The 127818-nt window shown below is 41.8% G+C and overlaps 13 protein-coding genes and 3 long non-coding RNA genes across 32 annotated transcripts in view; 10 read left to right on the top strand and 6 right to left on the bottom strand.

Annotated features, from left to right (window-relative positions):
* The first annotated feature begins 2174 nt into the window (after window positions 1-2174).
* LOC114155428 (uncharacterized) lies at window positions 2175-5065 on the top strand. 2 transcript variants are annotated; one of them, XR_003597743.1, is made up of 3 exons: window positions 2175-2381; window positions 3626-3815; window positions 4776-5065. It is a non-coding gene; the product is annotated as an uncharacterized LOC114155428 (long non-coding RNA). The 2 variants fall into 2 exon arrangements; XR_003597742.1 differs by having other exon boundaries at window positions 2175-3815.
* Window positions 5066-9827: 4762 nt separating this feature from the next.
* On the top strand, window positions 9828-20701 carry angpt1 (angiopoietin 1). The gene is made up of 9 exons (XM_028037142.1): window positions 9828-10951; window positions 13315-13470; window positions 14222-14343; window positions 15167-15351; window positions 16417-16544; window positions 16962-17063; window positions 17411-17577; window positions 19317-19447; window positions 20187-20701. The coding sequence occupies exons 1-9, from the start codon at window positions 10652-10654 to the stop codon at window positions 20345-20347; spliced, it is 1452 nt and encodes a 483-aa protein (XP_027892943.1). The 5' UTR covers window positions 9828-10651; the 3' UTR covers window positions 20348-20701.
* A 6223-nt stretch (window positions 20702-26924) lies between these two features.
* Window positions 26925-34052, top strand: LOC114156127 (myelin basic protein-like). 7 transcript variants are annotated; one of them, XM_028036378.1, is made up of 7 exons: window positions 26925-27302; window positions 27954-28049; window positions 28356-28382; window positions 29871-29891; window positions 31035-31118; window positions 31225-31245; window positions 32790-34052. In XM_028036378.1, the coding sequence occupies exons 1-6, from the start codon at window positions 26940-26942 to the stop codon at window positions 31225-31227; spliced, it is 594 nt and encodes a 197-aa protein (XP_027892179.1). In that variant the 5' UTR covers window positions 26925-26939; the 3' UTR covers window positions 31228-31245; window positions 32790-34052. The 7 variants fall into 7 exon arrangements, with proteins under 7 accessions (XP_027892179.1, XP_027892182.1, XP_027892177.1 ...); XM_028036381.1 differs by lacking the exon at window positions 29871-29891; XM_028036376.1 differs by lacking the exon at window positions 31225-31245.
* Window positions 34053-35488: 1436 nt separating this feature from the next.
* On the bottom strand, window positions 35489-42032 carry zbtb22a (zinc finger and BTB domain containing 22a). 3 transcript variants are annotated; one of them, XM_028037180.1, is made up of 4 exons: window positions 40844-42032; window positions 39071-39290; window positions 37125-37827; window positions 35489-36498 (listed from the first exon to the last, which is right to left on the bottom strand). In XM_028037180.1, exons 2-4 carry the CDS (start codon window positions 39275-39277, stop codon window positions 35618-35620), a joined length of 1791 nt encoding a protein of 596 aa, XP_027892981.1. In that variant the 5' UTR covers window positions 39278-39290; window positions 40844-42032; the 3' UTR covers window positions 35489-35617. The 3 variants fall into 3 exon arrangements, with proteins under 3 accessions (XP_027892981.1, XP_027892978.1, XP_027892979.1); XM_028037177.1 differs by having other exon boundaries at window positions 40883-42030; XM_028037178.1 differs by lacking the exon at window positions 40844-42032 and adding an exon at window positions 40582-40723.
* A 1240-nt stretch (window positions 42033-43272) lies between these two features.
* On the top strand, window positions 43273-51804 carry scn1bb (sodium channel, voltage-gated, type I, beta b). The gene is made up of 6 exons (XM_028035308.1): window positions 43273-44365; window positions 45252-45418; window positions 46381-46618; window positions 48824-48965; window positions 50920-50994; window positions 51381-51804. The coding sequence occupies exons 1-5, from the start codon at window positions 44311-44313 to the stop codon at window positions 50987-50989; spliced, it is 672 nt and encodes a 223-aa protein (XP_027891109.1). The 5' UTR covers window positions 43273-44310; the 3' UTR covers window positions 50990-50994; window positions 51381-51804.
* A 1055-nt stretch (window positions 51805-52859) lies between these two features.
* On the bottom strand, window positions 52860-57731 carry naxe (NAD(P)HX epimerase). Its single transcript, XM_028035306.1, has 7 exons — window positions 57615-57731; window positions 56322-56511; window positions 56141-56249; window positions 54533-54643; window positions 54348-54458; window positions 54129-54276; window positions 52860-53252 (listed from the first exon to the last, which is right to left on the bottom strand). The coding sequence occupies exons 2-7, from the start codon at window positions 56495-56497 to the stop codon at window positions 53053-53055; spliced, it is 855 nt and encodes a 284-aa protein (XP_027891107.1). The 5' UTR covers window positions 56498-56511; window positions 57615-57731; the 3' UTR covers window positions 52860-53052.
* Window positions 57732-58130: 399 nt separating this feature from the next.
* On the bottom strand, window positions 58131-69044 carry LOC114155433 (lamin-A-like). Of its 2 annotated transcripts, none has more exons than XM_028035302.1 (13): window positions 68258-69044; window positions 66713-67063; window positions 64969-65125; window positions 64755-64880; window positions 63935-64105; window positions 63227-63352; window positions 62342-62562; window positions 61284-61557; window positions 60264-60371; window positions 60064-60183; window positions 59930-59986; window positions 58654-58851; window positions 58131-58550 (listed from the first exon to the last, which is right to left on the bottom strand). In XM_028035302.1, the coding sequence occupies exons 2-13, from the start codon at window positions 67048-67050 to the stop codon at window positions 58515-58517; spliced, it is 1932 nt and encodes a 643-aa protein (XP_027891103.1). In that variant the 5' UTR covers window positions 67051-67063; window positions 68258-69044; the 3' UTR covers window positions 58131-58514. The 2 variants fall into 2 exon arrangements, with proteins under 2 accessions (XP_027891103.1, XP_027891105.1); XM_028035304.1 differs by having other exon boundaries at window positions 58654-58848.
* A 568-nt stretch (window positions 69045-69612) lies between these two features.
* Window positions 69613-79917, top strand: usf2 (upstream transcription factor 2, c-fos interacting). Its single transcript, XM_028035307.1, has 9 exons — window positions 69613-71776; window positions 72185-72228; window positions 73824-73939; window positions 74040-74159; window positions 75072-75313; window positions 75598-75656; window positions 77473-77564; window positions 77646-77774; window positions 78762-79917. Exons 1-9 carry the CDS (start codon window positions 71739-71741, stop codon window positions 78849-78851), a joined length of 930 nt encoding a protein of 309 aa, XP_027891108.1. The 5' UTR covers window positions 69613-71738; the 3' UTR covers window positions 78852-79917.
* LOC114155438 (uncharacterized) lies at window positions 75578-80594 on the bottom strand. Of its 2 annotated transcripts, XR_003597746.1 has the most exons (4): window positions 80281-80594; window positions 80060-80151; window positions 76331-76398; window positions 75578-75696 (listed from the first exon to the last, which is right to left on the bottom strand). It is a non-coding gene; the product is annotated as an uncharacterized LOC114155438 (long non-coding RNA). The 2 variants fall into 2 exon arrangements; XR_003597745.1 differs by having other exon boundaries at window positions 75663-76398.
* A 113-nt stretch (window positions 80595-80707) lies between these two features.
* Window positions 80708-86472, top strand: tekt2 (tektin 2 (testicular)). Its single transcript, XM_028035305.1, has 10 exons — window positions 80708-80748; window positions 81613-81794; window positions 82589-82714; window positions 82791-82996; window positions 83074-83217; window positions 84331-84445; window positions 85119-85226; window positions 85301-85444; window positions 85515-85594; window positions 85706-86472. Exons 2-10 carry the CDS (start codon window positions 81639-81641, stop codon window positions 85899-85901), a joined length of 1275 nt encoding a protein of 424 aa, XP_027891106.1. The 5' UTR covers window positions 80708-80748; window positions 81613-81638; the 3' UTR covers window positions 85902-86472.
* A 390-nt stretch (window positions 86473-86862) lies between these two features.
* On the top strand, window positions 86863-90881 carry LOC114155389 (free fatty acid receptor 3). The gene has a single exon (XM_028035254.1). The coding sequence runs from the start codon at window positions 89204-89206 to the stop codon at window positions 90248-90250; it is 1047 nt and encodes a 348-aa protein (XP_027891055.1). The 5' UTR covers window positions 86863-89203; the 3' UTR covers window positions 90251-90881.
* Window positions 90882-93640: 2759 nt separating this feature from the next.
* Window positions 93641-95154, top strand: LOC114155478 (free fatty acid receptor 3-like). The gene has a single exon (XM_028035391.1). The coding sequence runs from the start codon at window positions 93695-93697 to the stop codon at window positions 94643-94645; it is 951 nt and encodes a 316-aa protein (XP_027891192.1). The 5' UTR covers window positions 93641-93694; the 3' UTR covers window positions 94646-95154.
* A 4325-nt stretch (window positions 95155-99479) lies between these two features.
* ago3b (argonaute RISC catalytic component 3b) lies at window positions 99480-116610 on the bottom strand. Of its 4 annotated transcripts, none has more exons than XM_028036999.1 (20): window positions 116307-116610; window positions 115764-115909; window positions 112856-113018; window positions 112624-112744; window positions 109227-109435; window positions 109012-109148; window positions 108572-108706; window positions 108346-108433; window positions 108118-108265; window positions 106068-106187; window positions 105850-105993; window positions 104548-104681; window positions 103399-103583; window positions 103162-103321; window positions 102996-103086; window positions 102635-102829; window positions 102233-102367; window positions 101479-101580; window positions 101194-101393; window positions 99480-99830 (listed from the first exon to the last, which is right to left on the bottom strand). In XM_028036999.1, exons 2-20 carry the CDS (start codon window positions 115780-115782, stop codon window positions 99722-99724), a joined length of 2595 nt encoding a protein of 864 aa, XP_027892800.1. In that variant the 5' UTR covers window positions 115783-115909; window positions 116307-116610; the 3' UTR covers window positions 99480-99721. The 4 variants fall into 4 exon arrangements, with proteins under 4 accessions (XP_027892800.1, XP_027892802.1, XP_027892801.1 ...); XM_028037001.1 differs by having other exon boundaries at window positions 105871-105993; XM_028037000.1 differs by having other exon boundaries at window positions 116482-116610.
* Window positions 109822-112628, top strand: LOC114156517 (uncharacterized). Of its 2 annotated transcripts, none has more exons than XR_003597954.1 (4): window positions 109822-111689; window positions 111936-112004; window positions 112089-112206; window positions 112309-112628. It is a non-coding gene; the product is annotated as an uncharacterized LOC114156517 (long non-coding RNA). The 2 variants fall into 2 exon arrangements; XR_003597953.1 differs by having other exon boundaries at window positions 109822-111836.
* Window positions 116611-118745: 2135 nt separating the features above from the next.
* Window positions 118746-122008, top strand: olah (oleoyl-ACP hydrolase). The gene is made up of 6 exons (XM_028035102.1): window positions 118746-118968; window positions 119648-119786; window positions 119993-120092; window positions 120781-120950; window positions 121015-121097; window positions 121774-122008. Exons 1-6 carry the CDS (start codon window positions 118839-118841, stop codon window positions 121914-121916), a joined length of 765 nt encoding a protein of 254 aa, XP_027890903.1. The 5' UTR covers window positions 118746-118838; the 3' UTR covers window positions 121917-122008.
* Window positions 122009-123148: 1140 nt separating this feature from the next.
* Window positions 123149-127818, bottom strand: part of LOC114155349 (sodium/hydrogen exchanger 3-like) — a 13725-nt gene continuing 9055 nt past the window's right edge. For both annotated transcript variants that reach the window (XM_028035190.1, XM_028035191.1), the window contains exons 6-16: window positions 127740-127818; window positions 127457-127659; window positions 126883-126972; window positions 126200-126270; window positions 125999-126128; window positions 125747-125892; window positions 124908-125031; window positions 124648-124821; window positions 124502-124544; window positions 123853-123930; window positions 123149-123780 (exon numbers count right to left, since the gene is read on the bottom strand). The exon at window positions 127740-127818 is cut by the window's right edge and continues 142 nt beyond it. In XM_028035190.1, coding sequence (XP_027890991.1) covers window positions 123536-123780; window positions 123853-123930; window positions 124502-124544; window positions 124648-124821; window positions 124908-125031; window positions 125747-125892; window positions 125999-126128; window positions 126200-126270; window positions 126883-126972; window positions 127457-127659; window positions 127740-127818 — 1383 coding nt within the window. In that variant the 3' untranslated portion in view covers window positions 123149-123535. The remainder of the gene's footprint in view (window positions 123781-123852; window positions 123931-124501; window positions 124545-124647; window positions 124822-124907; window positions 125032-125746; window positions 125893-125998; window positions 126129-126199; window positions 126271-126882; window positions 126973-127456; window positions 127660-127739) is intronic.

The raw sequence follows: 127818 nt of genomic DNA, 5'->3' as shown, positions 1-127818 counted from the left end.
GTTCAGTCTTTACTCAGCGTCTGGCGGCGCCGCAGCCACAAACCAAACCAAACCGCTCCCAAACATACACTGTAAAAAATGAATGGCACACATTTGATATTTTTAGCCAGAGACAGGAGGAAAAAATGGGGGTTTATTTTTCGGAGTGTTATTCATTCGTTAATGTTACAGTTTGAAAACTAAATATTTAGTTGGTAAATTAAATGTTTAGTTAGCAATATAATGTTTAGCTTTAAACTAAACAAATATTTAAGTTGGAGCTAAATATGAAATAATAATTAGCTTGCTAACTATTCAGTTTAATAACTAAATGTTTAAGTCCAAGCTAAATACTTAGCAAACTAAATATTTATTTTCAAACTAATATATATAATTAGCTAGCTAAATATTTAGCTTCGAGTTAAATTATTTGCAAATTAATTAGTTTGCAAACTTTATTTACTAAATATATTAATTTTATTAATGTTTAGCTATAGGTTTAACATTAGTATAATAACGTTTAGATTCAATATATAAATATTAATTTAGATTCAAACTATTGAGCTTGCAGTTAAATATTTAGTTTTTAAACTATGTACTTAGCTTCAAAATAATTAGTTAGCAAGATATTTATAGTATAAATTATATTTATACTTTGCTGACTAAATGTTTTGTTGCTAACTAAATATTTACTTTGAAACTGTGACATTTATGAATGAATGAATAATATGGTGAAAATATGACTAAAAATCCAGGCTAAATAAGCCAAATTATTGTTAATTTTGCAAACAGACTCCGTCTCCAGCGTCTGGTGGGAGAGTTTAGATTTAATCTGACCAGAGGATCCATAATTCAAATGTTTATTAGTCTGAAAATATGAGTTTTAATGTTTAGATCTGAACCTGAAGCTCTGTGAAGGTGAAGCTGTAGGGAACAAACCATCAGGAATGAAACGTGACCCCGTGACCTTTAGGACTTCAGCCTCTCAGGGTTTTTCCTCTGGAGAGAAAACCACCGACTGTCAAACGCCATCCTCTGTAGATGCTGCCATCTAGTGGCCATCCTTGCTGCTGACGCCTCGTGTGGCTTCCTGTAACATTCAGACATTTTCACACGCTGTGTTTGCGTGTTGTTTGTTAAATTCAATTCAAATTCAACTGGAAAAAACTGAAGAAATAATATGTCAAAACTCAAAAAAATACTTTGTGTTTATTTGACAACAAACCGTATAGAAATGTTTCCTCTCCATTGTTAAAAATCTACTGCAAAGTTCAAATCTGTCATTTCAGAGCTAAAATTAGAAAATCTGGATAAATATAAAAAGTTCAAAAGAAAACAAAAATAATCTGACACGAGTATTTCTTTCTTCAAATTGTAGTTTTAATATTTTCTCAGATTAAATCTGAATTTAAAATGTACAAAATTAAAAACAGGTCGACTGAAACAAATTAAATTACTGATGATTAAAGTTTAGAGGAGATGCTTTGATGCATAAAAACAAACAGAAAATCTTGCTGTCACTTTATTTTTGTTGGACTCAGAACTGCTGAACCTTTTATTAGTAAAATAGAAAAAATAAAGTTTTTAGATGATGATTCTAAAAACCCGAATAATGAGAAACCGAGGGAATAAAAGGAAACATGAAACATTTCTTTCATTTCATGGAGAATTTGATCAGAATATGACTGAAACTTTGTTCCATCACTGCCCCCTGCTGGTAGCTTTGCTTATGGGTGTCCAAACTGTGGCTCCAGGAACAATTTTGTGCCCCCCTCCCCCCCCCCCCGGACTGCAGTTCAAGTAAATTTTGTGAAGAAATTTCTCATTTTCAGTGTCTGGAATAAACTAAAAGAATTTCCAGACTAAATGAACTGAGAAAAAATTATTCCAAAAGGTCAGGGAAAAAGTTCACAACAAAGTTATTTTGAGTTTAAAGTTGGAAAAACAAAATGGCCTCCGAGTCTTTCAACTTTGGGATTCTGATTCATGTTGGAAAAAGTTCAAACACCCTGCTTTAACCTTGAACGTCAAGCAGACCGGAGACCGCTCCAAAAGCAGGAAGTGGACTACAGCGCAGGGAATTCTGGGTAAATACAACCAAAGCTAACGTGCTAGCCTACCGCTAGCAGCAGAAATGGCTCCTGGTCTTTAGCCAAAGACTAAAGAGAAATCCTCCAACACTAAAATCTGCACCGTTTCTGCAACACACTTAGAAAGCAGGAAGGAGACGTTACAAAGCTTGACAGGGACGTTCCTCATTCTCCGACTGCTCTTCATATCTGCAGCTGCTAAGTGAAGCTAACGCAGCGCAGAGTTGAGATAAATCCCAGCTGACGCCTTTATCTGCTGCGCCGTCCCGCTCCGAGGGTTCAGTCCTGATTAGAAACCTCAGACACATCCAGGTGTGAGAAAAACCTCTAGAGTCTCATTCTGCTTCACATGCGGCTACTTATCACATGTGAACACATATTTCCCACATGTGCACCACTTATGATCTGATTTTCTACATGTGAACATCAATATGTGAAAAATCCCATTAACTTCACATGAAAATCATCTAAATGAACATGTGATGAAGACATTTTCACATGTGAATGATGTGATTCACATGGTTTCTCCTGTATCACAGGTGTGACACCTGCTGTCACTGCAGAGTTTATTAGAAAAGAGAAACAGAAAGATTCCCGTTTAATTTCTGATCCGTTGGATCTGAGCCGACGCTCTGCGTTTCCCGTACAGAAACAGAACGGAGCTGCGGCGGCGCGGAGCTGCAGCACAGACTGCATCTCTGCAGCCATGTTTCTGAGACTCTGAAAGGATGTGACCCGAATCGCTGTGGAAACTTTCAAACACGTAGTCGGGTCAGAGGGAGCAGCAGCTCTGCAGCCAACTGGAGAATCAGAAACTATTTCAGCCCTTCAGGCTGAACGATACATGATCGCTTCACTCTACAGCCGTAACTGATTTACTCCCTGCAGTCTTTTGTTGCCTCCTTTATGTTATACTCATTTTCTTTTTTTTTTACCCCTCCATGGGTAATGTCGTCGGATCCGGGAGTCGAACCCACGACAGCCGTCGAGGACTCAAGGCCTCCAAACATGGGTCGCGCCATCCCCTACGCCACCACGACATGCCCATCCGATTTTTAATATCTCATGTATTCATGCATGTTTGTTTTTTCTTTATGGTTTTATTGGCTACTGGATGCTCAAATTTCCACCAGTTAAATAAAATATCTATCTAGCTACCTTGCTGGCTAGATTGATAGATTCAACATAAAATACTGCAACCACAGTAGACAGAAACCAAAGGGAAAATTCCCCTGATTGCAAAAAGTATGAAAAGCTGCCAAACAGAAGTCCTCCAGGCCACCAGAGGGCGCCGACCGTCAGTAAGGATTGGATGTCATGATGTCAAAAGGAAAGCATGAGGGGGTTTTTTGCAGTAAAATAGAACAGCAGCATATTTACAAATGTAATATAAGCTTCCATTTTATAGAGCATTTTATTCTTGTTTCCATTTGAACCATTTTACCATTTTCTTCCGTCTTTTGTGGTTGCAGCTTTTTTGTTTTTTTGTTTTGGAGTTTCGTGTGTTTCAGTGTGTGTTTGTGTGTGTGTTTTGGTGTGTGTGTGTGTGTTTGCAGCCTTTAGGCCGTCCTGAAGCAGCTCCATTAGGAAACACCAAGCTGCTGTCGTGATGGAATGAGTTGAGTTCTAACTCACTGCTGCTTTGAGTCCAGGCAGAAATGTAAAGTGCAGATGATCAGCGGTCTGGTCCAGGGAAGCGTTTCCCAGCTGGAATAGAGTCAGCATGCTGCTGAACAGCTGTCTGCGGTAAAAATAGAAGCTGTGAGAGGACCTTCATGCCTCTCAGTCCCAACACCTAACGGCAGATATGAAGCCAATTAATGAAGGAGCTCAAGTCCAAACTTTAGTTCTCTGACACTCAGCGAGATCTGGGCTGGAAGGTGAAGAATGAATCACCAGCCACTGGGTCTGCTGCGTTACTGCTGCTGGCTTTAACGTCACCGTGTGCAAACAGTTCAGCCATAGAGTCACGAAATTCATGCATTATTTATACATTTCCTGCTAGGTTATGCTGCGTATTGTAGCATAACCGTAGCAAAGAAAGGTAATTTATTTTCACACAGTGAAGAACAAAAAGCTGCAGCAGCAGCAAAGTGGCAGGTTAATTTTACCAACTGAATATTTAGATCCAATTTAAATATTTAGGTCCAAATTAAATATTGAGTTACCAAGCTAAACCAAATATTTAGCTTTCTAGCTAAATAGAAATTGATAATATTTAGCCAGAAAGATAAATTTTGGCAAGCTAACTATTTAGCTCCAAAGTAAATATTTAGCTCTGAGTTAGCTAAATATTTTTTGTCCACAGGCTAACTATGTAGCTAGCTGAGAGCTAGCGTTTAGCTCTCAGCTAGCTACATCTGGATTGTCTTTAAAATGTCTCATCCTTTGTTTTAAGCTGAAATGTTGGACAAGAAAACAAGAATAGAAACGATAAAGAAGAGACTCGAAAGCAGGAGTTAGAAAAGAGGTTTTTATTTTGGTAGTTCACTTCCGGTTACTTTGAAATGAATTAGCATATTAGCTAAACAGTAAATAGAGGTAAATATTTGGCTTGCTAATTAAATTTTTAATTAGCAACTTTTTTTCTTTCAACAGGTTAAATATCGTAAATTATTGCTGTTCATTTTTGACTTTGTAACTTTACAAACGTTTTGCTGACACGATGCTCCCACAGCTCAGATGTTTTTGTTGTTTTTCCCTCAGATGTTTGGTGAAAGTTGCCAGAGATAAAAGTGTCTCCAGGTTTCGGATGGTTGGTGAAACTAACTGACTGCATAAAGAGAAACAATCAGGCTGCAGCTTCGTAAACTCCAGCAGTTTGGCTTCATTCTGCTGATGTTCGAACCAGATGATGGAGGAACATCAGCGTTTGTCTTCAGATCCATATCTTAGCAGCGTTATTATCAACAGTAGGTTGAGAGACTTTTGGGTTTGTTCTGGTTCATTTGATCTGCAGTAAACAGTCATCAACGTGATGAAACCTCCAACATGGCTGCCGGTTGTAAGCTGCTTTATTTTTACCGTACAAACAGAAATATGATCACACCGGTGGAAAAGCATTTTGTAAAAGGAAAAAGTTTTCATGTTACATTCCAGGAATAAACAGCGAAGGCCGCGATGAGTCGGTGACTGGGAGGTGATGACAGCAAACTGGCCAGGGTCACATAAATATACTGCAGCAGAGGAAAACGGCACCAACATACATTTACTGCAGCTGCTTTCTGAGCCACATTTTCTTTAAAAGATACTTTTTAAAGTTGAGTTCAGTTTATTTATGTAGCGTCATTTCACAGCAAACCTTTCACAACACGAACAAATCAGTTCAGTTCAGTTAACACCAGTTATCAGTTAATGAACTGAAGTTCAGCTCATTAATCAAAGTAGTTTTCATCGAGCTCAGCTTTGTTTCCATCAACATTTTCTATGTGCATTTTTACCACCGGAGCAAACGTCCAGAAAACTGCAAAACAGCTGAAACACTGAGCTGAACATCTAAAGTCCTGGTCAGAGCTGCTTTTGACCAGAATAAACAAAACATCGACCAGCATGTCTGATGTTGGTTCAGTAGTTGACTGCATGGAGTTTTCTTCATTACTTTGTAATTTAGTGTTTTTGTTTTAAGCTCTTTGAACTGGTGAGATTTGCTGGACGGATTGACTGAGTTTTAAGTGTCGCATTAGAAAATGTTCATGGAAACAGCTGAGTTTGAAAACTTCCTTAATTTTGCCAAAAACAAGTTTTTACTTTAGTTTCTGGTGGATTTTTGTTTATATTGATGCACAAAATGAGACGTGGAAACATGTTTACATTTTCTGACTCTGTGCCTTACCAGAGGAACCAAACTCTAGGAAAGAGAGAGGACGCTCTCGGCTCCATGCTAATTTACATCCTCTACTTCCTGTTTGTTGTAGCGAAAACATCTGATAAAATTATGCTGGTGAAGTCTGGTTGTGATTGGCGACAGTGGAGAGGAAAAACTCACATTTAACAGGAAGAAACCTCCAGCAGAACCAGAACCTGAGCGGCCATCTTTCACAACCAGCTGAGAGAACAGAGCAGAACTTTTTCTGTTAATGGAAAGTAAAAAGTTAACTGGAAAATGTTTGGCTATATCATCTCCAGGAAGGGATCACAGCCAATCAGAACATGAGACCAGGAGTGGGTCTATGAAGGCGAATAAAGAAGATTCCAGTTAAACCACTTTTTAAAAAAAATTTTTTACCCCTCCAGGGGTCTTTTTGTGGGCTCTAGTGCCCCTTATATGAAAGTAGGCTGACAGGAACGGGGAAGGAGAGGAGGGAAGACATGCGGCAGTCGAAGTCCGGGAGTCGAACCCGCGACGGCCGCGTCGAGGACTGAAGGCCTCCAAATACGGGTCGCGCTAACCACCACGGCACGCCCCCTGTTAAACCACATTTATGAGAAACAAATGAATCTTATTGAGCTTATTTAAAGACGCAGATGGTAAAGTGGAGGATTCAGACTCAACCAGCTGGAAGGGAAAAGGCCAAATGGGATTGATGTGTGGCAATAGATTTATTTTCTTTGAAACGATGACTTTCTGAGAGCAGCTTGTTTCTGAAGCATCTAGTGTTTAATCACATTAAAGTTGAAAAAAATGTTTTCCAACTTTCATCAACAAAACCATGAGAAGATTCCCATGAACAGGAGCCGCCTGCAGGCCTTCCACATGACGCCGTGCTGACTGTAACATGACCAACAATCGGTTCCTTTAAAGTGTCTGAGGCCCGAGGCGCATCATGGATCTGCAGTTTGGTTCTTCACAGTCTGGTCCACTTCAATCCTACTCCGGTCCGTTTGTCTACAAAATCTGGTTCCGTTGGTGAGGTGTGAATGCTAACTGACCTCTGACCTCCAAACCTCGATCTGGGTTTGGTTGAAGTGAACTCTGGTTCAGTTTGAATGCATATGTGAATGAAGACCGCTCCAAAAGCAGGAAGTGGACTACAGTGCTAACTACAGTACAGTTCCCTTTATGTGTTGATCTGTATTTTATGTGCTTATAGTATTTATTTATTTTATTTATTTATTTTTTATCTTTGATACTTTGTCTTTTAGCCTTCTGTATTTGCTGCAATATTAATTGCTGAAATTGGGATACGAATAAAATGAATCTGAATCTGAGTGCAGGGCATTCTGGGTAAATACAACCTAAGCTAGCGTGCTAGCCTAGTGCTAGCAGCAGAAATGGCTCCTGGTCTTCAGCCAAAGACTAAAGAGAAATCCTCCAACACTAAAATCTGACGCCGCCATCTTGTTTCCGTCTGGTGAAACAGGAAGTTGCTTTCAGTGTCTTTAGAGGCTTTTGTGTCGTTTCCTTCAGTGGTTCTTGGTGCAGCGCCCCCACAGGCCAGGAGGGGAACAGGTTGCTCAAAGGATTTGGTTGGTCCTGGTTGGTTGGCAGATGATGAAGTTTTGGACCCAACAGAACCGAGTCTACTGGACCATCGGGAGGGAAAACACTGTTTGGTGCTTTACATCCAGCAGTTCAGATTTGAGGCTGGAGTCAGCTTCTGCCTTCAGGGTTTGGTTCTCCCACTTGGAGGTGTTGTGCTCTTAGTTTGATTTGTGTCTAAAATAATTATTTATTCAGTTTCAGTAAAGGTTAAATGTGCTCCAAACACATGAATGATCCAAACTAAACAAAGCACAAAAAATAAACAAATGCAAAAGAAAAAATCTGCAAACTGCAAAACCAACAGCCAGAATATGATGCCGCAAACTCGCTCCTCAAAACGCCAGTCCTCCAGACCACCAGGGGGAGTCGGTCACCAAATCATCAGAGACCAAACCTTCAGTAAAAACGCGATCTCCTAGAGCAGTGGTCCCCGGACCGGCACCGGGCTGCGTAAGAAATAATGAACTACTTCCGGATCATTTATTTTGAAAATCCTAAACCGGATTTTACCGGTTACGTCTTGCGCGTCAAAATTGAGCCAACTTGCAGCAGAATGAGTAACAAAACAACATCGGCTTACTGCGCCCCCCCCCGGTCCGCGCGACTAAAAAGGTTGGGGACCATCGTCCTACAGGAAAGTTGGAGGAAGAAAGAAAAGGCATTTTGTCCTTCATTTCCTTTCCATCAAGCAGTTGTTGGTTTTTTTTACAATTGTACAGAACTGCAGCATGTTTACAAAGGTAACGTTACCGACTCCAGACTCCCCCTACTGGTCTGGAGGACTTACATTATGTGGAGCTTGCTGCTGTTTTTGCTGTTTGCAGCATTTTTGTTTTTCTGCTGCATGTTTGTTGTGTTTCACTGTTTGCTCCATGTTTGCGTCTGTCGGCCATCTTTCTTTCCACCTTTGGTTTTGTCACATAGCTAAACATTCAGACCTCAGAGATTCTGCTTCATTCAGTTTTTACTGGCGCATAAATATCATCAAACGTGAAGCTTTTAGATGATCTCAGAGAATGAGAAGCTGCTGGAACTGATGCTGTTAGTCACACAGATCTAATTTATTGACACTCTGTCACAGTTTAATGTTTCGTAGATTTCCTTAATGAAGAATCCCTGTGAATGTCTCACTTTTTATCTTTGACAAACAAATTCTCATGTGAAGAATGTTTTCCTCAGACAAGCAGAGAGCTAACATGCTTTATGTCTCAGCCAGTCTGAGTTATTCTGAGGCTTTGTTATCTGGTGTCTCTGTGCTACTCTGCTCCCACACACACGCACACACACACACGCACACACACACACGCCAACACACACACACACACACACACACTCCCGGCTGATATCACTGCATACCCACACAGGACAAACTGCAGAAGCGTGACCAGAAACCATGAGTACGTCTTACACAGTTGGCAGATATGAGACAAATAAAAAATGTTGAAAATCAGCCCAAAGTGGAACAACAGCTTGAAGGTTTCAGAACTTTATGAAGACATTCAGGCTGCATTCGGACCCGCTCTGCTCACTGCGCTTTAGTCCAGTCCGTCTGCAGAGAGAGTCCGGTTTGGTTGGGGAGGTGTGAATGTGAAATCGAACTCTGATGTGAACTCTGGTCCGCCTACAAACCTGAGACTGCTTTCACATCTGATGGTCCAGTAGACCCGGTTCTGTTTGAACCAGAACTCCATCATCTGCTCCACCTCCAGCTGCTGTGGTTCTGAGTCAAACCAACCTGTTCCCCTCCTGGCCTGTGGGGGCGCTGCACCAAGAACCACTGAAGGTTCACATGCATTCAGACCGAACCAGAGTTCAGTTCAACAGAACCCAGACTGAGATTTGGAGGACCAGAAGTCAGAGGTCAGAGGTCGGTTAGCGTTTACACCTCACCAACCGAACCGGACTTTGACTAGACAAACGGACTGGAGCCGGGTTAAAGTGGACTGAACAGGGTTGGTGGGTTGGGTTGAAGTGAACTCTGGTTCGGTTTGAATGTGAACGCCAAGCGGACCAGAGACCGCTCCAAAAGCAGGAAGTGGACTACAGGGCAGGGCATTCTGGGTAAATACAACCAAAGCTAACATGCTAGCCTAGCGCCAGCAGCAGAAATGGCTCCTGGTCTTTAGCCAGAAATCCTCCAACCACTAAAATTTGACGCCTCTATCTTGTTTCCATTTGGTGAAGAAGTTGGTCTGACGTTTCTTCTTCAGGGGTTTTCATGTTGTTTCCAGTTTTCAGTGGTTCTTGGTGCAGCGCCCCCACAGGCCAGGAGGGGAACCGGTTGGTTTGTTTGCAATCAAACTGAGTCCTCCAGACTATCAGCTGTGAAAACAGCTTTAATCTCAGCTGCTTTTCCTCGCTCTGTGCCTCCTCGGGTTCATTCTTGGATTGCAAGAAAACAGAATGGAGAACAGAACAGTCACTACAAACAAAACTTTGTCCAGGCATTTTTTAGCTTCTCATCACTGGAGGAACGAGTTCAGGAACTACAAAACTGGACAAATTCTGATGATGTTATGAAAAACCTTTCTGCATTTCAGAGATTCAGGAGAAAATTCAGATGAATGTTTGTGTCCACTTCCAGAAAAGAAGGCAGGACGGCGACCACATGAGGCTGGATGTAAACCGATCCCCATGGTCTGAGCTTGGGCCAGAATCTCTCTCACACACACACACACACCCACCCACACACACACACACACACACACACACACAGTGATGTGTGCATGGTCACATTCCACTGCCGGCGCTGCGAGAGGCTGGCTCAGTCTGTCCTGAAGCCTGGAGCTGCTCGCCACTTCAGAGCGGAGCAGGAAGCCGCAGCGGAGACCAGGGGAGGTCTGACGACAAATTCTAGCTTTCCCAGAAAACATTTCACAGTTTCACACCGATGGAGGATCAAGGCTGGCTTTGATTTCCTGCACAATCAACATGCAGAAGAAAGCTGCCTCTCTGCTTCAGATATGAGCAACTTTTCCTGGCAGAGGGACAATTTAGAGATTTGGAAACATTTGACGAGAATCCTGGAGGTCCAGCCAAAGGATGGCTCAGTCACGGCGAGCAGAATCCTCCAGCCTGTAGTCATTCTGCTTTAAGGAGAAGAGTCGGCCATATTGAGCAGGAAAACCCCAGAATCACCTCTTTACCTGCTAATTCTGACATGATGATTGGCCTCCATGTTGGACGCCGCTCGCTGTTTCTGCTCACCCTCCTCCTGGTGACTGTGCGCCGTGGCGAAGGCGATCAGCAGAGGTTTCATCAAATCCAGCATGGGCAGTGCACCTACACGTTCATCCTGCCTGAGGAGGGACAGGCCAGCTGCAGAGAGGCCAGAGGCAGCAGCAGGACCAGTCAGCACGACGCCAACGCCATCCAGAGAGACGCGCCCCCGGCCGAGCCCAGCCTGAAGATCCAGCAGCTGGAGAGCGTCATGCAGAACTACACCCTGTGGCTGCAGAAGGTAAACCAGGAAGGTGGGCAGAAGGCTAAAGGATGCTCCAGGAAGCTCCAGGATGTTCCAGGATGCTCCATGCGCTCGGCCGCTTGGCTCACAGATCAGGCGGTTTTTAGAAAAACCAGTTAGATTCAGAGGAAATCCTGATGTTACTGTAAAAACAGGTAAAGTTAGGATGCAAGCATAAAAGTTCAGGTTGTACGTTCTTCACATTTCCCATAAGTCATTATAATTTCAGGATGACAGACATTTTTCAACATGGCCGCCGGTTTTGCTGTTTGCGAGTTTCACACCAGGAAGAAAATATGATATGACACAAACTGAGAGTTGTTTTAATGGTTAGCATTAGCTTCTGCTCATTTTTATGTGTTTAGCAGTAGCGGCGCTAAGATTACGTTTTAGTGAATTAGCATGTAGCTAACTTTTTGCTGCTAATTTTAGAGCAAACATATTTTCTGATGTTCACCTGAAAAAGGAAACGTCAGGATTTCTGCGGTCAGATCATTTTTCTGTGATTTTAAACCAAACATGTTCAACTAGTTGGTAACTTGAGAGAAAAAAGTAACTCTGAATGGCAGCCATGTTGAAAAATAAACCATTATCAGTAAATGTGGTTTATGTGGGTTCAGTTCTTCATCATTTGACACCAAAACTATTTATATATGATAAATATAAAAATGTAGTGCAAGAATACGTTTTCCTTGACAGCCATCTTGATTTTTTCTATGGTTATTATTATTTTTTTTAAAGTAAGCCCTTGGGAACATTTATGCAAAGATACCTTCTTGTATGCAGATGTGAAAGATTTCGCTGATCTGGTGAAGTTTCTGAGAACTTCCTAGATCTTGGTGCCATAGAAGTGCAGAAATAATCTGAGCTCAGCGGACTCAGAGTGAGAAGTTGAGTTTTATCTCAGAGAATGTTTCAGTTCCTCTGGACAGGAACTTCCTGCGGTACGGACCGTCCTGAAGCGGCGGGTTGCTTCTCTGCTCAGCAGCAGGAAGTGAGCGTCCCATCAGACGCAGAAGAAGAAACTGCCGCCATTATTCAGTGAAGGCCGAGACGTTTGAGTCCAGCTGCATTCAGCTCAACTTTCCCCCAGAGCAGAATCTGAACAGACTGTGGCTGATGTTCAGCTGGATTTTATCCTCGGCTTCCTGTTTTAGCTCCTTCCTGCTGCGGATCAATAACCAGAATCTCAGCTGCTGCTCTGGTTAAAACCTGCAGATTTTCCCCGATGGATTATCAGATGTTGATGTCTGGTTATAATTTTACTAAAAATAAAATCAGAAATAATTTCTCTGATTAGTCAGTGGGAGAAAAAATAAAAATTTCTGATCTTCCATTTTCTGAGTCTGACCAAATTTTATTTTCCCCCCAACATTTAAAGGCATAAAAGTAAATAAAATATAATAAAATAAAAAATAATAATAATAATTTGGAGCAAAATAGAGTTTTGCTTCATTTTATTTTTTTCTTGTGTTGAATTTTTTTCAAAAATGGTAGAAAATGTGAGTGAAATTAACAGATGATTGGAGAAAAACTCCAAGGCAGAAGAAACACTTTTAAAACAGATGATTTTAAATCCCATAAAAAACAAATAAACTAATCTAGTCAGTAAAGCATAAAGTATGTCAGAGCGAGGCAACGTAACTCCAGGTGTCTGAACCTCCTGCAGTTTGTTTTTTATTCATTCAGTGAATTTATTTAAGGAGGAACCTGAATTTATTTAAGGAGGAACCTGGCTGGCTTCAGGTTCTGGACTGTCGCTGGAAGTCCGACTGTCAGCCAATGATCTGGCTCAGTGTGAGGAACGGAGGAACGATTCCCATCTGAACGATTCTTATCTGAACAATTCCCATCTGAACGATTCTTTTCTGAACGATTCCTATCTGAACGATTCCCATCTGAACGATTCCCATCTGAACGATTCTTATCTGAACGATTCTTATCTGAACAATTCCCATCTGAACGATTCTTATCTGAACGATTCTTTTCTGAACCCTCCCTGAGTTTCAGTCTCACATGAATGTAAAAGCTGCTCAAAAAGTTCATATTTCCCAAAGTTTTACAGTGTATTAAAATAATTTATTTTCTAATAACACAAGCAAATAAACAGCTAAACAGTAAAATGTATCATAAATTACTGGGAAATTCAAAATCCATCCATCCATCCAACCAACTAACTAGACAGCTAGATAACTATCTATCTATCTATCTATCTATCTATCTATCTATCTATCTATCTACTAGTTATCACAGATTGTTTCTGTTTTCTAGTAGGTCTCTGTGTTTTTCTGTATCCATTCAGTGGTTTTTGGTTCGCGTCCTCTAACTGCTTTCTTCTTGCATCGTTTTTCTGGTTGCAGATTGAGAGCTACGTCAGGGAGAGCATGAAGACGGAGATGGCTCACCTGCAGCAGAGCGCCATGCACAACCACACGGCGGCCATGTTGGAAATGGGAACCAGCCTCCTCTCTCAGGCCGCCGAGCAAACGCGCAAGCTGACCGACGTTGAGGCGCAGGTGGAAGAAGTTTCACGCACAGAGGCTGATATTTATTTATGTTTTTTTTCCCTGATGTGAATTTTTGCTTTTTGATAAAGCTAATGAAATTCCAGGCTTTAGTCGAACTTTTGTTTTACTCTGAAATTTGCTTAATTGAAGTCTAAAACAGGTACCTGCATGTTTCAGCAAACTAAGTTTAAGACTTTTAAGACGTTTTAATGCTAGCTTGAATTAAATTTAAGATATAAAATAAGGAGGGCTGGGAATCTTCCTGCGCCACTCTGACCATAGCTAGCTGGCTACCACAGGTATGCTAGCTGCTAGTTAGCCTCAACTGGAAAACTTTAGCCTGACAGAAAAGTCCAGCATAAAAAAACAACTAAATGAACAACAGTTAGCACGTGATTAACATATTTCAGGCTAATAAGGCTAATTTATGTTTTTATGAATTCAAGGTATTTCAAGGCCTTAATTTTAGACTTTTAAAGACTTTTTAAGAACCTGTAGACATGTTGAGAGTGTACACTCTGAATATATGGAAATGAAATTAGTCTGACAACCTGAACATTATGGAAATACATCAAAATTAAGGAAAACTTTCCTTAACAAAATTATGAACACAATCTTACTAAAATTGTCTAAAAAATGACTTTTTCCTGAAGTATCTTCATCATAGTCATGTCAACCACTTTTCATTTAAAGACCTTCAGAACTTTATAACTTTAATTTATGTCTTTGGGATAAAAACCGTTTTTTCTCTTTGTTGCAGGTTTTGAATCAAACGTCGAGGCTTGAAATTCAACTGCTGGAAAATTCCCTTTCCACTAACAAGCTGGAGAAACAATTAATGATCCAGACCAGTGAGATCAGCAAGCTGCACGACAAAAACAGGTAGATGTGGAAAACCTGACCGGCTGGAGAGCAAAGCAAAAAACAAGGAAAACACAGACAGATGGCAAAAACCTAAAAAGAAAATCAATTATTCATTTTCTATAAACAGAACAGCAGATCTCAAACTCCAGCATTTCTGCTGGAGAGCAACACGGGATGAGGTTCCTCAGTCCAGGGTTTCTGCAGCAAACGAAGGGAGAGGCGCCCCCTGGTGGTGCAGTGAATGAGAGTTAATTGATGTGGAAGCTCGGCTCAGTTTGCTCATTCTGACCCTGAAACATTTAATCTGGGAAATGCTGCAGTGAAGTTATGAGAAAAATCAGAACGTTCTGGGAAATCTGAGTTATTTAGAAAAAACGGATCGGTGAAAAATCAGGAGGGATTCTGAGAAACACGACTTTCAAAATGTCCCTAAAACGTCTTTAGTTTTAATTTGGTCGGTAGAAAACTGAATTATCCTTCGTTACACTCTGACTTATTATTAAACCCCTGATATTGTTAGATATTAGGGGTTTGTGGGATTTAGTTACACTTTAAATGTTTAACTTATTATTTTTATCAACTGTTCTTTCTGTTTTTATTTGAAGGCAACGTCTGTTTCTCTTTGAACCACTTTGTGATTTTATCTATAAATTGCGTTTTAGAAATAAAATTTATTTCCTTTTTCCCTGTTTCTGTTCACTAACTTGAGCTGTTTGGAAACCAGGGCTGGAACCATTTGGATCCATATTTATTTTCCAGAAACGATTCGTCCTGATTGGATATAAAAGCCCTAAAGGTTTTAGAGGAAGGAGTTCAGCTGACTGGATCTTCTTGTTCTCAGCCTCCTGGAGAGGAAGATGCTGGAGATGGAGCAGCAGCACGCCGAGGAGCTGGAGACGCTGAGGCAGGAGAAGGGGAGCCGGCAGAGCGGCGCCATCCGGCAGCTGGAGGCTCAGCTGAGCCGGGCCAGAGGGAACAGCAGCGCTCTGCAGCAGATGATGGGCAGCGTCTGCTCCAAACAAACAGGTACAACCTACCAGCCGATCTCAACTCAACTGTTCAGGTTTTACAGTGCACCAGCGATTCGATTCATTTATAAAACACTTTATTGATCCTGTTTATGTTGCCATGTTGGGAATCATAAGTTCTACCAATTCAGTTTTTCTAAGGATTGTTAGAATCTGGTCATTCATTTAGAAACCTGTAAGAAATGTTTCTAATTGGTTCAGATTACTTTGAACCTTTTGACCTTTGACCTTTTTTAATCGTTAATTTAAGTGATTAAAGTCACGCCGGGTGTTTTTGGACGTCCGTTTGTTTGGAAATGTCCAGTGTGCCGACAGGAGGGTTTGTAAAATTATTTTTTTGACCCATTTCTTGACTTTTGTTTTCATCAAAGCTGAAAAGATTTTTAGTTATTAGTTTGTCTATTTTTTTTTCCAGAAATAAAGTTCATATATTTTGAAGTCGGAAGTTTGTTTAAGAACCAAAACGCCTGAAGCTTTACTGGGAAGTTTGGGTTTTGGAGCGTTGGAGGGTTGGAGAGGAGAGCGGGGCGCCCCCTGGTGGAGGACGGAGGCATTACCAACAGAGAGGAGAGCGGGGCGCCCCCTGCTGGAGGACGGAGGCTCTACCAACAGATTCCAGGATGCTGAAAGATTTTAACACATGAAACCTTTTCAACATTCATCTTACTGTGTTCACATTGTTTTTAGGTTTATGTCAATTAAAATTAACTCAAATTTATTGTAAACCTTTTTTATTGTCAGTTGTAAATATTTTCTTTCTTTTTCTGTCAACTCTTCAACCTAAAAACTCCAGAAAACCTTTTAGTTTTAAACTAGGTTATAATAATAGTTTTCCAACCTTTCAAACTATCTAGCAGTAAGTGGAGGAGGGTTGAAGAGGAAATGCTCCCATTAAACGTGACTGACTGGTTGTCATCCATAAAGTTAAGTTAACTGGTAATCAGTGTTAATTAATGTGTCCCTAACAAATACATTATTTCTAATTATACTGATTTAATGAATTTCTTGATTTGGTGACGGTTTATTCACTGAAACTATGACATCATTTCTTGAACCTCTGCAGGCGGATCCAACCAATCAGGAGCTGCGGATGAAGAGAAGAAGTTTGGTGACTGTGCAGATTTATACAAAGCCGGCTTCCATAAAAACAGCGTTTACACCATCCAGATAAATCCACAGGAAACTAAGAAGGTATCTGTTGCCTCGCTGCTGATTTGATGTTACTAAACCTGAACCGAACTTTGGGTCCTGGCCCTGGCCCTGGCCCTGGTCCTGGTCCTGGCCCTGGCCCTGGTCCTGGTCCTGGTCCTGGTCCTGGTCCTGGTCCTGGTCCTGGCCCTGGCCCTGGTCCTGGTCCTGGTCCTGGTCCGGGCCAGCGGGAAACGGCCCTGTACTCCCGATGCTCGCTACCTTCTGCTCTTAGCTGCACAAACTCTACCAAAGTGAAAAGGCTTAAAACTTTCCTGAGCAAAAAGACACATTTTATGTCTGCAGAACAAAACTGCTTCACGTTTCAAAGGTTTGTTCGTCAGAAAAGCTGGAATGAAGAGCCTAGAAAGTTTATATCGATCTTCATCAACACATGAAGCTGCTTCTTTCTGCCTGCAGGTTTACTGCAACATGGAGGCCGCCGGTGGTGGATGGACGGTCGTCCAGCGCAGAGAAGACGGCAGCCAAGATTTCCAGAGAACATGGAAGGAGTACAAGCTGGTGAGACGACGGAGAAACGCTTCGTTTGTAATCAAGAGCAAATTCATCCGGCACCAAACTACAGCATGTTGACATAAAAACCTTCACAGAACAAACAGCTCAGATGTAATTCAGCAACGTTGGTTCAAATCAACCAAACTCAACCTGAGCATGAAAAAATGCAGCCGAAATGATTTGATTCTTACAGATAATCTGTGAGAACTGAAACGGTTTCAGTCCTCATTTAAAAGGACCAATAATTTCTGAACCTCTCAGGTTTTCAGGGAGTTTTTTCCAAAGCTGAGGAACAAACCACAGCGGCTGGAACATGAAGTCGACCAGCAGACTCTTTTCCTGTCTGTCTGCAGGGCTTTGGGAGTTTGCTGGCAGAGCACTGGTTGGGAAATGAGCATATTTATCAGCTGACCAGCCGACGGCAGAACGTGCTTCGGATTGAGCTGACGGACTGGGACGGACATCAGGCCTTCTCGCTCTATGATCGGTTCCAGATCGGCAACGAGAAACAAAACTACAGGTAATGTTACCCGTTACAGCGAGGACACGTCACATGTAAAAACCTTGGTCACTCTGCAGGCCTTGGACTACACCGTTTGTTGAGTCACGCATTCAAAAATTAATAAAAATGTTTTGGGTTATTTATCCTGTCATAAAAACAAATGGAGGTTCATTTTTTCATCATGTTATCCATTCATTTATAAAGGTTCAGTTTGAAATTAATATTTAGTCTATCAGCTAAATATTTTACTGTAAATATTTAGATACAAACTAAATATTTAGTTTGAAGCAATATGAAGTTATCAGGATAAATATTTAGCTAATATAAATTCAGTTGTGGAAGTGGACTATCAAAATAAAAGCTGAGAGCTTCTAACTGCTGAATGGTTCAGCGTTGATGTCGATCCGTTATAAACGTCTGAACTGCCTTTAAAACGGATCATACTGTAAGAAAAGAGAGAAAGAAGCGACATGAGTCTTCTGCCCTGACTGGACCGATGAAGTTCTGCTGCAGCCCTGCAGACCGACCCCCCCCCACACCCCCCAGCCCACCAGGTAACCTGAGCCTGAATTGACACCTGTTGGCAGGGAGAGGATTTTCCTCTCAGCTGTTCGCTGAGATGCTTTCAGTCAGAGGTCAGGGCCGCCGCCAGAGCCGGGCCCGTTTGGTTTACAGCCTTGGCGTTATCAGTCCTCCTCAGAGTTCTCTCTGACACCAGAACCGCTCCAACCGATCCGCTTCTGGAAACCTGGCGAGCTGCAGCCCCGATAAACCATCATGGACGACCAAACAGCCACGTGATTTATGATTCAAAACTCGTTACGTTGGGTTCAAACCTTCACCGTGCAACGATCCGATCTGCTTTGCAATAAACACTTTTAATATTTACATTTATAAGAAAAACTAAATTAGAAAGTTTTCTTTGTTGTAAACATGAAACCAGAAGTTTACATCCACATTTTGTTCTCACGGTCTGAAGTTAAATCAAACCAAACGTCTCGTTTTAGTTCCCTTATAATCACTGAATCCGTCTTCAGAACCAGAACTTTGGATTTGTTCAGGATTTGGTTTGGATGCAGTTTCTTCAGATGTTGCTGTTGGCAGGAAGGATCTCCTGCAGCAGTCAGTCTTACAGTGAATCAGAAAAAGCCTCTGACTGAAGACTGTTGCTCATGTTATGACACGCTAACATCTCAGTCTCAGGGCAGCAGAGACAATATTCCACTGGAACGTCCTGATGACATCACCAGCTGTTAGCTAGCTCTGCTAACCTGCCTCCTTTGCTTTTGCTGCTCCTCTAAATATGTTGTATGGTTAGAAAGTCGGGTAGAGAGACGGAGTGGGGGATAAGAACCTGCAGCCATGTTCTATGGAACGAGACGATGCCTGTAATATTCTGGCTGGATCCATTTTTGGGATGAAGTTCATCTGGATTGTCTGTCAAAGACTTTCTGTTTCCTGTTTCCTGTTCCGACGGTTTGAACTTCCTCTCTCTGCTCTCTGGTCCTGACCTGCTCCCACCAGCCTCAGGTTCACCTCTGGGATTTATAGGAAAGTGAAAAGCTCCTTTGAGCTGCACAGCATCGAGAACCAGAGAGAACTGCTGTAAAAACACATCAGGGACTAAATCTGTCACTTAAACACCAAAAACAAACCAACATGAGAGTAAAAACCAATGAAATGCTTTTTTCTTTGGCCGTTTGTGTTTCTCAGATTCTCCGTTTTGCTGCATGTTGCGACTTTTTGATGTTTTCCAGGCTGTTCCTGAAAAGCCACAGTGGGACGGCAGGGAAGCAGAGCAGCCTGGTGATCCATGGAGCCGATTTCAGCACCAAAGATCAGGACAACGACAACTGCTCCTGCAAGTGCGCTCTGATGCTGACGGGCGGTGAGTCCAAACACACGTCCATTTATGACCGACGCTACGCAGCAAAACATCTTAACGCGGATTTATGTCCTGGTGCAAATACTTTATACACTTTAAATAAAATGAAACTAATCTAAAGTCATGTTTCAGAAGACATAGGAGTCTGCCTCACGCAATAAATCTTGAATATTGATGAAAAGTACCGGCAGATTTTTTCCACTTATAACATCAGAAAAGTTATAAGTGAAAAATTCTGTACATAAATCCTAAATCCCTTGTTAGGTCATTTTTTCTTTCCTGCTTTGTGAGTCTTAATTTTCCAAATAAAGAGAAATGTTGAATTAATGCCTGGATGGACAGATCCCAAGGAAATCTATGGAACTGGGGCCAAAACGTTTGTTCAAAGATATATATATAGTTATACATATCTATAGAGATGTCTATATATATATAGATATATATACTGTATATATCAAACAGTATTTTGAAACAAAGCAAAAAACGTTTTTTCCAGTTTCAACATTTTTCAATTTAAATTTTTTTGGGTTTCAAATTTTCTTTTTCAGTTTTAAATCTTTTTTTTTTTTCAGTATAATTTTTTTCTTTATGGCACCAATGTAGCTCCATAGCTTCCACATTCAGTATGGAGCTGTGGTTCAAGAACAACCAGAAATCTAAATGCATGTGACGTAAACTGCACGTCGCTGTTTGAGGTTTTATTTACGTTAAATATTCCATGAAGTGAATTTTTCCGGCTCAGGTTGGTGGTTCGACGCCTGCGGCCCGTCCAACCTCAACGGCCTCTACTTCAGCCGCGGGCAGCACCTCGGGAAGCTCAACGGCATCAAGTGGCATTACTTCAAAGGACCCAGCTACTCCCTCCGCGGCACCACCATGATGATCCGCCCGCTGGACTTCTGAGCCTCAAACTGACGTCATGATTCGTGGTTTTCTATATTTTCCTTTAAAAACGGACAGAAATGTTCCGCAGTTTTCTGCCATTTTGGCCGAGTTGTTGTTGCTGAAAGGGAAAAAACTCGATTGTTTTCTGAAATGTTGTTCATTTCAACCATTTATAGTGATTTTCCAGCCGGTTGAATAAATGTCTGTTATTAATATTGTAAAAAGTATATTTACAGTAGCTGCTGTTATTGCTTTAGAAAATATTGTACATACTGTAAGAAGTGTATGCACTGTAATGAAAGAGTGTAACTATTTTAATAATTACTGTAAGTGAGTTTAGCATTAAGATTAAAATAAAGTCAGGTTACATGAGCAAATGTGTGAAATTATAAATTAATGACTCAACAAAAATAATAATCTCAGTAATTATTGTTTCAACAAAATGTTTCGCAATTCTGTGCATTTTGTTTACTTTACCAAAACTAAGGTGACTCAGAGGTCAAACAGCCGGGCGTTAAAGGACTCGGTGTTTAACTCTGACCAGGACTCGGTGTTTAACTCTGACCGGGACTCGGTGTTTAACTCTGACCAGGACTCGGTGTTTAACTCGGTGTTTAACTCTGACCGGGACTCGGTGTTTAACTCTGACCGGGACTCGGTGTTTAACTCTGACCAGGCTGCTGGAGTGAATTCAACGTTCATGTTGTATTTTCAGCACCTGGAGCCGCCAGCAGGGGGAGCTGTGGGCGTTTCCTCACAGTCTCAGAGTTCCCACAAACTGGGACTGAAAGCAATAATCTGGGTTATTTAGCCACACAGAAGAAGAAAAATTAGGATTTATTTTTCAAATGTATATTTTCACCATGTTATTAAAAAATATATAATTATGGCAGACAAACTAAATATTTGGCTTGGTAATTATTTTATTTCATTTCCAAGCAAAATATTTACCTAGTAGTTTGTGCAATAAATATTTAGCTTTCTATTCAATATTTAGCTAGCAAGTTAAGCATTTTGCTAAAAATTAAATATTTATTTTTGGCAAATAAACATTTAGATCTGAACTAAATATTAATATTACAAACTAAATATTTACCTTGGCAATTATTTAAACAGAAAGTTACCTTTGTGATTAAAACTAAACATTAAGTTTGCAAAGAACTTGTTTAGTATGCAAGCTAAATATTTAGTTTCAAGCTAACTATGTAGCTTTCTAACTCAATATTTATTTTGCTAGACATTTAATTTAATTAGCGAACTAATTGTTTTTCATCTCCAAATTAAAAATGTAGCTTGCTAACTAAATTTTCAGTTAGCTAGTTGTTAGCTTTTAAATAAACTAAATGATTAGCAAATAAAATGGTTAGTTTGTAAACTAAGTTCAGTTTGCTAATTAAATATTTAGTTTTCAAACTAAATATTTAGCTCCAAGCTAAACAGATGGAGGAAGGGCTGATCTTCCCTCCATTCAGGACTTGTACAGGTCAAGGGTCAAGAAAAGGGCAGTCAACATTTTTGCAGACCCTACATATCCTGGACACAAATGTTTAACCTTTTACCTTAAGGTGGCGCCAAATAGACAGTTTCTCCCCTCAGAAAACAGGATAAAAGATTTCAGCTTTTGTTCTGTAAAAACATCATCCATGAATCTATTTACCAGAAAAACGTGAATGTTTTTACCACATGGAAGTAAAACTGTGATGCTGTTATTCCTTATCGTGATGATAATAATGCCAGTTGTGAAAGTTATAGTTCAGTTTTTATCAGGGAGCCGTTTTCTGTTTTTCTTTGTTCTCATTAGATTTCCTCTGGTTCTGAAACAGAGACTGTGATTTTGTTGAGATGCAGAACAAACAGCAGCTTTATTCTGCCAGCGGCTCACTGAGTCGCTGCTTTCAACCTGACAGCATCCAACTCATTTACAACCAGTTGTCTTCCAGCCGAAAGCTGCAAAGATAAAAACCCTGAAGATTAAAAGCTGCGTCTGAAAGCGACTCGTCTCGACTTTCTCACCAAAATGTTTCCACGGTTTTTCTGTTCGTTAAAGATGAAATCAGGAAGTTGAGAAGAGGAAACGTAAAGATGCTTTTTTCTGCTACATCGCAGCTTTTTCCTCTTTTCATGACTTGAAATAAAATTTACCTTCAGGTTATTTTCATTTCTGGATCCAGCAGGAAAGAATAAAATTGAAAGAGGAAAAAATTATTTTATGTCAGAATCAGAAAAAAAACCTTTCATATGTGTAATTTATATTGTTTTACTATTTTAATCTGAAGCACTTTGTAACATTTGGTGAACGAATAAAATATTAAATTTATTTCCAGGGTCAAATATTTATAGTTTACAGTCAAAGAAAGAGGATTAAATTGATCAGCTGTTAAGTTTTCACATCAGTGTTTTTAATTCTGGCTCATGAAATATGACCAAGTCTAGTGTCAATATTTCACTATGCATGGAATAAGACAAAACTAACTTACAAGTAACTTTTCAGTGAGAAAAAGAAACTTGTTTTGAGTAAATTATTCCTTAATACTGATGAGAAAGTTTTGTTGACATGTTATTTTCCTTACAACAAGACATTTTCCCATGTTATAAGTGAAATAATCTCAGTGTAATTAGTATTTTTCCATTAAAATCAAGGAATTATTTACTCAAAACAAGCTTCTGTGTCTTACTGAAAAGTTAATTTTGTTTTATTTCAAGTGCAGTTTGATGTTTCCACTAGAAATCAGACAAAAATACGTTGTAAGGTTTTGTGTTTTTATGTTAGCTTAAATAAATCAGAACTAAACGTTAAGGTTGCTGCATGCAGAGGTTGCAGGAGTCATGCAAACTGTAGCAGCTGCAGAACAAGCCGGTCTGTCTGATCTGGACCTGAGGGAACAGAGGGAACAGAGGGAACCTTTCTGTCTCCTCCTCATCGGGCCTCTGAGTGGGCGTCCCGCTCCACGTCGGCATTCCTGCCTGGGTTCACGGCTCTCTCCCGTCTTTCAGTCCCACAGCTCTGTGACATGGCTGCCATTGTTTCCCGGCCGCTCCGCCGGACCGCAGGGTCCCTGCAGGGAGTCCGGCCCACTCCCCGCATGCTTCTGTCAGGCCCGTGGGTCGAGTCCTGCAGGACAAACGTGTCCACATTTCACTGACTGCACAGGAAACTGGGACGCCATTTTGGCTCCAAAGTTCTCCCACATGTTCAGGATTCCTGAGTGGAAGAGTTCAAGCGCAGGCTTCGTGTTTTTCCACTTTTTATTGGACTTTTGATTTCCTGTGAGTCACAAAACGACGAGCTGCTCAAATCCTCAACATCCCTGAACATGCAGCACATCACTGATTTTCAAGATGGCTGACGGTTTTGAGCTTTTTAAGACAAATATTCCATAAAATGGATTAAATTTTTGTCACATCATCTGTTTATTGTTGCGACTTTAAAGTAATAAAATCTAGAAAATTCAGAAACTGAGGACTTTTCCGTTAGAAAGCCTCACAGACGCCAACAGGAAAGACATGAGCCAGTCGTCTTCATGGTAGCTTCTGCTAATTTGTTCATGTGTTTAGCATTAGCTTCAATCAGTTTTTTGTCTTTAGTTTCCAGTAATTCTTTTGTGTTTAGCAATAACCTCCTCAATGTGCATGTTTAGAGGTTTAGCATTAACTTCTATATTTCTATATGTTCTGCAGTTTAACACTGGCTTCCTCTTATTCTTTTATGTGTTGAGCGACTTAGCATTAGCTTCTGCTGCTACATGTTTAATGGTTTAGAAAATCTACAGGATTTAAACATGTAGGTTATGATTTTACACCAATCACATTCATCTAATTGGTGAATTTAGTGCAAAAAATAATTTTCCACTAAATAATAAAAAATGATCAAAGATGGTCATTTTGCAAAATTAAAAGAAAAACAAACAAGAAATACCAGTAAATATGATATTTATGGCCCAGTTATGTATAACTTCACACCAAAAGTATTTATTCGTGATGATTACAATTTAGTGCAGAAATAAATGTTCCTGTATAAACAGCCGCCATATTTTTGGTATCTAACATTTTTTCCTGGGATCATCTGTGCCAGGTGAGGTTTTTATACCTGTATGTGAAATATTGGCTAAAAAGATAGAACTAAAGAAACAGGAAGTCCTAGATTACTAATTAAAAGCTTCTACATGTTCTGGTCACATATAAGGACGAAAAGTGGAAATTAAAAAGAAGCAATTCAGTCACATTGATTTGGGTGCTAATAAATATTATAAATAATTATTCCTCTACTCATTAAATGTGATCCAGTTAAAGGTTTCTGCTGCTGTGATGCTCATCGTTACCTCAGCTGTGGTTGAAGATGTTGAAAATTCAGTATTCAGCTGATAATCTGTGTGATTTATCACTATAATTACTAGTTACACCCAGACAGAGATGCTGAATCTGTTTGCTTCATTAATGTTTCTAACTCCCTAACCGGTGAGAAGGTTTTGCTCTTGGATTTTGAGTCGTTATTAAACATTTTAGGAAAAATTGATTCGTTTCTGAGAGGCTGGAGGAGCCGATGGCGACAGAATCTCTTCATTAGAAACAAACGACGCACCGATGATTCACCACCAGACGCTTCGCTCTGCAGCGACCAGGAAGCCCGGTCCTGTTAGCATCAGCGACCTGGAAGCCCGGTCCTGTTAGCATCAGCGACCAGGAAGCCCGGTCCTGTTAGCATCAGCGACCAGGAAGCCCGGTCCTGTTAGCATCAGCGACCTGGAAGCCCGGTCCTGTTAGCATCAGCGACCTGGAAGCCCGGTCCTGTTAGCATCAGCGACCTGGAAGCCCGGTCCTGTTAGCATCAGCGACCTGGAAGCCCGGTCCTGTTAGCATCAGCGACCAGGAAGCCCGGTCCTGTTAGCATCACCGACCAGGAAGCCCGGTCCTGTTAGCATCAGCGACCAGGAAGCCCGGTCATGTTAGCGTCAGCGACCAGGAAGCCCGGTCATGTTAGCGTCAGCGACCTGGAAGCCCGGTCCTGTTAGCGTCAGCGACCAGGAAGCCCGGTCCTGTTAGCGTCACCGACCTGGAAGCCCGGTCCTGTTAGCGTCACCGACCAGGAAGCCCGGTCCTGTTAGCATCACCGACCAGGAAGCCCGGTCATGTTAGCGTCAGCGACCAGGAAGCCCGGTCATGTTAGCGTCAGCGACCAGGAAGCCCGGTCCTGTTAGCATCAGCGACCAGGAAGCCCGGTCCTGTTAGCATCAGCAACCAGGAAGCCCGGTCCTGTTAGCGTCACCGACCAGGAAGCCCGGTCCTGTTAGCATCACCAACTCACTCATGTTGATGCTAAATCTTGTCTTAAATAGACAGTTGCAAATAAAATTAGGTTCTTTGCAATTTTTATGAAGTCAAATCATCCCTTAATTCTCCAGAAATTGTGCTAAAGCTGAGATAAAAACTAGAAATATGTTTCCTTGTCAGGGTAATTTAAGCTCTTCTTCTCTAAAAGTTTCTCTCTGGAGCAAAAATAAAAACGCAGCCAAAACAAAAAGCCATTTGTGTGAAAATATTAATATTCTGCGGCTGCCTGGGTGTTTCCAACTCAGCCTGAAGAACAACAGAAACTGCTTTGTTCTGCTGCAGCATCACTGGATCAAACAAACAGAACCAGGACTTTCTGTGCTGATGGACAGTTGACCAACTAACGCGTTTCTGGAGCTTCATGTTCTCTGAAGTCAAAGCTGCGTCGATTCGGTGGGGAAGAAACACCAGATTCCCCGCAACTCTTTTCTGTTTCATTTTAATTTGAAGGACAAAGATTCAAAGAACAAAAATGATTAAAATCCTTAAAACTTTTTGTTCCAATGCAAAAGGACTGAATATTTTCACCAACCTTCAAAATCCAATATGGCCGCTGTTTGAATTAAAAACAAAAAAACTTTTGTCAATATTCTGCTACATAATCTGTAAGGAAGAAAAAGTTTATTTGAAGATAAAAATTGTGGCTAACTGCTACATGTGGCTAAAAGCAGCATGTGGCTAACTGGTACTTGTGGCTAACTGGTACTTGTGGCTAACTGCTACATGTGGCTAAAAGCAGCATGTGGCTAACTGGTACTTGTGGCTAACTGCTACATGTGGCTAAAAGCAGCATGTGGCTAATTGAAGTATGTAGCTAACAATAACATGTATTTAACAGCAGCATGTGGCTACGCTAACTGCAGCTAATCGTATCTAAAGTTAATTAGCTCAACAGAAATTGAACCATTCATGTTTCCAGATGAGGAGATCAAAGCTGCAGCCTCCACCAAGCGTTGCATGATGGGTAAATTTAGTGTCATGGTGGGGTCCCATCTCACACTGGAACATTTCCTTCTCCACCTTTGATGAATTATAACTAAGGACTAAAGATTGGTTGGAAATTTATTGGGGTCACCAGGTGTTGCACTTTGGGCACATTTTGTTTCCAGGCCTTCATCTGGGTGGCTTTCCATCTAATTTAGCAGCAACGCATCGGCAGGACGGATGAGGGCGGCCCAACAATGGCCCCTCAGTGCTCGCCGCTCCTTTGCATCGAGTTCAGCCTCAGAGATAACCCTTGTTGTCCCCTGCGGCCGGGGTGAGGCAGATGGGGTGAGGAACAATGGCTGGACCCGTGTGGAGGGCGGCAGCGACTGACACAGAATGTCTGGACCGGAGCCAGAACCAGGACCAGGCCAGATGTCTCCGCCCTCACCGACCTCACCCGCCCCGCGGCGCTCCGGGGCCGAGCGACGGCCCGCCCCGACCGCGTCAGATGGACCGAACACACCCCGAGGGAGAGGCAGAGCTGGGTGTTGGCAGCGTGGGCAGCGGATCAGAACCAGAACCCTCCGCGGCAGATATAATGGCTACAGCGAGCACCTCGGGGCAGAGCAGCTTTGGGCTTGGAAAGAAGAAGAAGAGTCCCGGTCTGATGGATCAGCTAAGCAAATTGTTTGGAGGAGAGAAGAAGAAGAGGAGCAAGGTGAGCATCTTCTGTTTCAGTGCAGCTCTGGAGTTCTTCCATCCACTAAACTTTATGATAGAAATCTTTCCAGTCTTGGGATTTGTGGGAATTTTCTGAGAACTTCAGAAAATCAAAAAACTAGTTTGATAATTACTAAAATTAATTTTGTACTCCTCCTTTTTTCTGTTGACGTTGATGCAATTTTAATTTTAGGTTTTTTAATTTTCAGCATATTGTGGATCAGAGAACTTAGTTTAGTAACTATAAACATACTTCAAGATAAATTAGGTTTTTTGTGTTATATATTTATTTTAAGATTTTAAAAAGCATATCTGAATATTTATGCAGTTAATAAAAATGCAAGGCGAAATTTGTGTGCATGTAACTGATAAAAATATCATTTTTAAATGTTCAGGAGTGGTTGAAAAATCCAGTGTTGTGGATGGGATCGATTTAAACGCGGAGCTTTGATTAATTATTTTTCATTTTAAATATGATTTTCCAGTTTTTAAGCCAAATTTAAAGAGTTTATTTTTAAATTATTTATTGTTTTCTGTAAAAACGATTACATTTTCTCAGCCGGACTGAACTCCTCTTGCTAGTCGCTCCATTTTGAGCTCCAAACGTTGTTTGTGTTTATTGTCTGTTTTTTCCGTCTCACCTGCTCAGGGGTCGTTCAGGGGTCACCTGGCCGCCTCGCCCCAGCAGCCCTCAGCCCGCCGTCGGACCAATGAAAACGCCGTGGTGCATTTCTTCAGGAGCCTTGTGAGTCTCGTTGTAAATCACACTTTCCTCATTTAACTTCTCTGCCTTCACATCACCGTTTCCTCTAATCTGCATCCTAACAGTAACTCTAGGTCACATTTTTGGAAATTTCCTGCATTTTTCCTGCAGGAGAGCAGCAGTTCCTTCACATCCTGCACTGACTGTAAAGCTGCTTGATTCTTTCGCTGCTTACTACTAATGAAAAACTGCAGGAAACGTCCATCAGAGCTTGTTGTTGTGTTTTCTCTGCCCTGTTCACTCAGTCACGCTGTTGTTGTTGTTGTCGCTCTGGTGTTTCTCCTGCAGGTTTCCTCCCCTCCTCCTAAATCCACGGTGAGTCTCACTTTTTGTTTCCCCACATTCAGCTGCAGGGTGAAGTTAGGGGAAAGAAATACTTTAAAATGATATGAGTTTGAATCCATGAAAGATTTCTGATTATTGATAACGTTCAGCAGTTCTGGCTTTACTGCCATCTGGTGGCAGCTTTAAAGAATGCACCACAGAGTGAAAAATGCAGAGTTCTTCAGAGAAAGAACGTCACAAAGGAGGTTAAAATGTTCTCTAAACAATTATGAACCAGCTCATCCATAAAGCACAAATACCTTCAGTTTATAACCCAGAGGTTGTAAAATCAGCAGGAATCCAATTAAACTCCTTTTAATCCAAAGTTTACTGTCCTGATTTGTTGCAGAGCAGATTCAGTTTCTTAACCTCACATTCATGTTGCAGCGCTGAGGTTTTTTATTTTTAGTGGTGTGATCTCCTCTGGTGGAGGAACAGAAACTGGGTGGTCCCTGCAGGACCCTCCAAAGATGGAAGCAGAGATTTTCTGGGAAGTTTGAGGCTCTTCAAAGTGGTTTATGGAGCATTACTGAGTCCTGAATGAAGAACAGAGGCAGCAGCAGCAGCAGCATATCCATCAGGCAGCTGTTGGGTTTAGTTATCATCAGTCCCTCCAGGTTTTCGTGATTATGTGATCATGGAAATTCACGCAAAATCAACACATTCCTGCATTTTTCTACTAAAATAATCAAAAACATCAAGTTCAAGCAATACTCACTCCCACCTGCAGGTGGCAGTATTTCTTATTTCTACACTGCTGCCTGAGCCTAAGTTGAAGTCAAGTAATCGTCCAAAAATTCACATTTACTGTCATACATAAGCGCAAATGACCGGGCAAAACAGCATCATGGTTTTCCTCCTGATGGTCCGGTTGATCCGGTTCTACTGGAACCAGAACATCTGCTCCACCTGCAGCTGCTGTGGTTCTGAGTCAAACCAACCTGTTCCCCTCCTGGCCTGTGGGGGCGCTGCACCAAGAACCACTGAAGGAAACGACACAAAAACCTCTGAAGACACGGAGAGCAACTTCCTTCTTCACCAGATGGAAACAAGATGGAGGCGTCAGATTTTAGTGTTGGAGGATTTCTCTTTAGTCTTTGGCTGAAGACCAGGAGCTATTTCTGCTGCTAGCGCTAGGCTAGCATGCTTGTTAGCGTTGCATTTACCCAGAATGCCCTGCTGCTTCTGGAGCGGTCTCTGGTCCGCTTGGCGTTCACTTGAACCGAACCCAGACCGAGGTTTGGAGGACCAGAGGTCAGAGGTCGGTTAGCGTTCACACCTCACCAACCGGACCGGACTTTCTGGGAAAGCGGACTGGAGTGAATGCAGCCGTAGGATCCAAACATCAGGCATAAGATTTGCTCTGTTTATGGTTTATAGTTGTTGGTCAGAGTCCGTTTGATTTGTTGATATGTTGGCGGTTCTGCTCTGACCCGGTTCTGTTTCTGACCTCACTGTCTGTTTCTCTTTCATGTCCAGTGGAGAGAAGTCTTGGGTTTGGTATGTGACACAGTCGAACTGTGACCCTGATTAAACCCGTCTGTGGAGAACCTCCTAACCTCTGCGCCCGCGTCCCCGTTTCTGCTTTCAGTCCCACGTCGGCCATCTTTTTATACCCTGCGCCCGGTGGGACCTCATGACTCAGAAACGCCCCCTTCACTCACACACTGATCGTTTTAACAGACGGTTTGTTCAGTTTGAGAACAATCCTCTCTCCTCCTCGCTGCTTCTGGATGACTTTGAAACCTCTCAGCTATTTATGACCCGGTAAACACCTTCTCTTATAGGACCTCTCGGCCTGCTCCTCCTTCCTCCTCCTCCTCTTCATCTTCTTGTTCTGTGTAACACCTCCAACTCCTTTGTGCCAGAAATAACTCACCAACCCTCCCTTTGTGCCGTTTCATCTCTCAGAGCAATTTGACGGTTGTTTCTCAGCATCTGTGGACTTCGTCTCATCCCGTCTTCCCGTTTCTTTCCCTCCTGTTTGTGTTTTTCTTCTTAAAGGTTTTCAGTCATGTTATTCTGTTGCAGTAAAAGTTTAAACGTTGCTGCAGCAGAGGCACCAAACATCTGAGCCGTTTTTCTTTCAGTGTAGCAGCCATGAAGAAAACAGCTTTAGAAAATATTAAACATTTACATCCTGACAATTTCACTCTACTGTCCACAGGGAAACTTTGTTTGTACCAATCAGCAGTGGATGTTATTTTCTGCAGTGCATTAAATAGTCAGAAAGTTCAGCTCAGCGCCTGGCAAATCTACGGAAATGTTGAACTGTCAGATATTGGAAATAAATTCAGGAACAGAATCTCCTTTAATGAAAAGCATGTATTTGGTGTGGAGAACGAAGCAACTGAAAACCTGCTGATGATTCTGGTTTAGCTCAGCAGCAGCTGCATCGTCGTCATGGTGTAAAACTGCTGGGATGCTGTTTGTTCCCAGAGATGAAAATGTGACTCATTAGCTGCTGTTTCTTTACAAATGTGTGTAGATATTCCACTAATGTCCAGAAAATAGGATTCCTCCGTTATGGTGTTTCTATTGAAGAAGAAATTGTATTAAAAATGAATAAGTTTGTTCATGTGACGTCAGTAAAATAAATGAATAGATCAGGTTGTGCTTTCAGCTCACTGGGTCTTTTTCCAGGCCTCCGCGTCGCGAACCGAGAGCACGAAGTCGCCGGTCAGGAGACGCAGAGACCAAAGCACGCTGTCCAGGCTCTTCAACCTGGTGAGCTGCCTGCATGTTTGCCTCCTTTAAAGTTTCTGGTTTCCTCCCTGTGAGTCTCGGCTTCACAAACCGCGTTTTCCTGTCTGTGTTCACGCAAACGCATCAGTGACGCTCTCCGCCGAGATTAGTGAGTAGCTTCACCAGAATAAATCCATCTGCTTTTAAATCAGCCTCTTCATGATCACCTAACAGGCTTCAGAGCTGCAGCATCATCCTTTAAACGTCACACAGCCGTGGGAAAAGAAAGTACACCCCGTCTCATTCAGAAGGTTCTGAAGATCTTTCAGTCCTACTGGAAGTAAACAGAACACAAATGTTTGCAAAAAATTAAAAAAGTACACCCTTCCTCTTAGGATGGACTTAGTGGTCCCGATATGGCTTAAAACACAACGCCAGGGTGGAAAACCATCAGCAATGGCCTGGGAGAGTTCAAAGGTCAACTCCAAACCACCTGAAGTCCATCGTTTTCCAGAGGAAGACTATTCTAACAAGATTTTTACAAATTCTAAATTGTTGAAGAAAAAACATTTTAAAACTGAAAAAAATTTAAAGTATAAATTTAAAAAAATTAAATATATATATATATATATATATATATATCAAATATTCCAAGAGGTATCAACATCTCAGCATGAAGCTCAGAGAAATGACAAACAAATCCCAGATCACCTCTACAGGCCTCGGTTAGCTGCTAAAAGGTCATGACCCTGATCCATCATGGCTGCCTGGAAGGATCAAAGGCAAAACCTCTTCACTCTAGAAACAAGATGGCCACCAGATTGAGGTTAGCAGGGCTGCATCTGGAGGAAGGACGGGTCTTCCGGGACAAGATGAGACCAGAGAGACAATGGACCAAAATGGAGGAAACCCAAACCCAGCAGATCAACTGTGACGCACGGTGGTGGAGGAATGATGGCTTCAATGTTCCAGGATAGGAAGAACACAGGTGTCAAACTCCAGACCTGAAACTTTAGATGTTTCTCTTCGTCAACAGACCTGAATCAAAAAGTAGAACATCAGCGCTCTGAGGAACTTGCACCAAGAACCTCTGAAGGAAACGACAAAAACATCTGAAGACACTGAGAGCAACTTCTAAAATGGAGGAGTCAGATTTTAGCAGGTTTCTCTTTAGTCTTAGGCTAAAGGCCACGAGCCATTTCTCCCGCTAGCGCTAGGCTAGCATGTTTGTTAGCAATGCATTTACCCAGAATGCCCCTGCCTGTCGTCCAATTTTCTGCTTTAGACCACTTGGCGTTCACATATGGATTTGAACCCCATCAGAGCAAACCCAGACCAGAGTTTGTGTTTTTGGTTCAGTTACGCATTCACACCTCACCAAACAAACCGTGTTTTCTACACAAATAGCAAAGGGGGCGGGGCTTGTTCTGCAGCCACTGATTGGCCAAAATTGGGTCCAAACTGGGTCATCGGCAGGACAACAATTCCAAACACAGCGGTCGGTCAATGGCCTACTCAAAGACCAGACCTCAACCTGACTGAAATGCGACATTTGTTGATAAATATCGGTTATTTCGGAAAGATTGTGGACTTTCTCATCCCCATGACTGTAGATGCAAAAATCCATCATTCATCTGTTTTCAAACAGCTTCTGACATCCGGTGTTTCTGGACAGAAAGACTGTTTTTTAACCTTCCTGTCTTTGTCTCTCAGGGAGAAACCAAGTCCCGTCCACCCCCAAAACGCTGGAGCACCATCTTCTAAGCTCTGCGCCGACCTCCACCGCTTAGATCCGACGGGACCAGAACAACACCAGGAAGGAGAGGCGGATCCGCAGGAGTCAGACCCACAACCTCAACAAATGTTAACCGACTAACGCAACGCCTCTCCAGACTGAGACACGGATTTTTGTAAAATCTGGAGAAAAGTAAAGTTTGACTTTGTTGCTTCTAAATGTTTGAATGTTTCTGAACCGTCCTGTTTCCGTCTGCGGTTCCTTCTGTCTCGGCTTCCTGCCTGAGTGACGTGTCGTTGCTGTCGCTGATTTTTAGTTTTAATCAGAACTTTATCTCTCTTCAAACACCAGTTTAAATATCCAATAGATTTATTTGTTCTGGTAAGATTTGATGCAGCTTCATGTTTCAGGTACTGTAAGATGCAAAATGTTACACGGCCCTTTTCACTGCACTGTTACTAATTCCTAATCTCATGATGTATGTTCCTCCTAATGAAGGTTTTAAGAAGAAGATGTGTGTCGTCTGAGCTGATGGTTAAACTGTAAGTGAATCAGAGGTTTTAGTCGAGTGAGGAGATCAGAGCTGGAGGCAGCATGTTGGGTTCAAGTGTTATGCTAAATAATTTCTCATTTGTTTTCATAAGTTTGTTCTAACAGAAAAAACTGTAAATATCTGTTTATCCTCCCTGATGTTTATGTGAAACAGAAACTCGTTCAGTCTCGTCTTTAATAAACGGTCAGTAAATGTTTCTTCACACCAACCAGCCTGTTTGTTGCATAAATGATTTTTTCACACTGCTGGTCAATTATCCTTAAATTATGTGAAAAAAGTTAACTAGATTATGTCACAAAGACATATGGAGGAGAGGCAGAGTGCAAAACCTGCAGACAGAAACCAGGGAACCAAAGCACACCGTAAAAATCCAAACCAAATCAGATGAAAAACAGAAACTCGGTGTGTGTGTGTGTGTGTGTGTGTGTGTGTGTGTGTTTTCTGGATTATAGAGCATATTAGGACCTTTCATGGGATTACACCAACCTTCTGAAGACCGATGTCTACGGTGGTTAAAGTTAGGAATATTGACTTGATGAGGCTCGTCTGTCAGCAGGTTAAAGCCACATTTCTGTATTAAAATTATTTTTATTGGTCTGATGTGATGTTCTAATCTTACATGTCATGTTTTCATTCACTATAAGCAGAAAATCATCAATATTAACAAGAATAAAGGTGTAAAACATCAGCATGTGTGGAATTAATCTATCTCGTGTTTTACTTACTTAATAAATGAATGGAAGAAACACAAAGTCCTAATAATGATATAAATACAAACTAAATGCAGTTTCCAATTTAATTTATAAATTACAATCATAAAGACTATATTGGTTAGATAACTAGTTGATTTGGTGTCTAGTTAGCGTTTTGGCTAACGGACCATTTGCTTGAACACCTTGTAGTTTAGCTAGTTAGAGAGTATTTGGTCATTTGGCTTGTTGGATGGTTTTGTTGGTCAACTATCTAAATACACTAAAAGTAACTTTTGGACCAAACTTATTCGCACAAAGAAAATCTTCAACAGAAAATTGCCTTATTGACCTGTTTGCTAGTTAGATAGTTTGCTAGTTAACTAGCTAGCTGTCTGACTAGCTTGCTTTCCACCCATCTAGCTGTTTAGCTAGTTTAAAATATGCTTAGAAAACAGGTAAGAAGAGTAACTGAACTGCACCGCCCTGCTGGTTGCTGAAAGATAAACACAAATAAATTATTTATGGTTTTAGTTACATCACTTGATTAACGACCTCATTAATCTAATTAATTTACAGATTTGAGTACCAACAGCATTTTGATATGAAAATAAACATGAAGTATTGTTGAAAAGTCTCTTTATGAGCATTTCTCATTGATAAAGAAGCCCATTACTCCATAAAAACTCCCACACGTTGCTGTGAAACCCTGTGGAGGTCGACCATCTGCCTGGGACACGAACGCTCCCCAGAGCTCGGCTTCATCACAGCCATGAGTCACAACGTCTCAACTTTCTCTTTATTAGAAAATTCATCTCTGATTTGAGAGCACGACAAGCTCAAATCTACACCAATCAGTGGTGGTTGTATGTCTGTGTTAATAATTTTTTATTTTATTTTATTTGAAATGAAATTACTCTATAAAACTTCATAATCAAGCTGTGACACCAGAAATGCCGCTGCAGCTGGTCCTGCTACGGTTTGAGGTCTCTGTCTCTCTGTTTTTGATAAATGGCATCAAAAGTTTCTTCCACATTTTCCCCAGATTTCTGATTGTAATGCAGTCGACTGCCTCCCACGTCTCAGGAGAAAACCGCAGCAATCTGTGCACCCAGTAGAAACGCCTCACTGCTTGTGCAACTACAACTAGCCTTTAAGAAAGGGGCTAGTGAGGTTTTCCCAAAGATTTATAATGTTTTTGTAACAAATGTACAGTTAATATACCTAACATTGACTCATATTAAGTGTTTTATTACAGTTTCTTCCAGTTAAAAGGGAGTTTTTCCTCTTTATTTTCACACATTCTCAGAGGAGAGAATGGTTACAGTCAGCAGGTTTCCTTAGTTTATCTATATCTATATGTCTATATGTCTGTATCTCTAGTTCTAGTCGGTCTCTGCTGCTCTTGATAATTAAATACGAGGCAGACAAAAACTGACAGAAAAACATTTTAATAAATTTATTTCAGTTCAAATGAATAACTTATGTGCAAAAAGCAAATTAACTTAATTTCCAAAGAGGAAATTGGCAGCAGAGCTCAGGATTCCTGCAGCCTGGAGGACGTTTAGCTCTCGCTGAATCGCTCGGCTGCTTCCTCCTTGAAGACATGACCAACAGAGCCCAGATCCTGAGGCGGCGCTCCCAGGATCCCGGGAACGTCGCCCAGCAGTCCGCCCATCCCATCGTCCTCCACCTTCACCTGTCCCGCCGCCACGAACACTTCCCCGTCATCAAACCCCAACCCGTATCTGTCTTCCAGCTCTGCCGCCGTCGCCGTAGCGACGCCGCCGCCCACAGAGGCCAGCCTCTGGCACCGCGCCTGGTGGCGCAGGAAGCTGTCTCTCCACACCACCTTCTTCCCACACAGGCTGCACTCGTAGGGCCGCAGGCCGCCGTGGGTCTTCAGGTGCTTGGTCAGGTGGTGCTTCATCTTGAAGGACTTGGTGCAGACGGGGCAGCCGAACGGCCGCAGGTTGAGGTGCTGCATCTTCACGTGGCGGTCCCGCATGCTCTTCAGTGTGTACGCCTTCCCGCAGTGGCACAGATGGACCTTCCCCGCGTAGCCGCCGGCGCCGGATGCCGAGGACGAGGAGGACGGCGTCGGCGGGGAGGGAGGCTGGGGAGGAAACGCGGCGGAGGACGACGGCCAGTTCCCATCCGTCATGTTGAAGTCTGGGGACAGCAGAGGACGCTGGGAGACGTGTCCCGTCCCGTCCTCGATCTCGTCGAACGAGCCGAAGCACTCCAAGTCTATGTCTCCGTCATCTTCCTCCTCTTCGTCGGGCCAGGAGCCGCACGGCGGACCCAGAGCGCCCGGTCCACTAGCGGGGACGTCGGGGACCTGAGAGGACGGGTCATCTCTCTGGAGTCTGTCCTTCATCAGATCCAGAGTCTGCCTCCCAGCAGAACGCCCGCCATCCTCAGAGTCGCCTGGAACCCGAAGATCTGCAGGAAAAACAGGAAAATGCCTCAAAATGCGGCCGAGAAGACGCTCAGAGCTGAACTTTGACCTTTAAAGGTATTATGTGTTTTCCAGACACATGGTGCCATTGAAGTAACTATGTTACCTTCAGTTATCACAAAGCTGTACATATCAAATATAACTTAAAAGAAATTTGACTTCCTAATTTGACGCCTTCAAATTGGGTCTCTGCCTCTTTAAGAAGCTCCTGTTCTTTCTGAAGCTCCGCCTCCAGGAAGTCGTCCCAACATGGCTCCTTTATTATCCCGTTACTGTTTTCACCAGTGTCGCTCTGAGCAGCAGCTTCTATAATAGCTCAGCTAAACAAACACCTGCTGGAGGAGGAGATTAATTTAATCTTAGAAATTAACGAGTTTTTTCTTCTTAATTTTCAACTCTGAGGTCAGAAATGTTTCCGTTTTTTTCTAGAAAATTTGTGAGTTTTTGCCAATTTTTTCCTTTCAAACTCAGAAAGTTTCTTGTCTTTTCTAGAAAATTTCTGACATTAATCAACAATTTCTGAGCTTTTTGGCAGGAATGTATTCCTCTAGTTTTTTTTCTGTGATGCCGGTCCGGATTCGCCTTGGCTGTTTCTCCCTCTGGTTCCTACCCATCTGTGTGAAGCCGCCCTTCGTCTCCTCCTCTTCCTCCCCGACTCCTTCATCAGCCTCCGTTCCTCTCGTGGCGTTCCTCCTCCTCTCCTGGGTCTCCTCTCCGCGCTGCTGGAACCGGACCTTCTGCTTTGGCACCTCGGCGGCCGGAACCACGCCCAGGTACCGGCCGCTGTGGCCCGGTCCGCCGTGGCCCGACGGGCCCGGTTTGGCCGGGCTCGTGATCCATTCCTCCTGGCAGCCGGGCGGCTCTCTCTGCGGGTAACTTGGGAGTCCGTCCAGCTGGGAGTCGGCCGGGTTCTGCTCGGAGGAAGGCCGCGGCCGGGTCCACCTCGCCTCCTGCTGCGGCCGCCGCCATGTCGCCAGCGGCGGCAGCGCATCCGGCTTCCTGTCCCTGCGGCGGCCTTCTCGCTCGGCGTACAGGCACTCGGTGCTGCTGGGCGACTGCTGGCGGGACGCCGACCCGGCCGCCGACCCGGCCGCGGCGCAGGGCTCGGTCGACGGACGCGGCCGCTTCAGGATCTCGGTGCATTTGTCGACGATGTGCCACATCTGGAGGAAGCTGGCCACGGTGACGTAGTTGACGATGTCGTCGTGGATGATGCTCAGCTGGCCGGTGTAGGCAGAACTCAGGACACTCTGGAAGGCGACCGGGTCCAAAACGGAGGGAAGCGACACAGTCGTTACGTTCTTCAGTAACACCTGAGAGAAAAACACCTGGTTACAGAACAGATTATGACAGGCAGGGTTCCCCCACTCCATCGTAAGCCTGGCAGGCCTCCAGGCTTGACTTGTGCTCAGGCTAAACTTTGTTTACTTATTTTAGTTTTTGTTTTGTTTTTATGTTTGCCTTTTTAGACTTGAAGTTTCGGTTTTGTTAACCATGTCTTCCAATAAAACATAACTATGTGATATTTTTAAAATTCCTACTTTGACTCAAAAACCAGCAGGATCAGGAAGTTTCCCGGGGGAATCGCTGACAAGTAAACGATTAATGATTCATTTAAGGTTGACCAAGTAACAATTAATCAATAAGGACAACATTTTTCAGAATATAATAAATAACGTTATTTTGTGTCTGCTGTATTAAATACTAAATAAATAAAACAAAAAATGTGGTTTTCCAACATTATTACACTTTCATATATTTATAAAACAGCAGAACATGAACTTCTGGGGTTGCTGAATAAAAAGATAAAAGGAATAAAAAGTGAAACACCTCATTTCTCATCAATAGAGAAATATTCATACAGATAGTCTCAATTGCTCTTTTCTCTATGAAGTGCATTAATTCACCACAGACCTCAAAACCAACCAGCATGTCTTTTTCCTGTTATAATTATTTTATGTTTCTGTCATTACATCATTACGACAGCATATTAAGGCCATTAGAGGTAGAAATGGAGGAATAAATGTCCACTAAAACTTCACAAGTTTTGAAATTAAACTATTTTTAAAAATTACTAGAAAAAACAAGAACATTTCTGAGTTTGAAAAGTCAAAACTTTGTTAAAAAAAAAACCTAATTTTTTATTTTAATCTCAGACATTTTCTTGAAAAAGTAAACTTGGACATTTCTGAGTTAAAGAGTCAAAAAAATTTGACTTTTGAAAACAATTTTCAAGTTTTTTTTAGAAGATTTTTTATATTAATCTCAAAATTTCTGAGTTTTTGGCAGAAACCTTTTGCATCCCATATTGAACTTTTGGTTTCTCTTTCCTGTATGCCTCCGCCATTTTTGTTTTTGTATCAACTGGCTCCCTTAAGGATGACCAGCGGCTCCCTCTGGTGGGTGGAGGCCAAACTACAACAGTAAAGGACAGTTTGAGCAAAAGTTATTAATCAACTGGAACTCATTTTAATTTAATAAATCAATAATAGTTAACACCTGGGTGTCTTTTCACTTTCGGGTGAGAAAAGAGTCAGCGTACACCAAGGAACCCACCTGGTCGTGGAAGTAAGGCGAGGATGCAGCGAGGACGCATCGATGGGCCCTGAACACCTGACCTTGAACCTGGATGGAAAGGTCGCACAGCCGGCCTTCCTCACGCTGCCGGTTCAGGTTGTCCAGAACGGCGGCACGGACGCCGGGAAAACACACCTGGACGGTCAAAGAGGGCGGAGCCACGGAGTCGCAGCAAGTCGGGTCCATGACGACGCAGAAACTACAAACATGAAGCAAATATATCTGTCAGATGTTGATCTGAATTATCTCGCTTAACCTTCAATTATAGGTTCATGCAGAACCAAAGAATGTTTTCATCCTCATGTCTGATTTAGGTTTTTACTCTGGTTGCTTTTACTTTAATATATACATATTCATGGGAATAATTAATCAGGAGTTTTGAAAGTTTTGTGGTCCAGAGTGTCCAGGTGTTGATGCAATGCCAAGATGGAAAGACATCAGCAATCTATGAAAGGTCAAAGGGCATCTCCAGCCATCTGAAGTCCATTTTTCCCAAGACTTTCTGAAATTTTAAAATAAAAAATTGTTTTTTATAAAACAAATTTAATACATAAAAATAATAATAATAATAATAAACTAAACAAATGACGGGGGGCGTGCCGTGGTGGCGTAGCGGTTAGCGCGACCCGTATTTGGAGGCCTTGAGTCCTCGACGCGGCCGTCGCGGGTTCGACTCCCGGACCCGACGACTTTTGCCGCATGTCTTCCCTCCTCTCCTTCCCCGTTTCCTGTCAGCCTGCTGACGTATAAAAGACACTAGAGCCACAAAAAGACCCTGGAGGGGTAAAAAAAAAAAAAACTAAACAAATGATGTAAAAGAAAATAGATTTTAAAAAATAATTTTAAAACATCAAAACATTCAAAAGATTATTCCCAATATATTTTAAATGAAAGAAAAATATTCCAAAAATTTTAATTATTGTTTTTATCTGTAAAAATACATTTTAAAAAATGAAACAATAAAAATATAAGTTAAGTTAAATTGAGATACAATCAAAGTATTTAAAATAAATTAAAATATAATATTAAAAATGCAAAAATTGAGATAAAAACAAAAACAAAAGATTGTTCCAAAAACAATATATTTTTTAATTAAAATTATAATTTTTTTTCAATAAAAAAACATTTAAAAATTGAAACAATAAAAATGTAGCAGACAAATAATTACATAAAAAATGTATATCACATATTAAACAAAAGATAATCTCCAAGATAACAAAATATTTTTTTTAAATTAAGATAATTGAAAATATAAAAGTTTACGTTAATTAAAAAAAAGAACCAAAATTTGCTAGTGTTTGACAGCAGAAGCAGCAGCAAATCTACAACAAAACGGCTTACAAAGAAATAAAACAAGGTGCTGCTGTGGCCTAGTCAAAGTCTGGATCTCAATCTGAAATGAGAGCTGAGAAGGAATAAATGTCTGTGCACAGACCGGAAGTCCTCAGGTAACGAGGCCAGACAGAACCTGTTGCTGAAAGAGGTTTTACCTGCAGGTGGATCCGGAAGTGGATTGTTTTTAACAACGCAGAGTAAAATATGTAAATTAATCTTATTTCACAGTTACGTAGCATCCGCGCTGCTTCAGCACCGAACAGGACCGATAATATGATTTCCGACTGAAGGTTCGGGTTATAACTGATCATCTGTTTGGTCTCTGAGAGTCTGCCGAAGTTTAATGGTTTATTTTATTGTTATTTACAGCCTGGTTCCGCTTCAGCCACTCGTTCCCACTTCCTGATTTATGCTAACCTGTTAGCCGCTAGCTGCTAGCTCCGTTAGCCTCGTTACCTTTGATGGTTTCTCCGCTCTACGGTTGGTGACGGTGTTCTCGGTTATTCCCAAAACAACATCGCCGTTTCTCACATTACTCCTTATGTTCCAGGTGTCAACTACCACCGCCTGCTTGGGACAAAATACTTCAAGCTAGTCCTGCAGAAGCTGATGCTGCGTTCAGTGTTACTGGGAAATAGAGAATTACGATTCAAATGTCCTCCGTTCACTTGTTAGAACAAGAACAACTCGGATAGTTGACAGTTGGATTTGATAAATTAATGTTAAAATGTTGCTGCACGTTGATAATTAAAATAAATAGCACAGTTAATGATTACATCATGCAAACATATGTAAAAACGTAGTTTCTTCTTAATCAAACGTACAAAGCTAACAAGCTCTGGTATGTTTTAATTTAGTGACTCAAAATGTCTAAATATAATCCTAGACAAATCTACCCTAACTGTCATTCAACGCGACCGCAATGCTCCATTTTAAACGTTTACTTCAAGTCGATATTGGAAATTCCGAGTTTCCGGGAGCACGTGAACGCAACATAACGGTCCACTCTGAGCTAACGCAGCAACTTGATCCTGAAAGCGCAGTGAGAGAAACGGACCTGATTACAGCCCAAAACACGTCGGGGGGTAAAACTGCTTCACTGGGAGAGGCTGGGGCATCTACTGGATATTTTACCCATTTGCCTGACATTTCTGATTAAAATGTCATTTTTTATTCATGTAAAATGTTCTGAGATGCTGAATTTTGGGGTTTCATTATTTATGAGTCAGAAACATCAAAACTACAAGAAATAGAGGTTTGAAATATTTGTGTAATGAATATAATAGATTAGTTTTACTTTCTGAAATGAGGACAAAAATACAACTGCACTGATTTTCTGAGCAAAAACGTATAAAACTACGAGGGACCCATAAACTAAATATTTATTTTCCAAAGTAAATATTTGAGTTTCAAACTATTTAATTTCAAAACTAAATATTGAGCTCAGACCTAAATATTCATCTTGCTAATTATATTTTGTAAATATAGATATTGTACATAGTTAGCAACTATGAGATAAATATTTAGTTTGTTGTTAAACATTTAGCTAGCAAGCTAACTAGCTATTGCTTGCTATTTCGGTTGAAAAATAACAATTTAAGTCTGAACTAAATATTTAGTATGGAAAATAAATAAATAGTTTGAAAACTAAATGTTTAGTTTGGAAAATAGATATTTAAGCATTTCTTTTTCGAACTAAATGTTTATCTCTAAATAAAATATTTATTTTGCAAACTAAATGTTTAGCTTCCTTAGTAAATATTTAATTCAAATGTCAAATATTTAGGTTTTAAATTAAATATCTAGCTGGTGAATAAAATATTTAGTTTGAAACTCAAACATTTGTAAATGTAGGAATGACAGGTTGAACATGACAGGATGACAATTATTTTGTAATTTAACACACGTTTTATAATGAAACTAAATAAACCAAATTATTCATATTTTTTATGTAAATTTACGAACTTCTGAATCTGAACCTTTAACTTTGTTTTGCTCTGTATTTTGCGCAGTGATTGTTGCAGAGGAATTATTATGCTGGTTGTTAATAATCACGTTTTTGTCTCAGATGCTGCGGAAAATAACAGGAAACGCTGAAGCTCTGGATAATTCCTGCAAACTCTCAGAATCCCAGTATGAAGAAATCTCAGAGATCCAAACAAAGAACAGACTGTACTGTATGATAACACTATACACACAACCACACACACACACACACACACACACACACACACACACACACACACAGAGAGATTTTAGAATAGAATAAATTATAGAAGTTGTGTAAAATGCAGCTGCGTTAAAAACCATAAAACCTTGTCCAGAATAAAGCAGACAGAAACAAAGTGGTGGTTTCTTTTTGTTATTTGTTTCGGTGTTTCTGCGCATTTTAATAACAATATTCACACTACAGTCCAACCCAAAAATAGAGGCTGAAGTTGGCTTCTGATTGAAAGCTAAAGGGCGATTCCGCTTAATTTCCTTTTACCTTGAGCGTCTTTAATTTCCTCTGATTTAAAAACTAAAACACCTAGACTCTTCAATCCTGAACTAGAATATTCTACACTATTAGCAGAACATTTAAGACCCAGTTTGTGATTTGTGAAACATTTATTTAAACACTCAAAAGTACATTTCAAAATACTCTAAAAAAAAAAACTAGGGTATGGTGACAACTCAACTGCACATTTCTTTCAATCTGTCTAATTTTAAATAAAAATAACAATTATTTTTTCCGTGGTATTTATCCCAGTGCCATTCTTGTTTTTTAATGGATGATGTGTCTATGAACCAGAGTCAAAATACTTCAGTTTTTCAGCTAGATCAGTTGAAATATGGTGAAAAGTCCTGAAATTGCCCTTTATTTAACTTCCTCAAACAATAAGGATAGTCTAAATCCCAAAAGTGGGTTTAAATGTATTTCTAATAGTGTGGAGTAATCCTGTCCAGGTTTTAGGTAAGTCTTGTTTTCCACCCGGAGCGCATTAAAGGTGGAGAGAAATTAGGCGGAATCGCCCTTTAACAATTCCCCGAGTCGGAAGCCAACTTCATCCTCAGAAAACACGAACACGGTGGATCTCTGTCAGAGCTGTGAGGTCGTTGTTATCCCATTAACTCCGTGGAAACGCGTCCGTGGGAGCCTCGCGGGGGTCTGATCACACCTGAACTCATCCCGCATCACCTCGCTGACGCGCGCGGCGGATCGTTTCTGTCTTTTCTTTTATTATTTCTTTATTTTTTTACCGCAGTGCATCTGCAGCATCCTGCGTGACAACAGGAGCCGCTGTGGCGTCAGAGACCAGCAGCCGCTCTCCGGGCCGAGACAGAGAGCCTTTCCTGTCGCTTCCGCCTGCGATGCCAGCGCGGCGGAACCAGCGCGTCCAGGAGCCGGGGGCCAGCAGATAGGTCCGGCCGGGGAGCGCGCCGCGTTTCGGGGCTCCGCAGGACAGAACGGAGGCCCATGATTCAGCCCGGCAGCCTTTCTTCCCATCTCACCATCCTGTGGTCTGGATTTCACTCCCGTAGCATCGAATAGGCAGCCTTCACATGAGCCGCTCATGCACCGGCATGTGAGGACAGCCAGTAGCGGAGGCAGTTCGCACATTTAAAGGCCCGTTTCTCATTGTGAAGTTATTATTGTTTGGCTCCGGTGACCCTCTGAGACCTCAGGACCAAAGCGCACAGCTCAGGAAGGACTGTGAGGCTGCAGCAATAACTTGGAGGTAGAAACCCAGCAACCGACGGGAAGCCGTTGGAGCCAAAGAGCAAAAACGTTTCTCCAGTTTGCACTTTCCTCCGCGTTCACCGGGTGAACCTCCGTCCTTTAAACCAAACAGCGATCAGGAGATTCAGGTAGATCCAGGTAGAAGGTGCAGGGAGCTGACATGATGGCGGCCGTGGCCCCCCTGCTGCTCATCGCGCTGCTCTGCGGCCTGCTTGGTGAGTCCCGCTGCACTGCAGAAACACTAAACATTACGCGAAATATTCAGTTTGCTTGAAATGAGACAAAAATACTTAGAAGTCCGTTTTTTTCAAGAAACATGAGTTTGTTTTAAGTCAGTGATTCCTTAAATCTGCATTATGTAACTTTTATAAAAATGTCTTTTATGTTAAAACATAACCAGTTTGTTATGAGACAGATAATCTGTGAAAACATCCATCTCCTCCTCCAGCTCTGAGCCAATCAGAGCCAGGAGGCGGGACTTAGTGCTGTCAATCAACCTCTTTTACTGCTGAATGTGCTAATGGCAGAGAAACAAGTTACAGGAAAACCGTTGATCTGCTGTCATCGGTGGCTATGCTAACTAGCCTAGCATGCCCTTCTTAAGGGGTTTGGCATAACCGCCATCTACTGGAATGGAGTGAGGATTGGGATGCTAAATATTTTGGTTATGCTAGCTGCAGCTTAGCAGAGAGCAGGGGCTGGTGATTGACAGCGCTAAGACCCGCCTCCTGGCTTTGATTGGTTGCTTCTAGTCAGTGTTGTTGTTGTGTTTTTTCTTTATTTTTGATTTGTGTATTAAAGTTATAAAAAAATGGCCAAAAATAAATATTGATAAACATTTATTACTTCCATTGGCAGATTATTTCACATATAACAAGATATTTTTCCCATGTAATAAATGAAACCAGTGGAACTAGAACGTTTTTCATCAATATTCATAAATTACTGACTTAAAACAAGCTGCTGAATATTACTGAAAAGTTACTTCTGAGTTAGTTTCGTCTTATTTCTGGTGAACTGAGATATTTGTGCCAGAAACCAGATGAACTCCTTGGTTTCTGATGTGTTTGGCGCCGTGTTAACGTCCCGTTGTGGAAGCAGCGCCGCGGTGCGACGGCGCCTGTGCAGAGGTGGACTCCGACACCGAGGCCGTGGCGGGGCGAGGCTTCAAGCTCGGCTGCATCTCCTGCAAGCGGCGCAGCGAGGTGGAGGGCTCCGCCACCGTGGAGTGGTACTTCCGACCCGATGGAGAGTCCGACTTCGTCCATGTGAGTTCAGACCCAACGGCGAGTTTTTTACAGCGCTGGGCTTTTCACTCAAAGAGAAAAGTTACACGACGTTTACACAGCAGGAAAAACAGGATTTGTTCCTGTTTTCCATCCAAACCACCAGAACTTCCTGTAATCTCAGGAGGAGTTCTCCAGAACCGCCTGCTGCTGCTCCACAGAAAGTATTAATATTAATACTTTGGGTTAATTTCTTTAGTTTGTCACAGAGAAAAAGATTTGGTTGTTCACATTTTCATCATGTTATTCATGGATTTACAAATATCAGTTACAAACTAAACATGTAATTCACAAATTAAATATTTAGCTTTAAAACTAAACATTTAGTTGGAAGCTAAATATTTAGTTCCCAACTAAATGTTTAAGTCTGAGCTACATGTTTAGTTTTCAATCTAAATATTAAATCATTATTTTGCTAACTAAGTTTTTAGTTCCAAGCTAAATGTTTATTTTCCAAAGTAAATATTTAGTTTTCTGGACTTTTAAACTTCGCTGCTGGTGGGACTGAATCGCTTATCAGTCGTTTCCATAAGCAAAGCTAGTTAATTAGCTCTAGTTAGCACTTTAGCTAACGTAACTAGCTAACTAGTTGTTAGTTCCAAACGCTAGAAGAACTAATCTTTATGATTAATACTTTAGCAAACTAGTACATTTATAAATGAATGAACATGGTAAAAATCTGAATTTTATAAATAAACTCCCACATGACAGGCCAAATTACACAAATTGTTAATATTTGAACTATCCACCGTTAATCCACCAGGCAAACTGGGCCTGACGGTCAGACTTTGTTTGGACCTTTTTCCTTTTCATGTACTGAAGAACCACAGAAATCCGTCCATTAGCGTCCGGTAGAGTCCAGCGCAGAGGCTGCTTATAATAAAACCTGACAGGAACTGAATCTGCTGGTAAATCCTCTGATCAACTTCCGCCTGTGCTGCCAGATCTACAGCTACAATGAGAACGGACCCACCATCGAACACAACTTCTTCGAGGATCGTATCGACTGGAACGGCAGCAAGAGGAGCAACGACATCCAGGACGCCTCCATCTACGTTCTGAACGTCACTTTCAACGACTCGGGAACCTACCGCTGCTTCTTCTACCGCACCCTCACCTACGAAAACTACGAGTACTTCGACACCGTGGACAAGGTGGTGCACCTGACCGTGGTGGCCAAAGGTACGGCGCAGCCAGAAAGCTGCACCTTCCGCTCTCAGTGAGGGGACAGGGTTTCATCTTTCACCCAAAAATCCTAAATTAAGAATCAATTAAGGCGCTAACAGTGAAGCTAAGTTTGTGTCTAGCTCTTAATAAATGTTTAGCTCACGCGGTTTCCCCTACATTTTTACGTTTGATGTCTGCGTTTAAGAATTTTTTAATTAGTAGCTGTTTTTATTCAAGCTCTTATTTTGAAGTGGTTGAAGTATGTTAGCGCTGCCATTCCATTTCCTCTCCTTATTTTTATAATAAATATACTTGACCAAGTATCAAGTATACAAAAAACTAAAAACACAAAAGTTGATATAAATGAATTGTTTTGAGAGCCTTTTTGTTCACATGGTTCAAGTTAGCGCTTACAAGCTACACTGTTAGCTTCAGCCTAAACATTAAATATTTAGCTAATTATTTAGCTAATATGCAAATTAACTTTCTGATAACCAGATAACTGCGTCCAAATGGATGCAGATGTGAAACAAAATATTTTGTTTCATAACAATTATTTAACTCCAAGCTAAATATTTAGTATTTATGTAAATGCTAAATATTGAAGTAGCCTACCAAAATAAAAGCCCAGTTTATAAATTCATGCTTTCGAATCAATAATGTTTCCTCTTCATCATCTTTTGATCCATACTTGAAGTTAGCATTAGCATTAGCTTCCACTAAATACCATGTCAGTGTAGGCTTTAGCCAGCCAATCTAATCTTGATTAGTATTTTAGGGTTAGCACAGTTAGCATGTTTTATGTAGCATGTCCGCCTGTCTGTCACTGTGGGGAGGAGTGTCAAAAGAGCGGTCCGGGTGCCATTTGCGTCCGTCGGAATGATTTTGTGGGGCCCCTAAACGTCTCCAGGCGGTTAAAGAATTTAAAAAATCGTCTTACAATGGAGAGAGTATTAGCAACGTTAACATTCAACATACATTAAGTGACTCCTCTACTTCAGGGAAATGGAAAATTATTGAGCTGGCGGAGTTTCAACTTGGCAAAATGTTTGGACGCCACTTCTTTGGGGGTGAAGCGTAAAAAGCATCTGTCCTAATGGAGGCAGATTCGAGCTGCGCTTGATCAGCAGCTTGTTTCCCCGTGTCAGCAAGCGGACTGCAAGCATTGCCCTCTTTAGCTGGGCTTGTGCTGATTCAGAAAACACATCGTATGTTTTCACCCTGAGGGATGTTTTGGTTTCCCTGCAGCACACAGAGGAACTGGAGAATCAGGAAGGAGAGAAGCTAACAGCTGCTAACAGCTGCTAGCAGCAGGAACCAATCAGTGGCATCAAAAACAAACCCAAAACATTTCTAGATCCCAGTGAATCATATTTTGCTGCATTAGCCACAGATCTACGCGCAGCTTTAGGGTCACAGATGAATACAACTGGAAAACAAAATCCTACAAAGTATTAATGTTGCTGTTAATGTTATGAGAAGTTTTTTATTCTAATTATCAAAATAATTTCCATTATGATTTTTTACCAACATTTTAGTGAAATAAAAATGTTTACAGAAAATCTCTGCAGGTTTGAGCTTTTCAGGATAACCTGGGCGTCGAACCAGCAGCCAGGCCACCGGGAAACGTCCGGCTATGCCGGGGGCCCAAACCCGGGGGCCCAAACCCAGGGGCCCAAACCCAGGGGCCCAAACCCGGGGGCCAGTCAGCCATGTTTAGAAATGTCAAACTAAATAACTGAAACTAAACCAAATTCTGTGAGGAAGCTAAATATTTAGTTTACAGACTGAAGTTTTAGCTATAAACGGAATAAATAAAGAGCCAATTATTTCCTTCAAGCTATAATATTTAGGTCAAAACTAAACATTTAGCTGATATTCATAATTTACCAATAACCGGAAGTGGACTACCAATTATTTCTTTCAATAAATATTTAGCTCAAAGCCAAACTTTAGTTTGACGTGCAAATTAATTAATGTGCGAATTCACTTGTGGACAACTGGAAGTGGACTACCAAAATAAAAGCCTCCACACCCTTTATAAACTCCTGCTTTCAAATCGTTTATCATCGATTCTTTTCCTGAACAACATTTCAGTTTAAAACGAAGGAAAACTCATTTAACGGAAATAATGCTCATAAGTTGTCATTGAAAGTCTTGCAGTGCTAACCGCCTGTACATCCCGTTTCCTGCTGAGGTTTCTGTGCTTCCTGCCCGCAGCCACCAGAGGCACGGCGTCCATCGTGTCAGAGGTCATGATGTACGTGTCCATCATCGGGCTGCAGGTCTGGCTCCTCATAGAGATGATCTACTGCTACAGAAAGATCGCTGCGGCCGGGGAGGAAGCGCTTCGAGAGGCGGCGTGAGTTTTCCTGCCTCAGCACTTCAATCTGGACTAAATCCGTTCTGACATGTTAACGTTTTGGTTTAATTAGCTTAAAAGCATAAAAGGTTAAGCTGTAGCATCAGGTTGTAACCATGGTAACACATCAGTCTCGATTATTTCATAGGAGTATTTAGGAAAACACTGTTTGTATGTAAATCTGTTTTAGCTTCAACTGGTACGAATCAGTAAAAAATCTCCTATCAATCACCTTTTATTATCCAATTATTAATTAATCAAATAAATAATCACCAGATCAACAGATTGCTGCAAATGATCAAACATTCAGTAAAGGAATGTTGTGTTTTAGCATTTTAGGCAAAAAAAAAAAAAATTTCTTATTTAAAAGACAATTTCAATTGTTAATTTGCATTTTTTATGAATTTCTAATATTTTATATTAAAAAGTTTCAAAAAAATCTTCAAAATGTGAGATTTTTAAATATTTGATTAACCAATGATTGTCGGAAAAATCGATTAATCAAATAATCGTTAGTTCAAGTCTGAAACAACGTTATAAAGAAAAAAATGTTTTGTTTAATTTTGGGTGATTTTCTGCAAAAACTGACCAGAATTTAAATCTTTTTTTCCATTAAACATGTCAGGAATAGTTTGTGTGAAACCAGGAAGCTTCGTTTCTCACCTGTTCTCCGGTTTTCCAGCCCGTTTTCCAGTCCGTTCTCCGGTTTTCCAGCTTGTTCTCCGGTTTTCCAGTCCGTTCTCCGGTTTTCCAGTCCGTTCTCCGGTTTTCCAGCCCGTTTTCCAGTCCGTTCTCCGGTTTTCCAGCTTGTTCTCCGGTTTTCCAGTCCGTTCTCCGGTTTTCCAGTCCGTTCTCTGGTTTTCCAGCCCGTTCTCTGGTTTTCCAGCCCGTTCTCCGGTTTTCCAGCTTGTTCTCCGGTTTTCCAGTCCGTTCTCCGGTTTTCCAGTCCGTTCTCTGGTTTTCCAGCCCGTTCTCTGGTTTTCCAGCTTGTTCTCTGGTTTTCCAGTCCGTTCTCTGGTTTTCCAGCCCGTTCTCTGGTTTTCCAGCCCGTTCTCCGGTTTTCCAGCTTGTTCTCCGGTTTTCCAGTCCGTTCTCCGGTTTTCCAGTCCGTTCTCTGGTTTTCCAGCCCGTTCTCTGGTTTTCCAGCCCGTTCTCCGGTTTTCCAGCTTGTTCTCCGGTTTTCCAGTCCGTTCTCCGGTTTTCCAGTCCGTTCTCTGGTTTTCCAGTCCGTTCTCCGGTTTTCCAGTCCGTTCTCTGGTTTTCCAGCCCGTTCTCTGGTTTTCCAGCCCGTTCTCCGGTTTTCCAGCTTGTTCTCCGGTTTTCCAGTCCGTTCTCCGGTTTTCCAGTCCGTTCTCTGGTTTTCCAGCCCGTTCTCTGGTTTTCCAGCTTGTTCTCTGGTTTTCCAGTCCGTTCTCTGGTTTTCCAGCCCGTTCTCTGGTTTTCCAGCCCGTTCTCTGGTTTTCCAGCCCGTTCTCTGGTTTTCCAGCCCGTTCTCTGGTTTTCCAGCCCGTTCTCTGGTTTTCCAGCTTGTTCTCTGGTTTTCCAGCCCGTTCTCTGGTTTTCCAGCCCGTTCTCTGGTTTTCCAGCCCGTTCTCTGGTTTTCCAGCCCGTTCTCTGGTTTTCCAGCTTGTTCTCTGGTTTTCCAGTCCGTTCTCCGGTTTTCCAGTCCGTTCTCTGGTTTTCCAGCCCGTTCTCTGGTTTTCCAGTCCGTTCTCCGGTTTTCCAGTCCGTTCTCTGGTTTTCCAGCCCGTTCTCTGGTTTTCCAGCCCGTTCTCTGGTTTTCCAGCTTGTTCTCTGGTTTTCCAGCTTGTTCTCCGGTTTTCCAGCCTGTTCTCCGGTTTTCCAGCCTGTTCTCCGGTTTTCCAGCCTGTTCTCCGGTTTTCCAGCCTGTTCTCCGGTTTTCCAGCTTGTTCTCCTGACATCTGACGGTTTGTTTCTCCTGTTTTTCCTGCAGGAATGCTGAATATTTAGCGATAGCTTCGGAGAGCAAAGACAACTGTGCAGGTGTGCAGGTCGGAGAATAGCACAGGTGAGACGTCGAACTGAAACATTTCTCATCATCAAACACAAAATACTTTAGATTTTCAGCAGTTTTGCATCTACAATAAAAAAACGTTGAACATGATGCAAACTTCAGGATTTTCTGAGAGCAAAATGTCTGATTATATTTCTCTTCAAGCCAAAACCTTTCTGCATCACATAAAGAAGATATTATCTCTGATCAAATTGAAACAGTTTAATTTCATTTCCTCAGAGAAAACAAATTAATGTCTCAGGTACATATTTGGTATAAAACAAGACATAAATCTAAAAATGTAACTTAACGGAGCAACTGAAGGTTAGCCTTTACTTGCAGCTTCATGAAAAAACATTTTTCTATAAAGAAATTGTTCCCTCTGGTGTTTTTGTCGCCAGGTTTCCTTCCCGGACTAAAAACTTCCCTCCAAGCTGCATGACGACATCCTGGCCAGAACCCTCCTCTTCATCGCCAGCCTGTGCTAAGCCTCTTCTGGACGAGCTGAACTGGACACGGCCGTCCGCTGACAGCATGGAACCAGAACTGTACATAGTCTTGTTGAAGCATGTCGTATCAGAAACCATTATGCATTAACGTATCCAGGTCCATATGTAGTCACAGCAGAGAGCTTTACTGAACCAGCAGCGGAGGGACGCAGGATCACACAGGTTCTGTCTGGATAATCACTGATTTATGAACTTTACTTCCACTTTTATGGTCTGATGTTTGTGAAGGTAAAGATTAACAGCAATAATTTGGGTTATTTAGCCTCTTATAAGTAGATAAAATGGGGTTTATTTTTGAAATTCATATCTTTACCATTTAATTCAGGGGTGGGCAATCCTGGTCCTCGAGGGCCGGTGTCCTGCTACTCTTAGATGTCTCCCTTGAAACACTCTTGGATCCAACAGCTGACTCACCTCCTAAGTGCAGCCAGGTTCTCCAGAGTCCTGCTAATGACCTCATTATTTGACTCAGGTGTGTTGAAGTAGAGATACATCTAAAAGTTGCAGGAGACCGGCCCTCGAGGCCTGGAGTTGCCCACCCCTGATTTAATTCATACATTTAAAAAAATGTCAGTTTCAAATTAAATATGTTAGCAAGTTAAATATTCAGATTAGCTTAAAGTTTTAATTAGCAAGCTAAATATTTAGTCTGTAAAGTTTATTTGAAAAGCACATTTCAGCAACAAGACCGTTCAAGCTAATATGTAGCTTCAAGCTAAGCTAAAAATTTAGCTAGCGAAGTAAACATGTAGCTCCAAACTATTTAATTTAGCTCTAACTAGTTATTTTTGCTAACTAAATGTTTGGACCTAAATATTTAGCCTTCATAGTAGATATTTAGCTTGTTAGTTAAATATTTAGCTCTAAGTTAAATTTAGCTCCATTAATTAATAAATTGAGCTAAATATTTAACATTCTGATATAAAATTGGTTGAAACCTGACATGCACAAATGAATAAAATGGTGAAAACATAACTAATAATTTCCCTCCATTTTTCTTCCTGTCAGACTAAATAACTCAAATTATTGCTGTTATTTTTTAACTGTGGAACTTTACAAACAGCGCCCCCTACACTAACTCATAGTTCTACACTTGATATAATTAAACGTGATAAGAACCTGATGTCGGGTCCAGTTCTTCTTTCAGTGTTGGTTTTATTACTGCAGCCATAATGTTTAATTTGTCTCATATTTTGGTGTCATTTTAGTTTTTTATGTTGAATATTTTAAGATTTAAACAGTTTCACACCAAATAAGTTATTTTTTCTGATGCTGATTATAAAGTGCTAATATTTGAAGCAGAAATGCAAAACTGGAGTTGCGTAATTTTGACTGTAGAGGGCGCTAAACACTCAACAACCAGGAACCAGGAAGCTTTCAGGGAAGCTTTATTTACCTCAGGAGCAACAAGAGAGCCTGAAACCGAGAAGGAGCAAAAAAAACCAAAGAACTGCTGATCTGGAGGAGAAACTTCTGGATCACCGGAGACAAAACAGCCAAAACGGATCAGGAGTTTTTCAGTGTTTTCAGAAGTGAAGCAGAAAAAGCTGTGTTTCTTTTTAGCTCATAGCTGTAAGACGCAGTCTGTGCCGGGATACGGAGGCAGGCGGAGCTGGTACTTCTTCTCCAAGGCGGGCGGGACGAAGCGTCCGCCCAGGAAGTGGTACCGGCCTCGGAACAGGGAGGCGGATTTCTTGGGCGCGGTCAGAGAGATGAGCATGTCGGGCTGCAGGCCGTCGGCGCTGCCCTGCTCCACATCCCAACCTGAACAAACGGACAGAACCAGGATCAGAACCCACAGACTAATAAAGATTCAAACGCTAAAAAATGTAGAGAAACAGAGATGCAGACATAAAAACTAATTATATGGCACAAAGAAACATAAGTAATATTGCCAATGAAATGTCCTCTGACATTGAATGTTTTCTGAGTTTATTTGTAGTTCAGATGAAAAGTTTTCATCCAGAGCGACGCTAATCTTGGGTCCGGTCGACCCGGTTCTACTGGAACCAGAACTCCATCATCTGCTCCACCTCCAGCTGCTGTGGCTCTGAGTCAAACCAACCTGTTCCCCTCCTGGCCTGTGGGGGCGCTGCACCAAGAACCACTGAAGGAAACGACACAAAAACCTCTGAAGACACTGAGAGCAACTTCCTTCTTCACCAGATGGAAACAAGATGGAGGCGTCAGATTTTAGCGGTTGGAGGATTTCTCTTTAGTCTTTGGCTGAAGACCAGGAGCAATTTCTGCTGCTAACGCTAGGCTAGCATGCTAGCTTTGGCTGTATATAGCCAGAATGCCCTGCGCTGTAGTTCACTTCCTGCTTTTGGAGCGGTCTCCGGTCCGCTTGGCGTTCACATTAAAACCGAACCAGAGTTCACTTCAACCCAACCCAGATCGAGATTTGGAGGACCAGAGGTCAGAGGTCAGTTAGCGTTCACACCTCACCAACCGGACTGGACTTTGACTACACAGAGGGACTGGAGTTGGAACAGCTGGTGTAAATACCTAATCAAACTCTTCAGATGTTTCATTCAGCTCTTATTTCCACTTTTTTGTAACTTCTAATATAAAGCAGTTTTATGTTTCTCCGTCAACCAATCAGGTAGCTGTGATTGACGCCATGTTTGTAGTCCCGACCTGATGGGATGTCGATGCTGGCGACAGGAACCGTGGTCTTCTTCAGAACGTCCAGGATGGAACCGAATGGTTCCCGCACAGCGCCCTTAAAGCTGAAGCCAAAGATGGCGTCGATCACCAGGTTGTACGCCTCATCGATCACTTCCGCCTGAGAGACAAAGCAGAGTCAGAGATCCGCGTCGCTCCGCACCAGACGGCCCGAAGCGATGAAGATCCAACCTCAGGCATGTCCGTCAGGAAGGGGATCTCCATCTTCTCGCACTGCGTGGTCAGACCCTGGAACAGCGGCTTGCTGGGCCGCTTCGGGTACAGGACGGTGGGCTCGTAACCCTGCGACACGACACGACTCAGGAAACCCAAACATCATCTGCATAAAAACACGCATGGAAGGAAAATTGACTCACAAACAGCTTGAGGTGTCGGGCGCAGACCAGCCCGTCGCCGCCGTTGTTTCCTGGTCCACAGATCACCAGCAGAGACGGTCTGGCTTTGACCAGAGAGGACAGCGGGTACGCCTGCAGGGGGGCAAAGGTCAAGAACCTGAGAGAAAATGGAGGACACTGTCCGTTCCACGGATCAAACGACCTCGGCTCGTCAGGCAGAAAACTGTCTCTGCAGAACCTAGAAATGACCACAGAAACCTTAAAAGCACCAAACCCAAACAGGACTCCAGTCGATCTGGGTCAAACCCAGTTAAACCAGTATCCTAACTGGGACAAGACAGAGAGCTGAACTGGACCCTGAACGCTGACGGAGCTGCACAAAATGTTATACTTCAGCAAAATCCTTCACATGCGAACATAAGACCCTAAAAAATAAAAACCATAGCAAAGAAAGATTCAAAATGGCAGCCAGTTTTCAAGAAGGCCCTCAAGAAAGATTTATTTTTGCACTAAATTTGAAAAATGTATTTCAGATGAATACTTCTGGTGTCAAATCATAAATAACTGAACTCATAAAAATCATATTTACTGACATTTTGGGGATTTTTCAAGATGGTTGTCATGGAAAATTTATTTTTAGACTAAAATCAATAAACAGATGAAAGTGTTACGTGTCAAATCATAACCTATTAATTTTTAATCATAGTAATCATATATATGTTCTTGATCTTCCAAGTGGACATTTTCAAAATGGCTGCCATGGTTATAATGGAGAATATATGTTGACACTAAAATTAGCAGTAGTTATTAGCCACAGCTAACCAACAGCTTAGGTTCACTAATGACTAATTCAACAAACTTAGCTTAGCTCTGCTAAACCACTTAGAAACATAAAAAATATTAGCAGAAGCTAAAGCTAAACAAAAACAATTTGTAGAAGGTATTACTACACCAATAAACATAAAAAATGAAGCTAACCCTAAACTGCTAAACATAAAAATTAGCAGAAATTGCTAAATACATTCAAAATTACCAGAAGCTACTGCTACACACAAATACTAACTTTATACCGCTAAATATAAAAAATATATTAGCAGAAGCTAACGCTAACCAAAAATGAATGGAAACGCAAAACACACAAAAATTTAGCACGAGTTAACAATAAACTGCTAAAAAAAACTAGTGGAGGCTAATGCTGAACTGCTAGACATACAAATTTAGCAAATGTTAATGCTACACAGAAAAATGAGTGGATTAGCTGATGCTAAACAATAAAAATTAGACGCTAACCAATAAGACGACTGACTCTCAGTCTGAGACTTTCTAACTGCAAAGTTTCTGATTCTGCTGCATATCGTCACTTTAAAGTTGTTTGAACGACCAAAGTAGAAAACATGATGTGACAAAAAGTTCATCCAAGTCATGAAAATGGGAAACATTTTATGGTAGCAATTAGTTTAAAAGGCTCAAAACGGCATCCATTTTGTAAAATGGCCGTCATCCTGAAATTCCTCCTGAAGGGGGGAGCGGAGTCAGGTGGAAATGAGGGGCTTTTATTCTGAAATCCTGACGCTTTCTGCCTGAAGCAGCTGAAAACCCGGATCTGCGTGTTCCTGTGATGGTTCTGACCCATGTGACGGCCGTGGCGCAGCTGAGTCCGGCCAGCTCCATCAGCTGATCCACGCTGAAGCCGTACTCGCTGAAGAGCTCCTCGTCGATCTTCTGGGCCTCCTCCTGCCTGCAGCGAGTCCAGAGCTCAGATTCACCTCACACACCCGGTCTTTAGCACACACACGCTCTGAGAACTCACCCGAGATGTCTGACGGCGTGGGCCATCGTAGACACCGCTCTGCCCGACAAACAGTGGCTCCTGTGGCGGTCAGCTGCAGCGGACACAGAGCATGACCCCGCCTGAGCCAGAGAGGCCGCACAAGGTCGCGAGGTCACCAGGAAGCCGATCCCCAGCAGAGCACGGACGTTCAGCATCCAGAGAGGGATTCCTGGGAGGAAAACAGACACAGGCTGGTGAATACTGATAAAATACCAGCATTTCTCTCTAAATTCAGAATTAATGCTTTATTATTTTAAATAAATAAAACACTGGGACAGAAAGCAGCCACTGTGGAACCATGTGAAAAAATCTACAAACGCTCATATGCACAGGGTTTGGCTCAGAGTTTTCTAATTCACCCAAAATACATAAAAAAATAGATATACTGTGATTCTAAAACATAAAAACAAACTTCTATAAAAACTAAATAAAAGCAAAAAAATAAATAAATGAAGGAAATGCTGAATAACACATTTTTGACAAATGGATTTGCTAAATACAACACATTTCAAAACAAAATGATTTATCAAAAAAAATTCTTATTGACAAAAATGAAGAAATAAATGGATATATTTTCTAATATGTCCATTCAGTTTCTGCCTTCTTTTTAATTACAGAAAACGATCAATTAACTTCAAAAGGTAAAATTAATTCTATAAAACCCTAATACATTAATAAGGATAAGGTAAAAAAAAAATACACAGGCGTGTTGTGTTAGAAATACTAAAACAGAAATATTAATAAAACTTTGTCTGCTTTGCTAAATATAAACAACAGATTTCAAAACAATTTAAACAGAAAAACACTGATATTTCTAAATATTCCTGATGTATTTTTTTGCTTAGGTAAATCCAAAAATATGTTTAATGTAATAAAATAAATCACGCTTAGTAATTTGAAAATAAAAATATTTTATTTTGGAAATGATAGTGATAATAAATGATAATGACGTCCAGCTGCTATAAAAGTCCGGGTTTAAAAAATTCACAAATGGAGAAAAAATGAGGAGAATAAACTTCATATCAAATATAATAATTTTATACATTAAAACGCACTGTGTCCATTTTATTTCACATAACTTCTGTTATCACTTCCCGTCTTTATAAACTCTAGTTTCCTGTTTGTTGATCTTCGGATGCTAACAGCTGTTAGCTTCCGCTGCTCTCGTGAGTTTGTCAAACATGAAATAACCAGAAACAATCTGCGATCATTAAATATGTTTTTCATTTTACAAACAAGTTACACAGACTTTAAAATAAACTCTGGACAAACCTACAGCCCGGTGAAGATCAGCAGGACTAAAGATTAGCCGCAGCGCTCTGACCGAGCAGAACACTTCCGGGTTCAGAACTACAAAACCAAAAAATAAAAGCTGCCATTTCAAAATAAAAGCTCGATCAGCGAAAACATAATATACAAGCGAGCTGCTTCCCGTTTCAAGCTTTTTAGGACAACTTTCAATACAAATCTTATTCAAATGGGACATTTTAAAGTATTTTTCTTTAATGGTCAAACAATAAAATCATTTCTGCATTATTCATTTAAACAAAAAACAGATAAAGATTTAGCTGCTTATCTGCATCTGAGCCAAAAGAAACAAATATTAAAGTAAAGTTAAATTCCAGTCACTTTATTGACAAATAAAATGTGATTTAATTTTTTTTAAATATCCTAGGAACCTTGTTTTTATAGATTCAAACGAATTTTGTCAATGTCTTGAGGAGCCCATTATATAAAATCACATTTTAATGGTCTGCTAACAAAGAGACATTAACAAAATTTCAAAAATACATTTTTAGAAAATATTTTTTTATTTATATCAGGAAAATACATTTTCTGCAGTTATGTAGTCCAGTTTAGCTAAAATAATGTTATTGATAATGACACAAGTCAGATTTAACTGAAGCTAAAAGACAGGAAACAGAATTGAATATAAAAGGATAAAAAACATACAAAAACATTTTCTCTTAGTTTTTCTCAAAGGAAAAACTAAACTTTTAATCATAAGTCAAGTCTTATCTTTAAGCATGCATGGGTGCACAATGGAAATTAATATAAAAGTCAGAATTAATACAACCTGAAAAATGTTAAAAGTATAAAAAGAAAACTAAAAGCTAATAATTTCTAAACGATACTCATATAAAAGATAAACTTCTTCATTGGTCGACGTGTTCACATGATCGGACAGCTTTCCATCCTGGATCCAGTCTGGAAGGAAACACGGGTTTGAAAGGTCATGAAAATGACCTCAACAGAGGCTCAAACAAAGCCCAGAAACCTCTGAACATTGAAGTGATGGACGGACGTCTACCTTGCGAGGTGTGCTGCTGCTGAACACGTACGACTGCGGCACCAATCCTTCAGAGATTCCTCCGCTGCGGAACGAGCGGGACGCAGACGACACGGAGCAGGTGCTGGATTTGTCAGACGGAAGTCCACAGGAGCCGCAGAGGACGGTCCGGCTGCGCAGGTTGTACTCGCCATCTGCGCAGGTGCTGTGAGCCACCTGCTGGAGAAGACAGGAACTTCAACCACGTCAAGTGAAGAGTAAGAAATTGTCTGACTCTAAGGCTGTTTTCACACCTGATAGTTCAGTACACTTGGTTCAAAACGTCCACATTTGCTCCGTTTCCATCTGCTGGGGTTTTCTGAGTCAAATCAACCAAATCCTCTGACCAACCTGTTCCCCTCCTGGCCTGTGGGGGCGCTGCACCAAGAACCACTGAAGGAAACGACACAAAAACCTCTGAAGACACTGAGAGCAACTTCCTTCTTCACCAGATGGAAACAAGATGGAGGCGTCAGATTTTAGTGTTGGAGGATTTCTCTTTAGTCTTTGGCTGAAGACCAGGAGCCATTTCTACTGCTAGCTCTAGGCTAGCATGCTAGCTTTGGTTGTATTCACCCAGAATGCCCTGTGCTGTAGTCCACTTCCTGCTTTTGGAGCGGTCTCAGGTCCACTTGGTGTTCATATATGCATTCAAACCGAACCAGAGTTCACTTCAGCCAGACTCAGACTGAGGTTTTGCGAACAACAATTCGATTAGCGTTCACACCTCAGCAACCGAACCAGGCTTTGACTAGACAGACGGACTGGAGTTGGATTCAAGGGGTCTGATCATGGCTCTTGTGAATGCAGAACTGAACTCTGGGTCGGTTTGAATGCATATGTGAACGCCAAGTGGACCTGAGACCGCTCTACAAGCAGGAAGTGGACTACAGCACAGGGCATTCTGGGTAAATACAACCAAAACAAGCATGCTAGCTTAGTGCCAGCAGCAGAAATGGCTCCTGGTCTTTAGCCAAAGACTAAAGAGAAATCCTCCAACACTAAAATCTGACGCCTCCATCTTGTTTCCATCTGGTGAAGAAGGAAGTTGCTCTCAGTGTCTTCAGAGGTTTTTGTGTCGTTTCCTTCAGTGGTTCTTGGTGCAGCGCCCCCACAGGCCAGGAGGGGAACAGGTTGGTTTGACTCAGAACCACAGCAGCTGGAGGTGGAGCAGGTGATGAAGATTTGGCCCAATCAAACTGAGTTTACTGGTCTAACAGATAGGAAATATCGTAAAAGTTTGAGCTGTTCCTCTCACCATGTCTTCATCTTCATCTTCAAACTGAGTGCGGGTTACCTTCCTCATGGCCATCTCCTGGTAGGAAAACACATTTTTCATGAACTTACATGAACTTTGCAGCTTTAAACCCAGCAGCTGCTAATTTCCACTACCTCTCCGTTGGCGCTGATCAGGGTGGTCTGGAACTGGTCTCCGGTTCCCCAGGAGCTCTGGGTCTTCCACAGCAGGTCTGAAGGAGGGTTGTGGACTCCCCCAGAGCTAGAGGCCCAGATCTGATCCCAGCCAACATGGCAGACGGTTAGAACAGAGAGCTGATTGGCTGGTTGGTGTGGAGCATAAAGAAGATGCCTACCGTGACTCTCTGACCGGCCTTCAGGGTGAACTTAGCCGGGAACTTGAAGATGATCGGAGAGTTTGATCCGATCTGCCGCTTCAGCTGCCAGTTCCCCAGATTCTGGTCCTGCAGGACGGACAAACAGATGGGACAGAAAACATGAAGGAGGACTCAGGGAGGAGCAGCCTTTCAATGCATCAGTTTCAACAGGTTTGCAAGCTACTTCCACCAATAGGGGGCAGCATAATCAAACACAGAGACTAAAAGGAACAGCTTTGTTCATAAAAATGTGTTTGAGTCAATAAAAACAAGCTTCTATCATTTTCAAGATGGCTGCCATTTTTAGGCCTTTTAAATCAGTTATTGCCATTAATTGTTCCCCATTTTCCTGACTTGGATGAACTTTATGTCACATTATTTGTTTTTACTTTGGTCATCAGATTCAAACAGCAGCAGAATCAGAAACTGAGGACTTTGCTGTTAGCGAGTTTCACACCAGTCGTCAGCTGGAAGGAGGTGAAGATGAGACAGACAGACGTCTGCATGGTTAGCATTAGCTTCTGCTCATTTTTATGTGTTTACCATTTTAGCATTAGCGGAGATGATATACTTGTTTAGTGGATTAGTGTTCAGTGAACATAAGTTTTTGTTTAGCTGCCGATTTTAGTGCAACCATATATTCTCCATCTTGTAAATGGCCGCCATCTTGAATTTCTCAGTAACAGTTTTTTTCCTTTGTTTGTTTAAAAAGCAAGACCCTGGGAACAGATTGGCTGTTGTGTCCTCACTGTGTTGCTGTTTTTCTTAAATCTGCTAACATTTCAGCTCAGATCTTTTCAGTCTGGATGTTGGCATTAATGTTAAGAACCAGTTAACCAAAAACTTAAAAAGCATCCAGCTGATTCAGACCCTGATAAATATCTGTTTGTGTTCACATCACAGCACCATCAGTAAAAAAAATCAAGACTGTTGACGATAAAGAAGAGGGAGGCCAGGATGGATCCCTGAGGAACACCGTCAGCTGGTTTCCACTCTCACCTCATCCGCCTTGTTGCTGAGTCGGACGTACTTCCCGTCCAGGTCCACCTCGTCCACGGTGACCCGCCCGCTGGCCGAGGCCTGCTGGGTGATGCGGGTGCGCGCCACGGCGCTGCCGGCGAAGCTGGACGCCTCGCTGTCGGTGTCGTTGTGGCGCCGCCTCTTCGCCGGGGAGCTGCGAGCGCTGCCGTGGAGCGAGCGGGAGTGGGCCGCGGAGGTGGAGGAGCGACTTCCTGTCACTCTGGTGGGAGGAGGGCTGGGGGACAGACGCAGCCTGCAGGGACGAACGTTCATCAGAGGAACAGAAAAAATCAAATCCGTAGTCCTGGAAACTCGATCGATTCGAAATGCTCAAAAATCGATTTTATTCAGCTTAATTTTTCATAAAATTATATTTTGAATCATTCGTTGGTATTTTTTTCTTAAGGAAATGCCAGGCAGCCAACCCAACATGACACAGGTAATTTAATTTGCAGAATTTTATGCTCACACCATCAGAGTAACGCTGATCAAAACCTTAAAGGGTTAATAGAGGAGCCATGTTGGGATGACTTCCTGGAGGCGGAGCTTCAGGAAGAGCAGGAGCTTTTAAAGAGACCGAGACCCAATCAGGAAGTAAGATTTCTTTTAAGTCAAATTTTATATATAAGTATAGCATTTCTATAACAACTGAAGGTAATATAGTTACTTGATTGTGCTATAAAATGGCCATATGTGCCTGGAAAATACATAAAAACTGCACCTTTAAATTCAAACTGGTGGAATTTGATGTAGTATGAATCTGTTTAAATAAATGTCTTTATACTAATGTCTTTTCCTCATCAGTCACATAATTTAACAGAATCTCCAGACTGAACAGAAAACTTGGCCCCTGAATGAAACATTGTTTCTGAATCTAATTGTGAGCCTAAAACCCAGGAATGAATGGCTGAACACTGACAGCGTCTCTAAAGTGTGAACTGATGAAATGAGGGGATGTTATGCGGCTTCAGCTCCCTCAGCTTCGCCTCGCCAGCTGCAGCACAGATTCAGATTCCTTCTGATGCGGCTGAAGCTACCTCTCCTCCTCTCCCTCCAGCAGCTTCCTGTAGGCGCAGATCTCCATGTCCAGAGCCAGCTTCACGTCCAGCAGCTCCTGGTACTCGTCCAGCTGCTGCTGCATGCGCTGCCTCATCTCCGCCATCTCCCGGTCCTTCTCCCCCAGCAGCCGGCGGGTCGTGTCCCGCTCCCGCGACAGGGCGTCCTCCAGTTCCCTCAGCTTCGCCTCGCGGGCCGCCAGCTGCACCACAGATTCAGATTCAGACTGATGGAGCCAAACCCCACTAGGGGGCCCCCAAGAGCATTTTGCAGTGATTGCACTGCCTACACTTTTTGTTCTAAATTTTAAAAACAAAAGACAGCAAACTTGTCAACTTCTTCTCTGTAAATCCAGTGTTTGTCTGAAGATGTGACTTTCACATAGTTGAATTAACACGTCGTACTTATTTACTACTCTGAATTTCAAAATGCTAATTAATTAGAGCATCTTTGCTGGTTTGCTACGCCTGTAAAAATAAAATAACAACCAGAAGTAACAGAAGTATGACGTATGCTGCAAAAAACATAAAATCTTACCTGATGTTGTTGTCTAGTTTAAATATCTTAGTGCTCTAGAAATAAAATAAAACTGATTTATAAGCAACTATTTAGCCAGATTTAGGAGCTTGTTTTAAGTCAGTAATTCCTTAACAGGATGAAAAAGCAATAGTTCCACTGTATTCAAAAATACTTGGTATTATGTTGTTCGTGCAGGGTAAGCTAATCATGAACAACACCAATTACTGTAGGTATGTTGCATGCATAAAGCAGCACGATGAAGCATGTGGTGTTGGTATGGAGGGGAACCCCGAGTGAAACTCTGCCCAGGCCCCCAGAAGGCTTGCTCCGGCCCTGTTGGAACGGACCTGTTTCTGCAGCTGGCTGAGCTGGGCGGACGTGGACTCCAGGCGGATCCGGGTCTGCTGCAGCTCCTCGTGGGCGGCGCCGACCAGGTGGCTGCTCCTGTCCGCGGACTGACGGGCGCTCTCCAGCTGCCGGTGGAAACAAGATGGAGGATCCGTCAGAAACGCCACGTCTGGCTTCATTCAGCCAAAAAAACCTTCTATGGAGCTAAAGCAGGGACATAAAGTTTATTTTAAAAAAGAAACTGGAAAAAAAAAAATTCAACTGAAAAATATTTTGACACAAAATAAATTTAGATTTAAAACTGAAAAATGAATCTGGACTACTTTTTAATGTGTTTTTTCAGTTCCATGTTTTTTTTGTTGTTTATTTTAAATTTTTTGATTTTTTTTTTTAGTTAAAATTATTTTTAGTTTCAAATAATTTTTCTGTTCACATTTTTTCTTCCAGTTTCAAACTAATTCTCTTTTGGACAAACTTCATGGCATTAATTTATCTCCATAAACTTTGTCTCCTCCCTGCGTTACACTGAACTCTAGTTCAGCTTTAAGGTTTTATGCATCAGAATGTAATCATAATTCATGTTGTCTTCTGGTGTTTCAGGTGCAGAGATTATTTCCAACAGCAGGTCTGGTCTGGCCTTTGACTAGGCCATTGCAACACTTTGGTTCCGGTCTTGTTTAGCCGTTATCCTGCAGGTTTGGACCAACCTTGGCATTGTAGGTCTTCTCTATCTCCTCCTTGTACAGTTTAATCTGCAGCTCATGCTGGCTGCGCATTTCTGCCAGCGCTTCGGCCAGTTTGCTCTCGAACTCCTGCTGGCGGCCGTTATCCAGCTCCACCACGCGGGACTCGTGGCGACGCTTCGTCTCCCGCAGCTCCTGGAAAATAAAAACCATCTCTGAACATGAATGAGTATAAAAATACACACATAAATACTTCTATACAAATATAAACTTCAATAAATAAAATCTAGTAACTACTATTACTATGAGCTACTAACAAGTAAAAACGAAATGAATAAAATAAAAATGGAAATATTTAAAAGTTAAAATAATAATAATAATAATAATTGTTATTATTATTATTATTATTATTATTATTATTATTATTATTATTATATAAATTAATCATATCAAGAAAAACAAATGAATGGACATTTTAAAAAGATAAATAATATCATTATTGTAAAATTTTAAAACTAAATAAACAAATAAAAGATTAATTAAAAATAAACGAGTAAAATGTAAAAAAATAAAATAATAAATTTAGTTAAAAATATATGTATAATTATTAAAATTTTAAAATGAATGCATTTATAAAGAAATAAACCAAACGTATAATAAATATATAGCCAAATTATGGATAACATAGTTATTATAAATGAAAAAATAGAGACATTAATTAAAAATGAATGAATAAAATATAAAAATAAAAAATAATGGAAAGTAATGAAGTGATATTTTTCATTTAGAAATTTAAATAAATAAATATTAGTGTGTGACCGGGACATCCGGGAGGAAGTTGTACCTCAGAGTAAAGGTTCTTCTGAAAGTCCAGCTCCTCCTTCAGCGTCTGGATCCGGTTCTCTCCATCCACCCTGCGCAGCATCTCATCCTGCAGCTGCTTCTTCGCGTCACCCAAACTGGTTTCCAGCTGGGACAGAAAACCCGATCAGAACCCAACGACCCAACAACATCTGCTCTGACGCCGCCAGAGGGCCGCCGTCTGCAGCGGGTCCTACCTTCGCCACCTGGGCCTTCAGGTCCCGGTTCTCTGCATCCAGGCTGCGTTTCTCTCCCAGAGCCGTCGTCAGAGAGGCGTCCTTGGAGTTCAGCAGAGCCTCCAGGTCTCTGAGTCTCTGCAGGGCGGCCGCCAGCTCCGACTCCTTCTTGGTGTTCCTGCAACGACGCACACAGCCGTCTGACTCTGAGCCGCAGGCCAGGCTCTGCAGAGAGCATCCGGTCCGATCCGATCCGGTCCGATCCGGTTCGGACCCACAACCTTCTGGAAGAAACTGCTGAAGCGGGGATTGTAAACTGGGGCCATAAAGTTTGATCAAAAGAACAATTTGAAACTGAGAAAAAAAAATTCAAACTGAAATCAAAGTTTTAAAACTGGAAACAAAAAAGAGCCGAAACAGTATAAAAAAAAATTTCCAAAAGAGAAATCTTCAAAAACCAAAATTTGATTGCGCGATACTAATTGGATAATGTCTATTTACTACCTACATGTAACTATGTTTGTTACACTTAATTGTAACTAATGTTGTTGCAACAGAATAAAACTATGAAAAATTATAAAAAGTGTAAAAGTTTTTTTATTTATTTCCACACCAAGATGCCTGAAGCCTTACTACATGATAAAAATACAAGCAGATCTATTTTTAACCCAGCATAGGCACAGAGTGGGAGGGGAGCCAGGCCCCGCCCGGCCACCCCTCAGCTCCGCCCCTGTAAAACCAGAACCAGAGGGGAGCCTTCGCTGCAGATGACTCACCGTCCACGGCGCTGGTCCCATGAATCTGGTAACCACAAGCCACAGCCGCTGGTGTTTAGTTGCCATGGCAACAACTTGGCCCCACCCAACACACACACACAGACACACACACACATATTCACTCAGGTTTTCCCAATATTTATGGAAAAACGAGCAGGAAAATGTGCAGCCGGAGACTCTGCCACGTATATAATGATGAAGACGGAGGAGGAAGAGGAGAAGGGGAAAGAGTTAGTCACCGGGTCTAGATGGGGCAGGATGGGGCAGGACGGAGCCGACGAGCTGCACTCTAATGCTAGTGTCAATATACATTTATGGATGAATGGATTTATGGATTAAATTGATGGATTAAATGTTAGCATGTCTGTGCAGAAATGAGTCAAAGAAACCAACAAGAAATGGAAATAAAACTTGCTAAACTACATGACGCATTTCAACCAGTAGCATATCTGTAAAACAAGATTAAAGTTTAAATCTACTAAATTATGCTTTTAGTTTAGCAGCATCCGCGTCATTCAGCAGCCGTTAACCAAACCTTCAGGCTCTCCGATGTCTCATGATCTTCACAAACATAAATAATCTTCTGTGCCTACAAAACATTTTGTTCACAGAAACTCCCATGAAATGTTTGGTATCTCTGAATTTATTAATAAAAATGATAACCAGATGTTTCTGCAGCCGTTTCTGGGGAAACTGTTTTCTTTCTGAACGTCAGAGTTTGTCACTTTTGGTGTTTTGATCGAAATGTTTCAGTTTTAACTGTAAAAATGTCGATGTAACAAACAAGCAGGGGCGCGTTTAACAGATTTAGGGCCCCAGGAGCAACAGGGCACCTTTAAATAAATGAGGTCCAACTTTTACAAAGTTTTTCAAGTTGGAAAAATCAACTGGATCCCCCTTGAGATTGGAACTGACCTTAAAATGTATATTTCCTCTGATGAAAACATTGTGACATCTTTCTTTGTACCAGAGTGTGACTATGAACCCACCTGGCCTTCAGCTCCTTGTGGTCCTCCCTTACTTTGCCCAGCTCCAGCTGGAGCCTCGCCCGCTCCTTGGCCACCGAGTCCAGAGTCTGCCGGGCGTCGGCCAGCTCGGTCTCGTAGGCGGCCTTCAGGCCAGTCAGCTCCCGGGTCACCTCCGTCTCGGACTCGGTGATGCGCAGACGCAGGCCGGCGTTCTCCGCCTCCAGGGAGCGCACCTTGTCGATGTAGACGGCCAGACGGTCATTGAGGTTGGAGAGATCCTCCTTCTCCTGCAGCCGGGTGATGCGGTTGGGGGACAGCGGGGTGCTTCCGCCTCTAGGAGTGTTTTTGGGTGTCGCCATTTCACCTCAGAGCCTGTTGATGAGAAAACGTCAGTTTAACCCCTTAATGCCTCAATTCATATCCAATAGTGTAAAATACTATTATTATGTTCGATGCTAAATTACCTAAAAATGACACCTTGCATTAGTGTAGATTTAGCTATGATGCTTATTAGCGACACTAGGCTCTTAAGGAGTAAAACAGACTGTTCAATCTAACTATGTACATTATTTTATTGTTGCTATTCTCAAACAAGACTGTAGGGTTATGAGTCTAAATATATGTTTCTGAACAACTATTGCTTTTCATCATTACAGTGTCCAAACAGAATCTAAATCCCATTACTGCAGAGTCCCAGGAACCCCTGGCCGCTTTCTGCAGCATGAAATCAGGTTTACAAATTCAACATATATTGTTGAACAGTCGTTGGTTTCTGTCGTGTTTTCAGTTCAGTTAAATACAGAAAAATCCCTTCATTGTACTTTTCTAGAAGCTTTTTTCTCTTTCAAGATAAAAATTACACATGATTGTGAACAAAATTATTTGTCAAAATTTATATATTTTCTCTTGTTGATTCAAAGATAAATAATCAAAATACCTGCATATGACCTGCTTTTCCTTGACACACTGCTTATTAATATTATTACTTCTCATTACTCATTTCCATTCTCTAGCTGCCTAGTGTCGCTAAAAAGCTACAAACCCAAAATTAGAAACAACTTTTAGAATTTTGGTCCCATGTTCTATATGTTATTATATAAAATGTATAATATACTAGCCAACCTAAATATATTTGTGTTGCAGAACCTAGCTCTGGGTTTTTACTGAGTTTATCGGCTCAGTGAACAACATGTAGTTCACTCTTTAACCACTAGATGGTATCAAAGTGCCTCTAAAAGCATTCTTGGCATGAGAGGAAAATAAATCAACCAGCATTTGTTGGATTCATTCCCTTCATGAAGCTAGTGAGCTTCACTAAGTTAATTATTAATAATCTTGTTTTAATAAAAGTTTTGTCCTGCTTTCCGTTGCCTGGAATAAATCCAGGGGAAAATCTCACATCTCTGCTTTAAGGAATGAATCCTGAATAAGTTTCTAAGTCCATCTCTGCTCTCTTCAGTGCATGAAACACAAAAGACCTCATTAATCCAGAGTCATGGGAGGGGTCAGCGACTCCACCCTAAAATGAAAAAAATGCAGCATCTCTGCACCAAAAGTCGGTTTTACCTTTTTTAAATCCTGCTAGACGAAGAGGAAACTAGTCGTCGATCTTCTCCGACTCGTTTGCTGGTTCTTCTGAGTGTCTTCGGACCGGAGCGCTGTTCCCCTGGCTGCTGGTCTGTTACTGAGCGTCTGCAGATGGGTGCGAGTGCCCGAGTAGGAAAGAATGAGATGGGTGGAGAGGAGGGAGGCTGGCCCCAACTTTGGCACTTGGTAGATGGTTGTTCTGAATGGATGAGTCACCAGGGCTCAACCAAACACAGGATGGAGTTTATAATTACACCGACTGAGTCAGCGCAAACTGGAAACAATCCTCCTCCTGGAGAACTTGCACTTGATTATTCCAGTTTTTTCTCTTTGAACTTCACTGTAAAGTTTATTTACCAGAGACTGAAATGAAACATGGCTAAACCTCCTACAGCAGCAGCCATTCTCAGCAGTGGAGGAATTTAGCTCCACTCTTCAGTACTGCTTCAAACCAGCTCCCACCACAGCGTTTCAATCAGGCCAGACTTTGACTAGGACATTGCAGAACCTTAATTTGTCCTCCTTTCTGTCATTCTGCTGCAGGTCTGCTGATGTTTGGGATCACCAGACACTAATGCCATGTTGAAGCTCTTAAAGCTGCAGAAACTTTTATAAAACTTATTGTTTTACATATTTGTTGAAGCCGTCATCATGTCATGAAAGTAAGGAATCCAAATCCATCTCCTGCCTTCTCCCAGTGCTAACTGGAAGCAGCCAGTGCTTTTGCATTAATATGTTTTATGTTTGTTTATTATCTGGGTTTACAGTTGATGAGCTAATGTGCAATATATAGCTGGAGCAGGAGATCACTGAGCTGAAGAGGAAAGATGCTGAGCTGGAGCAGCTCTCACACACAGAGGATCACAACCAGTTTCTCCTCAACTACCCCTCACTGCCAGCACTCAGTGAGTCTACACACTCATCCAGCATCAACATCCGTCCTCTGAGACACTTTGAGGACGTGGCAGCAGCTGTGTCAGAGCTCAGAGAGAAACTACAGGACGTCCTGAGAGACTCATGGACAAACATCTCACTGATGGTCACTGAGGTGGATGTTCTACTGTCAGAACCAGAACCAGAACCAAGGAGCAGAGCTGGATTTTTAAAGTATTCATATGAAATCACCCTGGATCCAAACACAGCAAACACATGGCTGGGCCTGTCAGAGGGGAACAGGAAGGTGACAAAGACGGGTAAATGTGGGTCTTATTCTAGTCACCCAGACAGATTCACTGATTACTGTCAGATCCTCAGGAGAGAGAGTCTGACTGGACGTTGTTACTGGGAGGTGGAGTGGAGCGGGACAGCAGTTTATGTAGCTTTGCATACAAGAACATCAGCAGAGCAGGGGATGGGAATGAATGTGCATTTGGATTTAATAACAAATCTTGGGTTTAGATTGTTCCTGTTTGGTCACAACAACATCTGGACCTCCATCTCAGATCCACTTTCCTCCAGACTGGGAGTGAATCTGGATCACAGAGCAGGTCTTCTGTCCTTCTAAGGGTCTCTGAAACCAAAACCATGACTCTCATCCACAGAGTCCAGACCACATTCACCCAGCCGCTGCACGCAGGAGTTGGAGTTCGGATGGTTATGGGATCTGGAGACTCTGCAAAGTTCCTTAAACCCAGAGAGAATGTTCTTCTGTTTTCTCTTTGATCAGGGGTCATTCATGTCTCCGCTGGTCTGTCCCGTATTTCTCTGGCTTAAATGTAGTTATTTCTGTGTTTCAGGAGCCATAAAGAATATCACTGCTGATGTTTCCTTTCATTCTTATATGACACAGATATGGAAATATAGACTTCACTGTGCTCTGGTAGTATTGCTTTAATATTAGTATTGATGTATTTGGATGATCTGGTTTCTCTTCCACTGTTCTGAGGAACAAATGTTGTTCTTGTTGAAATCAGTTATGAATAAAGTAAATTGAAGTTGCTTTTGTTTTGTTTTTATTGTGATCCAAAGAAGAAACTGAAACTAACATCAACTAGAACTGATACTGTTTTCTTCCCAATTATTTAGATTTTAATCAGAAAATGAATATTTGCTGTTTGGTCTGGCTTTCTTTATTATTGCAATAAATTGTGAGTTGTTTAATCTAAAGTCAGAAACATTTCCTTCAGAGTGCCTCATATGATGCTGGAGATCAGACACACACAGGAACAACAGGAGCAACAACCTGGCCTGAGTTCAAGTTTATCACATTTAGCCTTAAGATCAAGTTCCCAGACTGGTGACAAATATTTACTGACTCACATTTTCTGTCAGTTTTTCAAACAAGATTATTGTAATATAAATTTTTTGATCACACAGTTGCTTATATTTAATAAATTACTAATATAAAACAGAAAACCTTTGTGTTACGAACAACAGACCGAGTTTTAACAGAACCCCGGGAACAGAGCCGACCCAAACTGCCACTAACAATATGGCGGCGGCGATGACCTGTTTGCTCATCTTCTCTCTCCCCCTTGTGTTTGCGCTTCACCGCCATCTGGCGGCGCTTTTAACGAACTGCAGCTGGTTCGCGATACGCCCTGCAGACATGTAATGTGTCCCAGCTCTGCCTCCTAAAACCTGGATCTTTACCTCCAACAGAGCTGAAAACACGCCTGATGCGCAGTAAATCACTAATATCGGTTTAGTGTTCGGTTGGGACTTAAAATGGACCCCGGCTGTCATAAAACTGGGCCGTGAGGAGCTTTTTCCTGGCAGACATGGCTGGTTTTTGTCATGTGGTTTGTGAGAAAACCCGTATTGGATCTCTGTGGTCACCTGAGTGAAGAAGCTGAAAAAACCCCACTGATGAGCGGAGTGTCAGCGAATTAGTGGGAGAAAACACGCCGAGTGGGTTTGTAGAAAAATATTCACGAGTATATCCGAACAGAAAGCTCACAATCCGAGAGAAAATCCGTTTTATTCCACAAAAACCCGCAAAAACAGCAACAGGAACAGATTCTGAGCCTTAAAATGGGTTGAATCGAGTCACGTGGTTACAACAACACAATCTTATGTTTTAGGCATAAAAATTAACAAACAGGGATTAAAAAAATACTGGTTTTATGCCGTCGAGAGGAGCGTAAAGGAGTCCACTCCGCGTCTTATTGGGCGCATTAAGAGTCGCAGTTTTGGCGCAGAAACAGCCGCAGAGCTCTTAGAGGACAGAGAGGACAAAAAGATCTGGTTCCGTGTGTTTTCAGCCAGGATCCGGCTTCTGTTGGCGGTTCCAGCCGCTATAAACCCGTCAGGAGCGGACCGAACCCCGGGCCGCAGCTCCTTCTCGGTCTGCCCGATCACAGCGCCTCCTCAGCGGCCTCCAGCTGCGCACCTGCCCGCTCCGCGGCTCACGTGTCCCGGACTGTCTTCCTCACATGACCCGGGTGTTTGTCCCCGTGATCAGCGCCTCCATCTCCGTCCATCCGAGCTGCTGAAGTTTCTTACATCCTGGGAAGGCTTGATGGAGATGCTGGAGCAGAGCCTGGAGGGCTCGGTGAGGTGAGAGGCGGCTGCTCCGGTTCTTCCTGCCCGCCCTCAGGCGCTCTGCCTCGGCCTTAGTCAGGCTCCTCTCCCGGAGCAGCTCAGCTTTTAAAAACCGATTAAATTCGCTTTTAAGTGATGCTGGATCGGTGTGTGTGTGTGTGTGTGTGTGTGTGTTTGGGGGGGCATTTGTTAAAACTGCAACCACTAGCAATAAATATTTTTATTTTATTTAAGGGAGAATAAACATAATATTGAGCTGCGTCTATTTTCAGCGCCTTTTGCACAAACTTGATTTCATTGCAGCCCAGCTCCAGATTTGTCCACCTGGTGGCGCTGTGCAACCTCTGCTAATATGTTTTGGAGTTTTTTTGTTGTTCATTTCAGGTTGAAACTGATTCGTCTCTTTTCTTCTTCGTGTTTCAGTCACGCCAAACAGGAAGCAGAAGAAGTGGTGCAGCTGCAGGAAGGTGAGCAGCTCCACATGAAACGGCTCATCTGCTGCTTTTTACACTGAAAACAAGAAAATCTCAAATGTTTCTGGTTTTATTTGGTAAAAACATGAATGCAGTCAGAGTTCATCTCATGCAGTTTTCACAGCCGGATGGTGTTCCTATTCCTTCTCCTAACACCTCACAGGAGTGTAAATAGTAATTTATAAGACACAAATCTGATTATTTGTCTGTATGAAATCTGAGATCATCTCCAAAAAGTCACTAAATGAATGAAATTTAAAGGATTTCACTTTTGGGGGAAAATATTTGTCATATTTGGGCAACTTACTGAATTCCAGTTTAAAATGTCCATCTGGGGAGGAAATGGGCTGAATAACTGGTGGCCAGATAAAATAATTAAAAGACTGGCATTCATTTTAAAATGTTCTCACAGCAGGAAGAGTTTTGAGTGTTATGTCAATAAATGTAATTAATAATTTCTGTAAACCTGATTATTGCTGCTTAAATGAAAACATGATTAAATATTAATTCATTAAAATCTGATTAAGTGCAGCTCAATGATTAAAATCAGTTTATTATGGAAGTGGTGTCCTTCAGATGCCTGATTGAAAATAGCATCTGTATTTGCCTTGACTGCTGACTGAAGCCACTGCAAAGAAGCTGTTAATATGTTTTAAAATTGTTTCTAAAATAAACATCTGGATAAATATTCAGACTGTATCGCTCTACAAACGACCGATACAGTCCAATATCAATGATTGGATTTATATTTTCCAATCATTTCTGTTTGCTGATGAAGCTCCTCCAGCTGAACACTGTGGCCTTCGGCTACAACAAACACAACAAGTGTTCACATTCATGCAGTTTTACTCACATTTCTGCACATCTTTATTTTTATTTATCATATTTTGCACATAGTCTGTCTTTTAATACAGAAATAAACCTGCACAATATTAGAAATACATGAAAAATTAAATAACATTTTAATTAAGAAAATAAATACCTTATTGCATAAAAGTGTAACAGCATTACTTTAGTGAATGTTTGATCATCTGTAGCAAAGGATGCAGCTGGAAAATCCTAGCTCAGCTGATGTATTGATTATTTATTGGATTAATATTTTTATTGTAAAAGGTGCTGAATTGATTTACAGAATCTGAAGCAGGTGAAGCTAAAACTGACTCTGATCTACTAAGAAATGCAAAATGTTTATCATTTTTACTCTGCCGTTTTTTTATTCTGTATATTCCAGTTAACAATTAATTGATCATTAAATTAGCTGTTGATTATTTCAATAATCAATTAATCTGCTTAATCATGTCAGTCCTAGATCAGAACACATTTCTAATGACTGAACAGGATTTTTATGTTGTGTGTTGTAAACTGTTTTTTTTAATCTTGTCTTTTATGTGTATATTTTTAACACTTCTTGATTCTGCTGTGATCCTACGAACCTTGATGCTGAATTGTGTGACGATAAAAGATATTTCTGTTCTGTTCCAACATGGCGGCTCACTGCACAATATGTCGTCATCCTGGTGTCGCTGTGAGGAACTTTCACACCTGAAGACTGTGTGGAGAATGAACTCGTTCTGAACTCGTTTCTGCAGGAGAAGCTGTCGGGACGGATGGACAGTCGGCGGTCACCATCACCAGCGTCCCCCAGGCTGCCTTCACCGACCACGGCGTTCAGTACCAGTTCCGCACCGAGAACAACGGCGGACAGGTCAGGCGGACGGGTTTCGGTTTTCTGTTTTTGCAGCAGACTGGAGAACAGACGGTTCTCGTTTGCAGAACCACAGATTAACTCTGCGCTCTGTCTGCAGGTGACCTATCGGGTGGTTCAGGTAACCGAGGATCAGCTAGAAGCGACGGCGGAGGCGACCGGCGCCGTCAGCGTCGTCTCCGCCGCTGCGTTCGCTGGAGCTCCTCAAGCCGTGGCTCAGGTGGGTCCAGAAACAACCCAGACGGCCATTACAGTGTTCTGGATCAGAGGTTCTTCTAGAAGGACCTTGGTTCCTTCAGGAACTCATTTTCATCAGAGCTAGTTAAAAAGCTAGCTGCGCTAACCCTAAAGCGCTAACCGTCAGGAGGAGAAGTATCTGTTTTCAGATTCCTGTACAAGAATATTCTGGAAGAATATGTTATCTGTTTTACATCAATTATTTTTATTATTTGTAATGGAAAAATGTGACCTTAGTGATCCAGAACGATTATATGTTAACTGTTTTATTATTTATGATAAATATCAAATTTACACCTCCAAACATCTGGAACAAAAACCTAATTTCCAGATTTTTTTATCTTCAATTATATATTGAACTCTATATGAAATCCTTCAAATCAAGTTTAAATACTAAAGCCATTAAAATTCTACAAATAATTTAATTTAGACATTATGGTTTATATTTTGTTCTATGTTTTAGTTTCTTGTTTTAAATGAAATTAGTCAGAGAGAATGAAACATGAGAAAAGGAAATGGAAATGCTGTGTAAACAGTCTTTAGCCCCTTCAAAATAAGAGCATGAGCATAACTGGCTAATTACTAGAAGAAACTTCGACACAGATGTTATTCAACTGAAAGTTTTCTAGTTAACTTAGGGAGAGACAAGTGCACTAAATATTTTTTAAAGTTAGCAAAATGCAAAGCTAATAGTTAGCTGTGCTATTAGCAGCCCCCCGCTGCACATTTATTTAAACCCAGAAGATCCCAGTCAGGCTAACAGACGTTCAGGTTTTAGCTCCAACCAGCTGATTCCCAGAGAGCTAAAGATGGCCGACCTGCTGGACGTTACCGGAGGATTATTTCTGGAGAACATTCCTGGCTGTCCTGACCTCCTCCTTCCTGTGACTTCCAGGCGGTTATCCAGAACTCCTTCAGTAACGGAGGCAGTCCAGGTGGGGACGCAGTTGGAGGAGAAACGCGTTTCGCTTATTTTCCTGCGGCCGCCGTCACCGACGGAACGGCGGTGTCGGTCCAAGGCGCCGACCCGGCCATCACCCAGGCGGGCGGCCAGTTTTACGTCATGATGAGTCCGTCGGAGGTTCTGCAGACGGCCAGTCCTCGCACCATCGCACCCAGAACTCACACCTACACTACGTGAGTAACCTTCTCTCCTCCATCGCTCCCAGAAACATCACAGAAGGTCAAAAGGTCAGGAGGCCAGCATTTGAAACTAACGTCTAAGGTGGCATTCCCAGGTCCATCCAGGTGAAAATATTAGGTGTCATTTTATTTTCCTTCATCCTGACGGTGAAACAGCTCTGGTTCCAGAGTTAAAGTCAGGATTGGTTGCAGTTCAGGCCTCCCACCACCAGGCGTCGCCCTCGTGCGGCTTCGGGAGCTGCAGGTTTCCTCTCTGACCCGGTTTCCTGTGTCTGCAGGAAGGTCGAAGGTCCGCGGGCCCCCAGAGACGAGAGGCGACGAGCTCAGCACAACGAAGGTTCGTCGCTTTTGCTCCACGGAACAATTCCTGAACTTTTCTCCCAGTTTGGATGTAAATTAAAGCGAAAAAATATTCATCCTCCTCCAACTTTTTTTTACATTTCCTCTTGTTCCAACCAGAGATTTTAAAATATTTACTAGGATTTTAAGAGAAAGACCAACACAAAATAGAGCTTAGCAGTGAAGTGGAAGAAAACTGGACCAATGTTTATGCGGGTCGGTCCTTGATATTCTTGAAAATCCTTGGAGGTTTGGAAAGTGCTTGATATTTGTAGTAAAGTTCGGCCTAAGGTTTGATTAAAAGCCCGAATGTGGAAAGTGTTATTTACAGCTGAAAGATTATAAGGTTTTTTTTCTTCCCCCATCTGAAGTTAAATTGGACCAAATTTCTCTTATTTCAGGTCAGTTAATGCTAAACCTAATTACCAAAATTATTTCTATTTGCTAAATGCCAGAAAACGTTTCAGATTTCTTTGTAACTTCCTTGGACCAGTATTGTGTGAAATTTAAAATGTAGCGTATGAAAAATATATATTTTTTACCTTGTCCCTGTTGTAGTATGTGGAATATTATAACAGTAACAATATGATAATATAGTGAATTAAAACTTTGTTCAGTTCATTTGTTTTGTTCTTATTGCCTAAGTGGAGCTGAAAACATTTGAAAACTTACCATGAAAGTCCAGAGTCCAGTTTTCAGATGAAAGTGGTTTTTCTGCGTTTCATTTGTAAATCCAGATTCTGGAGGAAGAGTGGAAAGAAACAAAGTGAAGTTTCCATTATGCATTATTATTTCACATTATGCTGAAAACATTAGTTTTCTCTTGTTCTAACCCAAAGAGCCATTTCTGCTCTCAGTCCGCCGATGGAAACCCGGTTAGAGCCTCAAACTGAAGGAAACTCATTTTTTAACAACCAGTTTTATTTGTATTTATAAGTTTTAGAATCAAGGGAAAAAAATAAAACTTTTGAGAGAATAGAGAGCTAATACATTTTCTTCAATGCAATATTATCTGTGGAAAATGATTTACTATAAAAAAGCAAATTTTTTATAGTAAGATGTATAAAAATTTCCCCCTGAAAAACGGACAAACTTGCATTTGTTATATTAATATTTAAAAACAGGACAACAGAGCCCAGCATCAGCCCAACCCAAAGCATGATGTGTGTTACTGTGGGAATGTGGTGCTCAGGAATAAATATTAAAAACTTCTGCACTAAGTTGTGTTGGTCTGTCACATAAAAGCCCAACAAAACCGACTGACGATTGTCATTGTGACCGAATTTCACAACTAAAGGCGAGATGCACCAATCTATGTTTTACTGGTGCCGATATCTGAGGTTTAGAATCAGCTGATATAGAAACTTAATTACAAATTTATTCATCAACTCTGCACCAGTACGTCACACTTAAAAACACCAACATCATCGCTTGTTTGGTCAAACGTGTAAAAAGGTCATTTCATTTATTTAGCACATTTCAGTTCAAAATGCTTTAAATAACTTTCATTTGTTCAGTCAGTGAAATGTGGAGAATAACAGCCAATTTAAAATCAATAACAAAGAATCTGAAACTGTAGGTTGACTGTGTTGGTCAAACATGTCAAAATAAACAAACCTTTGAAATGGTTAAAAAGTGCAACTATAAAGTAAAATAAATAATAGAATTAGACTGAATAGATCTGCCGTGATGGGTCGGGCACATTGATCTAGAATTTTGTTCAATATTGGGATTGATATAGATATAAATATCGGATCAGTGCATCTCTATAATAATCTGTAACTGAAGTTAAAGGTTCCCTCTTTTTGTTGCAGTGGAGAGAAGAAGACGAGACAAGATCAACAACTGGATCGTCACGCTGTCGAAGCTGATCCCGGACTGCAGCGTGGACACCAGAACCGGAGCAGTGAGTCCGCCGGCGCCGTCCGGGTCGGCGCTGACCCGGCCGACGTTTCTAACGATGCGTGTGAATCTGTGTGTCGCTCAGAGCAAAGGAGGCATCCTGTCGAAGGCCTGCGACTACATCCGGGAGCTGCGGCAGAACAACCAGCGGCTGCAGGACGGCTACAAGGAGGTGGAGCGGGTGGAGATGGACAACGAGCTGCTCAGGCAACAGGTGACCCTGGAACCGGCTCAATCAGGGGTCAAAAGGTCACTGGGTCCAAATCCAGTCCAGCTTCATTCACAACAGAATCCACAAGTTTACATACATCGTGTTCCTCGCTCTCTGAAGTCAAATCAGACCAAACTTTTCTTGTTCCAGTTCAGATTCAGAAAAATGATTTTCATTTGAGAATTTAGTTGCTCGCTGTTTGGCAGCATTTGGTAGCATCCTCCTCAACTACAAATATTGCTGGGCGATTAATTAACAGAAGTTATTGTGATAAACGATAATATTGTTGTTCTGAGACCATTTTCCAGTAATATAATGGTAAATGCAGAATAATGCAAGAACTCATTCTCAAAGATCAATTCTGGAAGACATGTTAAATATCCCAAATAAATCAACAGAAATGACAAATAAAATGAATTATGAGCAAAATTATCCTCCAAAGAAAACAAAGTGCTAGTTGAGACCAAAGACAAACTGAAGACTTTTGTTATCCAGTTTCAAAATCATGCAAATGGAAATGATTGAATCATTTAAACCTGTCATGTAATTGATTGATTTATTGTAACAGGCCTTTGCATGTTTTTACTCTGCCAGGCACCAGAACCTGATTATCCACATGAAGATTTTGTACGTTCTTTACAAATCGTGTAAACATTGATTGCATGTGGCTGTGAAGTTCCTCCATGGTGTATAAACTCTTCATGTTCGCCGAGTAATGAATTATGTCATAATGAGATCAGCGGCAGCTTGTTCACATCGTCTGACATGTTTCCATTCTCATTCCCCCGTCAACCCCACGGCAGCCATTTTGTCCATGTGTCTTTCTCATTGGTCAATATATTTTCTTTCTGCTGGTCTCGAAGCCATGGTTCATCTTGCCTACCAAGATGGCGCCAGTCACTCCCGGTTCAGACGTTTTGCGTCAGGCCTACAGAAACTTCAGATCATCTTAACGAGGAGGTGGCTGAGAGTTTTGGTGTTTGGTTTCAGATGGAGGAGCTGAAGAACGAGAACGCTCTGCTCCGAGCTCAGCTGCAGCAGCACGGCGTGGAGGTCAACGGGGACGAGACGCCGCAGTGAGCGCTGGACCCCGCAGCGTCAACACGACCCCCTTCATCCCCAGTGGACCCGAGCCGGACCCGGAGCGGGGACGGCGCCGCCTCCTGCCCTGACAGCTCTTCACCTGCGCACGGCTCCCAACCTCCTCATCTCGGCTTCTTCCTGCACTCCGGCCTCCTCGCGTGCGAAGCTACTGGTCGTGACCTGAACGTTGAGACGCCGCTGGACTCTGACCGGGTCGCTGGACTCTGACCGGGCCACTGGACTCGGACCGGGCTGCTGGACTCTGACCGAGCTACTGGACTCGGACCGGGCCGCTGGACTCTGACCGAGCCACTGGACTCAGACCGGGCCCCTGGACTCGGACGCAGTTGAAGGCTTTTATTTTTAGATTTTTTTGTTGTTGACGTAGCTCAGGTAACGGGACGCGGAGAACCTCTGTAGGAAGTTGGGTTTAGTCCCCGTTGGATGAAGTGTACAGAAACTGATCTCAGAGACGATTTTTAGCATTTCTGCTCTGTCTGCTGGGCATTAACTGATACTGTTAGTAGAACCTCGCCTTGGGGAACCAGAACCGGCGGGTTTTTGCTGTGCGATCTGGGATCAGCTCCTCCAACCGTACTGACGACTAGCGAGCTTCTGTTTACACTGAAAATCACGGCGACTTGGATGCAGAACCAGTGGCATGACTAATCCTGACACAATAAAACAGACGTATTTATGTCTGACTGAATTTCTCTCCACGTTTTCAGGAAAAATACAATATGATCACCGTCTGGCTTGCCGTTGGGCTGAAGATGACCTTTGACCCATTCCTATGTTGATGGACAGCAACAGTTGCTTCTCTGAGGTCATTGCTGATGTCTTTCCCTCTCGGTGTTGCATTACATGAAACCTTTGAATTAATTTTATTAGGAAACTAATTATTTACTTTCAGGTTTGGTTCAGTAAGTCCAACATAAACATGAAAAACAGCATTTTTATATTACTCATGTAATTGCTGTCTGATTGTAGACTGCACTTTCATTTTAATTTAGTTTATTTATATAACACCAATTCACAATAAATGTCATCTCAGTGCACTTTACAACAATCCAATCATACTTTCTTTCCAATTAATCCGAGTCATCAGTCTGTGTGTTATGCTCAGTTTGTTATTCAAATTGGTTTTGAAAAGTTTTCTAATTCTCCTGGTTGAACACACAGTGACAGTAGAAAGGAAAATTCACCTTTAACAGGAAGAAACTTCCAGCAGAACCAGAACCAGGCTCAGTGTTGGCGGTCATCTTTCACGACCGACTTGGGTTTTGATTAAACAGATCTGATGCACAGAAAAACACAAAAGCACAATCAGTCCACAGTAAAGAATTTAACATCTAACTCAAAAATGCAGAAAGATGCAATCAGAGATTAAACTGAATCTTGAATTTTAAAAATAATGTTTAATCACTTGATAACTTCCAGTCCATCATTGTGATATCTGTAGAAAACGTATTTGTAAATGGTGAATCTAAACAATATGTCACCGGTTAGCATTTGCCAAATTTGGCCAAATAAAATCCTCCCGAGGCCCGCAAACGGCCCGAAGGCCAGACATTGAACACCTGTTGGTTAGACCGGATGTCTAACATAGCATAGCCATCTACAGATTAGCTTGTAACCGTGTCCCAGAGCTAATGTCGGCGCCTCTCCAGAAGTGAATGTTCTGAATGGTCCATAAGACCCAAACTGACCGAACATGGATCTTATTCTGTAGTCGCTCGATTTTTGGTCTCACAAACGGATTTAAATAATTTACGCGGCGTCATGGCGTCTCTCTGTGTCGGTTCGTTGCCTGGAGACGGCTCCCGCTCCTGTGGTCGTTGCTATAGAAACGCCGGAACGCGCCGACGACGGGTCAGAACCTTCTGGAACGAAGGTGAGTTAAAACCCATAAAAATGAGCCTTTTGGGTTAAAGTTTAGAACCGAATCAGGTTCTGTGTTACTGTAGAACTCCGGGGAAGGTTTGGACTCAGACAGGTAAAGTTCTGATGGTACAATTGACTTTAGAAAGTTGATAACTTATTTATTATGTGAAATATTTTAGATATTTTTTGCTCCATGTACAGTACTAGTGATTGGACATCAGAAATCAGTTTTTGTTTATGGTTGGAGTTTACATTGACAAGTTGCTGTAAAAAAAGTGATCAGATGAAAAATAGTTCATTTTAAACTTAAAAACTAACCTAATCCAATAAACATTTTGTTTTGTTCAATTCAAAAATACTCTGTTGATCCCAAAAAGATCTGGTAACAGTTCATATTTATAGTTATTATCTCCGAGTCTGAAGTAATAGCTGAAAAATCAGCTATTACTGATCACAGTAAACCTGCTTCAAAACAGAGCTGATGAAAATATTTGTGTCATATCAGATTCACATTTTACCAATATTATAGTCATCAACCAAACAAAAACTTGATAGAGAGGTTCTCCGGACTAAAGGTTTGGAGAACCGCCATCTTAATCAGCTTTAAGTAGAGCACATTTCAGCACAAAGGTAGTTCAAGTGATTTAGGTCACAAAAACACAAGAATAAAAACATTCAGACAAAAACTTTATGAAACGTCAGAGATCAGATTTCCACCAGTGCAGAGTTTTCTCAGAAATGGCAGTAGTGAGGTGGAGACCTTTAGGAACAATGTCAAGGAAGGTGCAGACAGGCTGCATTGAGGAACTTCAGTAGCTAAAGGCTCCACATGCAGAGAGTTTTTCAGGATGCTGATATTTCAGGGTTTCTCCAGGTCTGGAGTCTGCACCCTGCAGCAGGATGTCTGCTCTTTCCTGGAAGCCCAGCCTGCGGCACAGCGTGTCAGAGTGGCTCAGCAACAACCAGCAGCTGGCCGCCACCGCGCAACACGAGCGACACGTTTCCCAGCAGGTCCGGCAGGAGGGCCGGACGCTGCGCAACGAGACCCACTGCAAGGTGGGACGTCCAGGCTGGACTGCCGAGAACATCTGAGGAGACTCGGCTCATTTTAAACATTTGGCATATAGTTAATTTCTTTTTGTATTTTTTACTTTGATCAGTTTTATGGAGTCTAGTTTGTAAAGATGCAGACAAAACCCAGTCATACCTTATTAATAATACATCAAACTCACATTATGCTCTTACATGTTCATGACGACAGCCTATAAAATATGGGAGCTGATTTTTCAGTCATCTTTTCACCTTGTTATTCATTTATAAATGTCAATTTCAAGCTACATACTGTATTTAGTTAGCATGTTAAATATTTATGTTCAAGCTAAATTTTTAGGTGTTAAGTTAAATTTATAGCCTACTAAATATGTAACTTGCTAACTGATTATTTAAATAACTAAATATTTAGTATCCAGGTAGAAAGCTAATATTTAATTTGGAGCTAAATATTTAAATCAGAGTTAAATATTTAGCTTGTTAATTAAGTATTTAGTTTGAAACTAATGTAAATGAATAACACTGAGAAAATATCGTTTTGAAAAATTTACTCCCATTTTTTCTCTTATGACAGGTTGAATAAGATTATTACACATTTAATTGTGTAATTTGACAATCACCGCCACAGACAATGACTGAAGTCAGAGCTACAGGTTCCTCCTGGAGTCCAAACAAGCTGCATGTTTGACCCTGTGACGGCCTGCTGGCGGCCAGAGCTGCAATTCATTTGCTGGATTTTGTTGAATCATGGAGCTTCTCTTGCAGTAAACGATCAAATCGCTTTTCCTCTGCATGTGCAGACGGTGTGGGATGAGGGCGACACGTCTCGCAGGCTCAGCGATCGGATCTGGGACGTTTCCCGGTGGAGAGACGTCCTGGAAATCTGTGCACAGAAAGTGGACGAGGAGATGGAGGCTCTGACTCTGGTGATGGGATCAGAAACGATTCTCAGGTTTTGTTCCCACATGTTTCTCATCATTCTGCGTTTCTGTGCCGTTCCAGTCCAAAGAGCGGAGCGAGCTGGCCCTGGCCGCCACCTCCGTCCCCCTGGAGGTCACCAACGAGTGCCTGACGCTGAGGGAGGGTCGGCGCGGCTACGAGCTGGTCAGCGACCCGGTGGAGGAGCAGCTGAAGCAGGAGGTGGAGCTGATCGAAGGCGTGCAGCAGCGTCTGCAGCGCAGCGTCGACCAGGCCTTCGAGCAGCTGGGGTGAGTTCTGCTGAGGATCCAGCGCCCCACCGACCCGACTCCTCCCTCCGACTGATTCGCTTCGCTCTGCTGCACAGCATCCTGCAGGAGATCCGACACCAGCTGACCTCTGACCTCCAGAACAAGATGGAAGCTGTGGACATCGACACATCCTGCCTGTCCCTCACAATAAAGTCACAGAGCATCTCCCTGAAGACGAACCCGACCCGGATACCGTCAGGGTAAACCAGAAGGGTCAAGCTAGTCCTGAAATGGTTCTTGGTCCCTAATCTCCATTTCACCAGGCGGTTGTAGAAAAGCTTGGCGTTGTCCTTGACGGCCGTTTGAAGCTCCAGCTCTGCTGCTGTTTGAAGGATTTTGAGACAGTTGTTCAGGCTTTTAATGCAACTTGGTTGGATTCATGAAACTCTTTATATAAAAGGTTTAGATCAGCATAATTCAGCATAATTTCCAGTTTCAAGACGAAATGAGAGCACTAATCCTGTCGCAGAAAGCAATAAATCCACTGCATGATAAATTTAAACTAACTCCATACCTACTTGCATGATTTATTGTTTTTCTCTTTCTAAAAGAGAAAAACTTTCTTGGCATTTTGGTCTCAACCTTTTTTTTTTTAAGAACAATTTTGTTTACAGACTTCATAATTTATTTTATTTGTTGTTTATTTTGGATATTTAAAAATGTCTTCCAGTTCCAGAGGTAAATTTTCTTTAGAAGTTTATTGATCTTGAAAAATGTGTACTTGTATTATTAGGCCATTATTACTGTATCACCTGAAAATGGTCTCAAAACAACAATATCATTATTTATTGTAATAACTTCTGGGACAATTTATCATGCAGGAAATTTGTTATGGTGACAGGCCTACATACAGCAGTGTTGACCTCCTACTGGCATCCTGATGAAATCATTTCAAAGTTTTATTGCCAGTTATTAGAACTTTAATTGGCTTCGCTCCACTTCTTATTTGAAAGATACGTTACCATCTACATTCTCCAGCCAGATCTTTAAGGTCAAGCGATGAAAACGTCCCTCGGTTCAGATTTGCGCCTTTTCTGTATCGACTCCAAATTTATGGAATAATCTGCCTTTGACTTTAGGTCTGCTCAAGGCCTAAATGATCTTAAAGTGCTTCTTAAGACCCATTTTTATTCTACGGCATTTAAATCTCAGATTTATTGTGATTGTTGTAAGTTCTTTTACCAGAAATAGTGTACTTATTGAAGTCTGTACAGCACTTTGGTGCAGCTTGTGCATTTTACATTTAACACTGAGAACTCTCCCTGGTTCAACATTTCTAAAGCTGACCTGATGAAATGTCCTCATGATTGCAGTTCCTCCTCCCCCCAGCAGTGGGCCCAGTTCAGCCAGTATAACGTGGCGCGAGCCCACGAGGCCGTCCTCGTTTCCCAGCAAATGAGGGAGAACATGAGCCTCAGCAGAGCGCAGGTGGGTGAGATGCACGTGCTCCAGTCGGCTGTAGCTGGTGCATAAAACATTTTGATGTTCAGCAACTTACTCCTTACACACAGCAGGGGGCGCTCTAGACAGAGTGGAGAGCACTAGATCAGATTTACAAAGTGTTTACCTGATTGTGGTTTAAATGATTGTGTATTAATGTGACAGACTGACACAAAGCAGAGCGTTAGATTATTTACTCTGCTGCAGCAGATAATTGAATAGTTCAGTAAAATCTTTCAGGCAGATTCAAGAACATGACTTGGTGTAGCTGCTTCCTGGAATTTCTTTTTTTTTGCCCCGCAAGGGGTCTTTTTGTGGCTCTAGTGTCCCTTTTTCAAAGTAGGCTGACAGGAAAGGGGGAAGGAGAGCGGGAAAGACATGCGGTAAACGTTGTCGGGTCCGGGAGTCGAACCCGCGACGGCCGAGTCGAGGCCATGTTGCCTCTGAATGTGGGTCGTGCTAACCCCTCCGCCACCACAGCACGCCCCTGGAGTTTCTTTTTAGGATCAAAACCAGCTGAAAAATTCAAGATGGCCATCAATGAAATAATCGATCACTGATTATAACTTAGTTTTATTTAACTGTCATTGCACAAAGATAACAGTGAAACAGGAGAATGGGTTGTGCTCTGATCATTTACGGTTCTGTTTGCTTTTTGTAGGTCCAGAATGAGTTGGAGGCTCAGCGCCGAGCCGCAGAGTTCGCTCTCCGTAAGCGGAAGCACCACGAGGAGCAGGCCAGAGATGAGCTGCAGTGGCAAATCAAAACCGTACGAAAGCAAACAGGAAAGTAACATTTTTAACCATCCAGATGTTCCTGATGTGCTCCTGTTCTTCTGCTCAGACTGAGGATGAAATGGCAGCCATGGAGGGCGACATCCGTGGGCTGGACGCAGACCTGCAGGCCAAGATGGCCTCCCTGAAGCTGGCTCACACCCGGCTGGAGGCCAGGACCCGCAGGTCCGGCATGGATCTGTGCCGAGACGAGGTCCGTGAAGCCCGGCTCGCTGGCCACTCTCTGGGAAACCTCTAAAGCTTTCCCTGCTGTTTGTTTCCAGGTGCAGCACGGCCTCGTTGCTGAGGTCCAGCAGCTGGAATCCACCATCCAGGCCCTGAAGCAGAAGCTGTCAGACGCTCAGTGAGTCCAGTAGATGAGTGTTGCAGCACAAATTCTCTAAGTTTACCCATAAGTATCACAAGAGCTGCTTTTGGACCTCGGTACCTGAGTTAGCGTCGTCTTGCCTCTCAGACTCTCTCTGCAGAAGATGACGCTCCACCACAGCTGCATGTGCCAGGATCTCTCCAGAAAGCAGGAAGCCCTGTCTCTGGAAGAGCGCAGCATGCAGTGCAGGACCCGCATCACGTCTCAGTCTGGCTCCGACCGGACCGCGGTGCCGCTCGTGAACTCCAGCGGGAGAAGCAACCTTCAGCTGCTGGCCCAGTGAGCAGACACCTCCACTCCAGTCCAGATCTGCGCCAGTCGGCTTGGCAACACTGCGGAGTAGCTCTCTTACTTTCAATCAGTTTTTATTTTTCCATTTTTGAAATTTGCTTTTTTTTTTTGGATAATGGTTCCTTCTGGTTTTGGATGCTGTGCACCTGGATTGATTTTTGATAATACTTTGCTAATTTGTTCTGATGCGTAACCATAGCAACAAGGTGGTTTACAACCGGGAGCTGCTGATTAACATGGCAAAAGCTGAAATAATACCACAACTGAAGACAAAATCCCAGAGGATTTGAAAAGGAGACGTCGGGTGTGCTGTGGTGGCGTAGGGGACAGCGTGACCCACATTTGGAGGCCTTGAGTCCTCGAAGCGGCTGTCGCGGGTTCGATTCCCGGACCCGACGATATTTGCCGTATGTCTTCCCCCCTTTCCTGTCAGCCTACTTTCATATCAGGGACACTAGAGCCCACAAAAGACCCCCTGGAGGGGAGGAAAAAAAAAAAGAAAAGGAGACGTCACAGATGCAGTGCAGGAGCAAAGAGGAGAGAGAGGAGGAGGAAGTTCAAATCATCTCAATCAATCAATCAAATTTTATTTGTATAGCACTTTTCAGCAGCAAGACATTTCAAAGTGCTTTACATCATTACAAACACAGAATCACAATGCAATATAGAATCAATAATCAAAACAAAGCATTAAGTCAAGTTCCATCAATAAATTTGTAATTGATTACATTTCAAATACAATTCTAAACAGGTGGGTTTTTAGTTGAGATTTAAAAGAAGTCAGTGTTTCAGCTGTTTTACAGTTTTCTGGAAGTTTGTTCCAAATTTTTGGTGCATAGATGCTGAAAGCTGCTTCTCCTCGTTTGGTTCTGGTTCTGGGGATGCAGAGCAGGCCAGAACCGGAAGACCTGAGAGGTCTGGAAGGTTGATACAACAACAGCAGATCTTTAATCTCTATCATCCATCGCAATGGGCAACCTGAGACTGTTGGCTAACAAGATGGATGAAGCCCTGACAAGGACTCAGTATAGGAAATGCAGTGCAGTGTGTTTTACTGAGAAACGGCTGCAGCGTCACATCCCAGACTCAAACGTCTCTGGCAGCTTTCCACAGAGATTTACAGAGCAGGAAAAGAGAAGGAGGTGGATTAGCATTGCTAATCAACAACAAATGGTGTCACCAGGACGTGTTTCTGTGAAGTGTCATCTCCCTGTCCAGACACTGACCTCTTGGCAGTACGTCTCCGTTCATATTATTTTCCAACAGAGATCTGTTTTACACTAATATCAAGGGTTCATACATCTCATAAGGAAGACCTTTTCTGGGAAAATCAGATCACAACCTTGTTTTTCTGTGCTCAGATTATAAAGAACTTGTGCAGAGACTAAAGAAAATGGCTGCAACAAAGGGCCTATAGGAAGGTGAAGAAGCCCTGAAGGGACGAGGCAACAGACTGGATTGCTCTTTGCCAGCCACATGGAAACGACATCAATGTCATGACTGAGTGTGTGACTGACGTTATAAACTTCTGTGTGGACAACACCATCTCCACCAGAACAGTGCTTCCCTAAGGACAAACTCTGGATCACCAATAAACTAAAGGAACAATCGTCTCGTCTTGTATGTGAAGGAAACAAAAGACGGATTGTAGAAAGATTGTAGATTTCAGGAGAAACAGGGTTAGATCGACATGTGGAACCTCTGGAGATGATGGTTCGAAGAAGGATTTCTCATTGAATCTACTAAGAAATGTTCCCTAGAAATTGTGTGAAAATATCCTGCAAGATCCAGAAATCCACCCTGGACATTGTGGCAAGTTTCAGGTCATTGGTGGACATGGACCAGGCTTTCATATCAGTTATTTAATGTTTTGTACCATGCTTACTTACCATAACATATTTCAGAACATTTTGAAAAACATTGAAAGTCCTTTCAGAAGCCTGGAGAACCATTGATCAGGAAGATATTGCCAATTGAAAGGAAAAGCATCAACATGTGACAAACTGGAGGTTTTGGACATTTTTGATTATTCTATAAATATTCTCTAAGAAGTGATTTAATTGCCTTATTTTTCTCAGATTTATTCCACCGTGTATGTTTATTTAAAATTCAGAGTTGAGCACGCTCACTCTCTGTCTTGTCAACCATTCTGTTTGGCTTTGTCATAGTGTTCGACTATCGCTGATAGAGGCATAAAGCCTGCGATAAGAAGGTGAACTTTGACTCTGCTCCAGATAAATAATGTGGTAAACATGGTCATCACCTCAATAAATCCCATAAATCTCACCTGCGTCTGCATCAGGGAGGCATTGTTGTCCATCTGTAGGGTGAAGATCATTGAAAATAGTGAAGCAAGGAAATTTGTTCTGTTTAATCCCCAAAAATCATTTTTGCTTGTGTTTGGGAGCTTAAATTGATCTGTTCCTCAGAGATGATCAGGGAGAGGAATAGGAGTTGTTGCAATTGATTGCAACCATTAGAAGAAAGGGAACCATACCGAGAACCAATCTGCTGAACCCAACCAACATTAAAGCAACCATTAGTCTGGAGTCCTGTCAGGAGGCCGGCTCGGTTCTCTAGCAAACACCTCCTGTTGTGATTGCTTTCAGGGAAAAACATTTCCTGGTATCTCAGGTTCCCTCTAATAAAAGGCCTCAGAGATTTTCTGCTCCATTTTCTTTACCAAAAGCTTCCAACGTGACCGTCACAGGAACTTTCTCTCCGTCGTAAAACTGTTAGAGCAACTTTGCGCCACAAACACGTCTCTCTGTCCAAGGGGCCAACCTCCTGTCATCGACCATCACTGAGGCCACGTTTACTGCTTTACTGCCCGGCCCTCCAGGCCACTCTGACAGCATGGGTTTCCTAACCGCTCAGATTATTCTGAATCATTTCACTTAAGGGCCCAGATGCTACCTGTCTGTTGGCCTTTGCTGAGAGGGTGATTAAGGCAGGCTGGTGTGGGGTAAATGCACCATACTTCTGCCTGAGTGGCTGCGTCTCCTTATCTGTCATCATGTCGTGTGCACCTCGCCCCCAACGCGCCCACTTTGTGGCCACCGCCTCCTTTGTTGCTGTTGTCACCCGACTGTGGAGCTTTTACTTCTGCGTCAGAGTTGAGTGTGCACCATGGAGGAAGAGCTCGGCCCGCCCTCCATCGCTGACCAGCAGAATGTGAGCGGAGACGACACCAGGATGGATGTCCAGGTGGTCTGCTTGGCTTAGATGCTCCTGTTTGATCGGTCATGGTAAACCGAGAGAAATCTTGGTTCTTCAGCAGACTCGTCTAAAGCGATGGATCTTACAGTCTTAGACTGCGTTGCTCTTTCAGTTTACAGCTTCACCTTCCTCCTGGGACTTCCTGCCAACCTGCTCGTCTTCTTCGTGTACATCCGTAAGGCTCGCAAACACGGTGCCACGCCCAACGTGGTCTACGCCCTTAACCTGTGTCTGGCCAACTTGGCACTCATAGCCTGGATGCCCATAAAGGTTCTAGAGACGGTACTGAAGGACTGGAGGCTGCCACCACCCTTATGCCCGGTTTACAGCTTCTTCCTCTACTCCTCTCTGTATGTCAGCTGCCTCTTCATCACTGCTGTCACGATTGGGCGATACCTCAGCATCGCTTACCCCATCATCTACAAGATATACCGCCGTGCCAGACTGTCCTGCTACATCTGCGTCGCCTTGTGGGCATTGGTGATGGTACACCTTGGGATTGGCCTGATGGCTGAAGGCGGGGCTTATTTCATCGGTGTCCAGGATGAAGTCTCTACCTGTTACGAATATTTCAACGCAACGCAGCTGAAGATCCTGCTTCCTCTTCGCTTGGAGATGGCCCTCGTCTTGTTCATTTTGCCTCTGATTGTCACTTCCTTTTGCACGCTGCGCTGCGTCACTCTGGTGTGGCGCTCAAATTTGCCTCCTTTGGGCAAGAGAAGAGTCCTGGTAGTGGCCCTGTCCACATTGGCCGTATTTGTGATCTGCTACGCCCCCTACAACTCTTCGCACATCGTAGGATTTGTTCAGCAGGAAAGCGTTAAATGGAGGACAACAGCAATGCTGACGAGCTCCTGCAATGTCTTCCTGGAGCCAGTGGTGATGCTGATGCTTTCACCTGGTGTGTCGAGGGGCTTCCTGGGAAGAATCTGTGGCCGGCAGAGTCACTTCAGGTGGAGTGATGGGTGTCGACATCGAGCGAAAGCCACCAGCGGGTTTGCAAATACCAAGGTTCCACCCATAACATCTGCCAAGATGCGGGCGGAGGCCGAGGTGACGAGAGAAAGTCAAGGATGCGACGACGAACCAAACAAATCCACCATCTTTCATATCCATGTCTGAACCAGCACAGATTTGGGAACTTTATTGTTCCCAGTCATGTTTCTTGTAGCTTTCAACCAAATGTTTCTGTGGATGAAAGAAACTGGTGAACATGACAGAGTGAGGACTCATGAATTCACCAGTTTTCCTCATGTCAACGTTTTTACCATGACTCTTTTATTCCCTGAGAGCAACAAACTATTATTCCTCAGGAACGTATCTTTAGGATGGATTTAAAGTTGAATTTCTACTTACTTGAAGTCTTTTTTAAAGCAGTGGCGTCATTTGATCATGAGGGAAACTGATCTGTTTGTCGTCCAACTAGCAGTTACTGAAATATTCATTTCTCTTTTATAACTGATATAATAAAACAACCTTAATTAAGTCAAATTTCAAATATTTAACTACAATTTAATGTCTAAAACCAATTAGTTCCATTAATATACAAATAAATGTTTCTCAATCATTAGACAAAGTTTTTCTCAGAAACCTTGTTTGTGTTTGGACTATTGTTGGATTCCCAGAGTAAACAGGAAGGATTTTTAAAACCTTTTTTACTTGAACTGGATGTTTTCTGTACAGCCCCTTAATGCTTTATTTTTACAACTGATGCATTAAAAATTAACTGAATTAAATGAAATTAACTCTTTTATATGTGTTGTCTTCTTTTTGATCCAAATAAAAGCTGATGCTGGATTAGTTTATATCGTCTTACTTTAGCTAAGCATTAATTATCGTGTTATTTCATTTTTATCTTAGCTTGGTTTGTCTTATTTGATCTACACTAAGATTGTTGTACTTTAGTTCAGTTTTATTTGACCTGAGTTGAGTTTTCTAGGATTACGGTATCTTACTTAATAATAGTTTATCTGAACTTGAACTTAGTTCACTTTATTTCATTTTGTGTGCAATAGCTTAGCATTGTTTTGTCAAAGTTGACTTTGTTTAATTTTACTTTAGTTTTCTATACTTTCTTTCTATTTTAAATTATCCTACATATTGCTTTGCTTATTATGTAGAGCTTTAGTCTCACTAACTTTGATCCAAAGATCGTAATAAAATTTGTTTCTTACCTGTTTTGACTGATTAGCTTCTAGTTTACTTTAACATCCCATTAGTTTATTTTTTAAACTTAGTTTATACTAGTTTATTTTTATTTAATTTGCTGTATTGTGACATAATTTAGTTTATTTTGTTGATTAACATAATTTCACGTTCTTACTTTTTCTAGGTATAATCGATAATATTTTATCTTTGATTATTTAGCTTATACTGTAGCTTAGCTCATTTACTTTAGTTTTATAAAGTAAATGTGTCATGAAGAGCTCGGGCCTCGGGAGCGTCGACGGAGGAGGTCCGGCGGGCGGCACGGTGGGCGTCGAAGGAGGAGCAGGGGTCCGACAGATGGTGACGAGGAGTCTCTGGGACCACTGGGGGGCGACGAGGAGTCTCTGGTGGAACTAGGGGTGATGAGGAGGCACTAGGGGGCTCAAGACGCCCAATTATAGGGGCGGAAAATGCCACCAGACGTGCCGCCTGCCTGGAAGCCCATCACCAACGTGTAGAGTCCATATTGATGTTCTTTCCTTTTTTGCATTCCTCACCTTAGTTACGTTGGTCGGGTCCTTCTGTCATGAAGTGCGGTTGTAGAGGTGGTGAGGAAAACACGGAGGACCCAGGCTGAAAGTGAAATAAGGATGATTTAATGATGAAAAAAGGCACAAAATAATACAAAACTCCAGGCAGCACAGATGAGCAGAAAGCTAAGGCTCAGAACTGGTAGCAACTGGAAAAATCAAATGTGACACGACGGAACTGACAGACTGGTACGACTGGTACGACTCGACCCGACCGGACCGAGACACAGAGACACAGGTGGTATTAAATACACAAAGGGTAAACAGAACGAAACACACCGGGGAACAATCAAGGGGTAGACAGGACAACACGAGTCTCCGTGAAACCCAAAATAAACACACAGAAAAACTCAAATCAACATAAACAAAACCCAAATCCTTACAAAATGAGCTAAACTTTGTAATTTAGCCTTTTCTTTTTGCTTAGTTCATTTTATCTTAGTTTTTCTAGGCTTGGTTAATCTTTTTTATCTTTGTTTCCGAGCTTGCTAAATATCTAGCTAGCTCAAAGCTAAATATTTAGCATGCTAACTAAATATGTAATTTGGAGCTAAATGCTTAGTTACCCTCATTTGGTTTATCTAATTTTCCCATCATTTGCCTAATCTTTTAATTTTGAGCAATTAAAATAATCCTTCTTTTTTTAGTTTGGCTCAGTTTAATTAGTTTTTTATATTTAGGCCAGATTTGCTTGGTTTCCACCAAAGATTTCAAAATATTTTGAAGCAATAAAAGTACAAAATAAAATAAATAAATAATACATCAGCAAATGCATTTTATATTGCAGTTCAGTAGTTTAGACAGTTAACCCAAACTGGACCCACATGTGCAAACAGTGATTTCCAGCCGATATTGACTGCAGCTGTAGGTGTAACCTGAGAAGTTTGCCCCCTAGTGGTCACCAAAGTTGCCTCCTCTCCATCTCCCAGTCACTTTCACATGACCACATCCTATGATGAACTGCGTCACGCCTGTCCGCGCCTCGGTTGCTGGGAGACCATGTTTAGAGAACAAACTGCATCCTGAAGTTTATTAAATTTCCACAGTTGAAGCATATTAAGCAGCGTCTTGCGTTTCGATTAAACACTCGAACTCCTGAAGCTGGAGACGGCGAACGAAGGGATGGAGAATTTGGATCTTCAACCCTGACCCAGGTAAAAACATCCTGAGCATTTCTTCTTGTTTTATGACTGAGCTGCAACACCTGGCTGTTTTAAGGAGTGAAGCTGAAAAAGACGAGGAGTTGAAGCATCTAGAGAAATCTCTCCTCTATGTCTGGTTTCAGTTCTTCTGAACTTTCTTGTGAAAACTAGAAGTCCAGCACAGATTTGAGTCTGTTTGGAAGAGAGCAATGGAGGGTTTTATTTTGACCAAAGTTTTACCTTTTCTAAATGAAACATTAATATTTCTCCAAATTACAACCAATGAAAGCAGGAGAACCAGGAAACTTCTGACCCGTTTGGTCGACTGAACATTTTGTGTCACAATAACTAATTTTAAAAACTGTTCTAAACAATATTGTCGTGCCGAGATAATTTTTCAACTAATAACATTATTTTAACTAATACTTCATTAAACAAAATATTGAAAAAACAAAACTAAGATTATGATGAAAATTTTAAGATCAAAAAATATATGAGATTAAAGGTTTTTTTTATTTTTGACATTTTTCTCCGAGGCTCTCACAGCGCCCCCTGGCGGACCATATGTTGAAAAACACGATGCTAAATGATCATGTCTGTATATTTTGTCTCTTTTTCAGCTTCTAGATCTGATCGGCCGCCATGTTGTATCGTCTCTGAGCTCGAATCCGACCCGTTCGGCCGCCATGTTGTACAACCACCTGTTGCTCTCCGTCTACATCCTCACCTTCCTGATGGGGGTTCCCGCCAACATCCTGTCCTTCATCACCCTCTGCCGGAAGATGTGTCGCAAGGCGGCGCCCATCGACGTCCTCCTCCTCAACCTCACCATCTCCGACCTGATCTTTCTGGCCTTCCTGCCCTTCAAAATGAAGGAGGCCTACGACGGCTTGAAGTGGCTGCTGCCCTACTCGCTGTGCCCGCTCACCGGCTTCATCTTCTACGTCACCATCTACAACAGCACGCTGCTGCTCACCGCCGTCAGCGTGGAGCGCTACCTGGGCGTGGCCTTCCCGCTCAGGTACGCCGTGTGCCGCCGGCCGCGCTACGCCGTCTGGGCCTGCTTCACCTTCTGGCTGGTGACGTCATGCAACCTCAGCATCGTCTACGTCATGCCGTACTCCCAGTGGAACTACGGCGGCAACGCCAGCCCTCCCACCACCTGCTACCTGGACTTCTCAGAGGCCGACCTCAGCATCCTGCTGCGCGTGCGCCTGGAGCTCTTCCTCGTGCTCTTCTGCGTCCCCTTCATCATCAGCTGCTTCTGCTACGTCAACTTCATCCTCATCCTCTCCCGCCTGCCCAACATCAGCCGGCGGCGGCGGCTGCGGTGCATCGGCCTGGCCTTCGGGACGCTGGTGGTGTTCACCATCTGCTTCGGGCCGTACAACGCCTCCCACGTGGTGGGATTCGTCCACGGCGACAGCCAGGAGTGGCGGAACCTGGCGCTGATATCCAGCACCCTCAACGCCTGTCTGGACCCGTTTATCTTCTACCTGTCGTCAGCGGCGGTCCGCGGCGCTATAAACCGCTGCTTCCGGAGGGTCACGGCCAAGATGCACATCCTGGGGTGTGGAGGGCCTCCGCAACGCAAACCGCAGAGTGGGGAACGGTTCCGGGAAGAAGTTCCGCCCTGAAGAACCCGACATCAGGCGGAAGATGTTCTGCCAGCTGTTATTAGACCGTGAGATGATTCTGTTCTGTGGAACTGATCGGAAAACTCTGGTGGTTTAACGTTTTAATTTAGCATTTCGATTAATTAATTACATCGATTTATGTAACACAATTAATCGCTCTTTTATAATTACAAAAGTTCCGGGCTGGAACCTTTGTATTCACGCGTTTCTGGGGCGCCCATAAATGTGACGTACAGCCGCTAAAAATAGCAACGGAAGCTGTTTCTCTCAGCCGACTGGGGTTTAACTTCCGTTTCTAAGACGATTTGATTGGACGCTGGGAAAGAAAATTGTTGTGTTCAAGTTATGCTAAAAGTAGTTAGCCTGTCAGCAAAGCCTAAAATAGCATCTGAATGCTAAACATGTTGCTAATGCCAATGTCAGAGGCCATTGAAGGTCCATGAATGATCAGGACTTCCTGAAACTCTGGGAAGTTGAGTGGATAGAGCAGATTAAAAACTATAAATATCTTTGTTGAGTTATTCTTTAGTAAATGTTGCTTATTTTTTCAATATATGATTTTTGATTAATTGCCATTACAAATCCTTAATTTAATTTAAAACCACCAGTTTAAATACATTTCTGCTGAAACCTGGACATTTCCATCAAGCTGTTTCTGGGCGATGTTAGTTTTTAAAGATTCATCTCCTCCTTATCTAAAAAGTCTTTATGCTCAATTAAAATACAAGCGAAGAACCAACAGGTACCTCCATGATTAGCTGACACCACAATATGCATATTGACCATTGTGATATATTGTGCAGCCTGATTTTGTTCCTTATAAAAAGTGTATCCGATGTATTTGTGTTTAACTCTATCAGTTATAAACCTTGATTCAGAAAAGCTCCAGATGAAAATAAAGACAAAATGTATGAAGCTAAATTGGTGCCATAAAGTTTAACAATAAACACATAAATTGAATAAATGCAACATCTGGTCATATTTGAGTTGTCGTGTGACTGACGATTCAAATATGATTCCATATTCTTGTCATCTGCACCAAACGGGGACAGAAGATTAAGATGGAAAAAAAACTCTAGAATCTGAAATTTCAGTTTCACATTTAGGTTGTTTTTCCACCTGATAGTCCAGGAAACTCGGTTTGATTGGGAAACAAAAGAGCAACATTTGTTCCTTCTCCTGCGGTTCTGAGTTGGATTTTAAGCTCCTCAGGGAGCAGCAGTGATTGGTTCTGGATCCAGAACCAGCTGCCAGAACCTTCCCCAGCTCTAATTGAATCCCCGTCAGGACAATAAACATGGACGCCGTGTTTACCCTCACACCACCTGCCACTTCCTGACAGTAAGCAGCTGCAATCTGATCCCGGGTCAGTGTTTGAGGAACCTTCAGGCGTTTACATCTGAACGTGTCGCCTCCATGTTGACTCTGCCTGCCAGTTCATAAAACATCCTGTGCTTTTCATTCGCTCCCATAAAACACTTTGCTTTAATTTGAAACTGTGACTCACTTCCTGTGATGTTTGAACGGCTATCTGGTTCCACACCTTCAGACATGAAAGGATTACCTACAGAAAGCCTACATATAAATGCATGCCACACATTTCAGATTTTTATTTGTAAATAAAGCTAAAGAAACATTTTTCTTCTGCTCTCTGTTGATCTGTCAAAAAAATCCCAAGAAATTCACAACTTGTTTGAATCTCTTTATTCAAAAAAAATTAAATAGCACAAATAAAATCAGACCAGGAGGTAAAACATCCAGTTTTACAGTATCAGGATACAACATAAATATATAGAGAAACCCAAACATGTTTGTTTTTAAGTGCAGCCTGCAGAGATTTATTCCTTCATGTAGAAACCGAGTCCGACCGCCCCCTGCAGAGTTCTGACCCGTTATTGCTGTTAATTAAAAACATAAAAAGAGGAAATGACACCAGGGGGCGCTGCAGCCCACGCACAGAAACCATGAAATAAATAATGCTACATGACATCCAAACCGGTACCGGTTCTGCTCAAGTTTCCACAATCATCTTTTTTTGTGATTTTTTCTTTTTTTGGTCCGGTCCGCTTCGACCCTTCAAGTTCTGCATAATGTTTTTTTTTTATTTACTTGGCATCACACAAATATTACAACATGGACACACGTTACAGCAGGGTCACAGAACCAGAACTTCATCAGCACCATCAGCAAAAGGCACAAGTCCGGAACGGTCACTCGGGTCCGACGGTAAACTTTAGAACCTCCCCTCTCTAATCACAACAGAACCACTGAGGAAAACGTCCTGGTGAAGAAATGATCTATTTTCTGGTTCTGGAGTTTGAAACTGAAGCAGATTTTAATTTTTAATAAGCACCACTTAAATTTTACAAGCAAGATGAAATAATACATAACCGAACTGCAAATAAAATGGATAAACGAGTGTTTTATACATTGGATTAGTTTCAGAAATTAGCAAAAAAAAACATTTTATTATTGTCTTAAAATATATTAACCCTTTCATGCATAGTGGTCACTACAGTGGACAGCTGTCTGAAAGCCATTTTCTTGTGCTTCTTGTGGATTTTTATGTTATAAATGCACACAGACCACTGAAGTATTACACTAATGCATCATAAAATACACCATCAACTACTGGCCATCAGCTGCAAATACAAGAAATTATTTTTGTTAAATCCAATATGGCTGACCGACCTGATCCCTCTTTCTACTGTAGACGACTCTTGCAGGTAAAATAAAATATTGACACATCAGATAACCCCTGAAGAACAATACTACTGATGTATTTTTCAAATAACAACTTTGTATTTGGAGAAAATTACAATAGATCACCTAAAAAAAGAAAAAGAAACATTTATTTTTCTACTTTTTCATGCCTTAAGAAAATTGGGGAAAAAATCCTGACACAACGGATCATAATTCTTGCATGAAAGGGTTAAAATACGAGCCGGTCATTTTTTCAAAGTCGTAGTTGTCATTTATAGAGAATAAGAACGCAAGACGTCGTCATTAAGGGAGTTCCATATCATCACTAAAAAATAAAAACATTCAATTGTTTCAGTTTGTTTTTTTAAACTTTTTAAAACTTTTTAAATGTCTGCTCATCCCTTTTTGATAAAATCAACTTGAATATTTTATTTAAAAACAAAAAATCTATTTTACCAAAACGTACGAACCTAAAACTCTCAGTTCGAAGCCCTTCTATCATACCCTAACCTGATTGGACGGTGGGGATTCAAACTGTCCAATCACAACTGTGCTGTTTCAGAAACACAGCTGCAGGTCCTGGAAAGGACATAAAAAAAAGTTTGGAGAAGTTTGAGTTAAAAAGAAGCAACTGAACCAGAATGTTCCAGAATTTCTTCCCGTTTTATAAAGAATCAAACCATCCATCGTCTGATTGGACAGTTTATTCTGTGATCGTCCAATCAGGTCTAGATCTAAAATACTAAATGTTATTAGCCATTTTTCTACCGACAAACTTAAATATTTCAGCTTTTTTATCTGACAGGTTGATAAAATTTTAAACCTCTTGATTTCTAAACATTCATATCATAAACTCCTTTATTTTATTTTTTAAATAGAAAGTGTCTAAACGTGCATTTAGTTCATATTTCAATTATAAATATATCTTCATACGGATTCAAAATGCTTAAACTGAAGGAGATTAAAGGCATCTGTGAGACAACGTCCTGCCTGCGGGTTCTGGAGGTCCGTTTCAGTCCCAACCGGTCCAATACGTTGGTACCGACTTCAAATATTCTTCAAGTAAAAGCGAACGCGAGCAGACTGATGGGCGCGGCGAGCAGGCACGGCGGTTTGGTCCGAGTGGGGAAGCCCCGGTGGCTTCGTTTGGGTTGAAGTCCAGAGGCTCAGCGGCACTGCGGCAGGAAGCCGCACAAATCTCATCCTTATTGCATAACGAGACGCTGCTGCTCCGTCAGAAAGTCCGGTTTGAGGCTAAAACGCGACAACAGGAAATAAAACCGCCGCAGACAAACACCGACCAGTTTGGCATCATAGATCTAAAGTTTGGTGATTAATTCGCAAAACAACAATAAAATTATAAGCATCTGCAGTCCTGGAAGTCGGGCAGAATCCGTCCAATTAAAATGTTCCCTTTCGTACCAGCTGATCACCTTCTAACCCAATCAGGCACTTTGATAAATACGACCAATCAGGAGACGGCGGTCAGCCATTATAAACCGTTTCAGTGCGGGAAACCTTATTGCACCGGAGGAGTTCTGCAAGTCCGAACCGGAAACAAAGATCCAAATCAGGAGAATTTCAGTGAAAAATAAAGGAAAAAAAATCATAAATTTCAGAAAAATACGACGGTGTATTAGGGCGGCAGTCGATAGAAAAAAATAGGAGTAAATTTCCACCAAAAACTTGTCCAGGAAAAACAAGAAAATTGTTGAGCTCAAAAGTTCATTTAAATTAGTAAATTTAAAAATGTCAATTTACTAGAAAAATTTTGAGAAATTTTCTTAATAAAAAAAGACATTTCGAAAGAGGGAGTTTCCAAACATCAAATATTTTCCACTTTTGAAATTTTCCAGAAAAAACATGAAAATTTCTGAGTTTTTAATTTTAAAAACTTTAAAAATTTCAATGTTTGAATCAGAGAAAATGTATAAAAAGTAGAAAATTTTTGACTTTGGAAACTCAAAATTTCAAAACGTTAAATATAAGAAACTTTTGAAACTCAGAAAATTTGTGTCAAAAAAACTGACTTGACTTTTTTCTAGATTTTTTTTTTTTTTTTTAGATTAAGCTCAAACTCTTTGAGCCTTCTATAGCAAATTTTTGACTTTTCTAACTCAGAAATTTCCAGTTTTTTTTCTTGGAAACAACATAGAAATTTTTTCTTTCATGTTTCTTCCAAAATCCTCAAAATTTCAGAGTTTATGGCGGATATTTACTCTTTTTTTCTCTCTCTAAAATGGCCGTAATATTCTGTCGCAGAAAAACACAAAACCTCTGAAACGCTAGATCTAGCGGTCGCTCACAGTGAGGCGACGGCATCCGGTTCTGATCAGGTTTCAGCAGCTCAGCGGTCGGATCAGAACTGCCCCCTCAGGCGAAGTACATGGTCCTCAGGGTGTCGTGGTGGATCTGCACGGCCTTGGCCAGCGCCTGCGGGTCTCTGCCGTTGCTCTGCCCTGAGATGTGGCTTCCCTCGGCGCTGAGGCAGCAAACAGAAAACACCGTGAGACACCAAACGCGTCGCCACCGACTGGGAAGCTGCCGGGGAAACCGGATTCTCCCAGTTTAAAACTTTCAATATGGAGGAAAAATCCTGACATAACTGGAAATAAACATAGAAGTGAATAAAGGCTTGATAAAGTCACAAATGTGCCAAATATTACATCTAAAAATGAAAAAGAACTTTCCCCGACTTATTTGATTATCTAGTGTAACATTTTTTTTATTTTGTTTATTATTTTTTATGATTTTCTAAGAACCCATTATGTTAATTATTTGTTATATATGATGATGATAAAAATTCATAATTTTTAAAAGTATTAATTTAACCTTATTACTATTATTTCATTTTCCATTTTATTTCCAATCTTATTGTTTTCTCAGTTTATTTATTTGATCATATTGTGTATTTATTTAATGATTTTTTTTGTTGCATTTTCTCCCCTCTTATTGGTCAACAAGTAGAGCTCTGCTATTAAATAGATTAAACATAATTAAATATATACTACATACATTCTGAATACAGGAGAAACAGAAACAAACATGACTAAATTAAATATGAAATGACAATATGAGAAAAAAGAAAGATATAAAATAATTAAAAAAGAGAGACTAACAAAACAATTGGACTGAAAATAAAATGATTTTTTTTCTGCTAAAAAAAGATCAATATTAAAAAAAAGAAAAAATGAGTAAATTAAATATATGAGATGACAATAAAAAAATAAACTAGCAATTGTAAATAAAATGGAAAATTAAATAGTAATTAATGCTGTTGAAAATGATAAATAATTTATATTACAATATGTAATCAAATAAGTTGGGAAAGTTGTTTTTTGGATTAAATATTTGTCACACTAAGAAGTTTATCAAGCTGATCATTTATTTCTATATTTATTGAAAGATTCTGTCAGCATTTCTCCTCCATAATGACTTGATTTTTTTCTCTAAAACTAAAGATTCTTCAAAAAAAAGAAAAAAGTAATTTCCTTAATAAAATTGGAGGCAAAATTCTTTTTAAACCTTCGCTAGAACAACAGGAAGTATAATTGCTCCTCTGATCCAAATTAACGACAGGATTTTAGCTTCCTAGAATTAGCATGTGACTTTTAGCTGCTTCTGTTCACTGCTACTACTTTTTCACAGAGCTGCAGCATTACTGGCTGATATAAAGTTACTAGCTCACACACATTTATCTGGATTATCACTGGTTACAGCTGGACAGCGTACTTTTAAATCCCAGTTCAGGGTGCCCAGTGGTTAAGTCTCCAAGCCAAACATTTCTCCTAAATCGAGCCATTTAGTTCATTAAATCGACCCAATGTGCGGCTGGTCGGACCCACCTGTCGTGCTCTTTGTCCACCAGGTGGTAGCGAGCGCGGAACGCCACCAGGTGGGCGTAGTAGGCGGGCGCGGGGATGGAGACGGAGCGCGTGCAGCGGACGTAGGTGTGGCACAGCTGGTAGGTGAGCAGCTGGAACTCATCCGCCGTGAAGCAGTTGTCGTCCCACAGGATGTGGTAGTGGGACGGGCGGCTGGTTCCCTGCAGGGGGCGACAGAGAGACGCTGAGCTGACGGAGACTCAGAGCGACTCGCAGACGCTCTGAGGTCTAGAGGTCAAAGTTCACCTGGATGCCGGCATGGCTGCACAGGTAGAAGTCAAACTCGTAGGGGTGAGTGATGTCCGTGTCCACGGTGGTTCCGGCTGGGATGTTCCCGCTTCGGCCCACCTGAACCGGTCAGAACATCCATCAAATGAATATCGACCATCAAACATTTGTGATCATTTCACAGAAACAGGATTTTATTTCTGGTTTAGGTTTAAAACATTTGCAAAAACAGGACGGATACACTCTGGGATGTTGATGTTTGTGGAAATGGATGTAAACAAAAAAAATATTTTCAAATATTACTACAAGAAAAAATATACTTTTACTAATACTTTTTGTCATCCTGTTTGAAAATTCACAAATTATTCTTAAAAAAGAAAAAAAAAGTATAAACCTGCTAAAATCTGCTTTTGTCGCATCTAAATTTAACACATTTGTTAAATTAGTTGGTTCTGAATGTTTTATTGTTGGTTCTGTACGTTCTGCACTAATGGTACAATTTGTTTCTGGTCATTTTATTACTTTATTCTTGTAATTAAATTGAAAAATTTGCAGCCTGGTCCTAATATTCTTTCGTAGAGTTGACATGAATTTAGCGTCTAAATAAACAGAAGCTGTCAAACAAGATGGCCGCCCTGAGTGCCGTGACACCATTCTGCATTATGAAAACATTGGCGACCAAATAATCCACCGAGGTTCTCCCTCCAGATTTCCCAGAATTTGGATTAATCAATAAAGTTTGATCAGTTAAAGTATCGGCTGCATCTCTCACTCGCTCGTTGCGATCTGCGCAGAAGAGCCGCGTGTGATGACGCTTCTGAACCACGATGAAGGTGATTCCTGGCTGGTACTCCTTCTCCAGGCTGATGCACGCCTCCCTGATGGCCAGCAGCTCGTAGTGCAACACCTGGACAGGTGAGACAGGAAGAGACAGATAAGGACAGGAAGCGAAAAGCAATAATGCAAGAACACATTCTCAGCGCTCAATGAACTGGAGCTGGAAGACATTTTAAATATTCAAAATAAATAAAACAACAGACATATGAAGTCTCTGTATGATAATGATTTATAGCGACTGGCCTGGTTTGAACTACAGATGAATATATAAAGTAATAACTCAGCATTTGAACTGTCTGCGGTTTACAGTGTGATGAAACAGGAAGTGAGGCGTCACCTGTCTGAACTGGCCCTCTGACACGCCGTCTCTGTAGAAGATGATTCGGGTCGGCTTGTAGCGGGTCGACTTGTAGAACTGGATCAGCAGCTCCCGCACCATGGAGGCCAGGTCCTGGATCACTTCCTGCCTGGGCCTCTGGACCCGGACCGTGGCGCAGTACCGGCTGGGGTGGGCGTCCATGCTGCCGACCACCTGCAGGGGGAGATCGGCTCCAACTCAGCAAGCTTTTAAATAGTAGCAAAAAAACCAAAAGAAAATCTGCTGGTCTGAATCAACCAGGACAGCAAAGATTTGATCAGATGTTGATGCTCGGAAACGTCAGATGAACCAGAACCTAGCTCCGGTCGGACGTTCTCACCGCAGCGATCGACGGCTTCTTCCCATCGCCGGCTGGAGGATGAGTGACGTCCGCTCCCAGGAAGATGATTGGCTGCTGGAACACCGACGGCCTAGAGGGGTAAAGGTCAAAGTTTACCGTCCATCAGAGGCCTGTGAGAGGAATCAGCAACGCGTGGGGGTCGTACCGCTGGTTTGGAAGCAGGATGTTGTTGATGCCTCCCAGCTTGACGTTGATCTTCAGGCAGAGGTTGGAGAGCGTCTGAGGCGACGTCTTCACCACGTTCTTCACCTGGACACACTGCGTGGCCATGCCCAGCAGCGTGTCGCCCACCCGCTTCACCTCCGCTGTGGGGCGGAGCCAATCAGTCACCGCATCACTTCCTGCCACGGGGCAGAGCTGCTACAAGTGGTCAGCTTCTTACCGTAGACGGGCGTTTTTCCGGGCAGGATGACGATGATGAGCTGCAGGCCGGCGTAGGTGTTCTTCAGGTGCCTGAACATGGGCTCCACGCTGTCGGCGCCCTGGGCGTATTTACAGAAACACGGCTGGCCCTGGATCGGCATCCCGGCGTCCTTGGAGATCTTCCTCAGCTGCTCCGTGAAGCTCCTGGGGAAACAGGAACCGCTGGGAGCAGCTCATCCAGACGGGCTTCAACAAACCCAACTCATCTAAATACCTTCATTTTTTACTCTGGTTAATTTTGTCCGAAAACATTTTTATGGTAATAAATTTGCTTAAAATTTATTAGAGACAATAATTAGTATTGTCTACTATATGAAGACAATAGTAGTCGTCTTCGTTTTTAAAATAATTTATATAATACGAATATTTATTCATTAAAAATGTATTAAGAGTTAAAATAATTAAATTCATAAGAGAAATTAATTAGAAAAAATAGAAATAAATAGTTTTATTAGTATTTTATTAACAGTAATATTTAATTTTTAAAAACTAGAATGTTTCAATTTACAAAATAATTTACTATTAATTTTAAAATATTTTTCTGAATGTTATTTTATTATCTGTATTTATTTTTATATAAATAACTTATGCATAAAACAGTCATCTTTATAAAATGCATTTTCTGTATAAATTATGTAAAACAAATATTGACTTATATAAACAATTTATGTAGGGTTAAAAATAAGAGAAAAAAAATAATAGCAATGATGATGATAATGCAAATTAAATAGAAAAATGTTAAAGAATTTGTTAATATGGTATTAATATTTTATGTATGTAACAAAAATTATCTACACAAAAATTTTGTATTTATTTTTAAGGATTTTACTAATTGTTAATTGTGTCTGAATTTAAATAAATGTATCTATTTATAGTAAACAATAAATATTTATAAAAATGTACTTTGGGTTAACAACAAAAACAATTCTAATAAAAATTAATATAAATAAGAGAAATTAATTTATTAAAATTTTACAAAACATTTTCTAAGAGTTTCCTCTTGATGTTAGAATATTGTTTACACCTGGTAACAGGTTCTGCCTGGATGGTGCAAAGCTTAGCGTCTGAATATTTCTGAGTGTTTTTATGGACGCCGTTCTGATCTCACTTGAGGATTTCCTCTCTGCACTGCCGCTGGGTGGCGAAGCAGGCGATGGCCCACATCTTGATCTCCACTCCGGTGTGGAACTGCTTCCCCCTCATGTCCCACACGCCGTGGCTGGGCGTGGCCACCGTGCGGTTCTGCAGAGACAGCATGCGTTGGTGCCGACAGCCGTTCACACGCTGCGGCTGCGCTGTGAGCTAACTGAGGCTTGTTATCAGCAGTGACTGGATGACTGGATATAAATGTGTAAATCAAGCTGCTATTCACACAGAGACGATGCACAGCAAACAGAAATGCAGCATAAAAGCAAAGCTAACAGATGAAAAGAGGAGCTGCAGACAAACACGATTTCTCCACAGAAAATACGTTTTTAATTTTTTTATGGTTTTAAACTCATTTTAAGACTCAAAATGTAGAGAATTATAAATGATAACACGCAGAAGACAAAGATTATTAAATACTCCGTTCACATCAGGGTACAAGAACCTAACTGGCCAGACGATCCCAGAAACACTCCATCCAGCCATCCATTTTCTGTTCACCCTTGTCCCTAATGGGGTCGGGAGGGTTGCTGGTGCCCATCTCCAGCTACGTTCCGGGCGAGAGGCGGGGTACACCCTGGACAGGTCGCCAGTCTGTCGCAGGGCACCCAGAAACACTCAAAAGGCAAAAATTTTTCAAGATGGTTGTCAAGAAACACATAATCGGATCCATAAAAATCTGATTTATTCATCATTTCTTTGATTTGTTAAGATGGCCATCATGGTTGTCACAGAAAATTTTATTTTCCTCTAAAATCACGAATTAGATAAATGTGTTTGGTGTCAAATCTTATTCTAGCTATGAAAAAAATATAAACACGAAAAATATAAAGATTTTCTTGATCTTGTGTTTTCTTTTTCTGATGGACACTTTTCAAAATGGCCACCATGATCGTTATCAGAATATATGATTACATTAAAATGAGCAGTAGCTATTAACAAAAGCTTACTAAAAAAGAGTTGGGTTCACTAACCGCTGATTCACAAAACAATCTTAACTTTGCTGAAGCTGAACACAGGAAAACATGAGCAGAAGCAACACTAAACATAAATGTGATGCTGTGGCCTTTAATTCCCCTTTAGGATCCATGAAGTTTGTTTGAATTGAACTGAATTTGCCTGTTTTGACTGCAGGTTATTCAAACTACAGACTGGATTTAGTTAAAGTTTCTTTTCCGACAGTTTGAGTTGTTCTTATGTAGCATCTGTGGAGAAATCTGGGTTAACTTCTGAGCCTAAGACGGAGATTGAAAAGGGAAGGTACCATAAGGGGTTCAGAGCTCACCCTGCCGCCATACTGCAGCATGGGGGCCGGCAGGACGCGCCCCGTCACCTGAGCCATCTCATCGCGCACCCGGAACTGGAACTCCTGGACGAACGGGTCGGACTCGTAGTTGGCGCTCCTGACCTGCAGGGGGCAGAGCAGTTTCTGGTGAGCCTGAACCGGGTTCTGCTGGGTTCTGCTGGGGGTTCTGCTCTCACCAGACGGCTGATCTCCTCCTGCCTGTCCGGAGCCGAGCGGGCCGTGGCTTTGATCATGGTGGACGTCTGGTTGTCAGTCAGCTTCTTAATGCAGCGCTGACCGGGAACGATGTTACACACCTGCACGCACGCACACACACACGCACACACACACACAGCAGCTGAGTTTAGGGCTGAAATGATTCCTCGATTATTAAAATTCCTCGACGAAAATGTACCTGCCTCGAAGCTTCGTTAATTTAGGTTTTATTATTATTTATTTATGTTCCGCCCAGGACATTACCTGCGTTGGGCGGAGCTCTGACTTCCGCCTTAGTTGTTGGCCAAAGCTAAGTGTTAGCAGCATAAAGACCAATCTTCAAGTTCGGCCCGTGGGGATTTTATTCATTGATCATAATGCCTGGGTTTTCATTGTTTTTGGGAAACTAGCAGGCATCCTTAAAATGACTGGCACATACCTGGAGTACGGAGCCTTTCTGCTCCAGGAGCTGCTGGTTGAAAGCGAACGGCGGGAAGAGCTACAGGTATTTATACAGGTGAGCGGCTGGAGAAGGACCTCGCTGCAGCAAACAGGAAGGGGCGGGACTGTCAGTCTCGTAGCTTATTTGGAAATGGGGCCATTGCACTCCGGAAATGAAGGGGGCGCTATTTGGTATATTATCCGCGGCCTCCCGTTTTTATTTTTTTAAATCTGTGATATATCTTCATCTTTAGGAAGGATTTTCACTCTCAGCATGTATTTAAACTTCTCTCTTTTATGTACTTACGCGTAGCTCACAGTTTTTAACTAATTCCGTAGCTTTCTGTGAACTTCTAAATCTGCTCCTTAGTCGCATCTTTTCGGGCCTGATACTGCCTCTAGTGGCGTGGGGGTGGTAAAACAACTAATATAATTACATTACTAAATCAGAATACCACAATGTCTTTATTATTTACTATTAATTTCGGCATTACTGGAACAATAAAATATAAATGATCTTATAAAACACCATATTTTTTCATTTTCTTAAGGATGTAGAGCTAATTAGCTAGGTCCAGTCTTGGACCTCAGGGGCCTGAATGTGTACTTGAAGGTCATGCCTTTTTGTATGCTGACCACCAAGGAAGTGTTGCAGGCGATTTCTCCGGGTGATTGGTTCACTTCCATAGATCTCAGGGATGCTTATTTTCATGTTCCAATTGCTCCGCCCCATTGGCGGTTTCTTTGTTTTGCTTTTCAGGGGAGGCACTTCCAGTTCAGGGTCCTCCGGTTCGGACTTTCACTGTCTCCCAGGGTGTCCACCTGATGTGTCACAGCAGCCCTCTCTCCTCTGCAGGCACAAGGATTAAGGATCCTCCTGTATCTGGACGACTGGCTCATTTGTGCTGCAACATGGGACCAGGCGGTTGGAGACACTCGGTAAGTGCTCCATCATGTGGGACGCTTGGGCTTGCAGGTGAACAGGGAGAAAAGCAGTCTGACTCCCTCACAGGAGAATATCTTCCTGGGCATTGCCATGAATTCCATCTCAATGACTGCTTGCCCGCCACCAAGCCAACCCTGGGTGCCTCCTGCTTGGCCGCCAGGGCCCTGCCCTCTGTTGTCAGACGTGAAAACCTTGATGTCTGACCGGCAAGCATGTAGTTCCCGTATATACTCCTCCGAGGGAGGAACCACAAAGGCAGTGTCTGATCTACTTGTGCAGCCCCTGGAGGGCGAGACTTACCCGCAGCTCCGACCAAACTGTTGTCCTAGCTGCTTGTTGTCCTACTAGCAGCAAGCAGCTAAGATAACAGTGGTACACAGAAGCAACCAGCTTCACACGACCACACACCTGTAGTCAACACACCTGCGCCAGAAGAACAAAAGGGATTGAACGCCGGGCGTCATGTGACTATATAGAGTCACGGGGGTCCCCAGCAGGTCACAGGTAACTTGGTTGTCATTAGTACTCAACCTGCGCATGTGCAAGAATGACCATTCAGTGCTTGAAGCACCGAATGTAGGGATGAAATAGAACTATGAACATGAATGGATTCAGTTCAGTGAACTAGTTGGTGGTCTTCTCACCTCCAGCGGCAGGTAGGTGTGTTTCTGCTCCTGGCCCACCTGCAGGCAGGGCAGGTGTGGGTACTTCAGCTGCAGGCTGTACTTCTCCCTGAAGTACTGCGCCACGGTGCGCTCCACCGTCTGGCCGTTCTCCAGCTGCAGAGGGAACCTGAAGATTCAGAACAGCGATCCGGTCAATGTGGGACCTGCAGCGCCCGCAGCTGCGAGGAAACACGGTGAGAGACGTACGTCTGCAGGCTGGCAGGCCGCCGCGTCACGTTGCACACCCTGTACTTCCTCCGCATGCTTCCACAGTGGGTTACTTCCACTTTAAGACCTGAACGAGCATCAGACAGACTTTTACTTCTTTACTGTGAGGAAGCAACCAGACATTTCTCTAAAATCTGCTTCAGTGAAGCTGAAATGTGAATAAAAAGTGCGAGCGCCTTCAGAAAGCCTGGACACGTTTTCCCACCTTTGATCTCTTTGGTGAATTTGACTCGATGTGAATCCGGGAGCGAGCGCGGCTGCTCGTCCATGTTGTGGATGTCCAGCACCTCACACATGAACTGGATGACCGGCTGCGCTTTGTAGAAGGCCGTGGCTGAAACTGGAGGAGGAAACGACAGTCTGAGCTTCTTAAGTTCATCTGGTTAAAACACGTCACACATATTATTTAATTACAGACCCTGCAGTTAACCTGGACTGGAACCTTTAATCAGATTGTTTATTTATTTACTGTTGAGGAATAGACAGTTTACCTTGTTAAAAAAATTAAGTAATGAGTTAATTAGACTGTAAGAATAGCTGTGCGATTGATTGCCAATCAATCATCCCAGAAGATTTGCACTGCTTTCCTTCCCTTCACGGCACAACAGAGCTTCCTGTTCCACTCAGATTCTCCCCGACACTCACCATCGATGTTCAGCATCATCTTCCACATGGCGGGCCGCACCGACTGGTGGAAGCCGAACCAAACCTCCCGGCCTCCGCCCAGCGGGTGGTCGTAGCCCTCAGGGGAGGAGAAGAAGGACCGACCCACCGGGGTGTACCTGGTGGGGGACAGACACCACACTATCATCTCAGCTCCTGACGATGCTGCCAAGTCGTTCCAACGCGGCGGCACTGACTTCATGGAGGGCAGGTGTCGCAGGACGACGTCCACGGCGTGAACCGGGTTGGTGCTGAGCGGCTTGTCCAGGTCCAGCGGCTCAGGGACGCTGCGTCCGGTCAGGACTTCGTGCAGCAGGTGCCAGCTGACCAGCGACACGAACCGGATGCCGACCTTAAACGGGCGATCCTTCCCGCCTTCGCCCGGCAGCGTGACGTCCAGGTCCACCTGCACCGGACCAGAGGAGACCATTGAGGAACCGAACCGGACCGACCGGAGTCTTCACGTCAGCTTCATCAGTCCAAAGCGTTTAAGCAACAAGGCAGTTCAAACATCATGGAGTCAACTTTGTTTAACAAGCAGTAAACTTTACATTTTGTTAAAAGCCACACAGCAAAAACAAAATCCATTAATCTACTAACCAAAGTTTTCTAAGCCTGGTTTCCTGTGGAAATATTTTAGTACAGTTAAAATAAGACAAAACTGACTCATGAGTGACTTTTCAGCAAGATATAAGATTTAATTTACAGTCAATAATTCCTTAATATTGATGAAAAAGTTCTAGTTGGCAGATTATTTCTCTTATAATATGAGAAAATGTTTTGTTACAACTGAAATAACCTGCCATTTTAATGAATATTAATGAATAATTTATTTAAAACCAGCTGCTATATGTTGCTGAAAAGTTACAGGAAGTTTCATCTCATTTCAACTGAACTAAGATATTCGTCCTCAAATCTAAACCAAACTGACGTGCTAAGATTTTCTGTTTTTGCAGAGAATGACCAAAACCATCGAGGAAACACACTTCAAATACGTTGATCAGTTAGGGCTGTACACCCGATCAATATCAGTAGATAATATATCTGATAGAATAGTCAATATTCAGAATATTCACTGAACTGCACTGCACTCTGGGAGATGTAGGCAGAGGAAAAGCTTTAGCCGCTCAGCCTCTCACAGCCAGCTAAGCTAGCTAAGCTAATCAACAACTCTGTCACTTTGCGGTTGCCTAGCAACAACCTGCTGAGTGATAAGCAGTTTCAAGCTCCCCCTAACTTTGGTTGCCTAGCAGCAACCTGCTGAGTAGCGTGGCAGCAGCGCTTTAAGGTTTTCCCATCGCGCCTCATAACTGCTAAAAAATAAAAACTGGATAAAACAGGACAGACTGCCAATATTTCAGATAATAAAAAATCAATAATTATCAATAGACTGATATGAAACGCTTATATTGTAGATACGTTGTTCAGCTGTATCGTCCAGCCTTTATTTCATTTACTACGAATCAAAAGGAACTTTAAACTTGTCGGTTTTTAGCCTTGATTTGAAGAAGCTCTGCGTTTCGGATGTTTCGCAGTTTTCTGGAAGTTTGGATAAGCAGCAGATGTCAGGTTGATTTTTTTAGGTGGTAATCAATGAGATTAAAGATAAAAGCTTGGATGAGTTTCTCTAGATATTTCTGAGACATTTGTTGTTTAATGCTGGAAATATTGTCAGAACCGATTTTAACTTATGGTCTATTTATGGATGTAAGAGTCAGGAAGATGACCGTCATCATGGGCTTCTGGAAGGGTTAGTACCTCCTGTTACGACCCAATACCAACAGTTACATGACGACCTTCAGAGGTGAGTTTACCTCACAAGGTGATGTGCTTTTCCCTCTTGCCTGGAAAACCTTCCCCATTCTGAGAGGGAATGGGATGGTGCAAACGTTTTTCAGCATCAGTAAAGGAAACTTTTTACGCTTCTTATCTAGGAGGCTCAAACATACTCAGTTATGATTTTGCTCAAATCATTTTTTGCGTGTTTGTTCTTACTGCTAACTAAAAGTGACCACAATAAGACTTCTGTGTGAATGGTTTACGACCCGAAGCGACGAAACCCAGGAAACCCTCTACACAGCAAATTCAAAAGTGTTAGATTCCAGTGTTGGTGTTGTATGTTAAAAATAACAAGTGTGTTAATTCAACATTTTTAGTCTAATTCAACAACATGAGTGTTAGTTTCCCTTCAGAGTTGGTTATTCCAGAGTTAAATTTAAGCAGCTCCTGCAGATCCAACGTATCTGTGACGTCACATGTTTGCCCAAAGAGCAGGAACAGCAGCATGTCTGGATTATCGTAACAAGGTAGGTTCCATTTGAAGATTATAATATGTTTGATTATTTTTTATGGATGCATTAATTTTCGAGTCATATACATGGGTCGCTTAACGTAAGTTTATTTGTTTGGATATCACTGTATATGCGAATGTTTAGTGCAGTCCAGTCCTCCTACCATCCTGCAACTTTCAGGTGCTTCCCTGCTCCAACACACCTGAATCAAATGATCGGCTCGTTAGCAGGTCTGTTCAGAGCTGATCCAGGTCTGTTGGAGTAAAGATGCAGCTAAGCTGCAGGGCGGTTGCTCTCGAGGACTGGACCTGAGCTCCCCTGGTTTAGGATTTTTGTTAGCAGCCAAGCAGGTGCAGCACGAGATGTCGGGTGATTAGCCGAACATTAAAACTGTCAGAAAAATTTGAAGGCCGTTTGAGTTAACATTATTTGCATCATGTTGGTGACTGAAACCTGTTATGATGACTTCAACACATTTCTTCAGAAAGAACTTTTAATGCTGTCCAGAGTATTTCTGTAAGCTGACTCATTTCTATAATCCCTGATGATTGTGTGATGATGTCTGCGTTGTGTTCATGGTAATTATTTCTGAATTTTTCATGCTTTATCTTGTAGGTGGTGAAAACGTTCTCCAGGCTAAACCGAGTGGTCAGTACTTTGAACGAATATGATGGTGACACACTGGTGGGTCTGGCTAGTTTTGCTCACACTTTAAAATATTTGTTTATTATCCTAATATTTCTGCTATTTTTCCTGTTTTTCCCCCAGGCTGGGAAAAACAGGCCTTCTTCTGTCGGTTCATGTGATTCTTCCTTCGTCTAAAAGCCACAAGAAGAATTAAAACGGCCCATGTCAAACCGAGGACCATGTTGTCGGGTATGTGCAGGTATGTGGTTATTCTAATGATCCTACTTCTTGTGTAGAAGGACTTTCTCATTGGCTTAGTTTGCTATATATAGTTAATATTTCTTATTATTCGTCTTCTTAGCATTTTGTCAAAGATGGCAGCCGGTGCTGAAGCCTTCCTTATTGGTTGGAACCAGAACAGCCCTTCCTCCTGCATGTTGGTGAAAACAAGAGCAGCACCAAAGACACTTGTGATCACCATCAGTGATCACAAGACCATCCCTGACCATCATGGCTGCTTTCCATGAACTTTCAAAGCACACTTGCTGTTGGTGATGGAAGGCCGACTTTGTAACCGTCTCTATGTGGCTGTGAATGTTCAGATCCAAGTCCGCCCAGGTTTGGATCTCTGGTTGCCAGCTGTAACTGGAGCTGTGCTGACTCCCGTCAGTCTTACCCCGCTTGTGGCGACAGGAAGTGGACTCGCCGTGTAGAGACTCCTCTTCCCATCGTAAACCGGCAGCCGGTCGCCGAAGATCGTCACCTTGAAGTGCTGCACCATGGAGTCCACCACCTCCCTGGACAAAACACAGAACACCCCGGTTCAGATGCTTCCCGGCAGGACAGACGCCCAGGTTCTGGACGGACACCCAGGTTCTGGACGGATCCATGCCAGACTCTTCCGGTACCTGTTGACCCTCCGGGGGCATTTCTCTGGCTTGACGTCGACCTCGTACAGGTAGACGTCGATCTTAGGGATTTCCACCTGGAAGCAGTTGGCCAGGAGCTTGATGGGCTTTCCGATGGAGCCATATCCGGGTCGCCGTGGCAACGTAAACAAGGCGTGGGCTCCTAAGACCAGGAGAGACGGGAAAATGTGAAGAAAACTAAATTCACAGGGAATATTTTACCAGAGACATGCATTTTTCAGCAATTTAACAAAAACCAGAAAGGCATCGTGGTGTGGCGTTCAGGTTCCTACAGATGTTCTGGTCGTCTTGTTGGGCTTTATTTTTTCCAATAAACTTGAGATGAGCTCAGATTGAACGCTGGCTTCTGATTGGTCAGTGAGGCAAAGGAATATTTGACTGTTTTTTAATAAACTTGTATTGTTGAAAATATAAATCTGGACGTAGTTTTCCAGGATTAAATGTCATTCAGTTAAATCCCAGTTTGTTTCCCAAAATGACAGAAAAATAAAAATTTCAAGGCTTTACTTTGGTTTATATTTCAGATGGGGTCAAAACAATTAATCAGATTAATTTATTACTGAAATGATTAACTAATTTAGTAATTAATTAACTGTTAGCATACAGACTCTCAAAAAAAGGCCATTTGCTCAAAAACACCTTCAGAGCAAAAATTAAACCAAAGCTAAAGATTATTTCAATAATCAATAAAAATTATTCATTTTAATCTGCAGATTTCTCATTAAACCACTTGAGCTTATTTTATACATTAAAAATACAAATGAATAATTAAACTTCGTTTTTAAATAGGAAAATATTTTATTGCGTTCGTTTAGTTCGATCATCTGCAGCTAAAAAAATCATTGTAGTACCAACAAGCAAAAAACTCTGCTTATCTGTTGATTATTTATTGATTAATAACTGGATAGAAAAAGATGCTTGTTAGATATTGATTAGCAGAATTTTAACCTGGAGAAACTAAACGAAGATTTTTCATCTTAAGTTTTGGCTTAATTTCTGTTGTGACTGTTGTTGTTTTAGCAAATGGCTGTTTTTGAGTCTGAATTCTCCAGTTAGCGATTAATCAGTTAAAAATTAGGATTAATTAATCAATTATTCACGATTAATCAGATTAGAAAGTCTGACTTGTTTTTTCTATTCTCAGTTTTCTTTCCCATCCGTTCCCAGGTAGCTAAGGATGATAATCCCCCCCTGAGATCCAGAACCAGCCGGTCCAGAACAGAACCGGGTCGGTACAAACAAGCTGTGAGCATTAATGCAGCGAGGCGACAGGAAGGAAGTGGTTAACGAGGAGGAAAGAGCTGAAGACCCTGCAGGATGTTACAAGTTTCCTGGTGTTGGAAAACACAACTCCGGAGCTGCAGAGAAAAACCGGAGCGGGTGCCGGGCCGAGCCGGGCCGGGCCGTACCGGGCCGGGCCAGAGGAGGGTGAGTGTGTGAGCCGCATGGTGAACTGGAAACCAGAGTGACATCACAGTTTCCACCAGCATGAGGCAAACTCAGAGAAGCTGATGAAAGGGTCAGGAAGGATGAAGATGCTCTTCTTCCCGCTGAGCTGTCGCCATGGTGACGGCATCGACGTTGCAACATTTTCACCACGGCAACAGCGGGCAGGCAGGCAGGAGGAGGTAAACAGGTGCGTTCGAGTCGCTCATCATCACCTCCGGAAATTAGATCAGGAACCGGGAATGCTGAGGAGTAACGGGAAAGACGGATCGCCTCCGACGCTCCGGGAGGAAAACCGGAGACACAAACGGTCGGATTAATGACCTTCACCAGCGTCCGGAGGGGCGGCGCTGCCGAGCCTCTGGGACCTCACAAACATTCCCGACTGATCGTCCTGGGAATACTGGGATTACTGGGAATACTGGGAATACTGACACCCATCAAACATCCAAAAATATCCAACATGCTTTCTACCAACATCTAACATTTTCTGTCCTCTGGCCAAAAATTAAACCTTCAAACTGGAAATGTATTTAATTTATTATAAAAATCTAAGACGGTCAGAAAACAAATGTTTCTTATATTGTCTTTAACATGTTGCATAAATAAAATGGAGCGGGGAAGGAACCGGATCAGGAGAAGATGGTCCAGACATCTAGGATTCAGGCGGAAACGGCACCAATCACGATAAAAACAGAAACATCAAGGCGACGTGGAAACGCAGGTCTGGCTTGGCGAGTCGTTCTGGTTTATATCTGAGGAAAGTTTTACTGGTTCTGCCTCTGGACCGAAACCTGCTCACTTCCTGAAGGTTTTATGAATCCAGAGAGAATAAATCTGAGTCCCACCAACATTTTATTGTTAAATATACAATTTATCCAGAAAGTAGAAATAAAAAAGTTATTTAAAGTTCTGAAACGTTGGCGGGTTGCAAAATCACTGACTGTTTCAGGAAAACCCGACCCGGTTCAGGAGCAAACGGACCCGTCTTGAGTCACCATGAGCTCAGCAGCTTCAAGTGAATATCCAGAACCGCATGACTGGATCCCTGTAGCTTCAGAACCACCTGACTGGATCCCTGCAGCCTCAGAACCACCTGACTGTATCCCTGCAGCTTCAGAACCACCTGACTGGATCCCTGCAGCTTCAGAACCACCTGACTGGATCCCTGCAGCTTCAGAACCACCTGACTGGATCCCTGCAGCCTCAGAACCACCTGACTGGATCCCTGCGGCTTCAGAACCACCTGACTGGATCCCTGCGGCTTCAGAATTACCTGACTGGATCCCTGCGGCTTCAGAACCACCTGACTGGATCCCTGCAGCCTCCCAGGTTCAGACACACCTGGCCGGATCTCTCTCTGACAGCCAGCTGAGGAAACCCGTGAGACCGGTTTACCTGAAACACATCCCGGTGTATCTGGCATTCAGAGCATGCTCACCTGTTGTTCCGATTTCCATTCATGAGGTCTCGGTCCGGATGACCCGGCTCGCTGTAACTCGGTGTGGATCCGGGCTGGCTCCCCCTCCCTCCCCTGCTTCCAGCGGTACTACACGGTCCTGGCCCGGTTCTATAATGCGCCTCCACCTGGAAACAGAATAATAAACTGCTTAATTTCCACTCGGAGGAGACTGGAGACAGTTTGGACCGGCTTTAGCCCGGACTAAAATAAGTACACGATCAGCCTGAAGTTAGCCTCTTATTCGGCGCGACATTAAAGGGTTATTACGCTTTTTAAGAATCTAAACTACCTTTAATCGGGATAAAACAAAATATAAAATAAATAAACTGTTCAAAATTGTTGTATATTAATTTGCACAAAATAAAAATGTAGCCTAAGTTGGGCTATATTTTGATAAAAAATTTTAAAGTCGCAGTTTGTTCTATTAAAAGGAAAATAAATTAAAAAAAATAAAAATCCAATTAAAAAAAAGCCTTTAAGGGCTGCTAAGTATTTCAGCCCCCATCTGATCCTCTTACATACCTGAGATTTTTAGCCGCAGCTGATTAAATGTAGAAAACTCTCCTTAAAAACTGTGACACAGCCTTTAGCAGGAAGGTATCATTCAGACTCCAACTTCAGGATCGTATGTCGTCTAAAAGCGTTTTTAGCTTCAAACACTGACAGCTAACAGCTGAACAACGGCAGAAATGTTCACCTTCTTCTAGGATGAACTCGGTGTTCCGCTGAGTGAACCTGACAAGCCGGCGTTCCTCTCTTTCAGACGGCTGGTAGGAGTTCGGGAACCCGGTGTCCTCCTCCGTAAAAACCGGTCTAATCAGATCGAGCGGAAAGGTAGCGTAAACATATACGAGTCACTTCCGTGAATACTTTCAAAAATAAAAGCACGGCTAGCTCGCCGAATAAGCTTTTCAATATTTCTACGTTTAAAATGAAATATGGGTAAGTTATTTCAAAATATAAACCTTTTATTTTCATCTTGAGTTCATTTATGTTTTTGCTTTTATTTGGCAAATAAAAAAAAACAAAGGTAGAAAATTTAAATAATTTTTACTGTGTGGATTTTTATTATGTGGACAAAAGGAGTTAAAATAATTTTTTTATCATGATGATTTTCGTAATATATGTCCCAACACATAAAACCTGAAAACAGACTAATTCTGTACCTTTACCTTGAAAACACACAGAACATTATCTGTTTAATGCATACAGTAATCACCAATAAAATAAACTTTTCATTCATACATTTTATTATTCTGCTGATTTGAATCTTGGTGGGTTTTTTTATCGATAAATCATTTAAAATGTCCTAAATCTTTCTAATAAAAGAGAATTAACATACATGATTCATTTAAGAGTGAGCATCTAATAAAGAAAAGGCAAACGGTTTCTTAAAGTCAAACATAAAAATATGAAACAGTACCAGAAATAAAGAAACTTATCTGTCTGCTACATATTATATTCAGAATATTTTTTTCTGATTTATTTTTAATAGTAGATTGTTTTAGGTTGAAGGGTAAAAACACATCATTTCCGGTGTTTGTGCATGAAGTTTCTGTGGATTGCGACAGTTTCTGTCTCCTCCTCTGCTAAGGGAAACCCGTCAGGAAATACCGACTGTAGAAAAACACGTCATTTCCTGAAGAGGGTGACGTCATGCTTGACATTTAAGAAAACTTTTGTTGAAAAAAAAAGGCTTCAAGTGACAATGTTACACTGGAAAACATGAGATAATTACGCAACTGAATAAATTAAATAAAGAATCTGTTGAACTACAAAAACGAATTAATTAATAAAATAAATGATTTAAGTATTAAATAATTTAATACGTAAATTAAGCTATGTAATTTAAATGAGTACTTAAGTTTTTATTATTATTGGTAGTAGTAGTATTAATAATAGTAATAATAATATGTACTATTATTATTATTATTAATAAATAATACATAATAATTGAGTATTTTTAACTTCTTAAATTATACTTAATTATTTAATTAATTAAATAATTAATTAAATAATTATTTAAGTATTCATAAGTATTTAAGTATTCATAAGTATTTTGAATACTTAAATAATTTGTAATAATTAGATATCTATAGTAAATAATATATCACAGCTTTGCAATAAAAATCCACAAAAAATAGAAGACTATATAACAATTTATCTAACAATTTTATCTAGATTGGCTTCTAATTTATGTTCCTTCATTTCTTTCTTTATGATACATAAATGTATTGATATGATATAGAAGGAAGTCCAACATTGTGCATCATATTTCATCCCTGAACTAATTATAATTATTGTTAATATAATTATTGAATAATAATAATAACAATTATTATTAATGATGTTGTTATTCATATTTCTAAGTAATATTTATTAATATAATATTATTATTATAGAATAACAATATTACTATTATTATTATTATTATTAGTAGTAGTAGTAGTAGTAATACGTGCATTTATTATTTATTATCAATAATAATGAATTATTATTCATTATGATAATAAATAACAGCATTTTATATTCTTACAATTTATAGCATTTTATATTTTATTTATTTTTATTTCATCTACAACTACTACTCAGTGGTAGTCGTTATTGTGTCTTGTCTCTATGCTGTAGCTGCGAAGTAATTTCCCTGCTGGGATGAATAAAGTAATTCTATTCTATTCTATTCTATTCTATTCTATTCTATTCTATTCTATAATAATCCTATACATACATAAATACATTTATTGGAGTCTTTTTTTTAATGTTTCTGAACATCAACACACTTTATAAACTGTAGAATATTCTTCTTCTTCGTTTCTTATTCCCATGTTGATGAATCCTGTCGCTCTCTGATGAATTTATTTGTAATAATTATTATTTATTATCTGGTTTCCTGTTTTTTCTGGGTTCATGGATGTAGTTCCTGATCCAGCCTGTAGATGTCTCCCGAACAGTTTCATCGGATCCCTCAGTTCCTGAACCACAGAAGAACGACAGCAGGAAAAGCTGCAGCAGCAACAGGCTGGCGGAGAAACGGCTGGATCCTGGTGAACCGGAATGGAGAAGGTGATCAGCTGCTTCCGGTGGAGACCGGAAGCTGTGACCAGGCTCATCTGCTTCCCCTGGGCAGGCGGGGGCTCCATCCACTACGCCCGCTGGGGGACCGTCCTGAACAGCTCCGTGGAGGGTAAAGCTCCTTCCTGCAGGACCAGCACTGCACTTTGCACCGTTCAACATGTCGGAGAGCTGCTGCGGGTTTAACTTAAGCCAGTTTGTGGATTTAAAATACATAATTAATCTGCTGCTCAAAGATAAATCTATCAAAGACACAGAAACAGTTTCCTGCCAGCAGCAACATGTTTACAGAGAGTAACCAAAAATGACCTGTACTCACCGCTTCAACATATTTTTATCCACGCAAAAGTAAAGAGAAACCGTCCAAGAATTTACTCAAGAGTAAAAAAGTATTTGGTAAAACTCAAGTAGTGAGTAACTGATCAAATTTTGACTCGTTTAATATTTTAAAATTACACAATCTGACAAACCAACATGTTAAGTTAATTATTGACCAAAATGACAATAATTTGTTTATTTCTTTCTTTATTGAATTGAAGGTTTACAAAACAACCGACCAAATTACCGTTTTAAAATTTATACAGAAAATGAATTTAGGGAAAGCTAACTGTGCTAAATGTTTTCAAAGTTAGCAAAAACGCTAAAGTGCTAAAGGTCGCATTAGCTCCGCTATTAGCGGAAGTGTACCCACCACTGCTTTTTAGCTGTTCTGAGGCTTTATTTGAAATGTCTGCTTCCTTTGTGACGTATCTAACCGAGTAACGGAGCGCTGTTGATCCGTTTGGCTCCAGTGTTTGCGGTGAAGCTGCCGGGCCGGGAGAACCGAGCCAGGGAACCGTTCTTTGACAACATGCAGCAGATCGTGGATGAAGTCATCTCGGCTCTGCTGCCGCTGCTGAAGGAGAAACCGTTTGCTATGTTTGGCCACAGGTGGGACATCTCGCAGCCAGTGGAAGTGGTAATGTGGAGTAGTTCTGAGTAGTCAGTATGTTCCATCCAGCAGTCGGGGATTTCAGTCTGGAGAATCAGAGTGAAATTCTCCAGGAGGAGTTTAAATAAACAACATAATGATCTGCTAATATCTCTCGGTTTTCTCAACAAACCACAGTTTTACTTTTTTATAAATATTTTTTCAGTTTTGGAGCTCTCACCAGCTTTGCTGTTGCAGAAGATCTGAAGAAAGTTCACAACTTGGAGCCGGTCCACATGTTCCTGTCTGGAGCTTCAGCTCCACATGTGAGTTCATCGTAATTCTCATGTTTGTAAAGTTCCTGCAGGAACCAGAACCTGAGAGCTTCTGGTTCTGGTTGCCATTGTTCTCTAAATATTTACTGGGGTTTGAATATTGAACAGAAATCCTTTAATTAAACTTTATCTCAAGATACGAATGAGTTACACAGATAAAATAATAGTAAAAACTGAATAAAATGTATAAGACATTGATAAAACCAAACAATAACTACTGCTGATTTTAGTGCGAACATATATTCAACCATGGCGGCCATTTTGAAAAATGTCCACCAGAAAAAGAAACATAAAATCAAGAAAATATTTGAGATATGTTGGCTATGATTTGATACCAAAAATATTCACCTATTTGGCAATTTTAGTACAAAAATGTATTTTCAGTGACAACCATAGCAGCCATCTTGAAGTATCTAAAGATTGTCAGTAAATCTAATGTTTTTTGGATCTAATTATGTATGATTTAACACCATCTGTGATAAATATTAGAAAATGTAGTTTAGATATGCATTTTACTTGATGACCATCTTGAAAATGGCTGGTATCCTGAATGTTTTTAGTGACCAATGTTGTTTTTGTCATAAAGTCCCAGAAAACATTTGCCAAGTTAGGTTCTTGTATTCGAAATATTGAGTTATTTCCTGCTCTCCATTAACTCGATGCTGTTTTACTCCTCTAGTCTGAAACTCGCCTTAAGGCTCCAAAACGAAGCGAGTTATCGGACGGCGAGTTCCTCCGGTGGCTGGCGTCCGTCGGGGGAACGCCGCCGGAGCTGCTGGCGAACCCCGACGTTGTGAGGCTCTTCCTGCCGGCCCTGAAGGCCGACCTGCGCGTTGCGGAGAACTACAGGTCTGTTCAGAGATCCCAGTTCAGTCCAGACTCACGTTTCACTGAACCAATTCCCTTCCTTTAGGTTTTCAGAACCAGACGGTCCGGTTCTGTCCTGTCCCGTTACGTGTTTCGACGGAAAGGAGGACGTCCCTCACGACTTACAGGGTCGGTCCTGATGAAAACTAACCCCTTCACACCTGAACAAATGTCATTTTTAGTCCCATTCTGCTTTGAAATGAAAGGAACAAATACATTTTACAAGCTTTTCAAGAAAGTCTGAGTTTATACTCATAAAAACATTAAAAAATTAATAGGGAGATAAAAAATAATCTATAAGATGCTTACAGATTTTTTTCTTTGGGTCTTGAACAGTCAAGTTTGAAAAAATCCTGATAAATAATAGTTACTGGAAATACTTTAAATTATCGATTTGGCAGCACTGATTTCCTTAATTTTAGGAGAACAGTGATTGGCTGATACTTGCACGTGAAGCTGATCTTAAATACCTCAGCAAAGGTCTAAAAATCCTCGAGGACGGAGGTCTGACTGACAGACCGGCCCACCGGGTCACGTCTGCATGTCTTCAGTCAGCAATAGTCACTCTACTGTTTTCTACTCAGCAACATTTCCTACAAAAAAAATTGGTCTCCGCTAAAATCGGAATCAGCAGGTCAGACTTTTTAAAGTTTGGTAATCGGTCAGAAAACTGCAGCTTTACATTAACTTGCACTGAGAGCAATTATATCAGGCTAACATGCAGCTGAATTTATATTCTTGATGGAGACACTTACTCCTCCCTTTCTTAAAGAAACATGATTGTTTCCATGTCTGTCCTGAGCAGCTTGGAGGAAGGTGACATCTGGAGATTTCACCGTCAGGATGTTTGACGGCTCTCACTTCTACCTGAAGGATGCTGGGAACGAAAAGATCCTGCTGGGCTTCATCATAAACACTCTGGAAGCTGCAGAAATGCATTATTTATGACTGAAGTGGCTACTATATAGTTTGTAAAAAATGTTTCTCAGAAAATGTCTAATTGTGAGTTCATACAATATCACAAGCAAAACAAAGAGGTTGAAAATCAGACGACATTTTATGTGAATCCAGTTAAACTGAACAGGTTTGGTTTTAGGTTTGATTTACAGGAACTTGGTGCTTCAGCTGTTCTGGAGTTTAAAATACAGACAACACATCACCAGGATGTTAAACTCATTTGCAATAAACCCAAGATTATGGGTTAGCACCAGAAAAACTGGAGAGATTGTTTGATATACATTTCTGTCTGGAGTCCCGAGGGCCACCTAGAAAGCTATGGTGGGCCAGATTTGGCCCCCAGGCCTTGAGTTTGACACACATGTTCTACAGCTTGCTCCCACCATTCTCCTGAAAATGTTGGTACCTCCGTCTACGTCCTTTAACGAGGCGGTATCATGTATTTTCCAGACATGGTGTCATTGCAGAGCACAGTCAAGTAACTACGTTAACTTCAGTTGTTATAAAAATGCTAAACATGACTTAAAATAAATCTTACTTCCTGATTTAACGCCTTGAAATTGGGTCTCTGTCTCTTTAAGTTTCCTGCTCTTTCTGAAGCTCCGCCTCCAGGAAGTCGTCCCAACATGGCTCCTCTATTAACCCTTTAATGTTTTTACCAGCGTTGCTCTGAGCAGCAGCTCCTATAATGAGATCAGCAGCTGTTTGCTAATTGGTGCTGGCTAGTCTGAAGGAGCTGAGTGGGGGAGGAGCTGCACCTCGAAGGCGGGGCTAGGTCCATTGGGGCATTTTAAAGTTGAATGGTTGCCATGGAGATTAAAGGATTTCTCAAACACTCCAGGTTTGTTGTTGATGGAGTAACATCATAGCACAACATAAAGCTCAAAAAGTCTATTTTTGCATGATACTGGCCCTTTAACTTTCAGTACAAAACTCCCAATATTGTTTATTATTTAAATATTTAGAACAGGAAAACCCAAAGATTCAATCGGTCGCTTACAGATCCCACGTCTGACACCAAAGGTGATGAGGAAAAATGTTGTTTTGACACATAAAGTCAAAAGGAGTAATTAATCTAAAAGATGGCGATGATTGTTTCAATACTTCTTTAAAGACTTTTCATGCTTAGAGATATGAATGAAAGTTTGTGTGCATGATAACGAACCGTGTTGGTTCTAACCTGCAGAGAACTTTTATCCAGTTTAAATAAACTCCACCAAAACCAAAACGTTATTCACTTTTATTTCTAAAGGATATTTTCATTCACACATGGATTAAAGTTTGAGTGCTGTTCTCTGCATGTCTGGCTTTACAAACTGAAATAAATACATAAATCTGTCTTTATCATACATGAGACGTTTTTACAGCAGTTTTATATTAAGCTCTCAGCAAAAAATAATAAAACAAACAGAAATTCAGATCATAGATTTGATTTTATGTCCCTCTAATCATAAACCCTCCTTAAAACCATAACTTCCTTTTTAAAGGTTTCTACGTCACATTCAGGGACAGGAAACTCCAGAAGCAGTTTCAGTTGAGTCGCTGATTCTCCAGTTGACATCCTGGCATTGATGCAAAGTCTGAAGTCATTTCCTGTTCCTGTGGGGGCGCTACAGGTGGTCATCGTCTCTGTGAGGTGGGGGTGTTGGCAGGTCCCGGTCCTGGGCGGTCTCACCGGACCGTGCGTTGGTTCGCAGGGAAGACAGGCGGTGGAGGTATCCAGGTGTCCTCACCTGGGCGCGCTCCGACGGCGCCACCGGGTTCACCTCCATCCCGGCGTCCGCCAGCCAGGGGGGGATGTGCAGCGGCGAGGAGGGGTCCAGGTCCGGCATGAAGGCGGGGTTCTCAATTCCAGCTGCAGGGGAAATGCAGAAACCGGATCAGAACTAGTTTACAAATTAAGGAACGGATGGTGCCGATGATCTACCTCCGGCTCTGTAGGTGACTCTCGTAGGGAAGGAAGTATCGTAGCCTGAGGCGCTGTCTCCTTCTGAGAACTCAAAATCTGAAAAACATAACGGTGTTTTTAGAGGACATGAAGAAAAAGTACATAACCTCTGAGTTTGAGTGAGAAACTCCAATCTTAGTGAGGAGAGACGGTGTCAACTGTCGCTAACTCGTCGCTAGCTGCGGTCGACTCGTCGCTAGGCGTGGTCGACCCCTTTGCTATGTGTGGTCACTAGCGAATGCTAACTAGCACTAGCATTTATAACAGATTGTGCTAGCTGCAGCGTACTAGAGAGCAATGGTTAGGAGGCGCCACATCACACTGTAATTAACAGCGCTAAGCCCCGCCTCCTGTCTCTGATTGGTTGTTCCTAGTTAGCGCTGGGAAAAGCAGAGGAGCTTGATTTTTGTCAGATTATCTGTCTCAAACTGTACAACAAAGTGACGGTTTCAACAGATACATAAAAAGATATTTTTTTTAATAAAAGTTACACACTGCAGCTTTAAGTCCTGTGGCAGGTTAACCAGCACCACCAAACCGATTAAACTTCTCCAGTTTCTGTCTCAGGTTGTATTTGGGTTTTTAGATCTCGGTACTTGAAATGGTGGAGTTTGTTTCAGATGCTAACCTTCGTCCCCAGAATGGTACGGTTTATTCTTTCCGTTTGGCATCTGCAATGGAAACAGAAACGTTTTACTTTAAATGTTTATAAAGATGCGCAGCAGAGGAGGCTCTTAAAGCCTGTTTCCTGTAAAATCAAGCTGAGGGCTGGACCTTTGTCTGCGGCTCTCTCTTGGTGTGCTTGGTTATGGTCTTCGGTGGCGCCACGCCCATCTTCCCGGACTTGAAGGACTCCAGGCGGCTCCTCATGGTTCTCTGGAAGATCTCCTGCACCTCGTTTTCATCCTGGTTGATGTCCAAGTGGCTGCGGCTGTAGCGGTACCGGTGCTGAGGGCCGGAAAGCATCAGAAATGAGGACGGATTTGGTGTTGGGGGCATTTGAGCCGCAGCTCCAGCCTGCTGGACGGGCCTACCTGCTTCCGGCCTTTGTAGAGATGCTGGTCCAGCAGGTGGTGAGCGTTGATGCCCTCTGCTTCTCTGAGGCCCCTCATGTTCTGCTCGTGCATCTCCAAACTGACCGTCGGCAACACGTCTCTTCTGCAGGTAGAAACAGGATCGTTACTGGGCTTATTTATGCTGCTTTACACGAGGAAAAAGGAAATTCTGTCAAAATCTGAGCAGTTTTGTTTCTTTCATTACCTTTTTATTCGTAGTAAGACGTAAATTTTCAGTCAAGTTAATTGTAGGGTCTAAAATAATCAACATTTTCAACTTAGAAAACATTTTCTGCTGCTAAATTATTGAATAAATAGAAATCTAAGCTCAACAACAAGCATATTTATAATGTTTAATTTGTTATTCAAGTTTTTCAACCATCAGTGGTTTATTCTAGACATTCAGCTTTGCAGTGTTTCAGGAAGCTCTCATCATTCATGGAGCTTCTTTACAAATGTGGACGCTGATATTTACAACAGCCATCATAGATATTTTTAAAAATGGAGGAGGTAATCTCTGCCAAAATACTCAGAAGTATGGAGAATAATCTAAGAAATTTTCTAGAAAAAAAACAAGGACATTTCTGAGCTTCAAAAGTTGAAAATTTGCAAGAAAAGCTCAGATATTGAGATTAAGCTCAGAAATCTTCTCCATAAAACATTTAAATTTCTGAGCTTAAAAGGTAAAACTGAAAACATATTTCTGCACCTAACAGTCACTGATCTTCAGAGACTCATCTAGAGCACTAGGAGACCCGAGGAACATCTGGAGGTTTGGAAGGAAAACCTGAAGGAAGCCTTTGGAGTCGTTCTCTCACCTCAGCGCTGAAGCTCCGCCCTGATCATTGGCCATATCCGCCATGATGTCTGGCATCGCCTCTTCGTAGTCTTCCCCAAGCTTCTTCTTGAAGTCAACAAACGCGCTTTCGTTGCGGATGAACTCTAGGGAGCCTCTGCGCTCACCCTGAAATAAAACGAGAGTGGGATGATGTTTCACCACCTGCAGCCTCCCGGCGGACAGCTGTGCCCGTCAGACAGCGGCGGATCGGCGGACAGAGGGACGTCCTCACCTCTTTCACGTACTCCATCGCATCCTGCAGGTTCAGCTGGTGGAAGACGTTGTACAGGTGGTCCTGCTGCTTCCTCGCAGACGGCTTCAGTAACAGCCTCGACATCCACTTCTCCTCGAAGTTTCTCCACCTTCAAACGAGAATCCATTGTAACTCCTGCGGCTAATTATGGTTTTAAACAAATCCGTCTCCTGTACTTACTTATTCCTCATGTAGTTGTCTCCTATTTGTCCTGAAATGTCCTCAATAGCAATCAGCATGTGATCAAACACCTGAAGCGAGACAAATGACAGACTTTGTAGCATCTCAATCAGAAATCTTCAATGTGGGGCTTGTGAGATTTCTGATTGGACATTTTTTGAATATTCTTTTAAAATTTCAAAGTTATAATTAAATATACATGAACATAAATCCAACATGTAACAAATTACTAAAATTAAATGTGACACATTGTTTTGTTTTATTGATAATTTAAGAATTTAACACACATTGACAGAATTAAAAGGGCTGGAGCTATATTGAATTGAGGCGTAATACCCACTTACACCACAGGGTGGCAGTGTTTCCCGCGCATTTTTCCCTGCTTTGCCCTCACAGTTGAAAGAAGAAGGACGTTAGCAGTAAACAGCCTCCTTCTTATTTTAGTTTAGTTACAGGTTTATAACATCCACCAAGCGCATGGATATAATTCCCAAAACGTTTTGAACATATAAAACGTGTCATTTCATTAATAGTCTTATGTTGACTGTTTTTAGGAGAGAAATAACTGTTCTACTAGGTTAGCATTTCGGCGCTAGCATGCTAGCTTAGCGACATATGTTTATATTGTTGGGAGTCCCAGGTTGAAAAATGTCAAACTCTGACTGTTTCATTTAGATATTTACCTTGTTCTGCACTTTTTCTATGAGTGTGATCTCAGCAATTTCAGCTCGCTTCACTTTCAGCCACTGAACCAAAGGTTTCATCGTCACTCCCTGCAAGTCAGAAATGTACAAAACAGCATGACAATCAAGGCAACACAAGGTGTTTAGAGATTAATTAATAACATATTTCTAAACTATTTATTAGCCATCTGTAAGGGGAGCCTTATTGTAAAGTGGTACCCATTTTTGTAAAGCAAATTATCATTTTTGCACTTGCATTTTGTCCCCACACAGAATAAATTATAAAGGCTGGATTTCCCTTAATTTTTAGTGTGAGGTTACACTGCTGCGATAATATAGAAATGTATTGTTTTAATATCTTTTAACCAATTTTTTAAATCCCTGTCGGAGAATTACTTCCTGTTTTGTAAGAACTTTCTGTTGCTGACTGGATGGATCAGATGCATGAAGGAGTGGATCCAGAAAGTTGTGTTTATGTATTTTTGGAGGGGAGAAGATGAACGTGTCTGAATAAGTGATGGTTTGAAGGGACTGTCATGTGACAAGAAACAACCAACCAACCCCGAGCGCTCACCTGGAGAATCACGGTGAAGTAGACGACGAGGAGAGTCGTGCACACCATCAGGTTCTTCTCCTTTATCTTCGACTCATTCAGATTCACTGCCAGTCCATAAGCCACAGCCCCTCGCAGGCCACCGTAGCCCATAATTATCTGGTCAACAAAACTTATCGGGACAAGTCGGTACCTGTTCAGCATCCAGGTGAGGATAAACACACCTGAAACATAAGCAGGAAGGGTCAGGTCCGTGACTGGTTGTTTTTCCTCTCAGTCACAACAACGAAGGCCAGAAACTCACCGATGAATCTGTAGATGAGGATGAAGAGCAGCGTGAGAAGGATGAAGCCCGTGTTCCAGACCCAGATGGCCTTATCGAT

The sequence above is a fragment of the Xiphophorus couchianus genome, chromosome 13, assembly GCF_001444195.1.
Source record: "Xiphophorus couchianus chromosome 13, X_couchianus-1.0, whole genome shotgun sequence".
In the NCBI taxonomy this organism is placed as follows: Eukaryota; Metazoa; Chordata; class Actinopteri; order Cyprinodontiformes; family Poeciliidae; genus Xiphophorus; species Xiphophorus couchianus.
This window is presented reverse-complemented; position numbering and strand designations above follow the sequence as displayed.

Bases quoted from the DNA above. Each gene is read 5' to 3' on its own strand.
- angpt1 (XM_028037142.1), top strand. From the start codon at position 10,652: ATGATGATTGGCCTCCATGTTGGACGCCGCTCGCTGTTTCTGCTCACC. The intron at 15,352-16,416 runs GTACAACCTACC...GAACCTCTGCAG, and splicing joins CGTCTGCTCCAAACAAACAG to GCGGATCCAACCAATCAGGA. The intron at 17,578-19,316 runs GTAATGTTACCC...GATGTTTTCCAG, and splicing joins AACGAGAAACAAAACTACAG to GCTGTTCCTGAAAAGCCACA.
- LOC114156127 (XM_028036375.1), top strand. From the start codon at position 26,940: ATGGCTGGACCCGTGTGGAGGGCGGCAGCGACTGACACAGAATGTCTG. The intron at 28,050-28,355 runs GTGAGTCTCGTT...TTTCTCCTGCAG, and splicing joins TGCATTTCTTCAGGAGCCTT to GTTTCCTCCCCTCCTCCTAA. The intron at 28,383-29,870 runs GTGAGTCTCACT...TTTCATGTCCAG, and splicing joins CCCCTCCTCCTAAATCCACG to TGGAGAGAAGTCTTGGGTTT.
- zbtb22a (XM_028037180.1), bottom strand. From the start codon at position 39,277: ATGGACCCGACTTGCTGCGACTCCGTGGCTCCGCCCTCTTTGACCGTC. The intron at 37,828-39,070 runs GTGGGTTCCTTG...TTTTTCTCTCAG, and splicing joins CGCCTTACTTCCACGACCAG to GTGTTACTGAAGAACGTAAC. The intron at 36,499-37,124 runs GTAGGAACCAGA...TTTTTCCTGCAG, and splicing joins GGGCGGCTTCACACAGATGG to ATCTTCGGGTTCCAGGCGAC.
- scn1bb (XM_028035308.1), top strand. From the start codon at position 44,311: ATGATGGCGGCCGTGGCCCCCCTGCTGCTCATCGCGCTGCTCTGCGGC. The intron at 45,419-46,380 runs GTGAGTTCAGAC...CTGTGCTGCCAG, and splicing joins GAGAGTCCGACTTCGTCCAT to ATCTACAGCTACAATGAGAA. The intron at 48,966-50,919 runs GTGAGTTTTCCT...TTTTTCCTGCAG, and splicing joins GAAGCGCTTCGAGAGGCGGC to GAATGCTGAATATTTAGCGA.
- naxe (XM_028035306.1), bottom strand. From the start codon at position 56,497: ATGCTGAACGTCCGTGCTCTGCTGGGGATCGGCTTCCTGGTGACCTCG. The intron at 54,644-56,140 runs GTCAGAACCATC...GCCCCCCTGCAG, and splicing joins GCGCCACGGCCGTCACATGG to GCGTACCCGCTGTCCTCTCT. The intron at 53,253-54,128 runs GTCGGGACTACA...CCGTTTGTTCAG, and splicing joins CAGCATCGACATCCCATCAG to GTTGGGATGTGGAGCAGGGC.
- LOC114155433 (XM_028035302.1), bottom strand. From the start codon at position 67,050: ATGGCGACACCCAAAAACACTCCTAGAGGCGGAAGCACCCCGCTGTCC. The intron at 64,106-64,754 runs GTACAACTTCCT...TTTATTTTCCAG, and splicing joins AGAAGAACCTTTACTCTGAG to GAGCTGCGGGAGACGAAGCG. The intron at 59,987-60,063 runs GTAGTGGAAATT...TTTTCCTACCAG, and splicing joins TGATCAGCGCCAACGGAGAG to GAGATGGCCATGAGGAAGGT.
- usf2 (XM_028035307.1), top strand. From the start codon at position 71,739: ATGGAGATGCTGGAGCAGAGCCTGGAGGGCTCGGTGAG. The intron at 75,314-75,597 runs GTGAGTAACCTT...CTGTGTCTGCAG, and splicing joins AGAACTCACACCTACACTAC to GAAGGTCGAAGGTCCGCGGG. The intron at 77,565-77,645 runs GTGAGTCCGCCG...TGTGTCGCTCAG, and splicing joins TGGACACCAGAACCGGAGCA to AGCAAAGGAGGCATCCTGTC.
- tekt2 (XM_028035305.1), top strand. From the start codon at position 81,639: ATGTCTGCTCTTTCCTGGAAGCCCAGCCTGCGGCACAGCGTGTCAGAG. The intron at 83,218-84,330 runs GTAAACCAGAAG...TCATGATTGCAG, and splicing joins CCGACCCGGATACCGTCAGG to TTCCTCCTCCCCCCAGCAGT. The intron at 85,227-85,300 runs GTACGAAAGCAA...TCTTCTGCTCAG, and splicing joins TGCAGTGGCAAATCAAAACC to ACTGAGGATGAAATGGCAGC.
- LOC114155389 (XM_028035254.1), top strand. From the start codon at position 89,204: ATGGATCTTACAGTCTTAGACTGCGTTGCTCTTTCAGTTTACAGCTTC.
- LOC114155478 (XM_028035391.1), top strand. From the start codon at position 93,695: ATGTTGTACAACCACCTGTTGCTCTCCGTCTACATCCTCACCTTCCTG.
- ago3b (XM_028036999.1), bottom strand. The intron at 102,830-102,995 runs GTGAGAACGTCC...CTCCCCCTGCAG, and splicing joins AGAAGCCGTCGATCGCTGCG to GTGGTCGGCAGCATGGACGC. The intron at 99,831-101,193 runs GTGGGTCCGACC...TTGCTGCCTCAG, and splicing joins GTGGACAAAGAGCACGACAG to CGCCGAGGGAAGCCACATCT.
- olah (XM_028035102.1), top strand. From the start codon at position 118,839: ATGGAGAAGGTGATCAGCTGCTTCCGGTGGAGACCGGAAGCTGTGACC. The intron at 120,951-121,014 runs GTCTGTTCAGAG...CCCTTCCTTTAG, and splicing joins CGCGTTGCGGAGAACTACAG to GTTTTCAGAACCAGACGGTC. The intron at 121,098-121,773 runs GTCGGTCCTGAT...TGTCCTGAGCAG, and splicing joins CGTCCCTCACGACTTACAGG to CTTGGAGGAAGGTGACATCT.